The sequence below is a fragment of the Eleginops maclovinus genome, chromosome 8, assembly GCF_036324505.1.
Source record: "Eleginops maclovinus isolate JMC-PN-2008 ecotype Puerto Natales chromosome 8, JC_Emac_rtc_rv5, whole genome shotgun sequence".
Taxonomy (NCBI): Eukaryota; Metazoa; Chordata; class Actinopteri; order Perciformes; family Eleginopidae; genus Eleginops; species Eleginops maclovinus.
Genome location: NC_086356.1, coordinates 11,312,347 through 11,456,525, shown reverse-complemented (window position 1 = coordinate 11,456,525; position 144,179 = coordinate 11,312,347). Strand labels below are relative to the sequence as shown.

The window sequence follows — 144,179 nt, the reverse complement described above, 5'->3', positions numbered from 1 at the left end:
CCTAGAAGGAGGACTCGTCGGCGAGCGTCTGGTGGCCGGGCTTGCCACGGAGCACGGCCGGGCACAGCCCGAAAAAGCAACGTGGGCAACACCTCCGCTTCTCCGTCCCGCGGGCCCACCACCTACGGGAAACAGCGATGGGCTCGGGTGCGCTGCCAGAAGGCTGGCAGTGAAAGCAGAGGGTCTCGACGGACCAGACCCGGGCGGCAGAAACTGGCTTTGGGGACGTGGAACGTCACCTCTCTGGGGGGGAAGGAGCCGGAGCTTGTGCGGGAGGTGCAGCGTTACCAGTTGGATCTGGTGGGGCTCACCTCTACGCACAGCGTCGGCTCTGGAACCTTACTTCTTGCTAGGGGTTGGACTCTATTCTTCTCTGGAGTTGCCCAAGGTGTGAGGCGCCGAGCGGGTGTGGGGATACTCACAAGCCCCCGTTTGAGAGCCGCTTTGTTGGAGTTTACCCCAGTGGACGAGAGGGTCGCCTCCCTACCCCTGCGCGTTATGGCGGGGAAAGACTGTTGTGTGTGCTTATGCACCAAACAGCAGTTCAGAGTATTCTCTCTTGGAGACCCTGAAAAGATTCCTGTATGGGGCTCCTGAAGGGGACTCCTTAGTCGTGCTGGGAGACTTCAACGTACACGTGGGCAATGATGGAGACACTTGGAGGGGCGTGATTGGGAGGAACGGCCCCCCCGATCTGAACTGGAGTGGTGGTTTGTTACTGGACTTCTGTGCTAGTCATGGATTGGCCATAACAAACACCATGTTCGAACATAAGGATGCTCATAAGTGTACGTGGTACCAGAGCACCCTAGGCAGAGGGTCCATGATCGATTTTGTTATCGTATCATCGGACCTGAGGCCACATGTTTTGGACACTCGGGTGAAGAGAGGGGCGGAGTTGTCAACTGATCACCATCTGGTGGTGAGTTGGGTGGAGTGGCAGGGGAAGCCTCTGGACAGATCTCGTAAGCCCAAACGTGTAGTGTGGGTGAACTGGGAACGTCTGGAGGAATCCAGCTTTTCAGGCATCCCTGTGGAGGCTGGGGACATTGAACCAGAGTGGGCTGTGTTCAAAGCCTCTATTGCTGAAGCTGCGGCGGGGAGCTGTGGTCTCAAGGTCTTAGGTGCCTCAAGGGGCGGTAACCCTCAAACCTCCTGGTGGACACAGGTGGTCAGGGAAGCCGTTCGACTGAAGAAGGAGGCCTTCCGGCAAATGTTATCCCTGGGTACTCCTGACGCAGTTGCAAGGTATCGACGGGCCCGAAGGCAGCCATGGAAAAGAAATTTCGGTCGGTACCAAAGTTGTTCTGGAAAACCATCCGACACCTCAGGAGGGGGAAGCAGGGAACCATCTAAGCTGTGTACAGTAAGGATGGGACGCTGTTGACCTCAACTGATAGGGTGTTAGGGCGGTGGAAGGAACACTTTGAGGAACTCCTGAGCCCGACAACTCCACCCTCTACGTAAGAGGAGGAGCTGGAGTATGGAGGGGGATCAACTCCAATCCCACAGGGGGAAGTCACTGAGCTAGTCAAACAACTCCACAGTGGCAAAGCCCTGGGGAAGGATGAGATCCGCCCAGAAATGCTGAAGGCTCTGGGTGTTGAGGGACTGTCATGGTTGACACTTCTCATCAACATTGCGTGGAAGTCAGAAACAGTACCGAAGGAGTGGCCGACCGGGGTGGTGGTCCCCCTTTTTAAAAAGGGGGTTCAGAGGGTGTGTGTCGATTACAGAGGCATCACATTACTCAGCCTCCCCGGGAAAGTTTACTCTAAGGTGCTGGAAAGGAGGGTCCGGCCGATTGTTGAACCTCAGATTGAAAAGGAACACTGCGGTTGTCGTCCTGGTTGTTGAACGACGGACCAGCTTTTCACTCTCGCAAGGATCCTGGAGGGTGCTTGGGAGTACGCTCATCCAGTCTACATGTGCTTTGTGGATTTGGAGAAGGCGTATGACCGGGTTCCCAGGGAGATACTGTTGGAGGTGCTGCGGGAGTATGGGGTAAGGGGGTCTCTACCATCCAATTTCTGTACTCCTAAAGCGAGAGCTGTTTCCTGGTCCTCGGTAGCACGTCGGACCGATTTCCGGTGAGGGTTTGCCTCCGCCAGGGCTGCGCTTTGTCACCAATCCTGTTTGTGATATTCATGGACAGGATTTCGAGGCGTAGTCGTGGGGGAGGGGGTCTGCAGTTCGGTGGGCTAAGGATTGCAGCACTGCTTTTTGCAGATGATGTGGTCCTAATGGCTTCATCAGTCTGTGACCTTCAGCACTCACTGGATCGGTTCGCGGCCGAGTGAGAAGAGGCAGGTAGAGGATCAGCACCTCCGAATCTGAGGCCATGGTTCTCAGCAGGAAATCGATGGACTGTCCACTCCAGGTACGGAATGAGGCCTTACCCCAAGTGAAGGAGTTCAAGTATCCCGGGGTCTTGTTCTCGAGTGAGGGAACAATGGAGCGTGAGATGGGCCAGAGAATCAGAGCAGAGGGAGTGGTACTGCAGTCGCTTTACCGCACCGTTGTGATGTCTACCGGGCCATTTTCGTTCCTACCCTCACCTATGGTCATGAAGGATGGGTCATGACCGAAAGAACGAGATCACGGATACAAGTGGCCAAAATGGGATTTCTCCGCAGGGTGGCTGGCATCTCCCTTAGGGATAAGGTGAGAAGTTCAATCATCCGGGAGGGACTCGGAGTAGAACCGCTGCTCCTTAGCGTTGAAAGGAGCCAGTTGAGGTGGTTCTGGCACCTAGTGAGGATGCCACCTGGGTGCCTCTCAAGGGAGGTGTTCCAGGCACGTCCAGCTGGGAAGAGACCAAGGGGTAGACCTAGGACCAGGTGGAGGGATTATATCTCTTCGCTGGCCTGGGAGTGCCTTGGAATCCCCCAGTCAGAGCTTTCAGAGAAGTCAGAGAAGTTTGGGGCTCTCTGCTGGAGCTGTTACCTCCACGACCCTGATGGAAAAGCGGGAGAAGATGGATGGATGGATGGATGGATGGATGGGATGGATGGATGGATGGATGGATGGATGGATGGATGATGGATGGATGGATGGATGGATGGATGGATGGGTGGATGGATGGATTAGATTTGATGTAACATTTTATTTGATGTGCAAACTAGAATCTGAAAACGCATTTTAAAGGTGATTTAAAGAAGTTCAAACGAATTCATAGGCAGCCTTGGTCTACTTGAAAAGCCTTTAGAGGCAAGTATATTTTGTGTCATTTGAATGTGCTTATTTTTCTGTGTGCAGGGAGAAATACACTTCAAGGAAACAAATTCCAATCTATGAAGAACCCAAGGACAGGAGCAAATATAAAAGCAATAAAAGATATCCAGGAGATAGGTCCTATCTGCAGTCATCACACTGCAAAGCATGCATCATGCTTTTGTCCTTGAGACATTTTCTTCTCTCCTCCCTCCTTCTAATACTTACCCTATCATATGAAAAATGTGATTAAACTGTTCAGCAGCTGAAAAACTGCAATGATTTTTTTTCCCAGAGCTATGATTTTTTTGAAGTTGCAGATGTAGCCGTGTGGCTATCTACACACGGATTAACCCCTCTCTTACTATTTTTTATTTTTTTATTTCTTGTTTTGATTACATTAAAAGCATCTTGGGGAAAAGCCTTAGTCCTTTTTTCAACTGCTCAACAGTTCAAGCACACACACTTCAAAACTGAATATAATCTGATTAAAAAGTAATATAGCCCAGTGTTCAGACCATGTTGGACAAAAACACCCATACGAAACACCGTGAACATCGATGATTTGATATAGTTTGTGTAAAAAAAACCCTGCTGGTTTTGCTTGCTCTTCAGTTCCGCTGACAATAAATGTAATAGCCACAAAAAAAAATAGATGTGCTTGTATTTACTATCATAATTTTTGTGTGTGAACAGCCAGCAAGACCTGTCTGAGGATATTCATTCTTGATATAAACAACATTTCATGGACAGAGCCTAGGAATCTAAAAGAAAAAAAAATGGAAGGAAGAAGAATTGAATAAGGTAAAATGGGATTAAGGCTCGAGTAAAAAGATGGCGTGAGAGAGAGTGATGGAAGGATGAAGGATGAAATGGAGGGGAAATGAAGAGGAAGGAGGAAGGAGGGATCAGGGTTAGACAGAAAAGGATGGAGACAGAATCAGGGACAGAAAGAGACAGAAAGGATGGAGGAAGAAAGAGCTAGAGAAGAATGGCGTTATGGTACCTTCCTGGCCTTGAGCTTTTATGATTGAGGATCTTTTTTTCCCTTCCTTTCTTATCCACATGTCTACTGTAGGTTTGTGGTTAGGAACCACTCAATGACTCTAGGCTATTGTTGAGTTAAGTCAGAAAAATATTTTTTTACCAAATGGAAATTTAGGTTAAAGAGCTGAATGATAAACACAATATCACTATAAAAATAGGACTTGTAGTCCATTGAGCAAGTCCTACTGTTGTGTTTGGACTTGTGTGTGCTCAGATTTGAAACGCAAACCTAAGCATACTGTTGACTCCCGACCACTTAAGGGAAATTGAGAAATTTGCCTGTCATGTTAGGTAACGATACAAAGTGGATTATTGCTCAAGCACCCGGGGAGAAAATCCCATTTAAGCCACTATCTGTTTATAGAATGCAGTAGCTCAGACAATGGGGAGAGTCACTGTGTCATCAAAGTCAAATCGGGTAAGGTCAGTTTAAAAAAGACTTTCTTTATTTATTTTTTTACAGCGAATACAATAGCAACACCATAATGATAAGGGACCGTAAGCCATATAATGGAATGAATGCTTAAAGGTCATTTGGTAAGGATTCAAGCATCAAATAGTTTATCTGCCACATACCTCTAATTTCCATGTACATTCTCCCACCTGTTCCCAAAATACATCTCTTCTAACCTCACAATGCTGGTATGCTGAGTCAACTCACTCACTGCTCAATTTACTGATACCATACCATTTTCTTATGCATGACATGCTATTACCTAATTACCAACCTGCTGGTGCCATTTCTTCATCGTTCCCTAAAAGAAAGCAGCACTTTTCACCTTAGGTGTTCTTGGCCATAAATGACCAACCTCCACAATGAGCTAGAGATTTGACACCAGTCATATTATATATTTGTAGTTAGTTAGGATATTTAATGGTTCATGTCCAACAAATACGTTAACCGAAAAAGACTCTAAAAGAGTAAGGATTGGTATAAAATCAATGAACAATTTTAGCGTACTAGATCTTGATCTGCCAATAAGTTTTTAACACTTTTAACAAACAAAAAAAGAAATTCACACCTGAAACCTTTTTATAAATATTGGCCTTGTCAAATCACAAAATAATACAGCAGTTGCTTATTAATATCATTTTTGCATGTCAGGTTTGATTTAATGTCATGTCTGACCAAGGATTTTGTCCTGTCTGAATATTCTTAAAGTGGATGGTTAAGTAAATCCTTGTAAACATAAGAGGTATTCACAATGCATATTAACCGGAATGAAGACAATTCATATTAGGAGCTATTAAAAAAGGATGTATATCTTCATTACATTATTTAGCAGAGGAAGAAGTTCACCAAACAGTGTCTCAATAGCAAAATGATTCACTTAATTTGGCAAGCTTCATAAAAAACACTGACGATGACACAGATGTGTCCCAAAAATTATCCTGACAAACCAGGAAAATATCCATTATTACTGATGTTGGCTTGTAAGCTACATACATTATATGACATTGAAATAAAATCAATGATGGGCCTGTAAAGGTTGAATTGGGAGAAATGCATACATGTCCAAATTCTTGCTTACGTACAGTATATCTTTGTTTATTTTCAATACTAAAGGGCTGGAGTTGCTGCAAAATTATTACTAAGTAATTTTGACAGGGGTTCCCTGTGTGGTTTCTGGATGAGAATTTGACTGTTGAAATATTATATAAGTGTAAACCCCAGCTCCTCACTGATATAAAACTAAAGTTTACTTCACTCCTAGCTTGGGTTGTAACACTTTCACAGCAACAAAACTGCCAAAAAAGGCTGTAACTACTCATGTTTAATAATAAGGCGACGAGTCAGCACCATTTATACAACATTGCACTTGAAGAATCATGAATACCATGTACCATGAGTGAATAATTATATAATACTACTAAGCGCAAATTTTGTTTCAAATAGATCTCTTTTATCACTTATTATGCAAAAAACTTTTGCTAAGAACAATGCCTTGTTTTACAAGAGCTCCCATTCACATTTACACACACACACACACACACCCCTGTGAGCTGCCCAGAAAACGACAGATTCAGTCCTAATGGCCTCTGAGCAGCAACTCCACTAGAGCACAGGGGGGGTTCACAGGCCCTGCTTCAAAATGCCTCAGTGGTGATAATTAGGGAATGGCAAATGCTGCTCTTTCGGTTTACCCACCCAGATTTATCCCAATGGTCTCAGGATAGAATATGTGACCTTTACTGTAAAGAACTGTATAGGCCGCCATTTAAACACTTAAAAAGACTGTGTGAAAGTCACAGGACACCTTTCACTGAACCAAGTGTATGGTTCTTTATTTGGTTGTCTTTTTAAAAAGCATATTGTAATAATGTTTGCTCTGCAGCACTGAAGACTGACATTCATGGACGGTGTTACAAAACGACAGCATGCACCTACGTCATGAACAGAGTCACAGGGAAAAGTTAGATGTCTGTTAAGTCTTTCACATGAAAGTCTGACAAGCCTTTTCAATGTATAGACAGCAAAGGCACAGATGCCAGTCTCATGGACTTTCAAGAAGCCTAAAATGGATAAGATAGCTGTAAGCAATAGGTCTGGGACACATCCTATGTCTCCTGTTCGGTATTTAGACCTAGCTTTGTCCTGGATATCCATTGTCAAATGTTTTAGTGTTTATAAATAGATAAATTGATGCACGAGGCAAACAGTATAAAGAGCCAGGAATCTGTAGGCACTTGTGAGATTGCTTTAGACATCCTCAATTCAGAGTGAAATGAGACAAATTGTGTTCCAGCAGAGGTTAAAGCCATAGGCTTCTGAATCAATCTAATTGAGGGAAAAGGTCTTCGCTTTAGAGCCCCGGAGCCCTTCAAAACATCGCACCAGTGCCAGAATTAAAAAGAGTGCTTCCTGTAGTCTTTCCTCTAACCAATCCACTCCACCCTTTACCAAATCCCTGAGCTATGGTGATGAACTGGATTCATAGAGGCTTTATAATGAAAGGTCATAATATTGTCATGGCAGGGAATAGTTGAGGCTGTGTTTTGTCAAATTATGTTGTGGCCTGTGGCAGGCCAAACAAAATTACATGGAGGATGGGAGTCAGCTCAAGCATCAGCTGCTGGAGGGTCTTTCTTTTAAAATCTAGATAAATGTGAGCAAAGGATAGTGTATGCTCAGGAGAGCAAGGAGAATAAATACACAGCAAAAATCAATCAATCACAATTAATCCTTTAAAACAGGTCTGTGTGCTTGTTTAGGGAAACTCAAAGTTACAAATGATATACACTGTATCAGTTAATGACAGGCAGTGTACCATCATTCTGCAAAGTACATTCCTTTCCTTTAAGAGTACCTGAGCAAAGCAGCTATCACAAGAAGATTAAAAACTATCTGGAAATCTTAAGTCTCTTTGAAGCGGTGTTGGGGGATATCTCTGCTGTACTGAGTCTATTACGGTGAAATCCTGGGGAAGGTCTGTACTGATTCCTAAGATTGATACCAAAGTAAAAGATATCATCCTCAAAGGGCAACCTTTAAACGAGGATCCTTACATGTAATTGCCCATCTTCTTTAGAGTGGGACTCAGAAAGACCACTTGCAGGGTTGTTTTCTGTAGTTTTGTATCAGTCAGATATCGAAGAACCCTATTTCATTGCTTCTTGGCATTTTTAATCATTTTAGCCTCAATTATATGTTAATAGTGGCTTGGATTGATCCATGTTGAATTATGTTTCTCCGAGAGGTTCGACAAACTAGCAAGTTCATTTCCTTGTATCCTTGAGGCAGAATCAGCATTTTAAATTAATCCGAGTATTTACTTAGAGAGTACTGTAGACTGCTTTCAAAAGGTATATTGCAAAAGTAAACTTAGATTATAGCACGCAGACATGTTGAACTGATCTACTGCAAGTTGAGGTAAGGATTAATGGATGAATCTTGATGATGTTGTCCTGTTTTAAACTCTGGTCCTAAAGAGTATGATTTAATCTAAACCATATGCTGTTTTCTGTAGTTCAAATCGCAGAAACTTGACATTAACTTTGCTTCTTTGAATTTTGAGCCGTTAATTTCTGATCCAGCTGAAATCCTGAAAGTTGTTTATCCTTGACAGCAACAAATGGCTTTTTTTCGTCATCGATCTCTTTTAACAGATGTTTTGCTTTTAAACCAAATGTCTGTGAAGATTGTATCACTGCCACTAAAATAACGCCAGAACCCTGCTGCATCTTTACCTTTTTCAAACAAAAGAGTCCAAGGGATGGAAAACACAATGACATATCAACTTGTGCTTGCAATGTACATTTAAATTCAACCGAAACATGACTGAAGGGGCAGTATGCTAAGGCCTAGCTCATGTGTTTGCTTTTCTCACCCTTGCCTTTAACAACCATTTAAAAGTTTGTGCAGCTTTTGTTTTCGTCCAGCGACTCACTGCCTAGTTTGACATATCCTGCTGCACCTCCGCTCGCTCTTTTGTCAGGTGACATTTGTTTGCAGTCTCATTTTTGTCACAATGTACAAAAAAAAACTTTGAGAAAGAAAAATACCAGAACCTTTATGACCCACAGTCCTGTCATGACAAAAGGAAATGCTGAAAATGTCATTGGCTCTGCAGGTCTGGTGACTAAAACACAATACATTCCTGAATAGGCTGTGCAGGCATTATCAAATCAAATGACAGGCATCATATCTGGCACAGCTAGCATTCTCTCCTTCATTCCTATTTATTTCTTCTTCCCTGACATCTCCCAGGGGAAAACATTTTGCAATGTTCGTTTTTCTGTAAACCACCTCTTTCCTCTTATTATAAGCTGAGTGATTTGATAAGCTGTCCACAAAATTACATATACTCTGTGGGGAAGCTAATTAAATTTGAAACTGGACATCATTTTCACGGCATGATTGTTCTTAAAGGGAGTTTAGTCATTTGAAACCTACATTGTATTCATTGTGATGTTAGCAGTAGTAAAAGTAGTCCTTAGGGTGATACCAGAAATATCTTATTAGTCTCATTGTCTAAGATCATGTTTCACTTGTGAGAGTAATGCAATTATAGTGACACTCATTTCCCTTACAATCACTTCAGCTTTAAGCATATTTTTGGTAAGCCTCAATGACAAGACCCTTTCTAGAAAATGTAGGACTTAGAAACAGAGAGTGCCATGTCTGAAAATAAGTGTTTACTCTAATGATCCTTTTATATCACCAGCTGTAAGGTCTCTATACAACTTCAAAATCAGAGAGGCTTTTTTTCACAGTGGCTCAGTCAGTAGGGGCTTGGACTGTGAATCGTAGGGTCGCCGGTTCAAGTCCCCAAACAGACTTGAAATATGGAAAGTGGACTGCTACTTGGAGAGGTCCCTGTTCACCTCCTGGGCCCTGCTGTGGTGCCCTTGAGCAAGGCACCGGACACCTCCAATCCCCCCTCCCCATTGCTCCCCGGGCGCTGCACGTTAGCTGCCCACTGCTCCTAGTACTAGGATGGGTTAAATGCAGAGGACCAATTTCACTGTGTGTGCTCTGCTGTGTGCATGTATGTGACTAATAAAGAGGGTTTCATCTTCCAATTCTAATTTGTTTGCCAAGCTGAGTAGTTATCAAAGCTCTCTTTTGAGAGAAAAATAAGAAGATACTCATACCTTACACTATATATGCATCGCTATGTTCCTATCTCCCTGAAAATGTCACTGACTATCAACAGGGAGGAGGTAATCCTGTACATCAAAAGAGAGGGAATATACTCCTCACATAGTAGGTTCAATTTCTGGCTCGACAACACTCGCCTTGTCTTGTATAACATTAAAAAAATGTAATGCTTTTTTTCTCAACCCTAATAAACAAGAAAACACGAATCATCACTTTGCTTTTATTGTGTCTTATGCACAAATTTAAGAGGTGTTTGACTTTCCTCATTTTCCCCCTGATAGCTGAGCAAGATGCAGATTGCTTTGGACATGATATGCACTGTATTATTCTTTTTAATTAGGGGGCTGATGTTTATAAGCCCTAAACAGTAACTCTAGATAATAGTGTATTCATGTCCAGTTAATCAAAATCCTGTTGGCAGATAATGGCTGCCAGGGGCTAGACCAGGTTCACAAAAATTTAATTAGCAAAGCCATGAATCTCCAGTCTACGATGCTTGCTCAAGGGTGAAAAAGGAGTGAGCGCAACATTAAGTTCATATGGTTGACTGGTTTAAAAAGTTTAAAAGGTCTTCTTTTAGACAGATGGGAAGATGTCTCTATTTTTTGGGGCAAAACCAGATATACAAATCTATCAGTTAAATGTAATTGCCTTGTGCAAACCAGAGCTTGATTTTGGAGATTGAGCTAAGCTTTGATTGTGAAGCAGCTAACTTAGAGACACAGCAGGATCTGAATCTTGCAACAGGCAGTCAATCGGCAAAGGCAAACGACCCGAAAAATTGAGCAGGCAGGTAATAACAACTGAAAGAGATAGGATACAAGAACGAGGGGTGGAAAGCTGTAACACTACAGGGCATCATAAATGATCTGGCAGTGATTAGGAGAAAGGCTGTTACATAAACTGTACTAAGGGACTTATGAGGGAATAAGGAGCAGGTTAGCGTGGTGTTCAGTGAATCTGAAATGCAAAAACACAATTGAGACAACTGCTGGATCAGAAGCGGAGAGCATGTTTGGAAAAAAAAGTACCTGTGGGAAAATGAGAACCTGATTCTGAATGGACAACATTTAGACAGAAAATGTGTCCTTTGGCAACTTTAAAAAGCATATTGGAAAATCTTTAAGAGCTATGCCTCAACCCATGATCTGTCTATTGCTCAAGCATTACCAGATATGTATGTTTTCAGCTGTTTGAAGACCGCAAACACTTTGGAGACCGCAAAATAAACCCTTGTTGTAAGTAAAGTAAAACAGCGATGACAGTGCTAACGTGCTGATATATAGCAAGAATATAGTTTAGCATGCTCACATTTACTTTTGGAGTATTCAGTTAAGATTGATTTAATGTACCATTAGTAAGATATCTGGTTATTAATATACAATTTAAAGAACATACAGTGTCTTGTAAGCATTATTTAAGGCAGGGGTCTCAAACTCAATTTACCCGGGGGCCGTTAGAGGTAGAGTCTGGGTGAGGCTGGGCCGCATCAGGTTTCCCACAAGAAAAGTACTAAAAAACATTCCAATGTTATCAAAGGTCTTTATTTTTTAACACAAAATAAGATGAAAAAAGAAATTAACAAATTCATAAGAAAAAAACAAATCAATCAGTAATAAATAAATAAAATGAAAATAATAATAATAATAATAATACAGCAGATATAGAAGACTGAAGAAACCACATATAGTTGCTGACTAGAGAAATGTAATTATTATTATTCAGATTCAAATATCTGTATTAACAGTTCTTTAACATTTCACTTTCTGAACATGAATGGAACATTGAACATAAACTGTTCTGAACATGGCTTCTTCTGCCTACTTCTTGCTGCTAGAGATCTGGCAGCGCTTCCTCTCGCATAGCCGAGCCACATTTGGCTTAAGCAGGCATGAAGCAGTTGAGACCCTCAGTAGGGCTTGAAGATGCTCATCAGTAAGTCTGGACCTGTACTTGGACTTATTGAAGTTCAACGTAGAGAAGAGCTTTTCGCACAAGTATGTGCTCCCAAAAAGACACATGGTCCGCTTGAACATTCGTGAAAGCTCAGGGAAGCTGGGGGGCAATTCTCTCAAAAATTGCCCGAGCTTGTCTGCTTTTCCACTCACCTCCCTGAACTTGGCTTTGAGTTCAGAGTTGCACTGCAGGTCAATGAGCTCCATTTGAAGCACAGGAGGGGCATCTTGCACATCAAAGGAGAAGGGGTCCGCAAAAATTTGAAATGTGGCTCTGTGCGTCTTGAAGTCTGCAAATCTGTGATCAGATTCCTCCTGTAGCTTCAAAATGATATCCACATACTCCTCACCACTGAATGGTGTGCCTGCATCCATGAGTGCCTTGCATGCTGGAAAATGGCAAAGGTTTGTCTGAGAAAGCTGGGCTTTCCATAACATAAGTTTTGTAGAGAATGCTCTCACGTTGTCATAGGCAGCACTAACAAGTTGCCCCTGGCCTTGTAACTTCTTGTCCAGTACATTAAGCTCATGTGTGATATCAACAAAAAAAGCTAAGTCCATGAGCCATTTGGGATCACTTAGCACAGGAACAGCAACCCCATCTTTCTCCATGAAGGCTTTCAGTTACGCTCTCAACTCAAAAAATCTCTTCAACATGTTTCCCCTGCTGAGCCAACGTACCTCGTTGAAGTAGAGCACATCCCCATATTCTGACTCCATTTCCTCTAAAAAAGCACGGAACCTTCTGTGCTTTAAGCCCCTGGATCTGATTTGGTTGATGCATTTCACAACGAAAGACATCACATTGTCAAACTTCAGGCATTTGCTGCAAAGAGCCTGCTGATGGATAATGCAGTGCAGAGCAATGGCTTCCTCCACACCTTCCTCTTCCAGTTTTTTTTAACAAGTGCCACCAGTCCATTTTTCCTCCCTGTCATTGATGGCGCTCCATCGGTTGTTATTCCAACAAACCTCTTCCATGGCAAACCGGCATTCTCAATGGCATCACACAGCTGGTGAAATATCTCCTGAGAGGTGGTCTGGCCATGCATTGGAATCACTGTGAGCAACTCCTCTATGACTTCAAAATTGTCATCAACACCACGGACATAGATTGCGAGCTGGGCAGTGTCGGTGATGTCTGTGGTCTCATCAAGAGCGACTGAGTATTTGTGTTCAACAAAGAAATATTGCACTTCCCACTTTTCCTGAAATTGTCTGTGCTCATCACCAACCTTTCTCTTCACTGCAGGCTTTGAAAAAGACATGTTTGGGGCTGTGTAATATATATTTCCACTTGGTGTCACTGTCGCGTTGAAGTTTCAGTGTTTAGCCGATACGTCTTTCCCGCTTCTTTTTCTGTCCCGCTGAGCAGCAATTTCTGCAGCCGCCTCCGCTTCTGAGCCCGCGGCCGATGTCCCGCCCACGAGAGCAATATACCCCACCGTGATTGGTAGGTTCGTTCAGCTCTGCACACAACACTGAAAAATGCCATTCGTATGGAGCCCGCGGCCGATGTCCCGCCCCCGAGAGCAATATACCCCACCGTGATTGGTAGGTTCGTTCAGCTCTGCACACAACACTGAAAAGTGGCATTCGGATCAAACTCGCGGGCCGCACTAACATTAAACTTTCATATTGAGGTGGGGGCCGCAAACTATCGTCTCGAGGGCCGCAGTTGGCCCGCGGGCCGCAAGCTTGAGTCCCCTGTTTTAAGGCCTGGTAAGACAAGTCTAAGGACTGGAGTAATGTTTTGTTTAATTCTCAAGATGTACATTTCCTTTCCTTAATCATCATAGTTATAAGTAATCACTTATAGGGGCCCTATCCAATTAATACATTTCAGGATAAAGAATAACACTTACGGGCAGAAAAAGAGAAAGTAGAGAAAGGTTGCAAACTATGGGTGCTGGACAGAGGGCAAGGAGAAAGAAAGGGTTGTCTGCAATACTGAAGCGCTCGTATGGAAACACAAGAATTATAATGCAGTAATAATATATGGCAACCAAATTGTTCCTTTGATCTACTTGTTTCTTAAACATTCAAGTGAAATTGTTCCAACAAGATTTTTGTCTCATATATTGAAAGTTTTATTAAACCTTGCAATAATTCATTGCACAGCACGGAAGGACGATATGGAGATGTTCTTACTGCATTCTATCGGAGATCAAATGAGGTATTATACGATTCAAATCTTTGCTTGCACCCAGATGCCATCCAGACATACAAATGGAACCACAGTCCAAGCTAAGCCTAATGCACCACAGAGAGGACATTAGAAACACATATCCTGTTTTATTAATATGGTCAATACAGTCCATTAGGCCAGGGATTTACAAGCCACAGAGCTCTTCCACCTCCATCAATATTTTCCCTCTGACCCATGGTAATCTTGTTTTTTTGCCAGAGAGGGCCCAATTTGCTTTCCATATTCCCCAAGAGCACAAGATACAACATTGTTGTGTTGTGTATTTGTATGTGCATGTTTTAGATTTTGGTCTTGAGAGGTAAGCTGCTATTGCTAATAAGGGTAAGGTAAATTCAAATGTAGAGTAAATGGATGCGTGAGAAAAGACTGTTTAGTATAGCATCTCTCATAGAACAAGATCAGAAAGTCCTTCACAAGATTCAATACTATTGTAAAAAAGACAATACATTTTTTTGTAGAAAGAAACAAACAACAACAGACTCGCAAACATGACCACAAACACTAGACAGAAAATGTGCTTATACCATTGGATTAAGATGGACTGTTACATTACAATGCATATGTCCCATTTATACTGAATTTCAGTTCTTAGCAAATTCAAGAGCTGGTACTGGAAGGCTGTTGAATTTCTGTGATCTACATATTGACCGTTGCACAAAAGTGCTATACAATGAGACGTACAAAGGTAAATAAATGCTAGTTCAATAAAGGAGTTGATTATCCTTCCCAGACAACAATTGTATAGCCTGGATTCATGTAGTCTACATGTTGCCATTCATAAATATATAGATAAATAGGAAAATCAATTATTGTATTTATGAGTAATTATTTTCTTTATTAAATATAATATTGGCATTATCAGTTTCAATTAGGCTGGTGTGACGAAGTTAAATAGGTCATAATTCCCTTCCTAATATCTGCTTTATATTGCTGCTGAGCATTCTTTCAAGTTTCTAGCCAAAAACATTTATAATATGCGACGGCAGATCCTTTTTTTTTTACTGATTAGAGCCTTAAAACATATCTTTCTATTTATAATAAAACAGGCGTTCATTATATTTTAGGGAAATAGGCCGGGTAAAGTGTGTCCTTTTTGCCCTTTTGACACAAATGTACTGAAACACATTTGCATGCCAACATGCATCTGGATAATCCGAAATCCTGCAGAGGAACATTAAAGGACATCAACAGGACAAACGATGTCACAAGGGGTTCAAATGCAATTTTCTCATGTTAAATAGTTACATAAACACATGTTGCCTGCTACTCTGATGTCTTTTCTGTTACTGGGAGGTTACTGACAGAGCAAACTGTATTTTCTGGCACCCTTAGAGCAAATCTTTGTCTGTACACTATACGTGCATCCAAGGTTGTCAAGCTATTTCCTTCTATAGTTCGATTCATAGCTTGAGTCACACCAATCCCTATGACAGTAATGGGTTTTTAAAAGCTTAGCAGAGTTATATTCTCTTTGCTGTCTGACAGGGTTGAGCAGCAATGTTCAGAGACCACCTTGTACCACACCCACCCTGTACACCATTCCCTCTTAAATAAGGCACTTATTCAGGTGTGTTGATTCAGAGTCTATCCTGATTCACGGAGACATTATGCTGCACAAAGAGAATTGTGGGTGCAGTGTCATGCCCTCATTCCAAGGATCTGTAGTAAACATTTAAGAATCTTCCTCTTTTCTTTTCGTCTGTATTGTATCCTGATTCACAGGGCAGAGCTGGACAAGGTAGATAGCATAAAGAGATAGGACATAAAACATTTTCATTTCACACCAGGTTTGAATAAGGGAAATGAATTCAGTCTTATCAACTGACTTCCCAAAATATGTTCTAATGGAGGTACTTTTTACCATTACATTTTCATATAAAACAGTTGAGTATTACTTCAAATAAATAACATGTTATTGAAAATATCATTTGACACATCAGCTGCAATGATGTATTTGTTTTGTCACGGAAAGCGATAAATGAATTGAAATTTAGTTTGGAAAGTATCTGTGCGTAAATATTGCACTTTTCAGGAAAGATAACAAAAAATTAAAAAACAATAAGGGCTGCAGAGTTTAAAAGATATGTTATACAAATATGTATTTTGCCTGCCTTCCTGAGCAGATTCTGAGACTGGTAAGGTTTGACCCCAAACAGATCCAACAAGGTTAGCATGCCCTCTCTACCATGTTCATCCAGTAGCCCCATACATCAACGCGACACTGGGAAAATGAATGCCGCTGAAATACAGAGCCCAGTAATGCCACTGATGGCATCGTGCTCTGTGGCTAGACACAAGATTTCAGCCGAGTTCCTCCTGAACAAAGCAGGAAATGTTTTAAAAAAAGTAAAGCAAAGTTATTACAGGCTTCCTTCTATCTTTTTGGAGTTTGTTTAATGCCACATACTGACATTAGTAAAACATTCAACTGTTATTGCTTAAGATCTTTGCTTCTACTTCTACTAAAAAAGAGACTACGTTGAGAAGCCTTTGACTGAATAGAAAAAAATATATCTTAAGATTAGAATCTGTATTTTGCATATGAAGGAGAGAATAATCAGAATAACTGGAGTAACCAGATGAGCAGCTCTTAGTAGGAGGCCCCCAGTTTTAATTATGCTATCATTAATAACACATTATAGATTGGTCTTAGGGAGAGACCATTTATCATGTTGGCTGAGGGGTCACACGTATGATGAAGTGATTAAAATATAATGTTTAGTTAATGGTTATTGCAATACTTGGAATTCAACAGAATCCAGCTTCTTGGCCATCTCTGCCGATTATTATGAGGGTGACATGACCCAAGTTATAATAATAATGCAAATATCTTAGGTGTTGCATATATAAATATATAGTTTGTGCACTATGCTGTACTGGCCATCATCGCACAGTCATGATAATATGTTCTTTCTGCAATTGATTACCATAAATTACGAGGTAATGCCATGTATTTCATTATGTTCCATTAGTCGATTTACAGTTTTAAAACCTGATATTACAGCAGGTTTACCTTAAACTCTCTTGTAATTGCTGGTATTGGCTTACACTTCTAGAATTACTACCTATAATTACTACAAATGTATCCTATAATTATTTGTTATTAAAGTTTCCTACATCTTTTATTATAGCCCCTATAATACAAGCTATTACCTTTCTAGCAATGCCTCATTAGAGTAGCTTAAAATAAAATAAAACACACAGAAGATATATAGTTTACTCCTTCCTTGTATTCTGAATAAAAAGCAAAGCCATTTGTGTTTACTTCAAGACAATGTCCCGACACATGCTTGAAACTAACCCAATGAATGAAAATATATAATGATCAAGAGACAGTGATAAGGGATACAAGGGGAGAGGGAGGGAGAGGGGGAGAGAGAGAGGAGGCAACATTCCAGCCTGCAGTAACCTTGATGACACCCTTCATTACTATGTGCAGGCTGACATCCTGACAGAGCCATGCGGCACCAGATGGAGGGGAGGGACCCAGAGCCATTCCCACCCTCCACTCGTCCTTTGTAGAGGGAGTAGTGAGAAGGAAATCCTGGGTGGGGAAGAAAAGGAAGGGATAGCGGTTGTGTTGGTGCACAGCTTGACTGACACTGCACTGGCTCAGCTCTGCAAGGCTGCCCTTGTCCTTGTGCTTTGACAGCAGGAGGTCTACACTATGGCCCGACCTTGCCATATCAAAACCCTTATAGCCTACTACTCAGCATGTAGCAGGAGGACGCTCAATCCAACCCCTGTACAGTCTCTGAACACCCCCCATAGAGACGTCAAACGGCAGAAGGCTTCATCAGGAATGTTCAGTCACAGCAGGGTAATAAAGTTCCAGACTTAAAGGGGATACACAGAAAATTGTGAGGATATTAAAACACTTCCTATATAAAACACTCATTTTGTATTGATGATCTTTAGGATCTCTTCGAAAGTGTTAAAAGCATATTCTTGCTGAAGTCAATCTAGTCCAGATTTCTTCGATGAAAACCAAAGTGCTAATGAATAATACTAAAACTGGCCTTGGCCTTTGCTGCATGTTATTGCCTCTCTACCCCATTTCCTGTCTCTATACAGCAGTCCTATCCATTAAAGGCAGAAGCATGAAAATCCGAGCGTCTTAAAATAAAACCCAATGGATTATATGTCTTACGATCTGAGGATACATAAAACAGGTGCCAGTTTGAATGTTATGCTATGACTAGAGAGGCAGTGATAGCCATTCTCTTGGCTGATTCTGATTTCCGATTTAAACAAAATTATAATTTCAAAAGGTCTGACCTGCTGATGCCGATTGTCTGTCGATTCAACAAGCTTCTAGATTCTTCACCGTTTTAAAAGTTAAAGTCGCTAAATCTAGCAAGAAAGTTCTCAAGTTGGCAACCCAGTCTCAGTTGCTATGTACAAGACCCGTGCATGCGTTCAAACTTGAGGAACTTGACGGAGTCTGCTGTATCTGAGACTGATAAATGGATGCATGTCTGTAGTTATGACAAAGAAAGTTATCCGACAGTCCCAGTGCGGTGGCAGATACAGTCATGCTGGACTGATCAAAGGTGGCATTGCCAGCAAGTCCCCTTTAAAGACATTGGCAGTTAGCAAAGGGCTGCCCAACCTCTTTGTCTTCCTGGCAGTCCTTTGATGAGAGCCCCCTGGGTGGTTCACTCTTACTTACAGAAGTGCACACGGCTGTTAAGAATTGGATCAAAACAGATTGAGAGGGGGTTGAATGCACAGGGAGGAAGAGTACAGCCGAGGATTAAATATGGGAGATAGATAGAGAGGATAGAGAAACAATGTGTAAAAAAAGATGGAGCATGGGGCAGACAGAGGGTGACATAAAGAGGGGGGATTAAAATGTGGAAATGTTCAGTCCTATTCATCAGATCATTGTCACATTGAAAGACAAAAGGTCACTGTATTTAATGGTCTCCCTGTCCTGGGGTGGGCAACATGGATTGCGCAATCAACTCATCAATTTGAACAGTGAATCAGTCACGCTCATCTTTGCATGGTCACAAATCTGATGTAAATGCAGATGAATCTCTGCCCTACTTAACTCATCAGCCTTGACAGTTTTTCATAGACTTTGCCACTCTCCATTAATGTGTATTGATAGAGTTGTGTGGGGTGAATCCAAAAGGGTTGCTGTTGTATCCATTAAATAGAGATCCATGTAAATGGCCGAAGTAGACAGGGTACGTTTTAATATATTTCAGAAAGTCCAAACCAAATGTTATGGTTTATGTTGACCCAATTTTCAGTTGGATTTTCTTGTGCTTTATGATAATCAAGTTAATGCTTGTTCACTTGTGAATAAAAACTATGCCTTTAATTACCAAAATGTTGCACAAATACTGGAATTATTAATAACAACATGAATGATTACACTCTACTAGCAATTTTATTTGTACAGTCCTGCATTTTTCACTTCCTAAAACCAACGTCTTTCATAGCTATTCCTTTTAGGTGCCTTTCAGTGCTAACTTTTTAAATAATTTTCATGCTTTAAAGTTATCTGAAAGGGTCCTTTTCAACAAATAATATTGAGGTTTTACATGCCCCAGAATTTTAAGACAACATTTTGGTAACTGATTGTACATTTAAGAGAATTTGACATTGGGTATCATTCTGACCAAAAGACCAAAATGACATAAGATATTAGAAACCAGAGCTACATCTTGATCATAGCACATATGGATATGGAATTATGAATAACAATAACAAGCAGCAGCTCTGTCAGAGGAAGTGAAGGAACTATACAAGAAGTGTTACGTTTCTCTTTAAGTAGATGATGCAAAACACTTGAATTCATTGAATAAGGAAAGGAATATGGCTGCGCAATGTTCAGCCTTCTGGAGTATACATCTGCTTTAAGGCATGCGTTATTGATTTTTTTGGATACCTTAGGACAGAAAAGCATCAATACAGACTGAGGGACAAACATTTGTTTAGTTTATAGATTTTAAGGGTAATAAGTTAGCTCTCTGAACACAGATTTCTAGAAGGTTGGATGTGAGCTGCTTGGACTCATCTATAAGGGGAACATTACCCATACACAGCACGGAACCTAAAACGCGGCATAATCTGTGTCCTCTGCTATGTTTGTCAGCAGTGTAATATCTCATCCTATCATTGATTGGCAGCAGCATTGGTTCCTGGCTGTTACTCCAGTGGCAAGAGGCACAGATTAGACCTGCTAAATTTTGGTGGCAGATGGTAAAACTGTGTGTTCTCCCATGGGGTGGCAGCCAGCTGGCCTCTCTTTGCCACTGTGGCTAGGGTGAGCAGTAAAGTTGCCACTTTATGTCCACTGAAATATTAAATTTGGCTTTGTTCTTTCTTTCTCTGCCATTTCTGTGAGTGTTATATATGTAGGTGCGTCATGGGAAGAGATTCAATGTGGTGTAATACTCATTATTTGTTATTGTTCAATGTGTAGCATAGTGCAGTTGTATACAAGATCCAAGGCTGCCTGAGGGGGACTTGTCATTTAAGAAAACCTTTTATACTATTTTATCTGCTTGTAGAATGGAGCTTCGCCATTCAAAATGCTTTAATGAATACAAGGGTAAATATCATCTCAAACGGTGAATGTACTACATTTATACAGCAGGACAAAGAGCTTTCATTCACCCATTCACATATCCATGGCCTGCCAATCGGAAGACACCTAGAGTTCAGTGTCTGACTTAATTCATGCAGACATAAAGGGCTGGGTATGGAAGCACCAACATTGTGATTAAAAGGACAAACTCCTGAGCCACAGCTGCACCGCAAAATGGCAGCTTGTAGCACATTCATTTGTTTTAAGTCAGTCTCAACCAGCACTGGCCCAGCAAGCCCTTTTCTTAGTGGTTGTGATTGAAGAGGGAAGTTTCTATATAATGAAAATAAATCCAAGAGAGTCCCATAAATAATGCAAACAACCTAAAGACATAACAGCAAAACAAATGCACATGGCAGATGTTGCTAGGCGACAGGCTTGTTAACTATGGTGTACAGCGTTAAGATAACAGACTAATCCCGAAGCCATTCACTAGATTCTTCACCTAGAGAGCTCTAATGGAAGCAAGAGTCTCGAGGAGGTGATAAAAATATTGCAGAGCAGGCTGAGTTTGTTTACTGAAGTGTGAGTGAGCAACACATTACAACATGAGTGGCACATTGAGCCCTGTATTTCAGCGGTATGTGTATCTATTTTAGGCAGAAATGGAGAGATGGATGCAATAAATAAGTGATGCCAAAAAGCATTAAGTCCCAGCAAAGCTATGATAATAACAGTAAAAGTGTGTTGTGTACTGTGTAATTAATGCGAAGAAGTATATTATTAAAACAAAGATTCCATATACTTTTCTGAGTTTAACAGAGGATCTGCCACAAACACATCTTCTCGTTTACTTGTATGAATGAATTGAAAGCTATCTGAAGTGCACACTGCATAAAAATATTCTCTTTTTTTTTACTGAATTTAGAATAAGTAGCATGGGACTTTTATGATGACAGAAATAAATACAACACACGCAGGTAAGCATATCGCCAATAATTATCTAATTACCACTAATATCGACCATGAGCGAAGGATAGTTGTACCACAAATAATTGTTGGGTGTGACTTCTTGGTAATGATCGCAATTGGCGGACATAGGTCAACAGTATCAGTTGTTTGGAGCCTCAAAATCCTAAAAAATATTTAAGGAATTGTTCATTCTGTTAAAATGACATGCATAGCAGTGTGGACTCCCATCCATGCTCTATCTGAGATGAAAAAAAATTCAAATGATCATAACCGAGCAATTGTAGCGGGATACAGTATTAAAGAAACTGAAGCAATGGAAAATAACCTAATTTGTTTAGAGTTGATAGCAAACAACCGAAAAAACAAATGAACAGTTGGAATTTAAGCCTAAGTTATTCAAAGCAGTGCTCTCCATGTTACTGTATGTAATCAAATTATAATGTAAGTGGCTTTTTAATTGTCAACATAATCAACCTTTCCACAAACATTATCAGATGTTTTGCAACAATCACGCCAAACAATTGAATGCCTTTGTGTATTCTTTGGATAGCCTTTACCGGTTCTCAGCAAAATTGCTATTTCAAAATGACACGTTCGTCTCATGTATCACAATGGCTGGGTAGTATGGTACACTAATTACTTGTCCTACAAATCATAAATTGTTTTGCCAAAGATTCTTCTCAGTGGCATGCAAAATAAGGTCAAAGGTAATACCATTGATTAGTGTCTTGCGAACTCAGCACCTTTCAACAATGAGGTGAGCATGCCGTCCCATTAAATTAATTAATTACCTTTTGCCATTTGGGAACCATTTAAATTTGTAAAAAACGTGCCTGGGCCAGGCAAGGTTAATTGGGCATTTAGCTCTCAGAGCTCCCCTTCAACACCCAGGAGGAGCCTGTCCCCAAAACAGAAGCAAGTCCTTAATAAAAGTAGCACAGTGACCCTTCCATTACACAATAGCTGGTTTCTTGTCTTTGACCGAACCCATGCTGTTACTGATACATAAGAATGTGTCTACATCATTGTACTCCATCCCTCTACAAACCCTAGAAAGGAGGATAGGGATGCTAGAAAGGTTTTCCTGGCTTGTGATTATAGTGTGTATGTATGTGTATGTGTTTGTGTGTCTCCCCCATGACAGAGACAGATGGAGCGGGAGCCACCAGATTTACCAGAGGAAGCAGTTTATAGAATATTGTCAGGGGACAATAGGCAGTTTCTGAAATACAGCTTTCAAGTCACAGCCATCAATCTCGCCACTGCCTGTCTAGATCAAGCAGGCTGGAGAGCTAGTTTGTTAGTGCTTACAAAAGATGAGTGTATTTTGCTATGCTATTCTGAGGCCTCAGAGACAAAACAGCCGCCAGCAAGCTTCATGCTATGAATTAAGTGGTAAAGGTGAAGCTGTCGGTCATCAGTATGTAAATAAATTGCCCCATTCTGTCAATCAGACAGTGAAACTAGGGCAGGGAAACTGGAGGTTCTGTGTCAATGAACTGCCTCTTAGGACTGTTTTGCAGGCACAGTATAATGGGGAGAAGCAACATGTTAAACAAATCCGTTTTTTAAGTCCGTTTGACCAATTAACTTTTTAACCCTCTATGATTAAGTATGACATTTGTTCTTCAACACCAGAACAGAAGCAATACTTTTCTGGAAGTATGTTTTGTAATAATAAGAAGGAGGATCAAAGCTCATTCATTTTTTCACATGTTTATATTGGGATTAATGAAGCCATACAAATATAACTAACAATTGATGTGGATAACTGGGTGGCAAAAGGGGCAGTCCTACTGTAATTGTATTGTAAACCGGGCTTAGGATAAGTCCCTGGGACCTAAGCATTTGGAATTGTTTTTGTAAATGTAACTTTTTTTTCTAAAGATGACTGTTTTTTGTTTTTTTCTGTTAATCTTAGTATAGCTGAACTTAAACAGAAAGAATGACAAGCAGAACATGCCTGCCAATGTGATTAGGATTCAGAGTTGTTACACATGCCGCTTAATATATCATGTTAGCTACTGGGACGCCCAACGTAGCTTTTCGGGAATTAACTGGGGCAGAGTAAATACTTAAGACAGAGAGATAGGAAAAAAGAGAGAGTGTGTGTGACAGTGATTAGGAAGTGTATGTGATGATTGGGATGAAGGTTGCAAAGATATCAATTGTGTTGATTGACAAGGTTGCAATGATAGCCTCCGACCAAAAGATAAACTGGTAATTTGTCACATGGATGAATGGAAATTATATACAGTGAGATGATTATTTACCGTTGTTATGTGAATTTAAATCTGAGTCAGACTTTCATGAGGCAGCACATTACACAAAAAAACCCATATTTCGCCGTTCATCATTCTGCAAGCAGGGCTGCTTTAAAAAAAAAAAGATTCTGATTCCTTACTAAAGCCCGGCTGCAAGGCAATGATACTGAAGATGCCACCCGTGTCTCTATTTCTTTACCACAAATGAGCTGCTCATGGATTAAATCAGTAAATTCCATACAAAAGGGCAGTCTTCTCTTACAATAAAATAGAATGTTTACAATTCCATTACCACCATTATGTTCCTGATGTGTAATGTCCCCTTATGTTAGCCACTGTGGATCACCTTCTAAATCTGATTAACCATATGGTTTGCAAGACTATGAGTGACTATAATAGAATTTAAATTGGAAATTACAATTATGTTCAATATAAAATAAATTAACACAGGGGTCCAAATAACATCCATAGCTCTAATACAGGAACCATGTGTTATATTACTAGCATTTGAGCAAAATGTTTTTTCAAGCAGCAATTGTGGAGAGGAATCAACACCCAATCAAATCATTACTGTAGTTAGGCTACATCAACACATTCACAATCCTTATAGACATGCATCTTATAATGAATGCAAAGTGCAAAATGAAAAGCTTTAGTGCTCATTGTCAGGTTGCAAGTGATAATTCAGAGAAATAACCTAGCATTGTTTCATGCTAGTAACGTTTTGCCTCTTAAATCTACATCAAAAAGAGAAGTATAAAGTCCAGTTGCTAAATCTGCTGGCAGTGTTTGCTTGTTATCATATATAATAGCTACTGGCAATTTTTATTACTAGATTGATTTTCATCACAATAGAAGAGTTGCACTTTTACATGTCACCATCCTAAGCTTCAAGGAGGACACATTCCACAGAAGATTCAGAACTAGAGGGGCGCCAAACACATTTCAAAGTTGCTTATCACAATATCTAAAATGAACAGAAATAAACTACCTAACTCACAAGCCTGAGTTAAACCTAATCACGGACAGTCGTTGAATATTTTTGCGCAACAGATTTCCAATAGAGCATTTACGTAAATCTGCGTTAACGAAATAATAGCCGCTGCAGCACTGGACTCACCTTTAGAAGAACAGCCGGCCTCAGGTTCCTGGCGCATGGATCAATCATGTTCAATGAAAGTGTTCTTTGATGCAGAGAGTGAACATTCCTATCGTCTCCAAATACATCAGGACGAAGTTTTATTCAGCTGACAGTCACATTAGGTCCGAAAATCAATAACAGCTCGGAGCCCCAGCCACAGGGCTTGCGTGATCTTCACCAAAATGTTGTGATTCCGTCCTCTCCTTTCTTCCGATACCAAACTGGACATACATTTATTAGTTTCGTTTGAATTGCGTTTTGAAATACGTCACTTTCTTGTGATTAACCATACAATACTTTTTCGTCAATACTAGCTGCCAAAACAATCTTTGCTGTGTGCTTCAGGCTTCACCCCTGACACCGCAGGTCATCCCAAATCTCGCAGTTATTTGCGAGATTTACTGCTTGACTTGTCTTCCATATACATAATGCTGCCAAAATCTTTATGAAAGTATGCTCAAAACGTTAAAGAAAAAAAGTGTATTGAACACACAGCATTTGTTGCGAAGAAACTAATCACAACTGTGGTTATGGTTTATGAAAATGTTTTGTCAGAATGTTTGTTTTCTTTGTGTAAGATTGTGTTTCCTGTTGATTTGTTTTATTGTTGTGAATTTGTATTTTGTACAATGCAACACTTTGGGGTTAGTCTCTGATTGATTGTGTTTCTGGGCTCTAAGGCTTCTTTGAGTTATGTTTTTCTTTGTATATTTTGAGTTTTCTCAGCACCTGAGGGTGATCATAAATAATACTACAGCTGAACCCACAATATCAGAATATCAAGACATCCTCAAATCACACACAAAGCTGCATTGAGATGTTTCAAGATATTTTGTCTTCTAGTTGTGAGCAATATGACAACATTTTGTACCTAAAATACTTAATGCCGTTATTTTTGTGCAGCTTGTCACAAAATTCACTCTGGGATGCCCTTAACATTTGCTCACACACAATTCTGTCATCCACAGCTGTTAACAAGATTCTACAATAACAACAGCCTTGAGGTGTTTACGGTGTTGTGTCTTCAATTATCTGGAGAGCTACCTGCCAGGTTGTGTCTAATTCCTTGCAAGGCGAGAGTGTACACTAACAAGTGTGTTTATTCCTGTCAGCTGTTTTTCTGCCCAGAGGAAAGTGCAAACTTAACAGTAAGTTCACCTGTTCTTTGTTAATGGGCTTTATTTATTTGACATTAATTTAGGCTGAGGCTCTTTTTGCCGCTTATTCATTATATAAGGTGGACGTACCGTGATTTCATTGTCCTACTTTTTTATAATTCTAGTCTGATTTCCAGTTGTCTGCAGGCTATGGGTTTTGTGAATATGTCATTTCTCTTTTCCGTCCCTCAAAAAACAATCAGTTCCTGTGAACCAGAGGCCAGAGGGAATAAGCGCAAAGAAGCGTCTAAAAAATAGGAATCAAACTCAGATTTTACACTTTCCGTGTACTCATTATATCATATTTAGTTTTTACCTTTTCTAAACCCTGTGACATACCTTGTTTACACCTTGATCACAGATTTTCTGCCAAACTCTCATTGAATGAAATGTCTCTAATGGAAAGCATCTGTCTCCTCTAGTCTTCCTGTTCCTGTACAGCACTCTGCCAAGTGTTGACTAAGAAACTTAAGAAACTGCACCACAAAGATATGTATTCAAGGCACTAACTTTTGCAGTGAATTAAATCAAACTTTAGGTTGTTAAATAAAATACCTTTGTGCAAACGGGAGACTATAATACATAGCTTGCATTATAATTCTGAAGCTTTTTTCTACAGTGAAATGTGAGTGGTATATACCCAGACTATAAATAAAGAGATGCAATTACACCTGCATCTACAGTACCAACACATTTGAGTTAAGTCCAAGGTTATTCGCTCAGTACAGGAAGTAAACATCCTCATAGTTGTACATCTATATTGGTAGCGACCTGTTTTTGTGATTTTCATATGAACTTAGTTTTGAAGTTATATATTTGTCAACATACTTACATATTAAGTTGATTCTTGTTTGCAACACACTGACTAAGATGAAGGTCTATACTGAATGAAATATTGCTGTTTTATTGATTTTAAATAATGCGTTGATGTAGCAGGAATGTTAATGTGTTGAGTAGTACTATGGCAAATCTCTAATAATGCTGTCCACTTCAATGGATACATTATCTCAGGTTAACATGAATCCCATTATCAGCGTCAGAGATGTGAAACATGCTTGTAATGTATGATTTTTTCATAATGTAAAATTTAGTTAATGCAGTGGTCCAGTGGCCACCTGCAAAATAGTTCCTAACATCGGAAAGGGCTCCTAATTGAGTTTGTCAGGAAGCGGGTTGAACAGTTATTATGTTGGTTTGGCAGCATGTATTAAAGACAGGCATGCCTAGTGAGCCTGTCTCTCACTTTGAGAATATGCTGGCGGGCTTTTAAGCCATAGGTGTGCATACTTAGAGGGACCAGAAGCCTCATTAGGTCTAATTATATAAATTATTTTCAAATTAAAAAGATTATAAAACTTGTCAGTAGTAGTTGTAGATGGTCACTGAGAATGCTTTTTTTGTTTTTTTTAAACTATCATGTCAAAAAGAAAGAAATGATTATTTTAATCAGCAGTGATGAGTTCTGAGGATCACTGGGGGGGGGGGGGGGGGCTTCATTAGTAGCTCTCACTCAATAGTAAGGCAATTATCACAAGTGAATGTATTGAGACTGCAATATTGCTCATGATATTAATTCAGATCAGAGCTTTTGTAAGTTATAGAATTCTACTTCAGACAAAAATGCATTTTTAGATGCTAGGTAGCTAAGTTAAACATCATAAATTGCCCTTTGTAGATCCCTGCCCTTTGCAGTGGAGAGGTTGTGATAGAGTGCCCTTCAGGTTGCCCTTTTTGGATTTATGTGCCACTGAGCAACTTCCATAGAAATGAATAGAGCAGTATCATCCAGGTTACATCCAGTTCCCTTTATACATCCAAGACTAACACATTTTTAAAAATTGTCCCTGTCTTTTTTCATCACTTATTTATACAACATTGTTGCAGAAGACGGACGGACAATCAGTACAATTATTGTTATTAAGAGAAAGCTCAACTCTCATCACTATTTGTAAGTGGTCCAACGTGAGAGCCAGCAAGTTTAACTAAATGTTTTGGGTGTCACTACAGGGATTGCAATAGCCATTCAGCTATTTAATTCACTTAGTTGGAGATGAATAAGAAAGGAGGGGAGCAACAATGCATTGTTGAATTTCTGCTGAGTCATGGAGGACAATAACTCAACAACCACTGCCATGCAGCTCATATAATAGACTGAAACATTGTTCCTGAATATTGACTTTTTCTTAGCTTTTTTTAGTAGCCTAAAATCTTGGTTAAGTGTCCCAGATGCAAAGTTAACACATTATTGTAATTGTATAAATGGTAAATATGATATAGTAAATGTATTTGGACTTACCTATTGAACGTTCCTTGGCGTTGCACAGTTGCTGAACTCTATTGCATGTAAATCAAATTATCTTAAACGCTTTCCCTCTTTTCTTTTTGTAAAACCTATGCTTTTAGTTCAAGGATAGCCTAGAACGACAGAACCATTTTTTAACTAAGCAATATTTTATCTTTTTTTTCCCCCTTTAGGAATATATGTCCATTTCTCATTTGGTCATAAATGAGAAATGTTTAAAATTCATACACTTGTTGCAGTGCAGATGTACACAAAACTAAGAAAGTGTATGTGTGCACTGCTTATTTTGCAGTTCTTGTTCGAGAATGTCAACTATTTCACAGGTGTGTGTTTACTTAATCATAGTTCAATTGTCTTCATTTGTACTTGCTCTGTCCACTCTAGTCACTGCAGGTTTCAAAAACCAAGTTGATGATGACCAAAATGCCGCACATGCAGCTTCCAAACGATAGTCCACAATGTCACAATGACATATGTCCACGTCCTATACTTTACAGTCTGTGGGCAGCCATGATGGCAGATAATATGGTAATTTGTCATCTTTAATATAATCAATGTATAGAGATGAAATAGTTTTGTTATAAGCTGCTCTTAAAGCAGCATATTGTGGACATCTACAATGATAATATTACATGCTAAATACATCCTTTTATTTAAAGCAGATCAAATAATTTCACTTCCGTGTTTATCACAAACACAGAGTAATTATTTTTATAAATAGTTGTTGGTACGATTGTCCTTATCATCGGCAATGTGTGCAGTAGGGGGCACTGCTACTTTAACCAAACTTGCATTTAGAGAAAATCTGACCCACCTGACCCACCCTCTGTTAAATCTTCAGTGTTGTGCGTTTGCAGTTTGAATCAGGTTTACAATCGATACGGTCTCCTCACTGAAGCCTCTTGTCTCTTTACAGCATTTAAAGATGTAAGATGTTTTTAATGAAACACTTTTTAAGCTTTTATAATGTTTAAGTTAGTGGAGTTTCTTATAAATGGCTACCAAAACAAAATAGCTCATATTAGTTCTCTGAATTAGTAGTGCTCTGAATTCCCCCTCACCGCATTTTTTTGGCAAACCATTCATGTATTGACTTACATATCCCCCACAAGTCATCATTGCCTGATGTTTTATTGTACACACATCAAGGACAGAGAACAGTCCTGCTCTGATGCTTGTACCAGCATAGCTTTTAGCCATTGAAGTGCAGCAAAGACAAAAGCAGGGCATGATTGAGTGGGAGGGTAGGTGGGCAGAACTGTTGGGTCTGCTTGATGGGCAAATAAATACTGAATACAGGTGTTGATGAATGCCACCGCCTTACTGGATGTGAATCCTTAAGCACAAACATTATTTTGCTGCATTCACCATACAATGAAATGTGAAGCGACACAAAAAACGTTTGGACCAAGGAAGGAAATCTTTGTTATCAGCCAACTTCAGAGACAGGATAACATTCATGGGGAGAATATTCTATAGGAGCGAGAGCTATAGTTAAGATAAAGTATTTTGGCAAGCTTTGACCCAGCCACTGGACTAAAATTAGCTGGCTCATAGGATTTGGTATAGCCTGCAGCATCTTTCTGTGCAGAATACTAATAATAGTTTCTAGAATATAAAATGGTACAAACAAGCCTTGCTCTTCTTATTAAATATAGCCTTTTAATGAGAAATAGATTATTATATGAAACATTCATTTGAAATAAGCTGATATAATGATCTCAACAGAACAGCAAAAAAGTACATAGGCAAGGTATTAGGTGTAAAAATCTTCAGACATATCCATGGACACATGTAAGCAACACTGTGGAAGCATAACGCCATACGAGTAAATGTGCTTGTTTCATGGACCTTGCAGTGGCTCAAAACTAAATAGTTATGTACAGTATGTTTTGACAATATAAAACAGTCGTACATTGTCATGAATCTAATTAGATACACAAGACATGGGGGCCCTGCACTTTGTGCTGATGTAGTCAAATAGAGGGCTTTTTTGAAGTAGTCTTTATATTCCTTTTCTTTAATGTTATATTTTATTATATTGTTATCGTAGCAGAGGGTTGTTACTGTAACAGAGTTCATATTTACAGATATATTGTACAACAGGGGACAAAGAAAAATCAACCACAACTTATAAAAGTCATCCTTGACCCTCTGTCTGGTGGCTGATTTCCCCACATGCACAAACCTCCTTGAAAGCAAAGTTTCAGGAGGATATGGAAAGTGTATATTGGATCAACATTTATGGTCTCAGATTCTTAAGATAATTCAGTGTCATTTGTCTGTGTTACATCTAAAAGGTTCCTCCAGCTCTAAATGTGTTAAAGGGATAGATAACAGGCACTTATAATAATAATAATTAATAAGTAACAACTCATTTGGATGGTCCGATGTAATGCTGAAAAATCAAGTCCACTATTTACTGCATTCCTATTGACTGCAGGCTTGTTAAGCTTAGCTTCAGTATGTTTAAATCAACTCCACAGTACGTTAGTTTGAATGAATCCACAAGGAGGTACCGTTAGCATGCAAATGTTACAGTGACAATGCTATAGATGCTAACATATTTGAGAAGTGTAAAGTCTATCATGTTAACATCAGCATGCTAATAAGCTGAAAAAATCACAACTGTCTTGATAAACTACAATACCAAGAAGCTTTGAGACAGCTTGCAGTTACCATCCACACCCTGGTGGACATACTGATCACGATACAGTCTATTCAACTGGTGGTTAAACCGGTCCAATGCCCTCTCTTCTCCTGCTGTTTCTTATCTGATTGATTGAAGTATTGTACTGTGAGATTCATTTGAATTTGACCTGGTCACCACATACTGTATGCAATAACCCATATATTGGAAGTCGAAAAACTATTTTGCAGACTACTGAATCTCCTGAAATGCATTACATTTCTTGTGACTTAGTAAGTGACTAAGCTGTTATTTATATAGCACCTCTCAAGAGTAAAAAATGCTTCACAAAAAAGACTGACAACAGTAAATTAAAACATAAGGATAATCATGGCCACACAGAAATACATGGTTCTGTTACTTACATCGTGACAAAGATGCACATTTAGGGACAACTATAAAAGTTGTCGATGCAGTAAAGTCTTCAGCTGACAAAGCTACCTACCCTGGATTTTGCCAGTATGTACTGTTACATGCCTCTCCTTATAGCTGACCACACAAGACTGGTCTCATCACAATGTTAAAAGAAAATGGGAATTTTAAAGAACACAAAATAAAACACAACAAAAGTACCGAAGCAACCAAACTAAAGCTACATCCATTGACTAACAGACATACAAAATAAACAATAAAATCATTTGTAATACAACAGTATGAACCTTTAGATGTTAGTCTTGCAACTGGACTGGCAGATTTTAAACTTGGAGATTTTCCTAGAGATTGAAAGCCATGACAGCAAGGATTTTGTTAAGTTGAACCCATCAATGACTAGGACAGCAAGGTTTTATGAGTGACCTTGCCTTTGTTGTTGTTAATAGCGGGTTAATGGATTGGATCTACAAAAAGTCATAAGCAATAGCATTGATTCAGCATCAGATTACCCAAATTACATGTGACCAACCATTACATAGGTAGTGTTTCATATTTCACTTTGATGGTTGAATGTTAAACACAGTCACAGCTCTGTTGATGTTTCCCGCAACATGCAAAAAAAAAAAATCTGAAATTTGTACATGAGGTCATTAAAAGCTTACAGATTAAACACTGCCAAAAAGGTATTTTAAGCTTTAATTTAACCATTTCTTTTTTTTTTTCTTTTTCTTCTTCCTGTAGCACAACAGAGCAATTCAATGGCTTTACAACATGACCCTTATTCAACATAATATGCTTCCTCCTGTCATCTCCCCTTTGATGTGCTCTTGTCTAAAAACTGATTTAATAAAATAAAAACATACAAACAAAACTTTTTTTTAAAATGTATGTTCTTTTGTGAACGGGGATGGACTTAATGTTTCACTGTATGTCTACCTCAGGGGAGTGTATGGCTTTAGGTCGTCTTGCAAATGTGCCTGAATGATGAATGTTTACATTTTGCTCTTGGTGCGGAAAAGCTCCACAAATCAGCAGTCACAACATGAACATTTTGCAAAGCTGTACAAAATAGCATTGATTGTTAAATCTTCAGACCACAATATTGCACTCACGCACCAGGAGGTACTGCCTTGTGAAAAACACAGCTTGAATTTCAAACACGGGAAGAAGCGCTCCAAATGCAAGATTTTGCTTAGACTGGAGTCAATCTCAAATGACACATTCAATTAACGAACAGCAATAAGCATCAAGCCAAAATAAAGTATACGCACATTTGCACACGCGCACGCACACATACATTCATCCACATATATATGTATATATAAACAGCTGGCTTTTGTTATTTGACATGACTATCCATTACTGCCCTGCTGTGTGCCTTACATATCAGAACAATGACAGAGTGCCTCATAACTCACAATGCAGATTCGCTGTGGGTTTGAAATAAAGTCTATAAGTAATGTGTTGACTACTTATTCACTAGGGCTATTGAATCCTTACCATGTATAAACATTTTTTAATATTAAACTGTCTTGATGTCTGAAATACTTTGCACATTAGCTGAAATAAAAGGATATCTTGTCTGCCCTTATGTTCCATTATTATTCCTTTAAAAATGTTGTTGTTGTAAAGAATGGCAGTTTCAGATAAAACCTTTGATCCCTCGGAGTAAAATCAAGGCCTCTTTTTCACCAGTACATAGATTTAATATTTCTTTCTTTTTTTTTCTTCTTTTTTTGATCTTTTAGGGAATGACAGACATGCTGGGACAAATATGATACAGTCTTTATAGTGGTTCCGTTAATCTTCTTTATCTTAATCTGAAATGCTTTTCATCACTGCCTTTTTCCTTTATCTCTTTAAGAATTATGCTTACAAAGTTAATATTACATCAAAAGGCAGAAAAGGTCCAAAAATGAAAAAAGAGAAAAGGAAAATTAAGATTAATATCCCCGCCTAGTTCATTTGTTGGGTGTTTCAGGTTGCTGTCCTTGTGTTAATGTCACTATGTTCAGCAGAGTTTAGCAGTCAGATGATCTGATTGTTTTAGTATCTCTGTGCTGTACATGTCCAAGGCATGGTTTACTCGAATCATCTCGCTGTTGTTGAGCTTCAGCCTATGCTTCAGCATACAGGAGAAGAGGTCCAGCTGGGGTTTGCCAGGAGCAGATGGAGGGGCAAGGCGGTTAATCCGATCCCTTATGTCAAGCAACAGGAGCATGACCGATGAGGAGGAGTAAAACTGATTTCCTTGTGTGTACGACTGGTTAACCTGCTGCACAGCACTACGGAGCAGGTCGGCATTAAAGCGTAGGCTGTAGCCAAACACTTGGATATCAGATATTTTTATGTATATCTGCCGTTTGTTAGGATCTCCAAGATCCACCGGACCCTGTCCCGTGTCATTGCGCAAGCCAGTTGGGATCTTAGCGCGGCTACGCAGGTAGATGTGCACCGTCTCAAAGAAGGTCTTCCACCGGTTGCCCAGCAGGAGAGTCCAGTTGAAGCACTGCGAGTTCTGTAGTCGTACTTTTTCCCAGCGTGGGTATCCATGTTCCCCAAAGGGCATGCTCCAGCCTTCTGAGTGGCTACCACTGAAGGGGTTGACATAAACAAAGAACATGGGATCAATGCTGCTATTTCGCATCTGGCAGATCTTCATCGACAGACCAATAATCATGTGGAGGTAGTCCATCCGGTTTTTGTTACTCTTGAGTGTCAGGGACATGCGCTTACGCCATCTTGGGTCAAAGAAGGTTTCTAGTCGGATCTCATTGCTGATGAAAGTCGTGTGAATGTAGAGTCGGGAATCCATTTTCTGCAACAGGTATTTGAGTTCCAGGTCCTGAAAGTCCAGATCAGTTTCAAAGCTGATGAACTGCTCGCTACGTTCTGAGTCCACATTCTGGGGTTCACAGCGACCACGATACAACTTGTAGCCTTTGTTGCAGGAGCCACATTGTGAGATGTTTGCCAGGCTGCACATGGCACAGCTGTTGTTGCCACCTATGACACATGGGATCGGTCGCTGGCATAGGGTAACGCCTGTGTGGCACACGCATGTCCTTTGGCTCTCCAGGAAAGTCCCCCAGAACCCGTTCTCATTACAGTAGAGGAAAGACTGAACCCTGTTCAACCACTGCATCACAGATCTAGAGGGAAAGGAGAAACAAAATATGGAAAGAATCATTATAGGTGGTCACATTTGAGAGCTCTAAGAGTTACGATATCCACAAGACCTTTCATATACTTATGTTCATTTTTAATACCAACAAATACAGCTTGTGTTTAATTAGTTTGGTAATGCACTTCAAAGCATTACAATTAGGCTTATACTATGTAGTCAGTTCACTTAACTTTACTGAAATCAATGGATGCCAATAGCTATAAGTTATCTCAAAACTAAAAAAATTGCTTATTAAATGTTTGGCAGCAATGCATACATGAAAACCACTGAGTCAGGATAGTAAGGGAATAGGATAATTTCTTCTCTTCAAGGGGGAGGAGTTGCGTTATTTCCCCCAGGTGGAAGGCATTACTTGCTATTCTTATCGTGTCTCTTATTTTCCCCTCAGGCATCTTTCCCTGTCATCTTGACAGCACTGGAACTTTTTTTCAGACTGTAGGAGGTGAATTCAGAATCTTGATTTTTCAGAGATGAGGTCTGGTCAAGGTTAACTTGACATGTTAATGAAGCTAAGGCTTAACTATGATGGATGGAATTGCATTCTCGGCAGGCCAGAAACCCCCTAAGCTTAACCAAAAATGAACCCGGAACAAATCACCTATAGAGGACAATAGAAGCACTTTCCACTAACTTTGGCGTCAAATTGAGGATTGCATGAAGTGAGGAGGGAATATAATTTCCACAAACCCTTAATTCCTCACCTGCATTGAGGAAATGATAACATCAACTTTGAGCTTACTCAATAGCAAATACATCCTTAGTTACCCTCCACGCAAAACACTTGTACAAAACAGAATGTAAAGACTTGTCATTGATGGTCTGGAATCCTGCAATCTAAAGAAGATTGTGCTGTTGATTTTAATGAATTAGGTAATGAAATTGAAATTTCAATATTGTTTTCAGCATCTCATTCTCCTCAGAAATGTAATCTAAAAATAATTTAGAAATGAAAAAATATATCAGCATACAATCAGACTTTGTGTTTTTGAATTTCCTAAAGGCTGAAATATAAAATGTAATGATGTTTTCTATTCATATTTATTTGGTACAACCTGAAAATCACTGATTCATATTTTGTCAATGACTTTGGTTACATCTTTTTTTTTGGCTTCAAATGTACCTGACCAGTAAAAATGTATTTATTTGTATTCTTGTATGTATCCATGGACTCTCCAAACTGTAACCCATCGGATCATGTCACTAACTGGTTTACTATGTGTTTTCCCTTTACAGATGTGAAATGTACATTGTGTGGAGAAGGTATTTCTTGACAGTGTTTGCTTATGTGCACTAGAGTTCTCATGTCTGGTTTTGCCTTTTCCCCTAGAGATGAGATGTCTTAATATCCTGGTGCAGGCAATGTATTTGTGATTTTTATATCACTTTCCATTTCCTCTCTGTCGTATTGCAGTGTTGCCTGGAGTGTCTTTAGAGAGATGAGTGTATCATGTTGGTTCCCTCCAGCGTGTGTTTGCTGTCCATTCCACTATGAATACAAAAGCAGCTACCAAGCAGAGATGTACTAATATACTGGTTTTACTACAAAATCTGATGGTAACAGACAGTATTCATCTAGAAAAATCTATGACTCTCATTACTGTGATTATCACTTCTTGTAAAGTGCTCTAGTCTCACAGTTGTATTTGGATTAGCTCTGGTGGAAGCAGAACAGTCACAGCAGGGTCAGCTAACTAGGCTTCACATCTTTCTGTCTCGTAGTTCTAGGTTCTTTGGCTTATTACATTGTGTTTAATATAAGCTAGTCCATTTACTGAAGCACTGCCAGTTTATGGATACAGTTTACATAACTGACACAAAGGAAACTATAGCTTCTTTAAAATTCTGAAAATACAATGTATTATCAGAGGTAAGCTTTATCTGTGCAGGATGTTGGCCAAACATTTGGATGTATTCACAAGTAGAAACAAAATATGTATGAAAACATAAATGAGGGTACTTTAAATCAAATCCACACAGAAAGTTCTGCGTTTGAAGTTTAAAATGTCTAGTTCTTAGTCTTTAAAGTCTAACAGCTTTTATTGGCATTTTAAGAGCTTTTTTTTTTTAACTACATCCCTTAAGACTCACGTCTTCTGCTTAATGACACATTTCAAAGTCAAAATCACTGTGGTGGGACTCATCTCAGGAAAAAATGAGACAGACTACAGGAATGAAGTTCGAAATTAAATGAATATAAACAACGCTGTATATGGAGAATAAAATTGTAGTGAGTTCTTCAAAAACCAAACAACATATCATAGACTTCAACAGAAATAGTGCATACTCCAATCCACAACACATCAACAAGGGCAGTGTGGAAAGTATTCCTGCTTTCAGGTTTTTTGCTATGCTACCAATGCCATCGCAGTAGTCAAAAAGGCACAGCAGGGACTAAGCTCTTCCTGAGGATTTTTAGCAAACCAGGAGTGGCTGCCGGTAACCTTCCACTGCTACTCCCTCGAGAGCGTGCTGGCGTACTGTATCACTGACCTCTTTGGAGGACTTATTCAGCCTATTCTGCCTTAGTAGAGCAGCCAACATACTGAAAGACCCATCCCACCCTGGGCACAATCTTTTTAATCGGCTGCCCTCTGGAAGACGCTTCATCAAATCATGGACACAGATACAAAAACAGCTTATTTCACAGAGTGGTACGAGAACTGAACACTGTCAAAAGTAAGTTAAAAAAAAAGGTAATTATTCAAAGCTATAAATGGCACATGAAGCAATTTGCAATACATGCTATTTTATTGGCCATAAAATGATTCTGTGAACATTGGGGGAGCTTAAGCATTTTTTTATTTAAAAAACAAAAAATGTTAAGCTGAACAGGTTAGGAAGCAAATGCCTACGTATGTCTGCTAATAGGTCACTGATATAATAAATGGTATTTAAAACATAATCATTTTATATTATATAAATGGCAATTATTACCTGATTTATTTTCTAATAATGCCGGATATTGAACACAACACTTTTCAAAAGTTTTTCATTATTTGTTTATAAAGACATTTTCATTGAAATTTGCATACAAAACACACAGTTTTTGGTGGTTTAATGTAAAACTTATCCTATTATATTTTATTAGCTATGTATTATTTCATTTGACAAAGGGACAGTCATAAATATCCCTCATTTGAATTAATTTGCAAAAACTGTTGAAATATCCTGTCTGAATAACTGAACATAAATGTGTTGTATTATATTACTGCCTCCCTCAATACGCGAATTTGAGGGCATCCTGTGGCTAGTCTAATTTCTATCTTGTTTGTTTCTACAGCAATAGCTTTGTAAAGATGCAATACAAATAAAGATATTTACATTAGTACAGAGGTCCCAGTAGGTCACAGTGGGACTTTAATCCGGAAATATTTAGGTGTTACATCGCTTGAGGTTTTGAGTTGCATCCTGCAATGTTGCTTTATTCAGCAACACCTTTGGCATTCCCTCTGCTCTATAGAAAGACTGAGTTGCATTATGTTGTATTATTATGTAGTTTGTAGTGTGATTGTTGCCATGGCTGTGCTTTTGTTGACATGATAATGGCTGTGACACATGCAACACTTTGGTTTGTATGTGATCTGTGAAGTTACAGTATGCCGGCTGAGCTTTGAAGCTACTCTATCCATGAACTCCTGTGGTGTATAACTGTCCTAATACTGCTAGAGCTCAGCTCTTTGAAGGAGAATAATGAGTTACAAATGCATGATTTAAAACAAATGTCACTCTCACTGGCATTGTATCATCACACACTAAATGTCCCATGCAAGAGATATTTCCAGGGAATGCAAAAGTAGTTTATACAAATATTCCCACCATGATCTTTCAAGAGCTTCATATAAAATGGAATAATACCCTTGATGATTTCATGACACTTAAGCATGAACTAAATGCAAAAATTAGAAAATGAATATGTTTAGGCGAGATTAAAATGCAGTGTCAAGTCAAAAATCAATAGAAATTATGGCAAAGTGATTCATCACATGGAGGGTGCATTCTTATTAGTAAATATGCTTGACTTGACATGAATAATTAAAGCCAATGCATAGCCTGGATGCAAATGATTTGGCTGGGAGTGAAGCTACTTCATATCTGTCACTATTAATCATTTACACCAAAGACAAACTGCTGTGTTTATTCTACTAGAAGCAAGCTGCAATACTCATTACAGGAAATGCAATAGGAAATCCAATACAGTTCAGCTATAAAGTTTCCACACAGTTATTGCGGTGAGTGTTCACAACAGGAATTTACGACACTTGTAATGGATGGATGCCTTGCGGTGAGGTAAGAGAAATGATAAGGTGGCAATATGCATTTGTAATTACGGCCGGGCAACAATGCTTCCGAAAACCGTGTTTCATTAGCTGATGTAAATATGTTTATCGAGTGACCTATAACAATATGCAATGTTGAAGGTGCAGCATGATTGAAAACGTTAAAAGATTTTTGGAGAACTTAAACTTGATAACACAAGTTTACATTCAAATATTTGCAATTAGTATAAGTGACTTCCTCTTCTCCTACTTTGCATCCATAATTTAATTAATCTAAGCGTTCAAGGACATCATATTGAGAGACATAATATGACTGTCTTAAGGCTCTATGTAAGAGGCCTGAAATAACATGAAACAATAGGGGCTGGTTCAATAACAATGCATCACTCTTCTCTGTTGTGTCAGTCAATAGAGCAGAATAATATATCTGTTCCTCTATTTTTAACACAGTTGTGAACACACACTTACTCACACCATTTATGCCTGCAGAAGACTTCCCAAGATACATGCAGCAACTCGTTACATCAACAGTATCAAGTTCTATAGTGTCTGTCCTTTGTATTGCATAAGAGTATGTGCAACACTGTTTTGTTTTTAATACATCTTTTATTATCTTGGTCACCTTCAGCCAGTGGTGATTTAAAATGAAAGCTCAGCTACCCTGTGAGAACTACACATTTATCCTTCCTCTCTTGACAGATACACTGCTCCCTCACACATGTTTTGGTATCCTTCCTTAAATGCAATGAGTCTAAAAATGTTGGATTTGAAAGTGAATAAGCAAGCAAGAAAGGAGCCACAGGTTTCCAACTTGTCGATCAGACAGAGTTCTGATGTATAAAAAATGGTGTTCTTAGCAAAGTTATCTGTGATCAATGGGGTTTTATATTTGCATAGCTTTGGGAAATGATCCCAGGAGAAGACCCTGGATGTTGCTAAAACCCCTGGAGAAGTCAATAAACAAGATTATTTCAGTGGCTGTACAAGTATGCACAGAGAAGCAGGTGGTTGACAGCATCATCCTCCCCATTGTGGGCCTGATGTATGAACTGAAGGGGATCTAAACGCTCCCTCACTAGGGATCCGGCCTGCTGTCATTTAGAACCCTGGTGTGCCCATTCTTGGCCACTGGGGCCAGGCAGGATGTTTTTCACATCATCATCAGCACCCTCTGCAGCTGACAGGTTGAGAATGTGCTGGAAGCCCTCCCTGAGGAGGTTGGCAGAATCCTTCAAAACACTTGGCCTGATGGTTTATGGGCCTTCAGCTGTACCTCGATTCCCCCATCCACTGATATTATAGGCTGCCCAGTGACAAGGTGGAGATTGGAGTACCTTTTGGTGATCGGGGCATTTTTCTTGAATTGAGGACAAAGGCAGAGATTGTAATGGGGCTATTCACATGCATAGGGCATCTCACAAATATGCTATCAAAACAAAGTCGTTCTGAGGATTCAGTTACATAAAACAATTGCTATTCTTCATTGGACATCAGCATAAGACAAAATAGGGATTTGACTTTGGAGAAAATATTACAAATGGATATTCTGCAGGACAGTTTTAGTAAAATACTGTTCTTTATTTATCCAAGGACTGTAAAATGTATTTTTAACCTCCCGAGAGCTACAAATGCTTTTCCCTTGAGCCTTTCCAGTGACCCGGGAAAAATGCATGGTCCTCCCTCCACCATAAATAATCTATTATTTGTCCTTCGCATAATCTACTGAATTATGTAATATACAGTATTAGAGAAAATAAAAAGGCATAAGCTGATTAAATGAAACCATTAATAGCTAGCCTTCACTCTTAAACATTGGCCCTCTGCCAACATGTTTTAAACATATATACAGTCTTGGTGCACGGGCTATCTCTTGAGAATCTAACACACAGTGAAACACAAATGTGGCATTTGTAGTGAAAGGTGTTGGACTGTGAAGAATATGAGCTTGGACACCACACAAACCCATGTGGGTATTGTGGATGTCCATTGGGAGCATGTTTTTGTATGCTCACGAGTCAGCAACACGATTTACATTACCCTGTCCCGAACATGCTGAATTTGCTTAGCTAACGTTGAGCAGGCTTTAAATATCAAATGATATGCAGTTTTAGATTTGTTTTTATTGTTTGTCTGTTTTCCCCACTGTGCACTGTGACAGGGTTGCACTTCAAACATGTTGTTGTATATTTTGTACAATGACAATAAAGGCTTTTCTATTCTAGGCTGGCTAGTTTTTGTAAGAGTGAACAATGAGGGGTGGATATTGAGTTAGGTGGGTAGAACAAGCCTACCTTGAAAAGAAAGAAAAATATGCCTCTCCCCAGTGCTTTAAAAGTTATTTGATGTGCCTCCCCCATTAGAAACAACCTTTTATCGTATATAACAAGCAGTCCCTTATATGAAAATGTAGCGCTATATATTAGGTTAGAGCTCCTGTGTAAGCTGCAGACCACTTACCACCCACTCAAGCACGTATGCAAAGTAAACAGACACGGAAACAGATGTGTTCAAAACAAATAAGTCCTCCATCTGATGCAAGGCTGTTTCACACAAGCAAGAAAATAAACATGCTGCTCTTATTTCCAGTGACATCAGGCAATCATGATGAGCACTCCATGGAAGAGGAAGGGCATACTGCAGCTCTTTGCGACACTTCAGAAAAAAACCTTTGCCACCCCTTACACACACATGTGGGTGTGTCCTCGCAGACTGTTGACGTCTGTTCATTTTAAGACCACTCAAATAAATATTTCACAGATTCTTTTTCCATCCCCTACAGAGAACTGTTGGTGTGTGTTTCATGTGGCACACTTTGCATATTTCGCATAGTGTTGTTGTTCTAATATTTGCTGCAGCGAATGTGGAAGTTCCTGGCAGTACTGACACCATGGCACATTCGCAGCATGGCTCTTAAGCTGCAACTGCAGTAGGTGGTGACAGATGTGTGCAATGACCTATCAAGAAAACTCCCACAGCTACATTTACTTTTCAGAATGCAATGAGAAATACAAGAGTGAGCAAGAGTGCTTTGGGCATGTGCAAACCTCAGCACTAAGTTGGCTTGATGGACAGAAACAACAGAGCCATAAGTTGAGATGTATAATAGATGGCATCCTCACTGTGCATGCTTCGAGAAGCAACAATCAAAGTAAAACCTTTACATAATTTCAGAGGAGATATTTCCCTGAAACATTCCTCCGTGGGATACATTTTCACATTTGTTATTCTCACACTTGGAAAATGAAATATCCAAAAGTATCAAATGCCAAAAACAACACTTTTGCTTTAGATCAGAGAGTAAATTCACATCTTATTCCTATCATGATCTAGAGGTCGTATTTCTACCCACCTCTCCCTAGGCATCTGGTGGTTGGGGTTGTGGTGACAACGGATGCTGAGGCCAAAGAGCTTGCGGGCAGTGCGCTGGATCTTGAGCCGCTGGATCTCCAGGGAACTCTGAAGGAGCCTGTAGCGAGCCTGAAGGTCCCAGTCACTGCCCCACAGGAGATGCACACTGCTGATGGGCAGGAAGTGAGTGGAGGGCAGCCTCTTCAGGAAGGACTTAAACTCATCTGGATGACAGAAAGTGATGAAGTGAAAGAGCAGGTTGAAAAACACAGGGATGAGGAGTTGAGAGTGGTGAGAGAAAAAAAGAGAAGTACAAACTCAATTTTTTTTTTCTGACTTGAAATCTTGGAAGAAGCAGAGTCAAGAAAAAAGGCTGATTACATACAAAAAGTTGCAATTGAAAATGTAATCAATTTATTTAACTCATTATGGATTTTTTGTATTGTGGTTCTTAGTTAAAAACAACTGAAGCAAAGGAGAGCAATTTTTCATAGTTTTCTTTTGAATTACACTGACGTTTTCATGGCAAGACTAAAACTTTAATGCATATGTTTAACTTGTTGTTGAAATAGCTAAATAAACAAAAATATGTACACAAACAGTCTTATCTGTGAACCAACCATTGTGTTTTCATACACATGATAAAGTGTCAACAATATTGGAGAGTGAGTTTGCTTTACAGAATACTTATTTGTTCAACCCTAATCCAGTTGAGAATCCTGGGATGAATTACAAACAAAGCAACAACAAGCAGCAACTGTATGTAGTTGGTAGTGTTGACAGAAGTTTACCATTTTATTAAGCATACATGTTTTTTATATAAAAGACTAATGATGAAAAATGTGATCCTTTCACAAGTTAACCAATATGTCTAATGTGTATTTTTTGGAACACTGCAAAAGTATCACTAACCTTAGTAGGGACTTCTTACAATTTAAAGAAACACCGAAAAGAATCAGTCCCATTTTTTGAACGCAGCAATGGTCAGTGAGCACACAGAATCCCGACCAATCTTCTTGATGTATGGTTGGATGTCTTTGGTTTACTTTTTCAGATTGCTTCTGTTTGCAGTGAATTGAAACTCTCGGTGCAGTAAACACCCTGACTGTGCTCCCACACACTTACTAAAGAGCCCTGCTTCAACAAATATGTTCCCACCAGTGCCGCTTATTGCCCTTATGTTCCTCTTGCTGCTTCTGATAATTCTTGCCTGTCTCCTCCCCAGAAAACCAGTGAGCCCAACTCTCTGACCCTTGTTTTCAACTCTGGTTCCAATTTTTACTTACAATGGGCAAAAGGAAGCTTGTAAGACTCAAACAAATACACAAGTAGAAGGAATCTTTTATTTGGTGTGCTAATTAAGAAAATATGACTCAGAGTATAGCTCATTATTGTCTCTGACGATAAATTCAAGCACATCATTATAAATACTGCAATGAATAGTTTAGCAATTTCAGCATGCTGAAGAGAGTGCAAAGGTACACAAAGATGCCTCTACTCAGGGTACTGACAATCTAATCCACATCTATGTATAAAGCCCCTGTTCCAAAAATATTTGTTTTGGGAAAAAAATGAATACACAGCAAAGGCGCAACTCTTAAAAGAAAAGATCCCCATATTCAATACCTGCAAAAATATACCTTTGCAGTAAGCCAGTGCTTTCTTACAGACGTCTCAGTCTAACAGCATTAACTACGGGGTTGAGACTCTCTTTCAGACACAGCTGAGAAATGTCAGAACTTCCTCCTCTCTCCTCCCAGGCATGTCAGTGCTCCTTTTCCCTGTTTCTTCAAAGAAGCCAGATTCCTTCTCCTCCCATGTTTCATACTTGCCGTATTCCTCCACCCACTTTTCAGAGATGTCAGGTCACCTCCCTCGCCCTTTTCCTAGAAAAATATGGTTGTCTCCAGCATCCAGTATTCAAAAATGTTTGATTCCCCCACCAAAAGAATCCATTATCACATCATGCCAGTTCAACAGATGCCAAGTGCTTTCATACAGGCTTCAAAGCCACCAAGGATCTCTTCCTTGATACAGCTTCCAAAGAGTCCACACAGTCCCTCGCATGACTCTTATCTCAAGTCACCAAGCACCTTATCTAGAGATTACAGCTCTCAGAGTGTGACCCACCTTCACACCTCTTGTGCCATTTCATCTCAATATGAAGGGTCCAAAATATATATTGAGATATTTCATTTTATCAATCTAATATCATTTGGATAAATGATTCTCACAGACACTAAGAAAGTTATTATTTTCTTTGCATTTTACTTCAAAGTCCAGTTTTTATAAACCTTTCTTTTTGGCCTCTTCGTGTTGCACCCCTTTCCAGACTTACTGCACTCAGTGACTCCGCGACTCACTCTAACTCTCTATGGTATATAAATATATTTATCTGCTGCTGGCAGGTTTTATTGGGACACTTTTATATCATATCAATAATAAATAAACAAGGTGACTCGCCATGTAGCAGCTGGGCAATAGCTGTGCTTTCTTTTACCAGTATGTCCAATATCTTACCTCCCCCAGTGCATTTGCATTCAATGAAAATAGATGCATTGGTATAAGAGAGAGTATTAGTTGTGATGACATTGAAAGATTTAACATACTAAAGTTTACTTTTTCACTTTCACATTAACAAAAGATTACTAAGTAACAAAGATGGTGCAAACAGTATACTGTAAGTGTTCCCCTGATATAGCCCTTGTTTACAAATAAACATCATACCATATTAAATATAACTTGAAATTAGTTATTGAGACCATAAACTTAAGAGGTAGGGTCATTCGCTCATAGACTACGATACAAATCAAACATTTTTGCAACCCTTTAGTTCACCACTTGATTGGCATTTAAAGAATGGAAGTTAAGGCATTTCTTCATTGGTTTCAAAAATAAGGTTGAAGCTTGAACAGAATAAAAGAGGGTCATTGTCTGCCCAATGACGAACCTTGACCTATCGTAGCACTTTGACATTTTCGCAGTACAAGTTCAACCACTTTCTGCAGAAATGGCAGGAAACTTAATTGTCTATTAATTATGTCAATTTGGTGTTGGACAAGGGCAGACTAAACTGCATAATTATGAAATGGGATTTTAAAGGATCTTCAAGCTAAGAGAAAATTACAAGGTTATGATATCACCTTAATGACCTGAGCTCTGCACATGTGCCCATGCACAGAATAGGATAGTTGCATTCGTCAGGAATTATTCCCTTTCAAAATAGTAAAAAAACTAAACAGCTTAACCATAAAGCAATATTGCACTAAAAATTACACACATACATATTACACATTTCCTTAGCTGTCAGGGTTAATAGAATTATGATAATAGAATAATTGTAATCTTACCAGAGTTCTCAAAGTCTTTGTAAGAAGAGGCCCAGGACTCAGACATCCCCAACAGGGTGTTCTCCATGATCTGGATGTCAGTGATGGGACAGTTGCACTGGGGATAGTCGTCGGCACACTGACAGATGCACTGGTTGTTACTGCACACGTACTCTCCCTCTCCATTGCACATGATGTAGCTTAGGGCTGACTGGACAAACTTCTCCTGCAGATATTCTGGGAAAATCACCTGAAGACCTGACAGAAAAACAGAGAAAAAAGGGGGACGTTTGAGTGCAAAAGAATGTGTTTGAGAAATGATCTACTGTCGAAATATGATACAAAAAACATTTCAAGAAAACACCTGCAATGTTCTTTCTTGTAAAATGGAAAAATTGTAGGCAGGATTATTGTGAACGCATGACACTACACCGCCACTTTTTTATTATTCTGTTAACGGTTTCACCGATTTCTGATGGAAAGACATACAAAACACAACGGCTGACTGCCCCTCCAGAATTGCTTTGTGTTATAAGCGCTCATTTATTTTCTTGAAAGGTGTGCTTCAAAGCTCGACTATGCTGAACTTGAGCTGTCTTTTCACTGGTGGGTCACTCATGATGTGACAATGTATAACAGTGATTGATGCCTGCTTTCTTCTGCTGCGTTGGTTTCCATAGCACACATTTTCTTTTTCCCTTTGTGAGCTTTTTTATTATAATCCTTGCTTTGTACAATAAATGTTACCTGTGGTTTACATACCCAATTTTGCAGCATCCTGCTAATTGTTTGCTAATAGCGATAGTTGCATTTATAGTCTAGAGGCCAATTTGGCGCTGAAACTGAAAATACCTCTTTACTCTCACTGCTGACAAGGTATTTATAATTTTTAGACTACAAGCCAATCTGTATCTCACCCTGGGGATCTCATAGACATGAAGCCTGAAAAGCTAACAGTAAAGACTTTTTCTTCAGTCCAGGCCCGGAGAAAATAAATCCCTAGCTATACAAGCCACTGGATTGGAAAAGAACTAAATAGATTTTTTTCTTCCTGCATGAAACAGAATCTTGGTGAGGCAATATTTTCTTAATAGGTTTTACTTGAGCACAAACAGTGTTTCAGCAGAAAATATGCAGCCAGGAACCAGAACATAACATGTTATTGAATGATGAACGATTGCATTATTTTTCCTGCTCACCTGTTATTTTCACTTTGGGTGAAAATAGGAATCCATTTATGCAAATCAACATAATGTTGCTGAAAGAAAAGGAAGGGTAAGCCTATAATTTAATACTGTACATAAGAATCATTTCCATGGCATTGTCGTAGAATTGAATGGTATCTAGTATTATGCATATGCAAGTGCCAATTTTTGCTCCTTATTTCCACCCACAACATGCACTTTAACAGAAAACTGTGGGTGATTAAGAAGCATTAATGTCTCAATATGTACAAATATTTTTGGCTTTGTGAGAATTCGTCCTGCATCGGCACGGTGACAGTTTTTGAGGAAAACTAACATGTACAGTTTTTTTCAATTTTATATACAGTATATTGGTGATTGATGCAGATATTTCAGTTATATGTATATATAAGCCACATGCCATGTTTTACCACTCTTTAAATGCAGCACAACCCTTGTAGTGGCCGTTTTAATATTGTCCAAAGTTCCTAGGCCACTTAGTCTGCAATGTATCTTGGTTCTGACTCGTGTTCCAATTAATTCCAAACCTTTTGTGAAGACCCAATGTAGTCACGGGAGGCAGGTAAACTTGAACGAGGGTTTATTCAAAATAAAATACAGCGTCACTGCAGGTGATTTTCATCCACAAATACATCTCGTTCGGTCCAATACCGACTTGAAGTTTGATATAACACGTAACAGTAAACACGGTCAAAGACTTGTTGCGATCCTATCTTGCAGACTTCCAGCATCCAACTAGCCTAGCATAGCTCCTAAAACTCTTTTTTCCCATGTGTCCAGAAAGCTGCGTTCAAGGCCCTAATACCATGTTGGAAATAGGAAACCTAGCATTTTACATCAAAAAGTAGTAAACAGAAACATAACCTTAGGCTAAGCATAATCCACCTATTTCACTATATATGAAAACTATACAAAAATAATAGTATAAATGAAATTTAGCACCATGTAATATGTCAAGCCAACATCAACATTTTCCCTAAATATGACTGTGTGCTTAATTGGCTCATACAACCCTACTCTTTATAATAAACCTCTTCTTGTTTTCCCTTTTTAGTTATGAGTAGATTCCCTTCTCCTCTCTCCCTCTTTAGAACCCTTGCCCATCAGTGATGAAGGGAACAGCAGGAGGGAGGGAGTAAAGGGGATGGATGGATCATGTCTGACCACAAAAGAGTTGGGTTGCACAGGGCTTTTTCTCCATCAGGCCTGTCTGCGGCCCCTGGATCCAATATTCATTTAGCTTGATGTATTCCTGGGCTTGAAACTTTAATGTGATTTGTGGGAGAATCCAGATGGCAAGTTCACGGATCAACGCTGCTTACTGACAGTGCTGGTGCCAGCGGCCGGGTGCACAATAACACCGAGTGCCTCAGCCCTCCCTCCTTCCCTCTGCCGTCTAACCATTCCCCCAACCCTACCGTCAACACACACAAACACACTTTTTCTTCCTCTGACATCATCGTGTTGGTACCGGGAGATTGCAGAGGGATTTGTTGGGGATGCTGACATTCAGCTCAGCACTATCAGTCCTGCAATCTATTGTTTTCCACTCTCTTTTCGTCTCAATGTTTCTGTCTCTTCTCTTACCAAGCCTCTCTCTCTTTACCTCATACTCTGTACACATCTCTTCTGTCTTACTTCATTACACTCACTCTTACTCTCGCCACACTCATGCTCATGCCCCTTGACTCGTCCCTCTTCATCCTTTGGCTCTCATTCACTCCGTCAATCACTCTCATCGTTCCTGTTTCTTCACTTCTTTTGCTCTTCTCAACACTCTCCCATCGAACACGCACTCAAGTATTGAAAATTCAATGTCTTGTTCTCCCACTCCGTTGAGAAAATGATGTCATGCAATAAAAACAAATCCATCAACATTTGTTAGTGCAGTGTGGAATGAGTAAGAGAATTGGAGCCCTCGGGCCAAAAAGGAAACGAGAAACTAATCAGAGTAAAAAAACATTTATCTTTGTGACTATCCTGGCTCCCAGTTAGTGCTGTACCATGTGAACACTTTGAAAATGATTGGGCTATAACGCTGGAGTTTATATGGCTCTTATGCAGGTGTTTGTTAAGAAAAAAACAACAAATTGGAGCAGGGAGTTACACTTTCCATCATTAAAGAGCTGCTGATTAAATAAATAGCTGGGTATTGGAATTCCCGTGCAGCCATTTGATAACCTCCAACTTCATGCTCTGTCAGTGCACATAATTCCCTGCAACCTCTATGCCTGGCTTGCTCTAAATAAATAGCACCTGAAAATGGCAAATGGATAATCTCTCTGCATACATCAAAGGCTGATATATTTCCTTCACGTAAGTTGGAGGATATAGCCCCTCAAACCTTCCATGAATGCTAAAAATGGAGACTGCAACTGTGACTTTGCCTTTTCATTATGTCTCTTTCTAGAGTGCTCTATTTTTACATGGTGATAGATAGGGAGTGTAGGCCACAACTGAGGCTTGTAACAGTTTTGGCAAGCAGTTGCCTGCTTATTGCAATGCCACGCTCCGCCTCATAAGTTACAGTTTCATTAAAGATTAATTGACCATTGTGTGGCTGCAATTTCGCAAAATAATCATTACTTAATCCACTGGTGCAATAAAGTGCATTACTTGAATGGGGGCATTAAATTACCATTGGAGGTTATCGTTGCAGCCATGATACAAATCCAAAGACCTCTGAACTGGAAGATTGCCTGTTTCTCTTCAATCTGGGCCACCCTGCTGATCCCTAGATACTTAAAACAGAAGGGGCATACAGCTTTAAGATTTGCGGTGTTGGCCCATTTCACACGCAAGCTCCACTCCCAGATGTATGAGGTAAAGGTGCATTTAAAGTAGCTTTTTTTCCCCCACTCATTCCGTCACATAAAGCGATTGGGTCTTATACAGTGTGTTGGGCCTGACAGAGGATAACATGTTCCACTGGAGCTATTCTCAGATCTCAGATTATGTTTGCATTTTTTAAAGTTCTTAATGAGGTTTACTTAGCATCCAAATGGATAAGGTGTTGCTGTGTTGAGTAGATTATTGTAGATTATCATTAATGTTCCAAGCAGTCTCTAAGGCAGCAGCCTGTTTTCAAACAGGACTGTCAACTCAGAATGTATTTCATACAATCTTAGTTAACTTTGTGGGAAAAAAAAAAAGTTTGACTATTAACTCTACATTTTCATCTCAAATCAAGTGCAGCACAAATCCACGTTTGTTTTCATCCCTGAGTGCTTTGGTTTACAGCACCTACGATTTAGGCATGCATATATTTTGAAAAAGCAAAACAACTGTGAAATGGCAAATCCAATTTCCTAGAACATATTAACATACAAGAGCCGGCATGTGCATATATGATACACTCAGCTCTTTCTGCATGGAACAAAAAGAGACAATGTGTTCCTAACGATACCTCCAAATAGTGTTAGCTTTGAAGAAACTCACTTATTCATATTGTTAGCACAAACTGCAAGAAGGAAAGCAGGTGCAGTAATCACTCTAAAAGCATAAATTACATATAAAAATGGTCTTGGCATTCAAGCTTTCTGCTCCCGCCTCCTGAAAGAGGGATATGCTGAAATTGCATGTTGTAGCAATTGCTGGATTGACAAGAGCGCGCAGTCTGGAGAGGTAGATGAGCTCTCCGTGATGCTGAGTTACTGCCAGGTGTGCAGCACTCTGGACTCAGACATGCAGATGAGTCAGAGCAAAAGTAAGTTAGAGATAACCTTTCTAGTTGTATTCCTGTGTGGAGTAGGGGGAATGCAAATTTGAGTCCTTTTTTTTTCTTTAATAGGAGTAATTCCCCCAAAATGGTGCTAGTGATTGTAGTAATTTAGATTTTGAATCATAAACACTGAATACTGTGTTTCTAAGTTCGTGATGTGGTTGTTGTTGGTTGCTCTTGGTTGCCTGTGCACTACAGTCAAGCTGTTTCCTCATGTGCTGCCATGTGTCCCCGCACAGTATCAGTAGGGCCTCGGCTGGTGACTTATCGTCATAGTGTCCCACTTTCAATTGCATGCAAACACACAAAAACATATACATACAGACACACGAAACACACACGCTCTTGCAGAAATCACATGTTTTACAGGAACCCTGGAGAGGGGGGAGGAGAAATGTTTGACAAGATCTGATGTTTCAATTCCAGCTATCAACTATACAACTGCCCTCAAAGTGTCAAGATGTGCTGCATGCACATCCCATATCAGAAGCCCAGATTTATCACAGAAATTACATCAAACTTTCCCTAAATAAAAAAAAGCAATGCTAATCTCTTTGTATTTGAAGGAACATTTCCTTTGCTGTACACTAATCTGCTGATTCATAAACAAACTGTTGTATAGAAACCAACAATAGTGAGCTAAAAACAAAAAGATGTTTTTTTTTTTTTTTATCTCAATATTAAACTTATTAAGATTATCAGTATAAGACAGTATGTATTATTATATCGGCAACAGATTATGATTTAGTACTACATTATGTATTATATTATATGTATTATAGTTTGTGACCAGCCTGTTGAATGGCCGTTTTCACTTTTTATGACTACCAATTTGATGTCTAAGACGTGGCAAAAAGGGCAAAAGTGTTTTTACCAGCAGTTTGATACTTATGGGGCCTTTCCTTATACAAAATAAGAATAAAGTACAGAAGCCCCTAATCAATTGACGAAACACAGTCTGTCAGAGGGAGAAGAAAGACTGAGTGGAAAACCATGGTACTAGCTGAAATGGCAGCCTGCAGCTGGCAATGGTGAGTGGAAAAGGAGATTTATGGCATGCTAGCCCAAATGGAAACTCACTCTTGATTGACCACTTCCAATTGAAAGCTGACCTTCAGGTCTACATGGAAAGATTTCATCAGGAACTTGGTTTTCAGAATGTTAGAGAGAAGTGAAAAAATGTGTGCAGCCATCCATCTTGATGGATAAGATCCTGGGTTATTAGTTTTCTGGGCAAAAGGAAGCATGCTTTCATAAAGACAATGGTTATCTTGGTTCAATGCATGGGCCTGCCCATGAGCTGGGTCAATACCTCAGATCTCTACTGTGACATGACAAATTAACATGTGACTTTTAATCAAAATCCCTTGGAAGAATGGCTTTAACTGGGATTAGTATCATCAAATGAATATATAGAGGGTTGTTTTTCGGTTGGGTCCAAGTTTTAGAAAGAAAAAGATAAATAGTTAAAAACCAGACAGTGTTTCTGTGTAGAGATAAATATGCAGGGGAGGGAGACTTCAGCTGAGCAAAACAAAATTGATAAAAATACCTTGTTGTGCCGCTCTCTAAGGTTTGCACCAAATATTTTTCGTCAGTAAATGATTCCCTGGTAGCCAAATCAAGACATTATGTTTACTGATATACTTTAGTCTCCAAATCAATTTTTCAACAAGTCCGTCATCAAAAACAACTTAATTGATTTGTGTGTCTTCCCCATGGTGTTTGCAGCTTTTCTTTTACGTGGAATGAGGGACAGGAATTGAGCGACAGAACAATGAGTATCTAATTCATCACTCTCCACACGACTTGCCTACAGGGCCAGTCTAATTTATTTTCACTTCACCACTTTGAAAACTGTTGGCTCAGGCTATTCTAACATATTCATAAATCTTCCAAGATAGGCTCATGGCTCTTCCAAGATAGGCTGTTGAGGAAACTAGAGAAAGAAAAAAGAGAGAAAGCATGTGTCGGGGATTGAAAGAAGCAAATAAGCTGGCTTTTGTTTTGGTTCTAATTTATGACAGCCATATCGGAGGTGATTGGGTCCTTGCAAGGTAATGGCTTGTGGAGGTTCCAGGGCATTTTATCTTTCTTTGGCAGAGTTAATACATGTATCCAATTTGCTATTTCAATCCCCAGTACATGTTTTCTTTATTTGTGTTGGCTATATATCAAATAAGAAGATAGTGCAATATTCTGCCCAATATAAAGCCCCTGCTCCTTTGCTATTTAAAGATACCACCTATTCAAATGTCAAAATCAATATAAATACTGACAGATGGAAGGAATAAGGGTATTAAGAGAACATAAAAATGACTAAATCGTCCCTGCCACCTGACACGTACTGTTTACTAAGGGAAAGTGAAAATCCAGACAAAACCAATATCATTGGCTTTCTTCAAAGTAGCCCGGAGGACAAACAAACAATGAACAATCAATGTGGTAGAAAAAGTGTATTTGAAACCCCAAAGCAGAGAAGCTTAGTCGCATGAATGTTTGAGATAGAATTTATTAAAAAAGAAGGAAACGATGTCCATCAAATGAATAAAAAATCCATGAGGAATGTAAGTGTTGTCCTATTTATGGCTTTTGTTACCTCATATAATTTGTTATACACCAATAGGCTGATTATATCAGATTCAGGGACACAAGTGTCCGCAAGGTTAAACTGTAATTTATGTTAGGTGTCAGAGGAAGACCGGTCCAGGATCAATGAATTCCTCTTGCATGCCCACAAACAGCCTCTGCTAATAACATACTGCATCCCAATGCCCTCTGGTACTGTATTTAGCTGCCAATAAAGCTGTGCATAAAGTAAGCATGGCATCAAAGATGCAAAAATGTAAAAACGAAACCTCCATAGCCATATTAAGTTTAAGGGATGCAAATGTTCATCTTTGATAGATCAAAGCTTCACTTAATCATGCATGAAATCTAATTTTTCCAGTGCCATATCTTATTCTGATGAAAAAAGGGCAATAAGGTAGGAGGCACAAGGTGTTGTGAATTTCCCAAACATTTCACAAAGCAAAACTGTGGGAGAGGAAAGGACTGACTCTAGCTTTGATAGGTAGCTCCCTTGATGTGAGATTTTACTACAGCATTCTAATCTAAATCTAAGTGGAAGCAGAGGGAATATCCAGGGAGTGTCATATCCTCACTGTGTTATCTGAAGCTCACAGCCCCAACAGCTCACATAGAGCGACCGCAGGGGTGAGAAGGAGAAGGGGGGGGGGGATCCCTTTAAATAAATTCTGTTATTTTTCTAGAGAGTCAAAAGTGTCTCCACGAGCATTTTGACCACAACTAAATTCACTAACTTGGTAATTTAAACCAGAATGCTGTCTCAGACATTCTATTATTAATCCCACCAAGTAAATCACTCAGGAAGCAGGAAAGGTTGTTGTCAACAGGTTTGTAATCATTTTCTTGTATATATTTTCTAACAAAGTTTTTCAGTCACACTTGTGCCTCTAGGTAGACAAAGTGCTGAGGTTTGGGGAAGAAAAAAAGGCATGATTAAAAGTTTAATTAGAAGAATGAAATGGAGTGGGTTTTCTATTACTGCATCCTTGGTGTAACTCTCATGGCGCTGCATACTAATATAAGCCCCTTATTAATTTCATAAGCAATTAAAATAGCTCGTCTCTATTAAGGTTTTTACAAGTTTATTCATTTCCCAAAAATGGCATTATACATAAAGTGCTTTTGTTCAACATTGGTCACAGCTGGTCAAAGATAGTCATGTTTGTGCATACACGTGGGGGTCCGAAATGTGTCAGTGTGGTGTATCGCAGAGTTAAAATAAACAGAAACAGGCTGAGAAACGGAAAGATAAAATAACTTGGTGAGTCATTTTGAAAATCAATTTTAGAAACACAAAAACAGGAACATATATGTGCAACAAACTGTCTAAAGTGAATCTTTCTGAAAGTAGTTTTCAAAATGGGTTAGCAATTTCTTCATTCACTCACTGGTAGTGATTCAGTCTGTCACAAAAAGACTAAAAGAGAGAGTGCAGACAAGCCTTTATATAGCATGGGTTACAGGTAATTGTCATAAAACCTAGCGAAAAATAGAATTCTTGAATACATTTTTTTCAGTAGTATGGTGTCATTGTACCCCGTTTGGCCTAGAATGAATTTACAAGAACACCTAACCTATAATTGGTTATTTTCACTTAGCCAGTGTCATATTCTAACTATATTACTACATTATTATCAATATGGAGTCCAAAGTACACAAAGTAACTGTGTTTATTTGAATATCTGATACAAATCATACTCAAGGAATACAGACAGAAATGACCAAATAGAATACAGACCACGTTTTTTGAATCTTTCTTTTAAGCTAAATCGTTCGGGTGAATTTTCCTCTCCGCTGGTATTCTGTTTCATCTAAAATGTTGCATGATGTGCAAATTTTGCTATTAGATAGTAGTTCAAGTGACCCGTGATCTTCTGGCCAGCTGTGACTCCTCCCCACAGTTTAAATGCCAAAAGTTAGCATTTTAGCTAATTGTCTGGATAAAGGTCAATGGGCATTTGAAAATGAGACACATGGTGCGCATTCATTAGATGTGCTGGAAGCGATGTGTGCCTATAAGAGCAATCCTGGGCTCAGCCAATGCCTCTTCCCCCCAGGGATAGTTTGTGAAGTCCATTCATGGCATGTTGTCAAAGATGAGGACAAAAGCTGTCAAAGCTTTAATTTTTCGGGCATTGACTGTGTGGACCATACAATACTGTAAATCTGTCAGAGATTCTGGCTGTTTTGTACGAATAAAAGGCGACAAAGCTGCTTTTGGAATACCATGAGGTCCACAAGTTGTTCCAAATGGCTCAAACTCTAGCTTACAAGTTTGGGGAATCATCCAATATTTCTATCAGGACCCTGATTCTGTATAGATCAAATGCATTCTCACATTAGCACAGCAATAACATACAATCAATTTTATTCTATACAACTTTGTTATACATAATAACATGCTTGAGTCCTTTATGAATTAATATATAAAACAATAGATGCACAACACAAAACATTAACCTACAATTGGTTATGCCTGAGAGTTTTCAACTGCATGCTGTGTTAAAAAAAAGAGAAAAACCTAGAGATCCCGAATAATGTAAGATGATTTTGTATTGCACTTCCCAATAACAGAAAACAACACATTTTTGAAGTTTACTGAAATACCTGGGAACAATAAAGAAAAACAGCCTTAATCCAAACAACATGTGACTCAACTCAGAGCAGAGTCTTGACCCAAGTTAATACAAATGTTTTACCTATGCTGGCGATAAACGCATAGGAGGACAAGCTCCTTTAAATGTACATGACTGGCTTAATATGAGAAGAACACATGGTTCACTAAGGGATAAAATAAAACTAATTGTCACACTTACACTAGTGTTCATGACAAAAGGAAAACTATAAGGGTGAATTAAATTATAGATTCTCATTAAAAAGTGTATTGGAACAGCATGAACCTTAAAAGCTCTCCATTGACTAGACACCTCCCTATGGGCTGTGTGAAGTGCTATCACTTTGTAGAGCACTGTGATTTACTGGAGAAGTTACACCATCAGCTGTCTTTATAATTAAAGGCATGAAAGCATAATTGCTCTATAAAGACCACATTTTCAGCAGAACTCTCAACACCTCCCATCACCCTTCACCCACACACAAAATGTATAAACACACACCAATAAAATGTAGCATAATACAAAACTCTAAGCCAGAAACCAATCGGAAAGCTATTCCAGTCTATTGAGGTTATTAGGAAGCCAAAAGAAAGGAATTTTTCCCAGACCTGTCATCTGTCAATTGGGTGACAAAACAGTCTTCAAAGCAAAAGGCTAATACGTTTGGTGCATGACAATAAAGCTTTTCCCAAAACCTAGAGAGTCCTTTGAGTAAGTGGCAACGGAAGACTTAAAAGTATTTCTTTGACAAACCACTTAGTTCTCTGATTTTCAGAGGACGAGTAATGATCCCTTCAGAGAGAGGAAAGAGAGGGAAAGGGAGGGGGACGACGACAGTGTGCATTGGATTGAAAATAAGCCTGTAATTCTCACACTAGTTTTAATAACCTGCGTAAATTCGAATAAATCAAAGAAACAATCATTCTATTCAAACACTTGACCACAGTTACACAGTCTTTTATCAGTCTTTTCCCCAGGGTGGCTGTCACCGCAAGCAATTTCTTCTCGAATGCTAATTAGAAGTTGTGTCAATGTTTAAGACAGAAGTATTTTTCGCATAAAAGAACATAACCACTAATGGGTAACGGTTGCGATCTGTATATACTGACATTTGATGTGTGATATGAAGTTATAAAGTAAGTCACTTATGTGTTGACTACATTAATGAGAAAAGTTCCGGTCGACTAAAAATAAATCAGAGTTTGACACTTATATTGGTCAGTACAGCGATACTTTTCCACGGTTTTATGTTTGTCTACTTTAATTTATACATTGTTTCTACTTGTGCTGGTTCATGTGCTAATGTCTGAATAGTTGTTCAGTTCAGTTGAATGTAGGACTCTCTTTGCAGAAAGCTTTAAGTGGGAATAAGAACACGGTCACGTTAGCAAATACCTTTAACAGGAGAGAATCGTATCGCACTCCCCAGAGGGGATTTGGAAGCAAATCTATCCCAGTTCCAATTTAAAAATACATTAACGTCAAAGTATTGAGAAGGCCTTGTCCAAATAAGAGCATTTCATGTATGACTATAGATCGCCTTTGCTTTAAGAGGCTCCTTTGCTTTAGGGAGGCTAAAATGAAGTTTGACCCTGCTAACCTGTGATGTCCGACACCAATGGGCTGCATCTGGAAAATATTGATATGCTGGGATTGTTTACCTTGCAGATGAAGCTTGCTCTCTGGGCTCTGCAGAAGGATTGAGCTAACTGAGTCCAGATTGTCATAGCTACTGCATCCCAGGGGCCCCGTCCGTGTCTCTGTCACCTGCAACAGAATTAGGACAAATATTAGGCACAAATTTCAAAAAGCAAACATATTGACGTGCGGATTGTGCAAAAAGGTGGATGTGTACCAGTACATTATGTGCATGTAGAAGTGAACACCTGCATCATTGCATCTCAATGGACTGAGTATGCAGAATTTATACCACATAAGTACTTTTTCTTGCAGGGCTCTCCATCATTTCAACATTTTAAGGGCGCTTTCACAAGCCCACATTTAATCTGCTTTAATTACACTCCATGTGTCTTGACCTCTGCTGTGAACATAGCAATTATTCTTTCTGAGATTGCTTGCGAGTAAACCTAAGTGTGAACCCTTGTATGATTCAAATGCAATCAGAAACAAATTTGACCCAATTACTGGAAGTGGACCAAAATGCAGGCAATGATGGGCTGCTTGTGCGGACATTTGTTGAGGTGGACACAGGTAAAAGAGGGGGTAAAATGAATGGGAGAGGACTAACTGAGACTTCTGCAAGAAGTCTGATGTGTATAGGAACCTTGGGTTGTACAGAAAATATTCTAAATCAAGTTTAAAATAAAGTGATGCTTACAAAGTACTTTGGGCAAACTGTAGATGAGGGAATCTAATTTGTCCCATTTTCTTATATTCATTTTTGCTTCCAAAGTTAACTACACAAATTAAAAGTGAACATTCTAAATAGCCAAAGATATTGAGAATCAGAGTAAAGAAAGCATATGGAAAGTTTGGTTACAAAACATCCATGAGCCATTTAACAATGTCAGGCCGTAGATGTGAAGATCTGTTCATTCCTGCCGTCAGTGGATAAGGTATTAGGACGATTTTACACTTTCACATGGGCTAATTGTACAAATTTCACACTGGTAAATGTAACACCCTGTGGCTCGCAGACACAGGGTGCGCTGACAGCTTTGCCACAGGTTATCACACAGGTAAAATCCATCATCCTTCAGCATTTTAATTTCACAGGATATCAGTTCGGGGCTAATTAACTCTATGTCGAAAAGTGCATATTGCATATTCCAACAACACGTTTACACAGTGCATCTTTTATTTAGCAGCTGGTTACATGTCTCACGTGCAAGGCTGTGGATTCATTTAGAGAAAAAAGTTTTCTTCAGACAGAAACATTAATGGTTATTTCTGGTGAATCTATATCCTTAGTCCATTCCAAACAACCGCGCCGACACTATAGCGGTGGGTCTTGTTCTCTGCCCTTAGGACAACTTTAAGAAAACAATGATGCTTTTAAAAGAAAGAGGCCGCTATAAAATACACAGCTTCTGTGAAGAGTTTGCTCTTGAAAAAAGAAAGGAATGAGTGAAACCTCTCCTCTTTTCAGCTGCCTTTGCTCATTAAGTTCTTCCAATAGCTCCTAATGGTACTTTTACAAGGTTCCAAGAAGCCAAAAGAGATAGCACTCAGCAGAAGGTTTTAAGGGAGGGACTAGATGAATCTCACCATAAAAATCGTTTTTATTCTTCCGGGTCTTTGTAGAGCAGCGCTTTAGGTTGTACGTGGCAGAAATATTAAGATATTATTATATGTATTTGACAGCTATCAGTTTTGTTTTTAAATTCAGGAAAAAATATTATGTTACTATATTTTCTTATGCATTTGATACCAGTCAGCAATAGTTGGCACAGTAGGGGTTTCTTTCAGCACAGTTGGAGAATTCTGTTTCAACAGAGGCTCATGAGCTGCATTTTGTGACCAGAGTGTGTTGCTACTAGTGAATGTCTTTGGATATCAACCCGCAACTGAGTTTTTGACCAGAAACGCCTTGAAGTTGATATAGTGAATTTGTAAGCAGTTAAACAATTGCATTTGGAGTCATGTTTCTAACCATTTAGCAGCGGTCTAATATTAATGAAACCTGAGTTGTTTTTGGTCTCCACTAATTTCTGAGGCAAATATCTGGCTCTTAAACTGCTTATTGCTTCACTATGTTATTGAGCTTGCTTTATCTATCAGTCATTTGGTGCTTGTAGGTAGCAGGAATAGGTTTGATAACAGTTTGATTAATGAAAAGAGTGAGGGATAACCAAACAACAAAAGTTGATGGATGGTTTATCAACATTTGAAAAGATAATGGGCTAATGTTTTTCCTACGCTGATATTGTCCAGCAGTGGCTCAGTCAGTAGGGGCTTGGACTGGGAATCGTAGGGTCGCCGGTTCAAGTCCACGAACAGACTTGAAATATTGAAAGTGGACTGCTACTTGGACAGGTCCCAGTTCACCTCCTAGGCCCTGCTGTGGTGCCCTTGAGCAAGGCACCGGACACCTCCAATCCCCCCTCCCCATTGCTCCCCGGGCGCTGCACGATAGCTGCCCACTGCTCCTAGTACTAAGATGGGTTAAATGCAGAGGACCAATTTCACTGTGTGTGCTCTGCTGTGTGCATGTATGTGACTAATAAAGATATATAATCTATATAATGGTGATTTTGTTATGTCTTTTATCAGAACTAAGATGTTACAGTTACTCGACAATGTTCTGATCTCTCGTGGTGCTGAAGGTCTGCCTTGAGCTTGAGGATAAGTGAAGACTGAATTTTAAATCCATGATGACAAGCCTGTTTTAACATAAGAGTAGTTAATGTTATTGTTGGATTGTTTATGAATCTATCTAATTGTAAAAAATGTTATTTTTGATACTGATAAATTGTTGGTAGACCGCATTTATAATACAGATCCCTGGAGCACACAGGTTTTCTGCTGCAGTAAAAATATTGTTTGTGAGAGGCTAACAGAAAACACATTTTAATCAAAGCATCTTTAAAAATCATGTTGTGAATCTTGCAAATGATTACATCTACTGTGCATTTTGATGAGAGGGACAGGATATCAGAGAGAGGGAAAGAGCAGGAAGTAGCTTAAAAACTATATAGTTTTAGTAATTCAAAGCTTTCAGCTGCTGAACAAAGCCCCGCCCCACGGCAATTACCATTAATGAGTCATCAAAAATTACCAATGTTCGTAAGATGTATGGCCTCACTAACTTGTGCATTCTACACTTATACGTGTGAGTGTGTGTGAGTGTTGGCGTGTGTATATGTCCGTAAATGACAGTGTAAAACCTATTTTCCTGTCTTTAATGTTGATACGGCACCAGATGGTGGGCTGACAAGCAAGAAATTAGACAGATGTATATCTTACCCTTGGCATCAGGCTGTTGGGGGAAAATGCAAAATCATTGGGAGACAGACAGTGACAGACATGGTAGGAGAACTATGCAATCTTAGTATGATAATGCTTTTGAATACATTTTCATCATCATAGAACACATGGTATTCACATTACAGTGCATCAACATGATTGCAGTTTGCAGAGTAATGTGTATGTGTTAAAACACATACAGTTTGATGACATTCAGTATGGGGTGACAGACAAACATCAGTTTTAGAAATATTTTACCACTCTATTGTGATGGATATGACTATAAAAACTATTATAAAGTCAGTTTATGTATTCCCCTGTACAATAGGCTCACCTGACACTGAACAAATAGACTTTAAAACTGTAGTGTCTGTTTTTTTTGTTTTTACAAGATACCTTTTGTTTACATCCTTGAGGAATAATGCATTCCAAATAACGCAGAATTGGATATTAGGTCTAATAAGTTATAATGGTTACTGGAATTGCTCTATCAATAAGTTGCATTGCAGACTTGCTGTGCTCCCTTTATGAGATGAAAATCATACTGTAATATGTTTACTTTTTTCCCCAATTATATCAGCAGGATTTCAGCCTCTGGGTAGTGGGCTATGGAATAAGAAATGTGTTTGGATTTGTGTTGTGTTTCTCTTGTTAGGATCTTCAGAAAAGCTTGGGTGTGTGGTAAACTTTACTATGTTAGATTATTTTAAGGTGTGGTTTAAAAAAACTAAACAAATTGTACATCAACAAGACTAACAGCTCCAATTCCTCTTCGGTTATTGCAAATGAATTCCACCTGGGTTTAGAAATTTCGGGAATTAATGTTATTTTCACTATCAACCTTTCCTTTGATAGTCCAATTTCATCCGAATCACAATAAAGCTATGTTTGTCTATTTTATTGAAACAATAACGTATTTTTCTCTACAACTACGTGATTGTGTTTGACACAAAAACTGTAAATGACACATTTGTTTTCATCTCACTTTATTTTCCATTCAACATTTTTTATCTAACTGGTTCCAAGCCTCTCCCTTCTTTATTTCCTTCCAGGTAAGCAATGAACTTTGAAATGCACTTCATGGCCTTGCAAAGAGTTCATGTGCAGATTGATTACACAGCTACACTTGTCTATCACACTCTACCATCTTGATGGCTGCTGACGGTGCTGTTTTCCTTCCTTTTTTGTTTTGCTTATCACCGAATGAATTACTTCCTTCCAAAGGTTGTGTTGCATGATATATGATGAGTAAGAGTCTGTCCTCTGTCTCCAATCGACATCTTCCCAGGTGGCAAAGCAAGCATATGCACCAGCTCAGGCACATTTACATTGCACACAAATCACATCCTCCAATGGATGTGCATAAACATGAGCAGCTTGCCACAGCCAGTTTCCAATTCAGTAATTTTCTCCAAAAATTATTATTCCAAGTTGCGAGCGGACATACCCAGCTTTATGGATTAGAGACTGACCCTTGTAATCTGAATGACTTTCGGAGGCCAGTATGCAGCATTTGTATGGCTCTGTCTTTCATTTTCTCCAGCACACACCATAAGAGTGCTGTGCCCCAGATTATGAAAATTAAGTATAACGCAATAAAAATACAAGGAGCAATCAAAGGACTGAAGTGGGCCGAGGGGGATTTAGAGGATTTGGATTATTAAGCAGAACACAACAGTGGATTCCCACTGGGCCCAGACTGTATCACAGCCCACAGCCCGAAATCACGGTTCTGGAACATCCTCTCTAATTGTCATCTGTCATCAAGAAAATCATTTAAGCAAATAAATAAGGGATGATGCACATGAGATCCTAAGGTTCTTCTGTTTTTGCATTTTCTGTTCGCAACTAAAAGCACACATACTATTCCCCAAGCCCCAAATGTTGGAAAACTAACTTTCTCCTATCTGGGCAAACTTTGTTTTTCAAAATGCAAAATTCATCCTGGTGACATACATACTATGAAACAGGAATGTGTAGGTGTAGTTCTGGACATGCCTTTATGTGGGTGTGTTAAAACACAATTACATTGCTACTGTCTTCATATTTTAAAAATAATCCTGATCCTGTTTTTTTTACTAAATTGAGTGTCTATAAACAGGGTTTTTCCTTCTAAAAAATGTGTAATATACTCCTTTCTTGTTGTGAAACATTCTAGGGCCTCATTAATTCTCTCTCATTTCTAATTTAGTCTCTGTTTCAAACTCCTAAGTGAGTGTTCTTGACTGTTAGGGTCATTCGATCGACTAACAGATGGTTTTGATGAGGGACCAGGGTCTGTATTAGCTTGTCTTTGTTGCTTACATGCATCCTCAGTTGCTTATTAGGTCAGCAATTTTTTTGACCTCAGGCATCCAATAACATTTTCCTAAGCAAGCAATCTTCTTGACTGTAAATTAGAATATAAATAGTACTGTGTTCTTAATTTATTTAAAAACTTGTGCCATTACTGTCCATGTGTTTTTAGCACACACTCTAATACACTTGCACAGTTGACCTTTATGGTGCACCTGTCTTTAGTTTACCACCAATTAAAAAGTCTCATTAGGAGTGACAATTTTTAGTTCCTTAAATGTAGAGAGTTTGGAACATTAATTTGTAATTGCTGGAGGAAAACGTCTGCTCATGACAGAGAAAACACATGCTATTACTGAACCAAACGAAGCCATGCAAATATTCCTACCCAGAGTAATTGTAAAATAGACCTACTTTAACTTGAAGTGTTGTGAATTATTAGGGATAATTACAGGCCTCTTCAATTGTAAGATTCTTGTGATTGAGAATTAGGGGGGAAAAAGGAAGTAATCGCTTTCCTAATCAATAATGTCCAAATAATTAATCGTTGAATGTTATGTGAAAAAACGTTCAACTCAATAGGAAATAAAGAAATACTTATTTTCAATTAACTAACCTATTTCTATAAAGCATGAAATAACATCAACATGCTCTCCATATAAGTGTTAGCTTCAATTGGCAATGCAGCAGTCTGAGAATTGAGAAGGAAACATTGTATGTTTTGGATATCATCCTTGGATATCTTGACGCTCTCGCTTGCAAAATAAGACCTCTTTTCATCAAGTTCATTAAAATGATCACAGCATATGGAGCTCTCATTATTTCTATAATTCCTGCAACTTGTCACGGGAGCATTCTGTCTTCACTCCAGTTTTCTTCAATATGAGGAGTATATTTCTCAGAAACAAACCCTCTTTATTATACTGTGTCCCCAAGTTGCCTTTCAACTTGAAAGACCAAGAAGAATAAAATGTGGTTTGAAGCTATGTGAGATACGGAAAAACGAGGGATGAAGGCAACAAGATGAGTGAGTCGGACAGGGAAGAATTCTGTAAGCTTGAACTGTCTTCATTACACACTGCCTCTGCTGAGCCTTCCTATTATGCCCATCACCTGCCTTTCTCTTAATGACTTGCTATTTCCGGATACATGGAAATGAAGTGATGGCTCGTCAGTAATTCTCAAAGCCTGATGGTGGGAGATCTCTGAGGACATATTTTTTTCTGCCTTGTTCGTATCGTATAACATGTGGCTAGTGTTACTGAATGTCACATCACATTAGTGAGACAATGCAACACATTTGGAAGAAACAGCATTATATAGCATTCCTTTGTTGAATGTCTAAAGTAGTATCCATTGGAAACTACAAGATGTGTCTGTGGAAGCCAATTGTAATGTGATTTGTTTTAAATAACACTGAGAAAATGATAAACTTTCGGGCCTTTCTAATTATAACTGTGGCAATCTCAAGTGTGCAACTCAAGCAACGCTGCATGGAAAATTTGTCATGCTTGCTTGTGGCAAATGCAAATTAGATGTAAACTGCTTCAAACTTGGCTACTGCAGTCGACAAAAATCTGGGTCATATTGTTTACATGCACATTTTTTTCTTATTTATCATGAGACACACATGACTGGACTGTGAAATGAGAAATGGAATAGTATGGATTTAGCTACCACACCACCATCACCCACAGCACTGCAGCATCATCAGGAAATATGCATATTGAGCGCTGGTGTAAATCAGAGTAACTCTATGCATAGGTGACCTTGCGATGGATGCAGTAAGCACACTCCCCAGGAGGAATGCATACTCACGCACTTCATGCATGACGGAATATACAGTGCACATCCCACATGCATACAGAAGGCAGGATAGCATGCGAGCACGTATACACAGAGTCGATTCCTAATCGTACTTCTTCCTGTATTATCACACTTTTCCACAAGAAGGCAGTCACTCGTAAAAATGACATTTTCTTTCCATTAAAACACTCCACTGGGTATCTTATTTTCATTCCTAAATGACCCTCCCTCCCCACTGGAGTCCTAGCTTGCAATAATCAGGTTCAGTGACACAAAGACAAACAACCACATACCATTTATTTATATCAGCAAGGTTTCTTATTGGTCACAGCGGGAAGAGACCTCTCTTTGTACTAACAACATTTTTTTTTTTGTTTAAAAACCCTACTGATGTACGATATGGAGAAGCTTGTCCCTGTTATTAAATTATACATCTTTTTCACTAAATTACTAAATTATGGCAGAGGGATAAAATTGCTACACCAGTGGGAAAGGCATCAGAGCTGTGCAGCTCAGTGTAGCTGGAAAGAAGTGACAATGATGATTAATACAGATGAAGGCACAAGAGGACACTGAGTAATGATTTATGAATCAGTAAAAAGGGATCATACCCCTATGTTGAATGGCTTCTGTGATTTTTCTCAATTTAATAAAAGAGTGGAAGGCATTCATAAGGATAAATGATGTACAACAGGATTCTGCCCCACTGTATGAACTCATTGCATTGTATCCTCTGGCTGGCTTCAGTTAAGCAGTTCTAATGTTTGCTCGTTTGTATGTCTATATATATGTTTGCTTGCATGCTTTCCTAAAAAATAAGATAAAAAAATGGAAAGAGGCAAGGTAAGAGACACAAGTATTGTGTAATTATACAGTTGTGTTATTCACCTTTTGATAGTTGTGGTTCTGTACTTTGTTTTACCTTGTTTGTGGCCTTTGTGACATAGCTGTGGTTACGGTTCTTTTTTAACTGCAAAAAGTAAATAACAAGGCTAAGATTGTGCTGAAAGGCGCCAACAGCGCTGTGGGGATATGTCTTGGTTTTGATTAACATTCACATGTAGCTAAGACCTCTTAAGCAGTGCAACGGCTCAGGGAGACAGAAGAGGATATCAGGGATGTGAGGTTTGATAAATTCAGACAGCCGCTATGCACGTAGTCTATCAGCCCACACATTTAGTGGCAAGCAATTGGATAGATGTATCCAGCACAAAGGACACGCACACATAGGAGAAAGCTAGTCCACACTGTTCAAATCTGTCTATTATCTGACACTTCCTTTATTACTGATATTTAATAGTTATGCATTTCATTAGCAATACAATCTGTGTTCCTTAGGGACCAATTTGACATGTAACCTTAAAAGCACATGAATAAATGCATTTTCAGTTTTCCAAACCATTTCAGCTTGCACAGCATGGCAACCTGTAGGAGTCTAATAACACTCAAACAATTGTTTGTATTTCTCGCTGATGAAGAGACAACTGAGTTTTATAATGAGAAGGCTTGGCGTTACTGCCTGCGCAGATGTCTGATGTCATCAAAGGCTGATTGTTATATGTCCTGCTGGCTGCCCTGATGTTCACATACTGTTCTGCTGCTTCATTAGTAGTCTGATAATGACTCAGTTAATCAAATAATACTTACAACATTTTTACAAAGCATAAATGTTGTTTTTGATATACTGCAGATACTATATTTTGATTTAAATATAGAATTATATTCTATATTTTTTGGTTTCATGATGGTATCCTCCTATCAGTCTATTTATCAGATTAAATACCAATCCAAAGATCCAAGAAGAAATATGTATATTTTTTGTATATTTCTTAACCAATCACAGTAATGTCAGCCTTGTATCATAGACAAAGCATAAACATTAGCTTAACTCTTTGCTATTATTTATTGCATCATACACCTTAGCTTGTTAACCAATCAATCAGGGTGAAGTGCTAACATCAGTTACAGGCTTTGCGCGCTTCGAAGCACAGAACAACACACCTGCGCAGAAAACCACCCCCCCTCACCAATGACCAGGCTCCGTGTCTGTCCCCAGCCAGTGTGAGGAGCACACTGCTGAGGATTAATACCCGCAAGACTGCGGGACCTGACAACATTCCTGGTAGAGTGCTGAGGGACTGCGCAGAGAAGCTCATGGATGTCCTCACAGACATCTTTAACACCTCCCTGAGCCAGGCTGTTGTTCCCACGTGCTTCAAGGAAACCACCATCATTCCTGTGGCGAAGAAGTCATCTCCAGCCTGCTTTTCAACGACTACCACCCCATCGCACTGACTTCAACCATCATGAAGTGCTTCGAAAGACTGGTCATGAAGCAGATCAAATCCCCTCCTCCTCCCTGGACCTGTTTCAGTTTGCCTACTGAGCTAAACGGTCCACAGAGGATGCAATCACCTACGCTCTACACCCAGCCCTCACACACCTGGACACTAAGAACTCCTACGTCAGAATGCTATTCATAGACTTCAGCTCAGCATTCAACACCATCATCCCCCAGCAGCTTGTGCATAAACTTACAGACCTGGGCCTCAGCCCCTCTTTCTGCAACTGGTTCCTGGACTTCCTCACAGAGAGACCACAAGCTGTCCGGGTCAACAACAACACATCGAACACACTAACACTGAGCACGGGGCCCCCCAAGGCTGTGTGCTCAGCCCCCTTCTCTTCACCCTGCTGACCCATGACTGCAAACCCAGCTACAGCTCCAACCACATCGTGAAGTTCGCTGACGACACTACCGTGGTGAGTCTCATCAGCCACAACGATGAGACTAACTACAGGAAGGAAGTGAACCAGCTGGCCCGTTGGTGCCAAAATAACAATCTCTTCCTCAATGTTGTTGACTTCAAGAGAACCCACTCCCTATCCCCCCTCGCTCGGAACATCAATGGTGCTGCTGTGGAGCAGGTGAGCTGCACAAAATTCCTGGGTGTGACCATCACAGACGACCTCACCTGCAACAACAACACCACTGCACTGGCAAAGAAGGCCCAGCAATGCCTCTACTTCATCAGGAAGCTCAGGCGAGCAGGACCACCACCATCCCCGTCATGCTCTCATTCGGCTCCACTGAGAGCATCCTCATCAGCTGCACCGCCTCCAACCGCATGAGCCTGCAGCGCATCGTGAATTCTGCCCAGAGGATCATCGGGGTCTCACTCCCTACACTACAGGACATCTACAGCACCCGACTCACCCGCAAAGCACTCGGCATTGTGGGGGACCAATCAGCTGTTTTATTCATTGCTTAAGTAAGTTTGCATTATTCCATATTGCATACATGTGCTTATTAATGTATGGACACACAGAAATACTGAATAAAAGAAGACTCTTTTCTCATTGACCCTTAGGAAATCAAGTAAAAGAGAAGCTGACTTGGCATGGCTTCAAAAATATTGCACAATGCTCTTTAAATATAGTTGAATTGAATATTCTTTTTTTTCCATCATGATGATTTAATGAAATGTCAATGAAGTACATGTGTGTGTGTTAAAATGATGTCTGCAAAACACACAGCTGAACACATGGCTCAACACGTATAAAGTCTTAGAAAGCTGGTTAATGAACTAATCATGAGGCCAAAATTGCACTTGCCTCACAAAATGTTCCATTGGGACAAAAAAGACCTCTCTTCAAACCTGCTTACCTGCAGACAGGAAGTGTCTGAAACATTTCTGCTCTATTGACACATGTTTTTTATCCTGATTGTAAGTTTGCACTCCAAAGCAGGTCTCACAGCCATACTGAATCAATATTGGAGGAGCAAAGCTTTGTTCTCTGTGTTTATAGATCCGTTCCTTCTGCTGGACTTTGCTTCCTCTGCACATTCTGATCACAGTCTGTCTGCTGTTGACGTGACTGGAGAACTGCAATTTAGGCTGCCTTTATTTATAGGCGATGCCTGTAAAGTCCAGGCTTGTACATTTTTGATTGACAGTCATGGAGATTTTTAAAGAATATTTACAAAAATGTAACCAAATTCATGGTCTTTATTGATTTAAATGCTTTTTACTTTAATCGTTCACATTTTTTACGTTATTAAAATTCTCACGATGGGGCTATCTGAAGACATCATGATTACACAGTAGGTGCATATGTACTAAGGACCTGTCATTTGAAATATGTAATGTATTTATAATGTGCTGAACAATTATGTCAGGCTAAAGGTTCCTGAAAATCATCTACTGTAGTATCGACCTTTGCAGAATCTTCCTTTACGCACATCAAAATACTAACTGATAGCCATGCCATACAGCTCTCAAGTTTTATTAAATGCAAATTATAGCATTGAAGACAGGCGACAGTTTTCTTTCGAGAGAAGGTGCCCAGGCTATTAGAAAACTGTCTGTTGCTTTTAAATGAGATGAGAAAACTAAATGTGATTGCCCATTACTGAAGGCTAGGCCAACTCAATCTTCTGATAATTCCTCAACAATGTATTCTTTCCATTTCATCGTTAACTCTATTTTCCACTTCACGATTCTTCCCGTAGTCAAGAAAATTGCATGAAATGTTGGTCATATCTAAGTTTGCACATCGGGAACAGGAACATTTCATATTGAGCCTTTGATGTGTTTGTAAAAAAATAGTGGTCAAAGGTATCTAAAAATATGCATCATGTAGTGTTATATAAACTGAAGAAACAACTACATTTTACATAAGGCAAAACAAATGAATGTGATTATACAGTATATTAAGAGTACTGAGCTGCTGCTATACTATACTAAACAATGGAGACACCTAAGCTAAGTGCACAGTTATTAGCACCATCCCTAATGTATACCCTATGTGTACAGAGCCCTTTTTGTAGTACTTAATAGAGCAAACCTATTACACTGCTATTTCATCCTGTTAGGACTCATCTTGAGTTTAAAACAAGTCATTACTAACCCCAGGACGTTGCAGAACTCGATAGATGTAGTCTAAATCATAAACTTACTTGAAAAAATCACTTTATCACCGATTCACCCCTAGCCCTTACACCAAACTCAGACAAAGCGGCACCTCTTGACATATGCTTCAGGTCCATCGGGCTAGATAAGCGGACATGCAATCTACTCCACTTAGGACTAACTTTGTGCATGTGTGTGAGCGAGGTTGAATGAGGGTGTGTGGGTGTGTGTGGGTGTGTGTGTGTGTGTGTGTGTGTGTGTGTGTGTGTGTGTGTGTGTGTGTGTGTGTGTGTGTGTGTGTGTGTGTCTGTGTGTGTGTCTGTGTCTGTGTGTCTGTGTCTGTGTGTGCGCTGTATGGATACTTTCTCCTCTCAACACCTCCTGCCTTGCTTTCCTCAGATACTGACTCAGCAGTGACTGTCAGGTCTGCTTAATTTTGTCATGGTTGACTTCCTGCTACCTGGAGTCTCATCTGCCAGAGCCCCTTAATCCACTTGTCACTCACAACCACAAAAAGCTAGGAAGGTGGTCCTTGAATTAAGACAAGGAAGTGGAGCATTGGTGAGTGAATGGGAGTGTAAGGTTGGGGGATGTTGTGCAGGTGCACAGGTGCAGGTGCAAGGCAGCAGCTGAGGTTGTTTCAGAGTTATGTAAAACGTCAACCTTATTCCAAGAATATGCCTAGAAAAAGCACATACATCTGTATTCCATGTAAGCAATGTGATGTATGATAATAAACAGATAAGGTTATGAAAAAAGAGGTTACGATATTAAAGCGATGGTTCTGTCTCTCTTCCCACATGTTTTTGTTCAATGAAATTAAAAATGCATTCACTCAATGTTACTTTAGCCAGAGCCACAGGCGAGACGGGCATAAGGCGTGCAGCTGTTGCTCAGGATGAAGACATGGAAAGAGGATTGGCAGAATGGGCAGTCCTGAGGAGGTTTGGTGATGTAGAGGGGGGAGATAAGTTTTATTAGTTTTCATGGCTCTCTATATTCCGTCTGTGTCCAATTATGCCTCCAGGTTGCCAACACTACTGCTGATCTGCTATGAGAAAAACTAGCAGTTTCTGTAGAAAGCAATATAGTAATCAAACATATTGGCTGCTTATGTTTGCAACAGCCTAGTGCTGAATGTGCATGATTTTAAAAAGCTCGCCCCAATGGATTAGATTTTGGTTCAGGCATTTTGATAAGGGATTTTTTGTCAAATTAGTAAAACTTAGATATATAATTTTCAGCATCCCAAGACATCTGAATTCAATCAAATGGAATATAAAAACTTCAAACAGCAATTCATGCCTTCATGGTTGAATAATACAACCCATTAATCTAAGCCTCAGATGAGACTTTACTGGCATCGTTGCCATAGTCAGATTAAAATGGATGTGATGCTAATAGTGTGATTCATTGCATCTTTACCCTTGTTGATGTACTTTTATTGTAAAAATGCTCTAAATATGGGATTCATCTAGTACATCAGCAGTAGAAATCGTGCTTTATTGGAACCCACATCAGGAATCCCCAGATAAATAAAAGAAAATTCCTTCATACACATGTCTCTTCAAATGATCCCAAATTGCAAAACGTCCCTCAGTGATTCTGAGTTGAATATCAAAGTAACATGTGGTAAGGATAAAGGTATACACAATCATGTGACATTCCAAGTTCTCTGAAGTGCAGCCTATTTTCAAAACTGCTATCTTCTAAGCAATGTGTTATTTCAGACCCAGAAAAAACCCCAGAGAAGTCTAAATAATTATGCTCACCAGAGCTTGAAATTAACACAAACTAACTCACTCAGTCTAGGTAGAATGTGACTGTGGCAGGTAACACCTACAACACAACCGGCAGGCTTTGTTGGCTGAGGTTTTTCTGACCCTGTTTCCATATCAACAAATTGCTTCTCTGCTACTGAGGCTTCAACTTTGTGTGTTAATTTATTCTCTCCCACCTAATAAAAAAATATATGTATATATGTTCATTAAGTGTTATGTTTTCAATTATTTCATCCCCAGCACAGTAGTTTTTTATTGTAGCAGAAGTGCACACCAACACATTGCAGTCGGATGGCAAATGTATAAGGTCTCGTATTATGATATATATTTGAACAATATGTTGTAGGGCAATGTCTATCTAACATATGTCTGTGAAGTGCATTGCTCAAAAACAAACAGATCACCCATTGAAGCCATGCCTCATACCCCTCTGTTTTAGCCCTATTCCTGAAGTGCTGATTCTGTGACTGTCACTTTAAATTTGAGCTGACCTGAAGCTGACCACGCCCCTTTGCAGTGTCATACAGTGACATTATATGAATTATATAAACAACAACTCTAAAACTTGATTTATAGTCGGTGAAAAAAGACTGAATACACAGACACAGAGCTGCCTACTCGAGGGGATTCAGCTCGAGACTGTATTGCGGACGATAGGTTGGGACGTTTCACATGGGTGGGACGTTGCCAGGAGTTGAAAGAAAAGCCAGCCCACATTTCCGATGTGATGTCAAGTCCGCAGCAAATCTGGATCAGCTCGTTTGTTCCCCCCGTTTTTAGAGATTTTGTTAAGGAAGAAAAGAGAGAGGGTTGTATTTTCTGACACTTTGTGAGTCTCCTTACACACATATTTATGTATAAAAGACATCAAAAAGTGCATATTGCATAATAGGGGACCTTTAACCGAGAGTAATTGGCGAGAATGACATTTGGATAATTAGTTTGTTTCTTTCTCGAAATACACTTGTAGACATAGCCTTTCTGTGTATCTGTGATGTGATTTACTTATAAGTGAACTTACTTGGGTGGAATAATTCCAGAAATACAGTGATGTATTTTGGTAATCAACGCTTGGTTCCTCCTGGTTATCTGGGTCCCCACAGAGATACTGGGAGCAAACAGTCTCCGCTGCTGAACTGCTGACTTGTTATCAAGTTTACATCTCTCACACATTCCTCAAGCAATGCTTCAGGTTTTTCTCCAACTTTATTTTTTTAGTTTCTGGATATGTATTGCCTTGCAAACTAGTTGGACATCAGCAAGGACATAGCAGACAGGGGGTTATGTCCTGAGCAGTATTATTTATTGCTATAAAGATATATTCATGATAAATATTTGTCAAGGACAATTTCAGGAAAATGCCGCTCTCATGTTGATTATTAACCATGCTGATGCCACCTCCCTTTGAACCTGAGACTAGAATGAACATTTTAGCTAGAATTTTTTTTTTTTTACTCTGATCTGATGTGGTTCTATTTGATGTAATTTTTACTCTACAGTTGCTTTGCCTAGGCCTGTCTCCTCGCTGTTCCTGGATGAATGAGCTTGTGAATGACCAAAACCGGCAAGCAGTTGCAGGCAGTAAACTCATGCAATCTGAACGACAGGCTGTCAGAACGAGGTGACTGTCTTCAGCTTCAAAATAAAGGTTATTGTTCAAAAACCAAATTCTTCATACCCTGTCACTGTTTGTTTATGTTTATGGAAAACCAATTTTAAGCCGCTTGGTAACATTTATATTTTTTCAGTTTAAAACCCTGCTTATCGAACCCTGAAATGTAATGATTATGCAAACAGGAAGTATGTGATTAGAATCACAGACTCTTCATATTTCAGTAACATGTATGTAAAATAAAGTGTTGCATTACATCGGCTCCCATCCCGCACTACCTCACACTGTGGTAGCCTTGGTTTCTTTTTAAAACACCTACTCCTCTTTATAAGTACTTTTGTGCATTATGTTAATTATGTAAGCTTGTGTATTAAAACTAGCTTATCTGTATAATGCTACCTCACAGCTTATGCTGATGTTATCTCATTTAGATGCACTTCTTGTTATCTTAGTTTTTCAGTTACATTCATTTGTATTACACAGTCCGCCATCTGTCTCTGGAGGAAGTGAGACTAAGGTGTTTGTGTGACTGTTAAATCACATGATTTATGCGGAGGATGGTAAACCATGTTTTGTTTTCTAGACAGGATATTCACTCTGTATTTCTAAACATGTTGTTATGGTTGGCAATAACCTGATCAGAAAATACTAAAAAAAGGGTTGTATTAGAGGCCAATAACTGCTCATGTTGTTTCTCTTTAGTTCTTTATCAAATTAAGGACAGATAGCAAGATCACTAAAAAGCCATTCATTGTAATATAATTCACTATAGTCTAATATGTACTAGATTCCTATTTTTTTTTAAATCCAGTTTTGTGAAAATAGTATTTGTCATTAATTGCATCTGTATGTGATCGCACATCTTCAATAAGCACCAACCTTGATGGCATTGGTGGAAATTTGGATCTCATGCAGCTTCCTCATCGTGCCGTCACGGTCAATGAAGTAGGATGAGGCCAGCTGATGAAGGGCTTCCACGTTCTGAGTAGCGTTGGCAAGCTTCCTGTCCAGTTTGTTTTTGGCCAGGTACATGGTCAGTGCCTCCTCCCCTAAAGGTAGCACAAGGAAACGAAAAACAAGATTAGTATTATTCATACTGCCTTTGAAGTTTTGGGGGGGATGAAAAGTACTGGATTTAACAAGTAAAAAATGTAGGATCTCAATTGACAAAATCATGTTGATTTAAGGTGCACTGAATAAATATTGTGAGTGTACAGAAGACATCTTCATTTTTTAGAATTGTCCCATGCAGGCTTATCTCAGAAGCCAACAGAGCTCTTAACAGGAGGGATAAGACAGTGGTCTGAATATCAAGGCAAGCACTTCTAGCTTGTGAAACCAGATGCCCCAGTTTTCCAGGAACAGTCTCTGTATTTGCTGCTTTATCCCTTTCTGGCACCATCCCCAGAAATGTCCCCGGATTTACCTCCATTGCGATGGTATTATTTCCATGAGAGGTCTAGTGATATAGAATTGTACCTCAAGACCACAGGAATTTTATCCTGTGGAGAAAAAATGCATCACATCCGGTATCTTTTTGCCTCAGCTACCCCAGGCAGAGAAAGACAAATTGCAGGTAAACAAAGAAATTGAAAATAGCATAACCGTTTGCAGACATTTCATTAGTGCAGATAAATTAGTAAAATACCAATGAGTACAGGAGGCTAATTAGGAGTCACTTGGGAAGGATTGTACCTGTTTAACTGTAATGTGGCATTGTGTGGCCTGTTCTTAGATAACCAGAGTCCATCCCATTTATTTTTCAGCTGGAAAATAAATGAAATTATCTGTGGATGGTTAAAAATGTAATTACTGACCAATCTGGTGATAATAACTCTGCCTGAGTGGTTGTTTTCTGTTTCTTTCTCTTTTCCTCCCTACCACTTGTAGTTCTATTCTTTCGAACAATGGTTTTAAACCAAAGAAGAATACTTTAAATGCCACGTTGTTTTCTCTTAAATCAACAGCAATTTGTTATGTGTCTTGCTGGCATAAGTATCTGCCAATTAGTTTAGAAGATTTTAGCCATTCACTCCTAATCATCCATTGTTATCTTTGTTTATAGTGTTTTTGCTGTCATTCCTGAAAAAGTTGAGTGTAGATTTAATGGAACCTGAAATTCTAACTCTTTGACAAAGCATCCACCTTTAGTGTGAAGTGAATTTAAATCAGCTCAACTGCAAAAGGGTCATAAATACTGTGAATATACAAATGATTATGCATACATAAAATCAGCATGCCTTTAATCTCTCTCCATTAATGCAGTACTATGCCCAGATTCATATGTGTGATGAGGGAAATTAAGCCATCCCCCATCCTAAACAGTATGTTAAGTTTGAAAGTCCACAGGAAAACTGTGAGGGGTCTGTACTTAAACTTAACCACTGACCTTTCAGTAAGTGTTTGCGTACTGCAAATGGAGATTTTTCCAAGCAGTAACAGGGCCAAATATTTATAGAGCACCAGACAATCTCTCCGATTTGCATGCCATGTTTGTTTGTTGACTCAATAAAAATGGTTGAGCTGCTCATCCTTTACACATCATATTTTTTCCCATCTCTCATTCCCGTGAGCAGAAACAGACACATACAATGCAAACACACATTTTCTTCCGCAAGCACACACAAACTTGCCTTTGAAGATTACTGTTCAAATGGCAAACCTTATGCCTGGAACTTTTTCAAGAGCATGTCACATATGTTCAGGTTTCCAGTGATGTGAATGGTTATTTGGCCCCTAGCGATGCATTGGAATTGGTCACTTAACTTGTGGTGACCATGTGTAAGGGTGGGTAGCAGTCAGGGCAAATGTCTCATGCCTGGTTAGAGTAGAAGCACTGAAGGGACAAGAGCCCATTCTCTGACGCTGCCATGCCCTTTTACCCCCGGGGTGAGCAAAGTGACTTACACACACTTGACTTACACTACTGCACAAGAATAATGGTCTCACATTAAGCTCTTTTTATCTCCATTGCATCCTAGTGTGGTATAAAGGAGGTCCTCTGTACATAAATACAGTGTGGTTATTGCTGCTGGTCAGGCTAAATCATTTCCTCTGTGGCTTTAAAAAATTCATCAGTGTGCACCTTTCTGTAAGTAATACATTGTGTTACATTGTTACGGGGCTCCTCGCTGAGACACTGCCAGAAATAATCAGCTCATGCAGAGCGTATGTGTTTACAGCTCAGAGGTATTTAAAACAATGTACTGTTTCACCTCAAACAGTGTGTGTTTGCAAAAGGCATCTCCCACCGTACCTGTACCTTTTTCTATTTTGTGTGTGTGCACGCATGTGGATGTCAATGGAGGTTAAGAGGGCAAGTATGGTTTTAAAGTAATGGAATGGCTGGGAGTGCTCACTTTGGTGTTAATGGTACATGTGTGGGTCACTTTATGGAGCATATTAAACCATAATCCCACCATTTAACATAACATATACACACATTGAAACGTATGCTGTTATATTCGTTTATGTATTTTAACTTAAGTCTTTTAGGATTCTCGACCAATAGACCCGATCATAATAATTGTTTTTTAATTGTTCTGCATTTACAATAATTGTTCCATGTATGTCCAAATAAAAAATAGGAAAAAACAGCAGGTAAACCCAACTGGGGGAATGAACTTTGTTTTATTAACAGGAAAATATTCTACAAACAACATCTTTGACTATATTGTTATAATCTATCCTTAAAAAACAGGTGTATATAATTCCTAAAATAAAAAGCGTAACAACTGCAAACGCATAATACATTCCAATAAGTAGAGGAATGACTTCAACCAATTTTTTACTCAACCATAACTCGATTGTCCCTGCTTTATGCAAGAGATATTCTGAAAGTGAGGCTGTTGCTTTGAGATAGCCACGGTCTCAATGGCCAATTATACCCTGTGCATTTTGTGTTGGCTACAGAACAAGAGCAAGTCAAAAAAGAATCAAGTGCGACTTGGCAAAAAGGTAGCATCAACAGCTTCTGCAGGGCCGTCTTCCACTACCACCCAGGGCACAGTCATGGCTCTGCATATGAACTGTAGCCTCAGGCTTCAGTGACCACAAATCATTTCAATAAACTACTTCCACCTCTTCAATGCTGACAGCATGAGACTGGTGCACTGAAGAGGTCTCTGATCCAGTCATAGTGTTGAGTATGCAAGAGAGAGTAAGAGGGCAAATGAGTCCTCACTGCTGAGAAACAGTCCCTCCTACATGTGATATCTTTATTTGGTCAGTAACGGTTCTTTCCAGAGTCAGCCTGACCTTTAAGTGAGACCAAGAACACTTGTTTCTATTGAACATTTTAATAAGAAATACTAATCGATAAAATGTACCATTCTTCAAATCAATAATCTCAGAGGTCATGCAACCTTTCATGATCTGGTATTGTCAGTTTTGATATTTTGGCAAATCTTAGAAATGTCAAGTTGATTTTGCTGTGTTCCCGACAATGCTGGATGTTGTATTTGTAACTTGTCAACGTATTGGTTGCTGTTTAATCAGAAGTCACATAATCCCTCTTTCAGAGTTGGTGGTATGTCAGTTTGACCTCTAAAGCCCAAAATACTGGACAATGAGATTTATAAACTGAAGTTTTAGTCAATTTAATGTTCACATCTACTCTGAAATGAATACTTGCATCTCGCTTCTCTTTCCAAATTCAATCCCCCTCAGTACGGATACCAACAGAATTCACAGTGGGATAGCAGCGTTCTCACTCACAGTGCAAAACCGATTTCAAACATATGATGCAGAGGGAATGACAGATGGGGTGAAATATGACCCTCACAGCTTTAGCTTTGCTCTGGTAAAATGCAAATATCTGTCCTTCACAGCTTTTCTGATAGGACTACCTTCCTCTTGTATTTATACACAGCATGGTCTTTGTTGTGCATCGACTCATTCACTGTTCTATAGCCCCTCTACAGTCAATAAGCACCAACAGTTGTGTTCTCAGTGGCTGCAGGCAAACCAAAAACGTCAAACACCTACTATGTCAAACTGTTTTGATGTGTTTTTCTTTTCAGTTTTCAGCTTTAGAACTCAGTTTAATGTTGAGACATCGACCCACAGTCCTGGTGTCCTTTGTTTGGAAGTCTAAGATGTGTTCATTCTGGTTTGGCGTTTTCCGCGCGCAGCATGCACACAGGAGTCAGTCGGGTCATATGTTGAACTTCAAAATACATATCCCTTGATGCCTACATTAAAGCTTCCAAATATGCCAGTGACTTCACTTCGCGATGTATGAGGTAGTTAAAACGTTCAGATGGCAGAAAAGCAACAAATAATTGATCATTATTTCCTAAAACATCTCCGGCAGATGCTGTCAGTCAGTAGCAGAGGAAATATTCCTTTATTAAATGGTTACTTATTTTTCAATAAACATTTGATCTTAACATCAACAATGTAGAAGTATAACAACTGCAGCACAAGAAGTGAGTCATCCCCCCGCAGAACTCTGTACCTCTCCTTCAGCATTACGAAGCAGGCAAATCAAAATTAAATCTATAAACCTTTATATTCAGTAAAGAGTGTCTCCATAAATCCTGACATAAACAAAGGGTATTGTCACAAACAGTTTTTTGTTCTCTGGGGGCGTTGATGCCAAGTGCTTCCAGGCACCTCAGGCACCATTGTGTGAGAAAGGAAAAGAGGCCAAGGGACAATAAAATACAAACAAAGAGATAAGGACATTAAGTAAGGTCAAACTCTTCTCGTAGAATCCTTTAGTAATACTTTACTTAAGTTAGAGCTTTAGTTTTAAAAATTGGAAAAGGGATGGCATTGTATAATCCATTGAAAGGATTAAATGAGTGTCCTCAGCAAAAAACAATAGCACAGTCTCTTTCAGTGCCAAAGGAAGGGTGGATGGCTGGACATAAAAGTGTCAACAGAGGAGACCGGAGGGCCGTCCTCTATCCCTACCCCAACAGTTTATCCCTGCAAAAACAATATGCATAACCCTTATCACTATAGCTCTTAGCATAAATTGCCTTACCGTTGTTTTTGTTTTTTTGACTCAACAAAAAGCATATTGTCTATCTTTTGGAAATAAAAAAACAGGTTGAGACTCTTTCCCTCGTCATTTGCAAAGGTTGTGTTTAAATATTCTATAATTGTGCATTGTTCACATCAATGTTGGTTGGATTTCAGTCTTCTCTAAGATGTGCCTGCAATTTAGTTAACCTTGGTTGAGTCCTTGTACATTTGCACAATACAAGAAATTAGGGATCCACACAAGAACATAGCACAACTAGATGTAAAACACTTCACAGAATGGCTTAGCTTTAGTGGTGCCAGAGCAAAGCAATGCATGAATATAGAAATAGTTTACTTTTATTAGAAAATAAAACATGGGTCAGTTTGGAACACCATGACATTTGAAATGTTTTGTCATCTTGTTTTGAGGAAATATGCTTGTGCTGCTGTGTATTTTTCACTTCAGTATGAATCAGTTATCAACAAAAAAAAATATCCAAGAGAGATATTGCAGTTGACATAAAATTATTAAAATGAGCTAAAAAGTTAGATAAAAAGGTATCTTTTATCTGGGTTTGATGCTACCCAAATACATCCGTAAAGGTCCCTATTTCTCAGTGATTATCAGCTAAATCAGTAGCATTTCACTCTGACAGATAGAGATGGGGAACCTGAAGAAGAGCAAAAATAATATGCATTTTCTGTATTGTGAAACCATTAGGTTAAAAAAAGTGAAAATAATTTAGGTGGCATAACAACTGTTCATGGTCATGCAGTATAGTCATATTTACACATTCAGAGGAAATGTCTAATGCGGATTTTCACAACTGACCCTCAGCTCTGAGTTTCCTGTGCGAAGGAGCATTTTTTTTTTCTCTCAAGTATATAATGGCTCTTAAGACCAAACAGTGTAGGTGGCTAAAGAGAGATTTAGCCTCTTCATGCCACTTCATCACTAGCCTGGTGTTCACATTGACTGCTTCATATAACAGAATTGTTTAATGGGCAATCCCAAGATTGAGATAAGAGTGTACCGACCCATATCTTGAAACAAGATGGCCTCAAGGTTATAGATAATACGGTGATAACTCAGAGATAGAGAAGATGAGGCAAAGGTTAAAAATGATTGAAAGACAGGGCATGTTAAGAAAAGAGGACAAATGTAACGGGATGCAATGTTATGCGAGTAAGGAGGATGCTGTGGCTGAAAATGATACTGAGATTATTTCTGTGGCTTATTTGTCCAATTCTAGCCACCTGGCGCATTGGTGGCAGTTGCATTGTCCCTTGCTTAGGCACACTTAATTACATTTTACCCTCATATAATGTTTCAGACCAATATTGTATTTCCAATTTCCAAAATTAGTGTCTCAGCACAAATCCCCTTACGGAGTGCTGTATGCGATATTGCAACTCTAACCCGTCACACCTGATATTTCTCTGCACAGTTTAGCTAAATTATTAAAGCCTTAAGTTGGACCTTAGGTAGACTGCAAGATTTTAAAAATGAAAGTCTCCAGATCCGTTTCTTTGCTATCTGCTTAAGCATCAATGGTTCTAGTCAAAGTACCAGTTCTGATATACAATAAATGTTGGAATTTGTTCTGTTATCGTTAGACAAAGGAACAGATCACTACAGACTGCCTTTTCTAAAGTAAGTAATGTATTTAATGTACTGTAGCACCTTTCATAAAGCAAGACTATTAGCAAGTGCTTCACAAGATTACATAATACAAAAGGATCCTCCGCAAAATTAACCATTATTAGTAAACTCTTCATCAACTAAATGATCCTTCTTGCTTAATACGAAAACAATGATACCCCATCATTCGTATATCTGTATTGCACAGTGTTGCACTAAAAAGAGGCGAAAACATGACAAAATGATTGAATGTTTCTAAACAGCATTTGATTATGAGATTACAAAGCAACACATTTCACACAACTGGAGCCCCTACTTGGCAATGTTTCACAAATACAATTATATAATGCAGGGTTTCAGTAAAAGCGCAAATAATCTTAATAATTCTATCTTTGAAATGCATTTGGCAAAGTAACAACAGTAAGCCACCTTCATGTGTCCCTCAGAGCTTGAGATAACATAAGAGACGGGAGGAAGAAGCCATTTATATTTAGACTACGACAGCGGGGGTTCTTAACTTTTATTTTGGGAAGGGCATCCAACATACTGAAATTGTCCATTAGAAGCATTTATCCCCCTCTCCACAGTGGGTTCTTGTTATTGATAATTGGACTGCATTTAAAATTGTGAATTTATGGGACTTCATGCAATTGCAGGATGTTCCCATATTTGAAAATAAAGACAGTGAAATAAGTCTTCATGAGAAACAATAACAATATTCCCTTCATAAAAAAAAAAGAATGTCTGTAGACACTAGTTTCTGAAAGACGTCTTCTCTTATTTTAAGTCTAACAGAAACGTCAGTCCTTGAAGATAAATGTGATCAATAAACATATGATAATCATCCTCCCCTATTTACCTGAGAGGTCTGTAAGTACAAGCACTTATGAAGAAGATTATCTTCAGGTTAAATTTGGCACGAACATAAAAATGCAATTACCATATGTATGTCTATAATGGTCTTGGGGTGTTGCAAATGAAATTGAAGCTGTGTTGTAAGCTTCTTTCAGGAAGTTCATTCAGAAGATGAATCACTGAAGACTCATGGAATCAGTGTCTTGTTATCACATTTGGTCTTTATTTCCATTATGGAGAAAATGTAGATGTGAGAAGTGAAAACTGCTAATTGCATCATTTTCTTATTTGCATGTAATGTTCCTGTGAGAAGCAGAGTAGGCTGTAAGATCTAGTTTTAGATGCATACTAATTATTTCCGATACAATAAAACTTATCTTTGAAAGTTTTAGTTCTCTATACTTTTAACAGCTCACAGCTGGCTTCAACACCTTGCTTCCACAATATTGAAGGTTGTGAGAATTCACATTATTTTGAAGATGCTGCAGTGTGTATTGCCTTTTCACTTATCAAACTCTCCCACATGTGTGTGGTTGGGAAGCAGTTTGGAGACTCTGGATTTAAGATAGCCTGTCACAGCTTTGACGCAAGTTTTGGGTCACTGTACTGCTGGAAAATCCACTTAAGCCAGACGAGATGGAATACTTGTTCAGAATAGACTTGTGCTGTTCTTTGTTAGATGTGGAGTTGATCCTGTGCAAGTCACCTACCCTGAACAAAGGAAAAATCCACATACCTGAATGTAGACTTTACTTATATGTAAATTCAGGGCTTATATGCTGTAACCTACATATTATCATCTATGAAAACCAGATTCAAATTTAAGGAAATTAATTAGAAGATTAGCAAGTGCTGCTCTGGCGCAAATATGTCTTATAACACGGTTCAGCTGATCTTTGTTTTTCTTCATTTCAAGTTGCCCTATCTTGTTCTTGATAAAAAACAATGTATTTAGTCGTTGAATCTGCCTGGTCCTGCCTGCTTGTGACACAGCTGTAGTTTTGCTGAGAGAGAGTTTTTCCAACACCTTGGAGAAAAATGTGGCCTAAAATTCCATGACTGTTTGACATTGTTGCAAACAGGCATATGAATTATCTAGAAGGACACAATGGTGTCGAAGTCGAACAGAATAATAAGATGATGACACAAAATAGCGATATTCATTTGGAGAAATGAATGAAAAAAGCGTTTCCTGTTTTGTTTTTATCTGCCTAATCCCAGATCTAGAGAATTATCATATTCATGAAACCATTATCTGGTTTTAAATAATAGATGTTCATTATTGTTAATTAATAAAATGCACATTATCAATTCAAATTCTGAACCAAAAACAATTTATTGCAAAGAAATGTATCGCATTTATTTTTCTGTTTAGAAAGAATATCATAAACGAGTTTCAGACAGCCTATATTAGAAGAAACCAACCTTTCATACCATGTGTTACAGTCCTATTAGTCCTTTAAAGTGAATATTTAAACCTGGTGACGTAAAATGATTACTTCAATAAATTATGTCTCTGAAAGAAACCTTTCAAAAAAGGTGATTTAGCATGTCAGTGAACTACAACCCGTAATGTGAGAATCATTAAAAAATGGGTGTCAAACTGTTACTCAAGTGTGGAAGTGAGCAAATGAAACCCCAGTTACCTCCTAGGGTGGCTGAGATGAGTATGTGGGTTCCATATTTCTTGATGATGGTGTCGATAAACTGCTGAGTAGTGGGTCTGCGGCCCAGCAGGCGTACGCTGCGCTGGAACTCAGGCATGAGCGGCACAGGGTTCCGGATCAGGTCCCGTCTCTCGATGGCTGTGTTTCTCACCTTCCAACGTGCAAATTCCCTGAGAAGCACAGGAAAAACAACCACAATGATTAAGTATACACAATTACACCATCAACAATAATAATGAAATGGCATTATGTACAGTGTGGTAAGACTTGAATAAGTGTGGGTAAACAATTTGCTGCAAAATATTTGTGTGAATGGTACTGATGTTTTGTTTCTGTAAAAGAAAAACATTTCCACAGACCAACATTACAGGTAGTTCTGTAAATATGAGGGTTACAGAAAAAAACTAAAACAAATATCCCTGCCCTGAGGATAAAAACAACAGGTTTTCTCAAGCTATCTGGAATTCAGAAGAGAGCACTGAGTCAAGGCCTTACGCCTGGCATATCCTGGTGCTGAAAGTCAGTGATTAGGCATTCATATAAGCATCTTTTCTTTGTGTGATCATATTGCCAGAATAGAGAGCTGCATACAGATGGTGTTATTGTTATAAAACAAGCGGTTCCTGTATGTAATTCAGCATGTTTTGTTTTTCTAGGAAACACAGGGGCACATATGATTTCTGATGTATTGGTTCACTCAAAATCATTATTTAAATGCAATTTGATTGAAAAAACTGTGATTTTCATCGGCATCTATTCGCTCTGTCAATCACAGCTTCTTTATGTATCCAGATTGCGCACATTCTCACACACCTTCAAGAAAAATACATGTATTTGCATTCTGATCTTTCCTGGGTATTAGACGTGTGACACATATGCAAACACTTTTACCTGCAAGGTGATGGTGTACATATAAAGACTGGTATGCTCTTCACACTGCTTAGATGAGTATACAACTATAATTTATAGTCCATACGGAGGAGATGTTATTTCCTGATTACAGTCTAATAGTTTTAAAAGCATTTCCACAAAATGAAATTAAGTTTAGATTGAATTTAGATATGATTATTGATGTAGACTGTAGTATATGAACGATGAGCCCCATTACGGTAAGTGTGTGACTTAAAGTGCAACAAAAGCTCTATCCGATTAGGCACAACAAAAGGCTTTATCGTCTCAATAATTCCACCCTAAAAGCTTTGTTTAATAGAAACAATTTGAGTTCTGTTCAATAAGTGGATATATGTTTTATGTGAAATTCGACCACACACTCACACACATTCTACAATAAAAACTAATCAGCAGGTTTGGAAGATTTTAGCTATGCTTTCACATATTGCATTTAATTTTAGTAAAACATGTATTTAAATATAAAATAAATCAAATGGTGTTATGCTCGCTGCACACTTCATTTCATGACACAATAGGACAATAAGAGCACAAAAGGGATTGTACTTGTCTTCTTATCAGTGTGGAAACAGAAAAAACTGCCTTTTTGAGGTCGACTCTCAAGGTTGTTTTTTGTTCACAAGAAATCCTGGATTGTATCCCAAAGCTCAGACTCATGGTAAGTGTCGAATAGATGTTTCAACAATAGAATAATACACACAAATATATCATTTCCAAGTCTACAACCTTAAGTTTGAGGAAATTAACTCCTTGAATCAGTATGCTAAATCTTTTGATGCAACGCGGTTTTAGTCGACTAACTGTCTCCATATTTCTACATATCGAAGAGAGCAATAGCTTGTCTAATTTCTGTGAAAGAATTGGATATCTGTTTGTCCTTTGCATTCCCTAATAATGCAGGTGCATCAAACTACTGCACATTATCTTGATTGCAATCAAAATAAGCCAAGAAACAAAAGAGGTGTAAGAGATGAATTGCAGGAACTGATTCTTCCACTAACGTACATGAATACGTCATGACTCTGTTGCATTCCGATGTGAAATTGCACTAAAGAATGTCAAAACATTAAAAGGTGGTTTTACACTCAACAATGTTATCCCCATATAAAAAAACGTTTTCTCTAAATAGTAAAAAAGAAAAAACAATGTGGATAAAAAGCTCAAAGTATTTTCCTTCACACACTTCAGGGGCTCCGAATGCATGATGTAGCCATGAATAGGTGGGGGGCCCAAAGTTGAGCATCAGTCACTTAGTTTGGTTTCTCCGACACAGTCAGCGATATGTCAGCCTGCCTGAGCACGACCTGACGGCAGCACCTTTTAATGCTCCGTTCAGCACTATGTATTAGCATTTAACACTGATGTCCTTTCTGCCAGTCATCACACAACTTCATAATGTAGCCAAGATTTCAAAGGTAATATCTTGATAACTCTCTCAAGGAAGATGTCATTTTACACATTTAGTACTATAAAAGAGCGGTAAGGAGTTCATGTAGCAGGGTGGCCTAACGCCGTGCTTGCGGGCTGAGTGACGCTTCAGTGTGGTGGCAGTCAGTAATGAGAAGAGGCAATTCAATTGAAGGATCTTAGATTCTAACAACAGTTTGCCAAACAAATCAATACAATAGGTTTTTGCTTTTGGCCAGAAGCCCACCATCAAATTTCAGATTGAAAGCCTGCCCCTGAAGTATAATAACAAAAAGGATCGAATGATGGCTAATAAAATTACTTGCCTTTACAACTGACAGGAGAACGCTGCAGAACTTTTTTCTTACTCTATCTGATCTCTGAAATCATCGAGTAAAGTTTTCAAACCGGATATACCATTAAGGCTTTGGGGCAGATTTGCTGAGATTTTCTTTTGAGTACTTTGCAATTCCTCAATGCTGCAAAGACACAAGTCCTCATCCAGGGGGACAGGCCTCAGCACTCATACTGTACATGCTGACTCAGCTTTCACTCTTGTTCCATGACTTAGCTTTATTAGAAAAACATGCTGGCTGTTACTTCTAAAATCTGGAGCAAACATTCAATCAGGAAAACTGCGAAAAGCCTTCAGAGTTGCAGATGTACCAACATATCCCCCGTTTATTCTTTCCCCATCTCTGTCTGTATCCCTCCCTGCTGCCACGTCCCTTATCAATTTATTTCCAGTGAATCCTCCTCATGGCTCCGTCGCTGCCAGTTATTATATAAAACTTTATATGGCAGCCATATGTACTGGAGCTCTTTTGCCCCGAATTAGACATGCCAGCAGATGGATCCTGCGACATGATTCAGTGCTTCACTCCACAGCTCCAAGACGGTCTTTAATGACCTATCAAAGGAGGTTAAGAGGAGATAAATGGCATTGCATCAGTATAGGGGGAAAATGGGAATGTAGGTGATTATTGCTTTACGGTGTGCAAGTAACTCATGGGGAGGCTGGGTTTATTACATTTGCCTGTGGAAGTGACCTACAGAGAATACAAGAACATGATATGGATATCGAGGACTCATGAATAAATACTTTTTTTCCTTTTTCTAAATACTAACTATAAATGGCAGCCTTGAATATTTGGGAAAATTTTAATAGTAGAGGATCACCATAAGGCATTCAGTCCTGCATTATAATATTCATGTATTGATTCCAAATACCGTATATTTATGTATTCAAACAATACCTAGGTCTGGGCATCTAATGAGGGATTCATGTGCAGATTTTAAATGTCTTGCTTAATAACCCTGAAAACAAAAATGTATTTATTGGATTACATACGTTTATTTTTTGTATTTTTTGTATTTTATGGTGCTGTTAGATGAATGCTAAGGCTACCCTTTATTAGGTGATTGTCTCCTTTTGTGTGCAGCAAGAGGGAGAACAAACCGTTTTCAGACCGCAGTGAAAATGCTGTTAATGTTAATGTTAATAAGAAAGGACAAACGCCAATAAATATGGATTAAAACTGAATATTGTGTTGCATGAAATCATGTTGTCATTTTGGACATAATTGCATCTATTTTCTTAAACATTTTGACATTCCGGTTTCATAAGAAATGTTGGAAAGACTCCAATTACAAAAACATCCATACAGCCACTGCTGGAATATAATTCTAAAAGTAGGAGTAATAATACTAACAATATTAATGTAGATTCATCTTTATCTGCAGCTGTGCAGAAATACAGGACAGAGTGGACTGACAGCAAAAGCAAAACTTATAACAGGATCTAATCTTGACCCAGAATTAAATTAAAGCGTTATGAATAAAGTTATATTTTGTAGAGCCCTAAAAGCAACATTTTGGCATTTGGAACAAAGACTTTGCCCTACACAACTCCTTTTCCCTTCTTTTGAAGAGTCTGCTAAAGTTGGTTAATCCCCCAGTGCCCTCATAGAGACCACCATTTTATCTGAACACTTTCCAATGTTTGTATCATCACTGTCCAATAAATGTGGACAGTGCTTGCAACGAAATATTTTATTATAATCAAACAGCCAACCTCTGCATATCAAATAAAATGAATTAGAAAGAGGAGGATGTTTTTCACTAGAGATTGTCTGCTTTAATGGTTCTCCGTGGCTCTACAGTAACATGTCTGCCTCTATTATAGACCCCAATCAAGAAGAAGCCGGAGGAAGATAATGTTGGGAGTGCAGAGATTCAGAGCTTCACTATGAAACTCAACACCTGATCAATAAAGTGAGTAAGAATAGCTTTGATTTACTTTATTTTTCTTTTCCACATTAAATATTGATGTTAAACTCCTGCCGTCTTTTGTCTTTCCTTCGTATTACAGCCAATTACAGAGAACGCACATACTTAAAAGTCATTTTTGAGAATGAACTGCATGCAAAAATGCAATGTATGGATGGCGGAATGACAACACACGTCAAAGTAATTCAGAATGCAAAACACATTTCTGTCAGTGTCCCAGTTTTATTATTTTGAACTAATTGATTATTTACAAGGAGTAACGATCCATGTCTTGCATCAATCCATCAGCCTCAAATTATACCAAATCAACCGCATCTCTCTGCTTAAACAAATAAACAGGATAAATTACTTGAAATTCAAAATGAACTTGCAATTCATCAAACCCAAGTATTTGCAATTTAAATGTATTGATCATGCTGGTGACTAGAGAATAAAACGGCGCTGCTAAACATTAGGTCAGTGATTCATCAGATGTTCATGCAAGGAAACCGCGCTAGATAAAATCGCTCTCACTATGTGCAACAGATGTTTCAACTGCGTTGGTAATTTTCCACCAAAGACATAATCCAGAGCAGTATTACTGTATGCTTAATTACAGTATATCTTCAAGGGGTATCTTTGAATCCTACATGACCTTTTTCATTGATCATAATCCTTTTATTATGTGAACTATTATTTTGTATGATTGCCATGTCCAAAATCAGACTAACAGAAAAGGTTTAAATAACTTGTGATCAAACAACTTTAGCTAAGCACTCAACGTCAATGCATTTTTTGGGTGAATTGAGATGTGGCCATTCTGTGGATTTAGCAACATGTGTTTTTTGTTAAGCTAACTCCAGCTCACTGTCAATGCCAAGCTTCAGGACCAATACCTACACAATAGTGTATCATCAACTTATTTTAAACCTTTAAGTTTAGCGTGAAGCAACTGATGAGTTATTGGCTTACATCTTTTTTAGCTTTTGTTTATAGATAAGGAATGCAGAGGCTAAGCACGGTTTATTGCCTGGCAACTAGAAAAAAAGACTGCAAACGGCTCTTTTTGTACATGGTGGTTAAAGGTGGTTTGCCTAAATATGGAAACCTACAATTACATGCTTTGTCTGAATGGGAAATTAGACAGCAATTACCTATCTCATCTAGATTAAAGTGGACTTAACTTGAGCTAAATACGTTCTAAATATCATAGTTCTCTCTGTAACCATAATAGCTAGGAGCTGTCAGTTCATCACACCTCCCAGGCACCATGTTGTCTACTTCAATTAGAGTTGGCCCGCATTGACACTCAGCAAAAATACCCTAAAACTCTGACGGGCAGGAAACGACCATCACACTGTCTGTCACCACAGGCTCTTTGTTGATCCTGGATTAAAAAACCTTGAGAGAGCATGACGGACATTCGGAGTGAGTTTGCACGGAGGAAACACAGGCACAGTTTTTCAGAAATAAAATCACTAACTGAGTTGGGAACTGGCTCGGGGAGTCAAGAGATAACATAGACGACTCAAAAGTGACATCAGAAAACAATAAAAGCATTGGTGTCAGTGAACTACAGAACTTCTCATACATAGCTTCTTGTTCACCTCTGTCCTCCTCCCTTTACAGTTAAACGCATTTCATATTTAGAAGGATATGTTTTCCTGTTACATCTTGACCTTTGTCAGTCTGTTGTAAGAATTCTAAATATCTGATAAAAAGTCTGTCCCTTTTATGTTCACTTCACACACCTGAACAACCACTTATGATGAAACAATCCAGATAAAAATGTTTCACCTAGCTATAAACATGTTGACGTTATCAAAACACGCTTATTTTATTTGAAGCAAACAAGCAGTTGTCGTAAAGGGCAACAGTGTGGCACACAGCGTTTACGAGGAACATTTAAGGATGCACCAACTGTGAAAAAAAATATCTAAAACAAAAAAAGGCCAAAGAAAATCATGTTTGTAGCTACTGTGTGCTTTGTTGTCTGACTAAGATGCTCAGCATAGCAGTGTAAATGTAAAGCATTGTTTTATGGACATTTGAAGCATTTCACATGCAGTGGTGTCATCTGATTCTATTGAATTGCTGAAAATTGGATAATAACATACAGTAAGTTAATTATATTGTTTATCTCTTCCTTTTCAACTTGTACAAATAATAATAACAAAACAATGCACATTTTTTTGAATGAACATGTAGGATTATAGGCTCTGAACTAAAACATAACTTAAAAATGGGAAAAATAGAAAATAACCTCTACATGTTGTACATGAGAGAGCAAGGAGGAAACAAATGATGTACATTTGTGAGCTTATTTTGATCGTTATAAAAAGACCGTCAGATGGGTGATGATTGAAATGTAATAACAGACGTTAAGGCTTATGTTTTAATGAGTCACTTCATATTTTAACAGAAGCAGCATTTCTGAATAGGTCTGCTGCATGAGGGCAAATGTGTTTTGGTACAATGTAAGGTAATTTAACAACATGTGTCAGTTCTGTTTAAAAATGAAATATTAATACTGCTTTGATGTTGTAATGAAACAGAAATAATGTTTGCATATAAACCAGTTGAACACTGTAAATATATGATTATTTAGACAAGACACTTTATCTGAGCATGTATCACATATTAATGAAAATGAAAAGGTTTGAGACAAAGAATCTGTTGGTTTAGGATTGAATTTAAATAAGTGTGACACATGAAAACTGAGCTTCTTAAAGTTTAAAGTAATGAGATACAAAAAACATAACTTTGTAATGCAATGCAATACCCTTAGAGACCTTTCTTTCTTTTCAGCATCAAGATTTGTATGATAGATAAGATATAATATTCAGCATGATGCAAGAGTGCAATATATGTCTTCCAGAAACAGACCAGAGAGTTACATTATGTTTTAAGACTTTATATTAATATTATTTAAGCCCTGTTGACCCACTGGTCCTGCTATAGTGTCCACTGAAATATCCCGCAGCCTTTGGGGCTAACCATGCTCCATTCACATTCTCTCTGCAGTCCTCCTGTTGTTCGTGCTGCCTTTCACACTGTACATTTTTTATGTCTGGTGAGTCAGTCAGTTCTGCTATTCTTGCACATATTCCCATGATACAGATTGAATGTAAGAATGACTAAATGAGAGACAAAAACTCTTGGTTACAAGCTCGGTGGTTGTTACTCAATAATGTATAAATTTGGTTTTGCATTAAACGAAACCTCATAAAACAGTGAATGACATCTGAAGTGGAAACATGAGAAGGATGCTCTCTATGACTTGGTTATTTTTGTAAATGATTCATACAAACAGTTTTGTTTTCCAGTGGAGCCTAGGTATCTCAAAAACAAAGCCACAAATGGACGTCTTTTAACATTTTACACAGTAATTTGTGTTTCTCCCTCAAGATTTCAGTTGTTTCGTGGAGCCTGTGAAAAACCAAACTTCATTGAAAAAGCTGTGTGTTTGGTGCCACTGATGTGCGAAGGGAAAGACAGCCTTGATTTTTAATGGTTTGATGAAGGATGAACCTTTCATTTTTAGTCATTTGTTCCACTACTTGTACTTTAGGGATGACTTGGCTAATACTTCAATTGCTGGTTGAAAGGGATACAATACAACAACATCATTTTTGAAATATCTACTTAAGTCAAATTTACTGTCAGCAAACAAAATACTCTGGAGGGTAACAGTCTATTTCCAACAACCAATCAAATGGAGTGGAGACCTCAACGACTGTCGCTCCAATCCCTGAAATATATCAGCTGAGCTCAGGTTTGAACGGATGGCAGCTTCATGCTAACGTGACTGAAATTTTATACACGAAAAAGATCAATTATTTCTCAGTGAATTTCAACACATGCTTAGCATTCAGCGAGGTCATTTACCAGTTCCACATTTTCTGTATTTACAATTTTCGAATAACATTTTGGCACAGAAGCAGTGCTTATGCTAATGTTAACTGTTCCGATTAGCATAAACATACTGATCAGTGAAAAACAACCATTAAATAAAAAAGGAGAACAATGTAAATAGCAGCAAGGTCTCTATCCACTCTTAAAAAAAAAATAGCAGAGTATGACATGGGCATCTCTGTCAAAACTTTGTTAAACTGAGAATGGATGCTCCCAGCTGGAGAATGGTTTGAATGTTGTTAATGCATCTTATCAGCCAATGTGTTATGTTTACTTGATTGCACTTTCCTAAATTTGTATATTTGTCATTTTTTTATGGTAAAAGTGTGAATGAGAGATGAGGAAGTCAGAAATATGTCTGATAGAAAGATGAGGATCATTATTTTGTTGTTGACAGATTGAAAAATAAGCTGCTGCAAGTCCAAACTAATGATTGGGGCAACTATTCAGAAATGAAAAGGGTTGGAAAGTAACAAATGACCGTGTTTGCAGGAATCATCGTCACCCTTATGATCTCATTTGTTTATCACCATACTGCCATCGTATGAAAATTAATTAGCAAATGATCCTACTAATGTATATATTCTATTATAGCATCCTACATTATTTACAAAAGACCATTAATCATTCCTGAGACATTACTTAGTGAAGATTTGCCACACTGTTCTTTGTAGAGCATTGCTTAGCTGACTCAAAGTGGTAAACCATGAGGGCCTCAACAGCAAAATCTGGCAAGCTGCAAAGACTGGGGGAGACTTTGATCCAATAATGGTAATTCCCCCATGAATGACTTTGTGAAGCGATTTTGTCTTCCCACTCAGTATTGACTTATTCTCAAGCCTTTCATTCTGCACATGATGTTCCAACACAGACACAGTGCTGCACAGTCTCATGTATTTGGATTTGATATATTTTCAGGGACGTAAGTGAATGGTATTACATCTAGATCACCATGTAGCCCAGCAGGGTTTATGAATGTCCATATGCATTTCAGAGGCTGCCTCCTTGGGGCTTCCAGGATTACATGTTGCAGTGGGTTTTTCATTTGTCCGGTTCATGGGATTTACCAGTGATAGATGAGCACCCAAAGGCCCAAACTCGGTAAATTAAACTTCACCTTATTGGGATTGACTGTGCAATTGACAAAATGCATACAATTGATACTGCTATACTACTGATACTGGCATTCTAAAGAAAGGACTGCAAAAGTATAACATTTTCGGGGGAAAAAGGGCAAGCAAGTTATAGTTACAGTGGCTGAGAGCAAATAATAAATAATTGTTGAATAAATAATGTTTTTTCTTTAAGTCCTCGAGGCTTGTTACAATTATTGTGGCCATTTGTTCATCACAAATGTCATTGAATAAGCAACGCAGCTATACAGCTAAGGAGATGACATGTTCCTAATCACATAATCGTTCATTATTATTTTTTTAAAGATCTTTTTGGGCAACCAGTGCCTTTAAGGGACAAGACAGAGGGTGCTGATTTTATTTTTGGCTTATTTTTCCAACCTGTGGAAAAAGCATTTATAGAAGTAACTCAGGATCTACTTACATACATATATGTCACTTTCTACCACTGCACATGTTTTATGTTTTGTTCTGAGCAATACCCTGAGAAATAAGAAAAATTCAAATCATAATGGTTGAAAATGATAGACTTCCTGACATCAAAAGGCCTTACAAGTTGAATCTGGCTGAATTGACTTTGTACAACTACTGTAGCAACACTCATCTACAAAGTATTACATGCTGCAGATTTGCAAGTTTGTTTTCCTTAGAGGGGCAGTATTAACAGTTATTTCTTTGGGGAAGGCCCCCATAATTTGAGACCATTGAAACCCTATTTCAATGCTGTCACAGTATTATACAGCAGCTTGCCGGAATGAAAGAAAAAAAAATCTGGGTCTTTTATGGTAAAAAGGAGGCAAGGCCCAGTAATAAATCAAACAGACAGAGATACAATTGAAATCCTGTATGAATTTCAAACAGCACAAACTATTCAGAATAACATAGAATGAATCTTAATCCTATGCTCCAGTGCACAGTAAAGGTCTACACAGAAATGTTATTTTGGAGGGCCTGAGCTTTTTGCCAGGGCTTGTTTTATTTATTTTCACTTCCAACACTGAAATGGGCATGATTTTCTGCAGTGTAAGTACTGCAGGAAATCAGGGGGCTATTTTGAAATTCTGTTATAGTGCAGCAAAAAAAAGAAAGAAACCATCAGCACAGAGGCGATGTAAAAATATCCAAGTGAGTGTACTGAGCTGATGGGTTAGGATAAAATAAGGTGCGTTTTAACAGTAAATCCTTTTACACTCACTGTCAGTGTTCACTCACGTCTGTCTATTTAATGATCATATTGTACACCGACTTACAAAGATAGCTGCAAATCTTTCATCAAATATAGATACACTTAGTAAGGCAAGTGACATACTTGACAGGTGTCCTTATATGCACTTAAAAATGTGATTGCATACAGAATAGATATAATGAGATCTTTTACATGAGGTTTCTTGAGGAGTGACAGTCTTAAGGTTCTCAGGAATTTAAAGTACAAGCTTAATGGACTGGAATGTTGGCTATAACATTGTTGCTTATCCTGCCAATATGAGTAGTTAGTGTGACTGGCAGAACAGTGAAAACTAATCTGTTAAGAAATATAGCAAAAATTGCTTCTTATTTTTTTCCAAACTCAATTTGCAAATTGCTAAATCATTCCAAGTTGTGACGTCATGCATCAAGATGCCTGCAGAGACCATCTGGGTAAAGTGTTGGCATAAGGCCGGTACTGTTTTCAGTCCAGCGGAAGAAGAGGAAATATACACAGACAGAAGAGAGAGATGTATGAAAAGGATTAGGCTTATGTCAAGGTTACTGTGATGCACACAAAGAAGGAAGGCTGCCATCAGTCTATAAAGTGGGGGCTGAGTTTGGGTAGACTTTTGATTTTTTCTACCAACTTTTGTATGAGCTGGCAGAAATCTATTTTGGTTTCTCTTTCAAAAAGTTGGTAAAGATAGCTTTGAGGTCCAAATGGAGTAAGGCAAAGAGAATAAAATGGGCTAATATTCACAAAATAATCTGTGAACGCAATTTCTTTACGTTAACACTGCTGATAATATAAAGCTTTTATGGACTTCTTTTTGCTGTGCCCATAATTGACCCACAAAAAAGTTATACTTAATGGGCTCAAGTGATGTCACAAGGGGAAATAATACGCATAAAATAATTTAAACTACCATAATGACAAAGTTAATGCAATAAATAGGCTCAGTGGTAACAAAGAATTACACTATTTTGGATAGTCATATTAAAACATCTGATTTCCTTAATACCTATTTGTGTGATGCATGTAACTTAAATAATTGCACTTCCATATTCACATGTAACTGTCTTAGTTATAAACCATTAATTGGAGCATATCAGCAAATAGAGCGTGATTTCCTGAATGGAGTATTATTGCTGGCACAATAGCTTAGTTAGTGCACTCTGTAAATCTGGTGAGGCAATGAAACCAAAATGGATCTAATCAAAAACAATCTCTTAATTCACTTTGATCTCGAGAAAGTGATGGGACATGGTGCCGGAAGCGAATGCACGGGTGAGTGACATGAGTATATGCTTGAATCTAATTAACTGCGTAATGTGAGAAGTTCTGCTGATGAACTAGTGTGATTGTGTGGGCAATGACTGAATGGAACTTATTATGAGTCCACACAACAAATAATGGGATGAGAGGCACTGACTTGCATTCATGTGGAACCAACAATCATAAGGAATCTCAAAATGAATGATCCCTCTGAAAATGTTGTTGACATTGCCTTCACAAAAGCCAGTGCAGTTCAAGAGATATTTCATCTTTTCCTATATAACTGTATCTTAGTCTTCGTGTATTCTGTTTACAGCTGATGAAACACTTTATCAAATTGTACTTCCTGTAATGGAAACACTTACAATGCTCTCCCAATCTACATACAACACAAAACCTAGCAAGGTCAAGGCATTCATGCAGGTAAAAAAAAAAACTACTGCTTTTGTCAGTGCCCTAGATGCAGCCTATTGTATCCCATCCATTTACTGCTGAACTCAATTTGCCCCATAATAACAGTCATACCCCAAATAAAACAGTATTGTGCGGATGATTTCCATGCACTATATTTGCTGTTGGTGATACGAGTGCTTTTCATTTCAATAATCCCTTCATCTTTTTATCTCTTACAAACAAACTTCTTAGAATGTACTCACTCTATAATTGAGGGATATCTTAATTATATCTCTCATGCGAGTAGTACTCTACAGTATATGGTGATTATACCAAACCAGAAAAAAAGAACATTCTGTACAAGTTTGCCGGGAAGAAAAATGGAGAAGAATACGTGTTGTCGTCATGCTGTGTATTGTGGGCACAAACAGCGTATTGTACAGAGGCGAGTAAGACGTTTTGAGGAACGGTTTCAACACAAGCTGTATTGGTTCAACCTAAAGGCTGTCACTGTCCTGTAGGAGATGTGCTGGATAACGTCAGAGCAATGTAAGAAAAATGTTCTCAGTTGAGCCAAGGACCTTACCATCAATGTATACCAAAGGTTTAAAAGATCAAATTAGTTGTAACTTACTTGTTGTTTTTCATGTGATCACAATAAGAAAGCTATCTAACATTAGTAACGGAAGTCAAAAGCTCCACATCAAGCGAAAAAGTGGACTTTGAGCTGAGAGTGTTTTGTCTGCAGCTGCTTCTAAGGTAAAAAAATAAAGCTATACATTGTGATGATGACAAATCATTGTGTGATAGCTTGTTTTGTATAGGTCTTAATCTTTTTTCTTGTGATTAAATGTTTTTTTATTAAGACAACCAGTTTTTAAAGTGATAATGTGGTACACTATTATAAACATCATCTGTAGTGTCCTGTCTGGCCGTCCATGGTGGCTTTTGACCCTTAATTGGTAAGTACATGTTTCAAGTGTGAAAGTGGACACAAGCATGAAAGAGTCAGTGGTTATCTATAATATCGTTACCGCTCCACTGCTTCAAGTCTGAAAATGAGAAACATGTCATTACTTGTTAAACCCACTTATCAGGCCTCTGCTGTGCAAACCCCTTGAGATCAGAACAACCTTCCTGAGCATATCAGGCCGGCTATCTCTGTGCCCTCCTTCTGAAACTCCCTTCACATACACTGTACAATCTTTACCAAAAGAAGTAATATGACACTATTTTTAACCTGAATCAGCATAGAATTGGACAGTGTGCTTGTATGATCTAAATATATGTCTTTCAACTGAGAGTAAACTGCGTACATGTTTAGGCAGATATTTCAGAAAACCCATAGAAATACATTTGTGGTAAGCAGCCTTCTTGATTCTCAGGGTACTGAGGTATCTTCTATTCGATTTTTCTAACAGAGCAAGGATAACACGCCCAGCCTTTTCTTTGTTTTGCTGGGATTGAACTGACTGAGATGTTATGAGAGAGGCTGAAAATAAACCTTTTGCTTTTGTGTAGGTCATAAAAACCACCAAAGCTTTGCACTGACTGCAGGACAGAAAGGTTAGAGATAAAGGACGCCTCCGCCTAAGTGTTCAGCAGAAAAAATGTGCACTGACTCTGGGATTGACAATATATCGGAGTTACTACATTTTTAATCCTTTTGGTTGTCTCAACAGACATTTTGATACGATTGTTGGCCCTGATTTTATAAATATAAGGGATTCATCCAATCATGCAGGTGTTAAGTGCCAACATTATATCCGGAAACTGTCGTGATTTACTTTAATGAGCACGGCGACTTCTCTCACGTTGTATTTCATATTAATGACCCAACTAATATTTATGCATGCATTTATTTAGGGAAATTAGCCCTACCAGCAGAATCCCTTAAATGGCCTAGCCTCTCCTGCAAAATGTAATGTGCAATCACTTTCTATAAGTGGCCAGTTCCTTGACACATGTGTCTCCATGTCTTCCATGTTATTACTCCCCATAATATTTTTGGAATTAGAATGCTGCTCTGCAGAGTAAACTCATGGATGTTTTTGGTTTTCCTGATAAGATCTTTTCCCAAGACTGTGAAGTGTTTGTACACGTCATGCATGACTGACATTCCCCAGACTCACCAATGCAAGTTGTGTTTTACCTGTCAAGGCAACACTAACTGCTTTGATTCTTGGATATGCGGAGTGTGGGGACCTCAGCTCCATTGAACCCTAACCTGAAATGGAGAACTAACATCTTAAAAACACAAGATACTAAAACTAAAACTAAATTCAAGTGATTCTTCAGGATATACGTTTATCATTATATGGACCGTGCTGCATTTTTTTGTAACTTACTGGACTTACTTTTGTGGAATTCTTTGTATAGTTTAGCAGCTCAGATCCCATCAGAGAAATGATATGACACATTGCTGCTCCTGCATCTACTCTTCAGAGCTTGTTGCACTTGGTGATGTTGTATTTCCAGTCTCAGGGGAGAGTGGCACAGGCGTCCCACGCAGTGAATTAGTCAGTGCTTAACCCTGACAGTTTCTTCTAGCCTCCTGTTTCTCCTCTAATTACCATCTCTTCCTTGCAAGTAATTAAGTTGTCCCACAGCGGAGGCTTTTTACCACTAGGTAGGAGAAGGCAAGTGGCACAGTCCCTCCCCTGATCAGCCCCTGTTGATTCTACTAAACGTATAGAGCCGAGAAATGCAGATCAACACCCAGTATCAGCACTGATCCAGTGATTGTAATTGCAGTGCAGCCCCGGAAATAACGTTGTGTTTTGTGTAGGTGTGTCTGTGTCTGAAAGATGCTGAACAAACACATTTAATTGTATTTCTTTGTGAAGTAAATTTGTTATTTCGCACATTGGTACTACATTGATGAAGTTTGATGGGATCCTCAAGGTTCCAAGTCATGCTCTGCAACCACAGTGAAGGAAAAAAACGAAGTTGGCTCAGTACACTAACACAACTCAGCTTGCATTATTGGCTTAGCTTAGTGTTTGAAAGTGTTTGGAAGTGGTTACTGCTTTAGTCAGCAATTGGGAACTCAAATTTGCTGCCACAGTGCGAGGTGACAGCCAACATTATCTTTGGTGACAGCATCTTCATGAATCGTCTGAACTGAATCTACATGATCACATCCTAACAGTCCAACAAAATAAAAAGTAAAAAGCATTTCACAGTATCAAGTGGTGAGTTCAAAATCTGGGGGGAAAACTTCAAAACCATCAAGTCGACAACTTATAATCATTATACACATTAGAAAGATAACATTTTAACTATTAACTTAACTTTGTTTTTCTGGCCAATTTTGCCTGTTTTTAAACTTACAATGTTATTATTCTTTTTGCAAATACTAAATCAGTTGTTTACTTTTTTGTCTTGGAAGGCAATTTTAGCTTGTGTAAGATAAGGTCAACGTGAAAATGTTTAGCAATAAACTGAGTATATTGTACATTGGTAGAAGAAAGAATTGTTTTAAGTAATGTTTTGTTCATATAACAAAATGCATTGTTATTACTTTAGTTATATAGTGGTCTTCACCTTTATCATTGTTCCAGACTTATCCTTACTCGACTTCAACGTTTGTTCTTAACAAACTGTCTCTGTCACTCTTTTACTGCTGAGAAATAATGAATGTATAAGTAAGTTATTCATAAATAAATTGATAAAAAATAGTGAAATATGATCGAATGTGCCCAGAATCCTTGTCTAAGTCCTGGATGTTAATGAAAACATTCTGAAAGATGATAAACATGTGATTTCGAAAGCGCAGTTATGATGAGATGCAGAGAAGGCTTTAATAATACATGGCTTCAGTTGTTTTTTGTTTGCGAGGGAGAGCTGCACTCGAAGTTTATGATATTTGGGAAAAACTCTAAATCCTCTTTCTGTTTCCCCATTCTTTGTTTTGATACTGAACTCGCTGGCCCCCCTTCCATGTCTCTAGCACTTATATACATTTTTGTTATCACACACTTTTAGCACCTTCCTGTCTCACAGCCTAATGGCATCTCAGACCCAACGACGTCTCTGTCCTCTCTCTACAGTCTGTTTCATCCCGCCTGACTTCCCCGACTGCCTCCCTCTTCCCCTTCCTTCAGCTTCAGCCTGCTGAATTAAACATTGCTATAGCCTCTCTCAGCAAATCTGCAGACTACATCAAATCCGCCTTCATTCGCTCTATCCAATTACAGATGGCTCATCAAAACTAATTCAAGACCTGAGTCGGACAAATGTTCCACCTTGTTTCTGTTTAAAACAAATGTAGCCCAGATCAGCACTGACAGACCCATCCACACTGAACACATGAGGAAACTCAATGTGGTTTTATATTACCTCATGTTCATCAAAAAACTTTACCAAAATAACAAGGCAACAAACAATATTATGCTAACAATAACTTAAAAGAAAAATGAGGATAACAAATCTGGAATAAAAGGTGAAGTGAGTCTCAAGTTGCAGAGCTATCTGTTTGATGAACGGTTTAAATTAGAGACTGAATAAAAGAAGTTGTTTGCAAATGCAAATTACAGTTCCAGATTATTCATTCAGGGTTTTTGTGCTGATCAAGTGGTTGACTGATTAGTTAGGAATAATTAATATCATGAAGGAAATGTGCAGTTAGAGATATGCATAATGTGAATGTGCTTCTTATGCATGTGTTTGTATTGAATCCAACCACAGTAAGCCTATCAAGACTGGTATTAAAGCTGAGTGTTAAAGGATTCATGCCCATATAAAACCTCAAATGGCTATATGGATATGTCCTTACGTGAAACAACAGCTGAAAGTGAAGAAATCGCATAACATTGTCTCTGCCACTTCTCCCTCATCAATGTGGATGTATGATCGCCTGAAAGTGTGTCTAGTAGCTTGCTCTTTAGAAAACTCCATGTCGATACACAACTATTATTAGGCCAAGTACATTTACGTTAGTTTTTTTATGAGCAAAATGTTGGCCGCATTTTTACTCATTTCAAAAATGTTCACGCTAAACTGAGCTAAGCTAAGCCAAGATAAGCCTTTTAGCTAGCTATCTAAATAGTTTTATAAATTGTGACATGTTCATTTTTTGTTGGGAAATCAGTGTGTGTATAATCAAAAAAATGCCCCATTCGCAGATGCATCATTTCAAATTGTGTGAAAGAAGTAAGGGCCAGTGGAGATACACTGTATTACAGAAGCTTAGACAGCTAATAACCTTTTTTTATGAAAAAGAAAAGAGGATTCGTCTCATATAATTAAACGCAGGCCATTAAATACATAGATCATATATTTCTTTTGTTTAAGCAGAGCGAGCCCATTTTGCTAACATATATGTGCAAGCAATCTCAAAGGTTTTAATGAGTCTGTAAATATGTGAGTATAGTATATAATAGACTGATAACATAAATTATATTGGCTTCACAATTAGCTTAATCACTGCAGGAAAAGATAAAATGTCTCCATGTTCCTTTTTAATTGAGTCTGTATGTGACACTTAGTATCAATAAACATAAGAGCGTATTTGAACTGATTCTGCCATTGCTTTGCAGGCTTGCGAAAGAACAGTCAAAAGAAGAACATACAGTATAGCTCATAACGTTGTGTGAATGTGGTGATCAATTAAATGATGGGGTTTTCAGTGTGCAAACTGTCTTTATGTTTTTTATTTATGTACACCTTTGGTCCAGCATCACAAATACCATGTTTGTATTTTGCTAATGATTTAAAAGTTTATAAATTGCACTTAAGGGAGCTACAGTGTGAGTACATTTCTTTATGTTTCCTTACTTTATTTAGGTTTTTAACTGATTGGTATCACCTACATTGATATATTATTCCCAATTTGATATTTTGTTTTACATCAGATGTCATACTGGTGTTTTAACTCGCAACACTTTCATACGCAGCAACGCAACCAGTACATGTCCAAACAACTATTCAACATCGCTGAAGAATTAAAGGGGTAAACTACAAGGTTTTGATGGTTTACACTGACAGAGTTTTCGTTTCATATCTGAGGATAATACTGTCACAGGACATCACATCCTTTGGTTCAAAACCTTGGATAGATTTGTTGAGGTCCTCATAAGCCTTGGTCTATTGACAAGAGTGGTTCTATCAACCCTGTCTATTCATTCACTTCTTTCACTGCATGTCTTTTGAAAGTGTGATCCATCAGAACTATTCATTTTCATAAATATTTTTTATTCTAAATAACAACCCTCATTTTGGTCCTTTGATTACAGTGCAATGCTGATTTGAGGCCTTTAAAATGCATTAATGGCTAACAGATTTGCATTTATATTGGTTTTTCAGTCAGGCACACAAGAACCTGAGATAGAGCTCTGCGAACAAAGACCAAAGAGAGAACACGCATTATCTGAAACACATTCGACCCCATAATAGAGTACAAGCAACAGAATGAGAGATGCTAGTGTGAGCAAAACAGGCCATCGAGTTTCACCACTAACTGAAGCACACATTGATACACATTATTCAGCTGCAGGTCGGATATAGGAGCAGTATGCAGCGAGCAGTGAAAGTGGCTTTCTTGTGACTGATGAATATCATATAGGAATTGTACAGTTAGGTGTACGACAACAGGGTAGGAAAAAAAGGGAAGGAATTACATTTTGAAGATTGCAATCAGCAGTGACACAGTGGTGAAGATTACTTATACAAAACACACTCCAATCATTTCTTTAAGAGACATACGTCTAGAGGGAGAGAATAATTGGTGCCTTGCGATGCGTCGTTCCCCTTCAAGTGACTGTGACCTTTCCAGAGCACTCGACAGGAGGCTGGCACTTCCTAAATCTGTGTTTATCCTATAAATTAGGTCATGTCATTAAAGGTGGGGTGGATTTGTTTGTTGCTGATCAGCTTGGCATTGTCCACGCAGCGCGCCTCCGGGGTAATCTCCCTCGATAAGAGAACCTGAAAATATGGATGCTTTGTCTCTTTGCAAATCTGATCCAACCACTTCCCAGCACTAAATCGTGGAGGCAGAGAAACTCCCGGGGGAAATTTACAAAGCGATTCAGTTCTCACTGCTGGTTAGAGTAGAGCACGGCTGGGCAATCATGTGCCGAGGGTATGTATGATTTTATTCCAACCAAACACTACACCAGCTGATGTCCCATACTCCATCCCCCCCGCTATGCTTGAAGATGTACTAATCATTGAAAATAACTGGTGGTTCAGTTTGGGATCAAAAACCTATGAAAACGCTTTGTCCTTTGGGAGAATGTTTCACAGCCTTGGATCAAAAAATACTGTTTATGATTATTTACTAAATACCTACGACAGGTCAAAAGAATTGTACACTAGAAAATGTTTAGGGTACACTAGACTGTATTGTTTAGTGTTGATGTTAGTAATGGATATGTTTAACGGCCTTTTTTTTAAGGGAAATCACTTACTGTACCAGTAAAAGTAAAAGGAATCGATCGAACATTGTCTGCCAGTGCTACAGATGCCTGACAGATGTGAATGTGGATTGTTAATTGTTGCCATCTAATTTTTAACGAGAAACACATCCAATTCTTCACACTCTTAATGCGAGAATTAACTGTCTTGTCACAAGGAAAGTAATTTCTAGCACTGATGGCTGAGTTTGATGCCACTAATGGTTTGTTAAGAGGGAGAAACAACAGGAGCCACCTGGGCCCGGCAACATTCCCAGCAGCCCACATCATGCAAACACACACTCTCTGTTTTAATAAATCACTGCAGCTTCCCAGACAGCACTCGACAGCGGTGCAGAGTCTTTGGAACGAGGCCTCAGAAGTTTTGCCTCTGAGATTCATATCTCTATGCAACAACCCGCTCTGTCAAGTAACATATTATGCAAATGCATTGTTTACTGTTCATGTGACAATATCAAGGCACGAAAGCCAGTGGGGACCGGGGGCTGTGGCAAGTTACCAAGAGAAACGGAGCAGAGAGACAGAAAACAAACTCAAATGAAGCAAATGACTCTCTTACTGTTTCACATTCTTTCGATACTGACTAGGGACTTGGGATCTAAGGAAATCAAAGCACATCATTCTGAGAAAGAGGGTTTCTAACCATCTTATTTCTCTACCTTGTATTCTGTATGTAACAAATAAGAAGAATTAAGCTGAAAGGCAAAACATCTAGAATGTGGAGATGATTAGATGTCAAATTTGCTAAAAAATAATACATGGTAACAGTGAAACACTGATAAAAATGTGTGATCAGTGGGTAAAAACCAGAAGCATTTCTAATTGTTGTTCAGGGCTAGGGTGATCATTAAATCTAACATCCATATGTTTTGATACGATAAGTGCCAAATTCCCAAGTACAGTAAAGGAGCAATCAGACTCGTTAAATAGGATTCATCCCTTCAAGCCAAAGTGACTTAAAACCTTTTGCGCCCTTAAACTCTTGGGTTTTCTTTGGGTAGTGAATTATTTAATGTGTCATACGTGCCAAAACAATTTATTTTATCAATAGCCAGTTAAAACAGAGATTTCCAATTATGCAGTGTGAATCTAATTGTTTGGCTATAGCCAAAATGATCCAATGTGATAAGTTAACCTGTGAAATAACAAATGAAAATGTAATGGCTTGGGTTTGAAGACTATAAACGTATTAGAAAAACCTGTACCACAAATATGGACGTGTATTTTGAAATGCTTGTGAGGAAGACTTTAAATTGGATTACGTAAAGTGTTGGGTAGAGTATGTTTGGTTTTTGATACAAGACTATGAGTGGACTGAGAGTCCAAGCAGAGAACCTTATAAATTTAAGAAAGAGGAGTTCACAGTGCTGAGAGTTCTTGCAAGTCAGTATAAAAGATGCACACTTAATAGGATAAAAATGTACACAGTGCAGCTTTTTGCAGCTAAAAACTCAAAATAGAAAAGCCATTAAAACAGACAGATTCTTAAAAAGCATGCGTGGAATCAGAACACCGGCTGTAAGTGGACTCACCTATAAATTTTATATCTGGTCGTAAATCCTTGGCGGAATCTTTCCACAAAGGACAGATAACTCCGAGAGTGGTGGAAAGGTCCACGGTCAGAGATGAGCCAGTCATATTGCTTGGTGACATGTTGTTCAGTGGCCAACGGGTCCTGGCGGGAAGACTGAACTGTTATATGGTCCCATATAAACAGGAAGCAGATGACCTCAATAAACCTCCAGTTCATGCTTTTTTTTAAGCCGCTCTCTGTTCATTCTCGCTCCATTATGTGGAGACCTGATGGGAGAGAAAAAGAAGAGGGAAGGAGGGAAGGAGGGAAGGAAGGAGGGAGACAAAAAAAAAGATTGCTGTTACATGACAAAGTCTATTTTGGCGTTACAAGAGGATGTCATAGAGTGAGGTTAATTGGGTTGTACTGAGCAAATAAGATAGTGCCCTTGTCATTGTCACTTTACCGTGACATGATGTGTATTTATTTTCTGCTCTTTCTCAGATTGTTCACCCTTCATGCGTCCCTAGAGTTTTTTGGAAAGCCACACAGATTGCGCCTCTTCATACAAAAACTGCTACCCTTTTGCAGATGAGCAAGTACCCTCAGCTGTGGGGCTGTCTCTTTTTTTTTTTGGACATCTAATTGGTGTCATGATAAATTCTGACAAGGTTAGAAGTCTGCTTTACGATATGTTATGACACCCAGCCACTAATGTGGAAGAACACCATCTCCCTTTACCCAGCGGTGTCAATTACCACAGGAGGAAACTTTCAACTATCGACTTGCGACTTCATGAATTGTTAAAACTAATGTGATACAAAAGATTGCCTTTTTCATCAAGTACAAAATAATGGTGGGATGGTTATTACAATTGTATTATTGCCCTTAGCTCTATAAAATGGCACTTTAATGCTAAATATGGCCTTTGTCTATAAATATTTTAGAAACATTTAAATTGCCAACACATATCAGCAAAGAAGCAGGAAGAGTTTGTCTAAAGACAGATTTAAACAAGGCCCAATTTACTGTTTCTTTATGCATCCAATCATAGAGGCAGAAAACAATATACACCTACCACAGGCTGATGGGAAAATGTTAATGTAACTCATGCCAACTCAAAATACATCAGTAAAACTAATATGGTGATTTATTAAACAATACAGCACGACAATATATTTTCCTTTGAAATTATCTTAAAGTAAACACATTACAAATAAAAGGTACACCATTACCAGTATCACATAGAAAGAAAGAAGTCATATAAAATCATTGTTACCAGAACATTGAAATGATCCAAATTTCCCAATTTTGCATTGACTGTGAATATTATTATCCACTTGGCAGTGAAATTATGTCTTAGTCTCTTACTGATAAGGAAACGATTTTCATCAGTAATTGCATTTAAGATCTTTGGCCCCTGGCCGTGGAGCACCCAACAATGTGCCATGAAATGCTACTGTATGCAAAAAATCCTCCCCCCTTTCATGGTTTATTAGACAATAACACATCATAAAAGAGCAAGGAAAATTTAATGGGCCTAATCTTTCCCTGATAAATAGATTCCAAAAGTTACAAAACAAATCACAGTGGCATACATAAAGGGAATTACTTTTGTCTGTATCACTGTAAAATGAGTGTCAGTTCTTATGATGCCTGGAATTATTTCTGTGTTTTATTCTTATTTTTTTATTAAGTACCAGGAACAAACTTAGATCATTTGAATGTGTCTACTTGTGTAACTAAATGGATGTGAAATCACGTCTTAAAACAGATTGTATTGACATCTCACTATCAGCTGAGAGTTTTCAGCAAAGGAAAACAAACCTTTTCTTTCACCCTTTTAACAGGGTACTCAGCCAGGACAAGGCAAAACTACACCGTCTTCTCAACAGGCCAATTTAAGAAGGGATTACTTTAAACAGCTTTTCCACTGACAAATATGTCAGTTAAAATCATGTTTACAAGTTAATTTAATTGTTCTTATTTAAATAACCATAAAAAAACCTTGGAAAAAAGCCTAGCCAAGCCCTTGAGTATGTTATAGTAAATACAATTGTATTCAAAGTCATCATAAATGATGCATCTTGAGTCTTTACTTAGGTTTTTAGGGGTGGAACACCAACCAGATAAAAAAAAGAAATGCAAAAAAAACGTTTTAAATACTGACAAAAGCAAATAGTTAATATGTCCTTTTATAGACCCAGCCTATATACAGTATGTGTGAAGTTAAATATGTTGAGACCATTGAAATAAAATGAGAGTATAATGGACATTGAACTGCTTGTTGTGGTCGTACAAAAGAGTTCTGCTGGTGACAGCCAACATCAGTGGGGCACAAAGTGTATTTTCCATATGTCTGTATTTTGTTGAAGCTCGTATGTAAACTGTGCTTACATAACAACATAACAATACCATAAAAAAAAGTCAACAAAATCATTCTTCTTCACAGCCCGTATGGTTCTTACTGCAAATTTTCACTTCTGAGGGTCCCCAACTTGCAGCAAGCTGTTAAGTTAGTCTGTGGCAATGGTTATAGTTCTATGTAATGGTAACCATACAACTTTATATGGCCATCCTGCTATGTTTAACAAGGAATATCTGTTCTATTCTGCTCTATGGTTCAGGCTGTGCAACATCTGTTAAAGGTTGTGCCACGAAACACATTTTTAGATAACAGGAACAAAATACATTTGGCATTAAGGAAATGTTGTCTGGTGGAATTACCATGTTGTAAATTCATTGTTGAACCCCTCCGATCAACATATACCATACTTATGGAACCCTACCCCTAAAGGGAAGGCGTGCTTTTTATTGCTTCCCTAAAATGAAAGTCAGTTCAGTGCAGTTGTCCAAGTGGCTTAGTCATTTCCATCACCTGAGGCGTCAATGCTGTCTGGATCCCAGAAACGTCCTGCAGTGAGAACATTAATATTCATATGGCCACATGATGAAAGTAATTTCTCAGTGTTATATTCTATAAGCCTGTTTCTATCTGTATAGTTAGTTTGCTCTATCTTGTACTGCCAGGAAATGTTATTTATCTCATGCCAGATTGTCTGATGTTTGCTTTGTGATTTTTGCATCAGAACATCATCACACCTTACACCAATATGTAACGCTAGATGAAAACATTCAGGTTTTACAAACAGCCCCAATTCACAAAAATGTTTAGTACACAAATATGATTCATCGTGACCACTAAGCTCTCATTATGATATGGATGTTGCCATCTTTTTTAGCATGAAGTATTTTCCCTGTGTAAAGGGATCCTATGTGTGATAAGAAATAGTAGAAAACAACAGGCTTGAATTAAATGAATGTTCTGGATATCAACATCACTATCTGAAGGGCCCACTTTACTAAATAAATTCAAGCTGGCGTTAAACACTGTCCACATGGGGTGGTTTGATGGACTTTTTGGTATTTTTGGGGTTGGAGCCAGTGGTGGGCCGTCAGGGCCAGCAAGGCCTTCTCTGCTGGCCTAAACATCATCAGAATATAAATTAAATTTTGATATATTTTTTCCACAAATACGTATTAAATTATTCCCCATAGTCTATTCTCTTCATTTTATAGCGTTCGTCTTGGCTGCGCTGCTTCCAGCCTCAGAACGAGATTTGGAGGGCTGGCCTTTATGTTAGAGCTTTTATCCAATCATATTTCAGCCATAATGTGTTGCTAGGGTCAAAGAAATCTGCCCTTAGGCCTTCAGAATCAACAGTGCGGGCGGCTGTAGCTTAAAGTGAACGCAAACAAAACTGTGGCGTTAACCAATCAGATTTCGAGGTGGCGACAACGGGCCAGCTAGCAGGCGTACGCTAACGTTAGCACGTGCACATCTTCTGATTGGATACGCACTATTGAGAGGCAGAGCTAGGCAGTAGGCAGAGCCATACAGTCTATGGGCAAAGCTAGCAAACAGAATTAGAACTTGAGCGAGCTAATTTGTGTAGATTTCTATAAGCTATTTTTTTCAACCCACAATGGCTGAAGGAGGAGAAGAGATCAATTTGGTAGAAGATATAATTACAACGCCATTTTCAAAACGAACTTTTCAAGTAAAGCTACACATCTTGAAAAGGGAATGACCAACTCCAACGCTAGCGAGCCTAGCACAGCAGGGAAACTACGAGCGGTACCCCTGGCTCACAGCCTCCGAGAGGCACTGCAACTTGTACTGCCGGGAATGCCTGGTATTTGCAACTGATCGATTTGGTGTTTGGAGCCACACTACATTTGCAAACTTGAGTTGTCTAACCAAGGCAGCAGCGAGACACCAAAGCACGGCTGGGCACTTGGAAGCACTGGTGCTTTTGAAAAGCTTTGGGGACACCCGAGTGGATCTACAGCTCAACGAACAAGTGCGCAGGGAAACGGAGCTCCACAACGAAAGGGTGAACAAAAATAGGGAAATATTGAAAGACTGATTGATTGTGTCCTGTTTTTGGGTAAACAGGAACTTTCATTTAGGGGACACGATGAAAGCGCCGAGTCCAGAAACAGAGGAAACTACGTGGAGCTTCTTTCTTTTCTTGCTGAGAACAACACAGATTTGCATTACCACCTGTACACAAACAACATGTTTACTGGGACGTCAGGCAAAATACAAAACGACCTGATTTATGCTATTGCTGAAGTGATGGGAGAAGAGATCAAAATGGAGATTCAAAAAGCACCCTTTGTCGCTGTTATGGTGGACGAGACGTCAGATGTGGGTAATGTAGCACAGTTGGCACTTGTCCTGCGTTATGTGACGGACACAGGTGTCAAGGAGCGGTTTGTCAGATACTCTGATTCATTAAATTAACTGTAAATGCTGATGTATTGATTATAAATGCTTCAGAAATATTAATATAACTCTGTTGTACTTGACTATGTTAAGGTGATGCAACGCCCGGTTATACTGCGTTTCTGTCTAAATGTATAGTTTCTAGAGCCATGGCGTCATAATGATGGTATTAAGAGGTGGAATAATTCAGGTAGGACTGTGTAGGACATCACTGAAGGCCTAGGTGTGAAATGCACGGCCCGCCACTGGTTGGAGCCATGTGGTGCACCAGCTGCACAGCTGGAAATGGGGGCTAGGATTAGAAATCAGATACGCTGTTATATTTCCCTTTCAAAAATGCATACTCTATGACAAGCCATGCTTTTAGTTTAATGATGCGTCAGAAAAAAGTCAGGAGCTTTTACCACACAAAAATAGTTTATTCTCTCAGGAATAAACTAATGTTCACTTGCAAGAACTCCTGACTCATCAAGAGCAAATAGTCAGCATGTAAATAAGCCACTATGGGCGGATGATGTTAAATTAGCTTGGGAGGAGATAACATATTTGGTTAATAATTGCTGTCCAGGTCCTATGAGAACTGTTGTGCATTGTAGAAAAACAGTTCAATGGCATTGCAAGGAGAGCCAAATAATTTGGTGGAGAACTGCAGGGGCAGTTTAACAACTGGATGGGGGCCATGTACTATAGCCAGTCCCTCACTGGTGCTGGCATGTGACTGCATCTGCTAACCCAGGTCAAATGTTGAAGCTTTGAGAGTAAATCCAGCAACCTGCAGGTGATATTAACAAAATAATGCAACTGTATCTTTCAGGTGAGAAATTTCAAACTGTATATTAGCAAACATTTCAAAGGTCAAATTACAGTGATGGAAAATCACTGGATTGGTTGATTCATCCACTCCGTCTGTGATTCATGAAGAACTACAATAGCCAGTGTCAAACTAACATCAAGGTCAAAGTAGGTTAAAGGAAGACTAAGTGCTAAGTGCAGCATTGAGGGGATGATGGCTTTCTACTTTTAACCGATGTACTACTGTGGATTCAATGTCTTCACAAACAAAGGGGCTTCCTTACGATTCTTAGCTTGTTTCGGTTATCTGAAATGTTAGTTACATGTCCTGCGTTTTGTTGCAGCAACAATCACAAACAACAGGAGAGAAATGTCATCATATGGGTGTCACATGTGCATTAATGTGACACAAAACAGTTCCGGTTTTTGTTTACACAGATGGAGACCTTGTTTTCGATGCGGCCAATCAAATCTTACATAAGGCAGTACCATAGTGTTTTATCATAAGAAGAGCAGATGGTCACACTGAGCCAGAGACGAGCCAGCTACATTACACGCAAGTCTCTGACTTAACAACAACTACATTAGCTTCCTGCTAAAGTCCCCTTTGGCTCTAACTTACAAACATGAGCATAAGTGTTGTCCTGCACCTTAGCTTGTTGAACAAGACACCAAACAAACATTAACCGGGGGACAGTACACTGCTAATGTCAGTTTGCAACTAGCTAGCTAATTATCTGCTCAGCTGCAGCAAATTTAACGGTATCTAAACGTACCTGTAAGTGTCACTTGGGTCCAGTTAGATGGTGCAGTGGTGCTTACTCTTCAATAAAACATTAACAATAAGCCCTTAGGTTCTGTAAGGTACCACACACTCATAATTAATTCAGATTTTTTTTAAAGGACGATTTGTGAAATAAAATTAAAAATATGAAAACAATTTAAAATAAAATAAAATTGACCAACACCCTGCCATCAAATTTGCAAGTCCAACCTGATATTAGTCGCCTTATTTTGCAGTGCTGGAACAATCAATCGATCCATAAAGTTAACAAATGACATGTTTTCAAAAGGGTTTGTTCGATTACTCAACAGAAAGCACCCAACGCACTCCGCTCTACTACTACTCTATCAACCTTAAGTCGACATCTGTTTTTTCAAATTCTTCCTCCTGAGGTACTTTTGTCCTGTGGCTGCATTGAATCATATCTCACAGATCCCAAATCTGGCATGCAATCCACAAATTAGTTTTTGGGGTGTTTCAGAAATATTGTTTGTCTTCTGTTATTTGCAGATTAATGTTATTTGCAGAGTGGATTAGTGAAACAGAGAGTGGAAGAGACAGAGAGTGGATCACGTTTACCCTTGAATAAGCAGGATAAAAAGGGGAGGATGTCTGCTTCAGGAAATCACAAGATAGGACAAGGGAGGCTTGTTTCCTCCATCCTCTTTTTAAACAGCCTTATTCATGCCGCAACTCCTCCTCCATTCTGGTTCATTCAAGGGAATTCACTCTCCATTCTGGACCCGTCACTAGCTTTGCCAATCAATTCCTCTCTCCCCTGTGTGGGCCCCTAAGTGTCCCTCTTTATTCTCTAAAGTTCATAAGAATGGGGAGGCTTGTTCTCCTTATTTGTATTCTAAATCCCATGGAGGCAGGAGATCAGTGTAGAATGAAGCCTTTTGCAGGGAGACAGGTATACTCAAGGGAATTAAAGCAGGTACAATGTATTTCTCCACTACCTATCTATCTATTGCTTGTGCATGACACCTGGTCACAGATATGTAATATTTATTTTGTAGCTTGAAAAGTACAGACATGAGCAGATGGAGTTCTCTCTGAACTGTTATCAGCATGACTGCCTCAGAGCAAATGAATTCACACTGATACAGATATAATGTGCGTAGTGAAGCAAAACCTTTGACGTGAGGTTATCTATGGCAAGCAGCCTAAAAAAAAATGTTCCTCTGGGTTATTTTAATTTAATCATATTAATACGACCTCAATGTGAGTTAATATAGGAGATATAAAAAAAGACAGAATGAGGAGAAAGCGAGCAGAGTTGCATCTAAATATGCCAAAGCGGTGTTGTATGAATTCTGAGAATTATTATCGCACAGCTCAAAGCGATGTCTGGAGAGGCGCAGTAATGGTCTGCCACTTGCAATTGCTGGGAAATATCGGAGGAATGGGAAGGCAGGCCGCGGCTAACTGAATTTGTACTGGATTTCTTTTTTCTCTGAATCTCTCGCCTTACTTCTGTCGTATCTTTAAAAAAAGAACTGCAGTGGCACCCTGACCTTCAGAAAACATGGCTGAGCAAGCAACACTGTTTGATAATTAAATTCTCTGGTTGGTCAGCAACCAATCAGCTCAGCTCGGGGGATCAATGGCTGATTTTAAAGAGCAAACTAATTCACTAATGGTCAGAGTTATTCCAATTTACCTGGCTGCTGAATTATTGTGTCCAAATCTATTCAGGGAGGATCAATGCAAGCCGGGGAGAGGTGCGGCAGAGGGGAGCAGGTTGCATCTGTCATTTGAAGCAGTGCGAGGAGTGTGCCGCAAGGTTTATTTGATAGCTGCCTAGTAGAACAGCAGCGATGCGGGGGCAGTTTATGACATGGTTTAAAACAGGGGGCTGTCTCTGTCATAAAGCAAACTAATTAATAAGGTCTCAGAGTAAGCACGAGAGCAAACACCTCGGATGGTAAAGGTAGGCCTATAAGGTTTTGGGGCGTGTGATTCAGATACATTAAACACATTGGCTAACCAAAGGGCAATTCAATTTAGCATGAAATTAAAAAAAAAAATGGCTCAATGAGGGATTTTGCAGCAAGGGAAATAAAAACATTGTGACACTTCAATTCTTCTTTTTTGCCAGGCATATTTTCCCTTTAATCTATTATAAAAATACACATAGCTCACCTCTTCATTACTGTTATGCACAGGACAGCTTAACTGATTATCAGTAGCATATGTTGCTTAAACACATAAAGCCAAAAGGAGCATAGAAGTAGTGATGCGCTCCTTTGTTCATTTCATTCCAGGTGAAGCTGGTTTGCACTGATAGGAAAAACAGAAGGTTTTCAACATTTTCAGCCAGCATCAGTCTTTCACCAAAGAGAATGAGATGCTAGCTAGCAAAGGCAAGCCATTTGTCACCACATCCGCCACTGCTGCCGCATGCTTCTGTGGCTGTGTTACAGATGAAGATTGATCATTTGTCAACTCGCAAATTGGCTTTCAAGTGCTTTCTCTAATTACTCTGTGGTTTTATTGATGAGAAACCACTGACTGCTTTCCTTCGATTTACCTCGCTGGGCACAGTCTTTATTTTGAAAATGTTGTCGCCCACCTTCCTCCTCAGAGGCATGAGAGGTGCAAATAAAATGGTGCAAAATGCTCTGAACAGATTCCCGCATGCTACCTCCTGTTCTCACGTTCCACTGAAACAATGTGAGATTAAAGGCAAAACTGCCAGAGCGTATTCCATCCCCTTAGCTGGTTACACTCAAAATGCACCCAGAGGAGCCCCTGACATGAATAAGAGCCTGAATAGGAGTTGCTGGGAGGATGTAAATGACACTGTTCGTACTGCAGCTCTTCCCTGCTCATGCATGTAAATGTCAAGTGATGTTATCCACTACTGTATATGGTTTCCACTGAAGAAACAGACAAAGATTTCTGACCAAAGAAAGGGAAGAACAGGGCAAAAAGGAATTTCTCAAAGGGATTGAAAATGTGTTTGACTCTAAGAGAGTGAATGTAAGAAAGGTGTAATATAAACACACCCAATGTGATGCTGTTCTCTCTTTTTTCTGTAATTACCAGCAGAATTAAACAGCAGATCCTCCTTCCTCTTTTCCCCCCGTCCGTGACTGATCCGTCATAATTGCTTGTATCTGAAACATTTCACTCACAACTCACTATCGGTGCCAAGGAGCAGGGTGTGATGAAGTGTTGTTGCGAGGCAACTGTAAGAATGCAATTGGATTGCAGAGCTGCATTTTATTGTACAGACATATGTGAGGGAAGTATCACCTTATCAGGGTGAGGGCATGATTGGCTCATCCTATTTCAGTATCGGAGGTACAGGACAAGGGAAAATAAATGTTTTTCGTTTTCTCATCCTTGATTTTATCAGCGTGTGCACAGGATGAAGCTTGAACACAGCCATTTGTTTGGTTCAAACTCGTCCCTCTTCACTTGCACTCCTAACGACCGTCATACTTGAGAAATTTCTCCTGCCAGATGTTTATATATCACAGGGAAAAGTGTGGGACAAAAAAGGAAAGATAAAAGTAAATGTTTAGCCAGCACATTTCTGAGAGTTAATGCTGCTTCACCTAACCTTTTCACAACAACCTTCTACTTTTTTAGGGGTAGTGGTTTTCTGACAGAAATACATAACAGCTGCTGCTCTCTCAAGAGACTGGTCCACTGGCATTATGTGAAGAGATTTTGTCCAGCTGCAGTGGGTTATTTTTGTTCGCCTTTGCTACCCCCCGTTCGCTTCGCGCACTCTGATGCAATGCCATCACTGAATTTACTGACCTCATTTCCTTCCTACAAATTTGATGTTATTTTTCCAATTCCTCTCTTGAGGAATTGCTAATCACAAGACTTTGGCAATAGTTCCCTGCTCTCCAGTTTCAAAAGAAACTGGGTGTTAAGGCTTTGGTCAGGGCTCCTATGATTCCTAATTCAAAGCCATAAATTTGTGAAATAGAAGGAAACAAAGGAGCAAGCACCGACACAGTGGGCTCCATAAATCAGAAAAATCTGCAGAGACGCAGAACAGATGGTGAAAATAAAAAAATTCAATTCCTTGCAGATTAAGCATTGCAAAGCTAAACTGTTTGTATTACGTATGCTTCGTGTCACGGCTGTGCATGAATATCAATATTCGAAGAGTGTTTTTGTTCAGTGCCAGGCTCAATCACTCTCACAGTTAGGAGAAATGTACTCTGTCAACCCCAATTTAGTATCCTCTATTAACCTACACTATGCTATTTGCTTTTTAGTGCTGCTATATACACAACACTTTAGAGAAACACAGAATAACTCTAAAATGTATTTATTTCTACAAAGGGAAAAAGGATGGGCTGTTTTTTTTTTTTTGATGTGGTCTTTAGACAAAATAAATTACGTCTGTTGATGAGCCATGGGAGTATTTTTAGTGATTACTCTGCAGTACCAAGGACAATTAAGTCACCTAAAAATGGAAATAGTTTATTTGGATGCAGGGTCTAATTAGAGATGCAAATATGGTTACCCAATTAATGTGAAATACAAATCTTAATAGGATTATGATTAAAAAAGGAGTCAGCTTTTTTTTGTTTTGTTTTGTAAATGTCTATCTTAAAGGAGAGGCACAGTGAAAAGTGTACTGATGTCATATACTGTACACAAGTGCACTCACATGCAGTGTATATACTGTAAATCCCCATGCGCATAGGCATACTGAGCAGACATTTTTAGGCCTGATATGACTAAAAGGATTGTGAATTTTTGCTGAGAAAAGCTTTTTCTCTCTTTCTTTCTTTCTGGACCATATTTTGCCTCTGCTTCCTGGGAGGTTATCGTTTGCAAAAATATGCCCTTGATATGGGTTATAGCAGCCAACTTGTACCCATTCCCCATGTTAGGATTGAAAATAGAGTGCTCTTGACCCCTTGCTTTTGAAATTCTACTGTCGCCGTATTCCTCCCCTAAGCTGTCCTCTCTTCTATCCCGTAGCTTAGAGGCTTTTGCCACAAGGCTTGAATTTTCATTTTGCATGTTCCAGCATTTCTTTGGCCTCCTTCCTTTTCAAGATGTAAGTGTAGTGAGTCATAAGCCATGTAAAATGCATGTTCTTATACAAAGTCCTCTGTGGCTATAAGCACTAAGTAAAACCTCAATGCATGATAGCCAATAACAACATGCCCACAGGTGCTTAATATTTCACAGACCAATGTTTCAAATGGGCGCTGTGAGCCACAGAAGAACTGTGGTGATTTTCTGAGTCCTTATTCCAATGTTTAAATTCCAACAAAGGAAAGCAAAAAGGTCTTTACAATTGTATAGAAAACCTTAATTTCTCTAGGGCTTAATATACATCAAATTTTAATTACATTAATATAAATGACAGATTTCAAAATGTCGGAAATGTGAAAACAGAAAAACAGAAATAGGTTTTAGCAACTGTTCTGCAGACGGCACCTCTTCCATTCTATTCTCTAACCTTCCTCCTTGGCTGCAAATGTGAATTTGTTCGGATTTCTACTTCTTTTTGCTGAGAATACTGTTATGCTGGTAAGTTGACGGATAATGTGTTTGAAGCAATGTGTGTATAGACTGTTGATTTATAAAGGTGGCAAGCTATTGTGTGGGTTTCCAGGGTGAACTCCTTGAGTGCAGTCGGATTTTCAGTTCATTTTGAGCATCAGTATAACTACTGATTTTAATATTATACAGTAAATAAATATTATAAGTAGTTGCTTTATCAGCATTATAATTACACTCTTGGTGCTTATTATAGAAGAAAAGACTCCTTGGTATTTTAAGAAAGCAAATGTGCGTCTGGTACAACTCTTGAAATGGGTGGCAAGAGTGATTATATAAGTGCCAAAAAAGTGACTTAGGGCAACAGGAAGCAGTGACTCTTAGGAGCGTGGAATGGTTTAATAAATTGCTTCCTGATTAGTGATTAGCTCACATGTTGGTAAGAGAGAAGATGTGAATTTTAGACTCACATGAATCAATAGTGATCTCGGAGGTGGTTGCACCTTGAAATTTTAACCGATATGATATGGAAGGGAGGTGGGAATGAAAGGAATGCAGCCAAAAGATGTGGCTTCAAGGGAGTAATGAATGAAAGTGTAGCCTAGAGGTGAAAGAATAAAACACTAACAAGTCTCCCTTATTAAACTTTTGCTAAGCTCCATCACAATGATAAAAGACTTTCTTTGATCCTGAAATATTTGAACAAAAGATCATTGGAACAGAGCATCAAATTACAAGCGCATTTTATGGAATCTCTCCGGAGCTCAAAAGTACGATGACTGAATATAATATAAAGTCACGATCCTTGTCCCTCTTAAAGGTGATGTCTTTTCAGAACATCAATGTAGCCAGACTCTTATCCATGTAAAGTCTACCACCATTGCAAAAATGCTTTCTGCTCACCACTGTGATATGCCGCGTTGCCTCTTCTCTGCCCTACATTGGTGTCATGATGGCCTGCTGAGTCTGCAAAAATACCACTGAGGATGCTGCTCAAGCTAGTCTTCACCTGGACTGGTCTCTCCATCATTAAAACTAACAACACCAGCTCCATCAGCAAGACAGAGGTCTTTGGGGATGGTACACGTGTGTATGTGTGTGTGTGTGCGTATGTGTGTGCTTTGTGAACATGTGTGTGCTTATGTAAATGTGTACTGGTCCTTGTCCCCTAAGATTCAATCAATGTTTTCTGTTTGAAAAACATGCTGCATGCTGTATATGTATTTTTGTGGTTGGGTGAGCAGCAATACAGGATCAATGAACAACATCAATAAAACACTCATTGGTAATGTGTCATATTGTCCGCAAGACTAACCACACAGGTCCCCAATGGCATGATTAGGAACAGTATAAAAAGTTCAACATGTTTAGAAAAAACATAATTTCTTGCTACTTAGGTAATTACACCAGAAAAATGGTTCTTTTATCCTTTTAGTTACCAACGGCCTCAGTTTTGAGGCAGTTTCTTGATTAAGGGCTCTTTTAAAAGCTCTCATTTGATCAATTCAGAGTTGCTGTTAACAAGAGCATTTTAAGGCAATGTAGTTAAACATTTCTTTTACCGCACGGCAAGTGTCTAGCAAGCATCATATTAAACGATGATGTAACTTTAACATCACAGTACGCAGAATACCCTCATCATCATTACATCCATAATTCATTTTCGGGGAATTAAATACAGCCGAACATGTTCACAGTGAATCACAGTATACAGGGGCTGATTAAATCATATATGAGATGCTTTATTGCGTATTTATTGTGCACGCCGTGCATATCCCCCCAGTCAGCACACTGTCAGTGGTTTGATTCAAACACAGTGGAACACAAATCATTTTCCAGTCTGGCTCATGCATGCTTGTCAGATTTTTGCTGGGAATTTGTGCTAAAATGGCATTTCAGCATAACAAATAGGCCCACTGTGGGCTGATTTGTGATTCTTTATTCATAGTTCAGACACTTAAGATCTGTCTGTGTCTTCTTTCTTTGTGAGGAGAACAACACATAAGACTGATCATAATAATCCTGCCACTTGGTGATTTTATGTTACTCTATAATTAGAAGAGGACTGTTAATGGAGTGAGGTGCCAGGTTGGCACAGCGCTGGCGGCACTACACTTGGTTGAGAAAACAAATTATTTATGTTAAGAGACTCAATCAATGTGTATTTCATATGCCTCTGCTGATTGAAAGCAAGTCAGTTTGTCACCCACTCATGTGTTTCAGAATGAATCAAATTGGAAATATTTTTTAATGTTTTATTGCCTGCATATGGATGACTTAATAGGGGTACACAGTTTTTACCCAATTATAATCAAATAAATATAGAAATAATTAATTGAATCCGTTTGGCTTTTTGTGGTCTAGATGTTGCATCTCCATGAAAAACCTGCAGTAAAAATCAAAGAGATTAGAATTTTTTCTTGAGACACTTTTTGCTGGCAGATATAATCTAAAATTGAAAGAGGAGTTAAGGCACAACATTTGGTTTAGGTTGCATCTACTGTACATCAGCTGATTCATGTTATCTGATAAACAATTATCCCTAAGCAGATTATAATTACCCCCCATATTTTTTTGATTGCTTTTGACTAAGTGCAAAGCAAGCCCAGAGGGAACATCATAAAGACCTCTCTGCTTTACAACAGAATTTCACATTATTACAGTTGTTTTACTTCATCTAAAAATTAAATTAGATCATGTGTCCTGTGGCAAGGCTTTTTTTTTTGCTAAAAGAAAAGACTACAGAAGATTCCCTAGATATTCCTCTTACCGCTTAACCCCAAAAAACCTCCAAGAAACAGCTGTCGTTACCTCAACCGCCTTCTCTTTTCAACCCCATTCTCCTTTATCCCCTCGCTCATCTATTGCCGTGCTCACCATCTCTGTCAACCCGCCTCCCCTAAAAGAGGAGCAGGAGAGAGGCCCCCTCCAATTCTCTCCACCTTTAATAGCAACTTCCTCGTGTTACATGATCACCGGGTGTCAAGATTAAAGAATGGCTACTGCTTCCCAGGGCAGACATAGATAGGAGACAGAGAAAATAGCACTCCATAATTACTGATAAATCGAGCACAGTGCCTCTCCTCCTTCCACTTCCTCCCTATCCACCTGACCCTGATGTCAATGTAAGGGGCTGAGCAGGTTAAGCCGAGAAAAAAGTTGACCAAGGCAGCCACTTTTTTTGCACTGCTGATATTGCAGTTAAGTTCTAGCAATTCAGGGCCAATTGACTGACTTGGAGCTTTTATTCACCCTCCAATCGTCTCTTCTCTGAAGTGGAACTCAGTACTAGACTCACTTAAGGCAGAGCACAATGGCACCAGCTTACACAGCACGAAAATATACCATACTATACAACAGCAGGTAAGCTTCTATCATAAACATTCGACGCGAGTCTTGCCTGCAGTCTGTGACAGGGTTATAACCTACAGAGGATGATGGATGCACAAGAGAACTAGCATTCCTCTCGACTGAGCACTACACATGTGCTGAGGAAGGGGCAGCGGCTGGCACCAGTGATGAAGAATGGCCAGCTGGTTGGGTCTCCTTCCTCCAGCAGGCAATCACCATAGGTTGCCAGGTGGCAACCCACTGCCATTGTTTATTAGTAATCCCAACAGTCTTCATGGTAACCAAAGTCAAGACAAATGGAGTCCAACAGTGCATGAAGGCCTCTGCTGCACTGAGACTGGTTTATTCCATCCTGTCATATTGGAGAATTTTAATCTTTAGTTGAGTCGGCTTACAACCAGGTGGTGACGAGACCCCGGGCATTACTATAACAAGCAGTCTTTGAAATGATGAAGTAAATATAGTATGTACGTGTTACACATGTGCCATACAGCTTTATCTTGTATGGTATAGAAGCTAAACCAGGGCCAAAAAATGGACTTTGTGTATGTATTGTGTTAGCCTCATAGTACAAAACAAATTTGCTAAATAAATTGGAGATGTGGGCAGTGATTGGAATATCTGGTGAATGTATTTCCCTAAATTGTTTTGAAGCATGAAATGTTGTAAAGATTAGCAGCTTTCTCAAATCACATTTCCTCTAACACTCTGACTCCCATGGCGAGAATAAAATATTATATCTTAAATATGATGAATTATTATATATTAAGATATAACTTAAAACAAGGGGAAACACGTTTTTGTAATCTGCCTTTTTTAAATCCCTAAACTGTCCTATATGTTTGTCCTACTTAGTTTCTAATTTTATTCAGGGTTTTGTGTGTTTTTATTATTTCTGGCCGCAGTCGCATTTCTACTTCTAAATATGCATCGCTTGATCTTCGTTTCAGAACCCATGCTGACAGTTGACCTAACCCTCTTTCCAGCAAACTATTAGTGCTTTTGTATATTGACTTTTTTCATCCAGGATTTTGAAAAGAAATCCTAATAAACACAGCTGGTACCCTCTATCATTAATCTAAAATATATTTTCTGTTGAATGTCCTAACATGAAAATGGTGTTTTAACACAGTTTCTCTCCCATGATTGAGAATTATTATTTTTTAATTGACAAATTAAGGTAATGGTTACATTTATTGATGTTACAGTATAATCATTTGTACTCATTTGGATGGTTTACAGTTTCTTTCAGAGAAATCTGCGGGCTTGTGTCCTTCAGTCGACATTACATTTGGGAGTTGGAAGGGTTCAGTTTTAGTTCTTGCTTTTTTTAAATGTGTTGTATCCCACTTCCATCCCAGAGAGATTTTCAACCAAGTCACTCTTTGTTCACATTTAGAATATTATCTGTAAATGTCAGTCATTTCTGAATTTGAAAGATGTTTTAGTAAGTAAATATGGCTGTAATATATCAATGTATGTATAAGCAGGCAGAAACATGTGCATTTGAAAACTTGCTTGTGAACAAAAAACTTAAGGATATTAAAACCATTGTGACATGCTATGAATACAAACAGAAAGTTTTAGTATAACTATAATTATAAACTGAAGCAGTAACATTTGCATGTCTGGACGAGATAGAATATTTTTATTGTGTTGTCTTTTAATAGTATTCTTTATCCTGAGGCAAATCCAATTTAATTGTAATAATGTCAAAAACAATACAGCATCGTTCAGGTGTGAATTAACCTCTGCTAAAAAAAAATATTCATGATATTCCAACTACAGCAGTGAATCCACATCATTTAAAACTACAGGTCATTATGAAACTCAGTTAATCATTTTTTTTCTCATTCTTCATTCATTGGGCAAATTTAAAATAATGATTGCATGAATGATAAGTGAGTATAAAGCTGACCAAACGCACGCACGAACACCAGTTGAAGACGCGACACAAGGTTATAAGAGTTACCATAGCAACAGCCCTGGAGGCAACGCCAAAAGATCACAAATATGCACAGATCTCTGTTCAACGTCCCTCAGGCTAAGTGTGACAGGATGTGCTTTGGCAATGAAAATCAGATACTAGATATGCAAATGTTCTAATGGTTCATCCATCGGGACACGTACTATTGGCATTGGTGTACATGAAGGATCTATGTATAAGTTATTACTAATATACATATCTGATGCCATGGCAGATGTCACTCAAAAAGCTCACAGTGCATAGAGGGACATATACACACACACACACAGACACACACAGACACACACAGACACACACACACACACACACACACACACACACACACACACACACACACACACACACACACACACACACACACACACACACACACACACACACACACACACACACACACACACACACACACACACACACACACACACACAAGGTCGGATATATAGAGAAAATCTATAGGTCGGTACTTTTGTGAAAGTGCTGTGTAAGGCCATTCATGTTCTACTTCTGGAGTCAGTACCACAATGGCTTTTACAGCACTAAGTTGCTGCACTAATCGACTGAAAAATGATGTCAATTTTGCTAAAGAACTTACTTTTTAGGGGAAATGCTGCCTCAAATGTGTTTTTCATAAAGCCCAGACAGATCAAATCTAATTCAAACGACTAAAGCAACCAAAGCTGACTGCTTTTATTGCCTCATGTCACATTTGTCCAGGCCAAAAAAGGTTCTGCGTGTGAAGTATTTAAAAAAAACAGAGAAACAAAAACTGCATATTTACAAACCTTTGTTACGATACATGAATTAAAAGCCTGGTGCGTCGGGTGCCTTAACAAACTTTAAGTGTGTGAAAAGTAAGCGTTAATGATTTGTGGGTGTAACTTTTAATGAAAATGTCATGAAACTGTGATTACAGGTTTGGTCACAAATTGCCTCTAATAGTCAAAACTAAATCAGCACACAAATTCAGATCCATGAACAGTTTATCTGCAAACAGATTATATAAGAAAGATACAATAAGCTTTGTAAATTAAGCTAAGCTAATGAAGCAGTTCAGCCAGGTAAAAGAGCTTTTAAGATATCATTCCAACCCAATTTGAATATTGGATCTGTAATTTGCTGCATTTCAGGCTGAGCTGCAATATAGGCCACTGATACTGCGAGCCACTGGCATGAGCAGTGTATTGCCTCAACAGCATCACATCGGTCATGGGTCAGTCTGTGAATCAACCCCTCTCTCGCAAATGACTGATCAGCTGTTCAATTCTTCCAAATTGGGACTTAGTGTCCATACTGAAAATAGCAGCTTCTTATCTCAATCCAGGCTCCATATTTAGATCCCAGACTAGTTGAATGTTTTAGAAAATGTTTCTTCATTTTAAGGAATATTTGGAGGCGAGTAAAATGTTCCAGCAGGGAGTGTTTCAAAACTGATAGTCAGCACCAAAAAGATTGTACAAGATTAAAAACTTCTCTGTCCAATGCCTGATTAAAATTTGTTAGAAAGATTATCGTTCCATGATTGTTCACATCTTAAATTGAGGCGTTTTACTCTACACTGGCAGATGCTTAGCTGACACATAGAAATAAGTACTTTGGATTTGTTTATGCACGTTAACAGTAAGTGTAATAGTACAGGATTAAACCAAATGTGTTATTCAATTATTTAAATATTATATTTAAAAAGGATGTTATATCGAAACATTTATCCGTGATTGTATTAAATGCAAATAAATAAATACAACAATAGAATGTGTGTTTGATTGGTTGTGACTGGGGCAAGTCTGTGGCTCTAGTACACTTGTACATGACAGTCAAAGTTACCATTTTTTATAATTTTATTGCGAATCAATTAATCCTATCACCCACTTTAAGTGCTTGTAGGGTGTTCCATGCTTCAACACACTGACAGTGTATAAAGTGCTTTTTAAGAGGGGCTAATTTTCAAAAGATGTGAAATCCTTTTTTTGCCATAGTGATCTAAACCAATTATAAACGATACAGACTCACATAGTGAAGTGAAAGTGCTGGCTATTTTCTATTGCTTGCCAGTCGATTGTTTTCCCCATTACGCTTCAAAGGATGCACTCAGTAGGTGAATGGCTATCTTTGCAAGCATAGAATAATGAACCCAATGCTGACCATCGGAAGTAAGGCAGACGTCTGATTGAACTGAAAACGTTATACTTGTAATTAAAGTTAACTTTTCACTTCGTTACGGCTAAATCATTCAACAAATTCAATCACCTATCAAATTATCCATCTACTATCAAGCTCTTTCATTATTTAAACACAGTGTTTATGAAGAGAAAAAATAGTTGCCATGCTGAAAATCTGTATCTGAGTTATAGTTTTCAGTGCGCCCTGGAAATCACTGTCGGCACAGTGCCACTCTCCTAGAAGCTGTAACCACCACAATCACATTGAGTTATGACCAACCAGCTGGATGTGTGCCCCAGAAGTGTAAAGAACTTTGAGAACTGACTTTGTTGAAGCATGAGACTAGAAGGAAATCATTCAAACAGGGTGCCCAAAGCGGACTGGGTATGTATTATTGTGTTGAAGAGATTTGTTCCAGTGTGCGGAAAAATGGCAGAAACCATAAAAATAAAGTAACTACACCATAGTTTTCTTCTACCTCTGAGTAGCATGATGTACTGGGCACATGACCAATGATGTTTGCATCAAATAAAAATGTGTCTAGGTGTTAGATGACTGTACAAAATAATTGGGTTAACATTTATCAATATCGTATATCATTATATCAACCTTACACCTATGATTAGGATTGTCATGGCCACTTGGCAGCAACACCCAACTGTAAATATACCCCTGTCATATTAAGACACTTACAAAGTTGATAAGGCAAAAAATGTTAGTCGGCTTACGCGTTGAGCAGACAAATCCGGCTCTTTAGCTGCTAAATCCTTCACTGTGTTTACCATTTAGTCGCAAACGTTGTCTGACGTTAAGTGCTAGGCAGGTAGCTTACAGTGTATAGTGGGCTTATCTGTATTTTTTTTTCTGAAAAACACCATGCTGCATCTGTGTTGATGCATATGGAAACAACTTTTACAATATCTTCCTCAAGCTTCAGTTGCCGGAAAATGGATATTGTAGATTATTATAGTAAGAAATGTTGAATATGAACAGTATTCTAAAAATATATGTTGGGTGTGAAAGTTTTGTAGATATGTTTAACATTGATAATATATCAACCAGACACACTGATATAGAACATGATCCCCACAGTATTACATTTTCCCCAGAAATGTTATGGCTAACCATAACATTACCAAACAGATGCCGGTGAAAAAGAAAATCTCTGCAACAGATTTGCCAATTGCAAAATCCTGGTCACAGCTGCGTTTCATTTCTATACAAATCTGAGCTCGAAGATATTACGACTGAGAAGACAGTATTTCGATTAGGATATCTCAGACACAACTTCTAGGCTGGAGCAGATCAAATTACATTGCTGGAGGGAATATGGGAGGCAACAGTGAAGCAAATGAAGTTAAAAGGTTCTCTGTTTAATCGCCGGCCAGTGCAGACCTCTATTGTTCATTGATGTGAAAGACCACAGCAAATCAAAACATATCTCTTCCTCTCCCTCTCTTACTCACGGTAACACCAGGCAGAAAGTCCAAACGGATGCACAACAACAGCATATCAGCCAGCAAAGAACATGGCTGTGTCATGCCAGATTAATGACTGACATTATGACTGTGTTGTCTAGGTATCATATTTTAAGGAAAAATAACTGAGCCGCCTGGTACTGCCTAATAAAACAGGGGCAAGGTTTCCAGAGGCTCATATTAGCATCCCTTTTTGTGTCTCTTGCATGGCAACCACCAAATGTTAGGTCAAGATGAATCATTTGCCGAGGACTTAACCAAATATGCAAGGTCTGATCTTACACATTTCAAAGCCGAAATAAATGGTTTACTCCTTCATTTTTATGCCGAACACTAAACCCCCCAAAATCTTGAAAAAATATAAATTCCACTGCAAAACTGTTGAACTGCAGCGCCTCTAAATGAACTTAATAATTAATGAATTTTACATAACATCATATTCTGATTCATCAGCAGTCAAAAGGCACGCTAACAATTGGCTTTGCTTTCAGGAACTGGAAGTGCATTTATATATTTCTCTGGTAAATAATTAATTTCTGGTTGGTTAACCTTTGATGTGCAATTTATTTCTTGATTGTATTATAAAATGGTGCTTATGTTCACTCACAAAAACTTAGATGGTGGTACCCCACTGTGAGGAAGAAGGGAAGGAGAAACAGACAGACTGGACAGAAACCGCTGCATTCGGATGACAAACTATGAATGTTGAATGGCTAAATAGTTTATAACAATAACATTGTCCATTGTGATGCTTTTTCTGAGCCTGCTTTTAGTTCTCCGGAGGTTTCACACAGAGCCAAAAATGTGTGGCTTTAGTAACTGACTGATGGAAAGAGCAGTGGATACAACAATCAATGTTAAAACTATGATTTAGTTCTCACAGTCTCAATTCAATAGTTTCATGTACTGTGCATGGGGGTTCAAAGAAAGGATTTTTTTTTTGAGGCAGTTGAAGGAAGAAAAAAAAAACAAATGTTCCTTCTGGAATTGTTAATCAAGGCTTAACATGGTTTGAATGTCATGGTGTGCAAAAATGTAATTAACCACTTGTCATCAGCTACCAACCCTTTAATTCTGAGCCTACGAGGTGAGAATTCATTTTGAACATCATACTATACGAGCATGGTTCTCCTGCATGTGGTCTTGTGAGACTGATAGCAGCAGCACATAGGTTAAACAGCCCCTAGTGTAGGTCAAATGATTCAGCTGCCTCTCAAAAACATTTAAGCTTACCAGCTTTTCTGAGAGATTTTGTCACATGTCATTATGTGACCCTGTTGTTTGTTTCTGATGAAAACAGATTTCCTTTGTTTTAAACCTCTAGGGAAGCAGCCTTCTGGACAGTACAGCTGCAACCAGCCCCCACATATAAACAATGGCGTGCTAGTACAAGAATACAAAGACAGTGACATACAGGGAGAGAGGGGGAGATGGTGGGTTCTACCAATACAAAACTAGTACTGTCCACCACAATGACAGAAGGAAAATAATATACATACGATAGGTTACTAGAGCAGCTCTGTGTGTAAAGGTTGGAAGCAGGAACTATATTTTCCATTATTAATATATCGGTTTGTGCTCATTTTATTGCCTATTAAGAATCAAAGTCACATGCTTTATAGACATTCCATGCATTGCACTGCCAAGGCTTGTAAAAGGACCTCTGCTGCTGAATGTTCTCTCTTCAGTCCTTGAAAGCATCATCAACACTGGGTCATCTCAAGCCATGACACAAATAGAGCTTTAAGCTACTGCTGGCATTTTCATTTTGGCAATGTGATGTGAAATGCCTTCCCTCTGAAAAAATGATTACATGTTGCCAGCGTTTTGCCAATGAAAAGGCCACCAGATTGAATGAGGCATACTGAGTAAGGCTGCTTTTTTCAGCAAGTTCCGCTTCTGCCAGTGCAATTTTCTGCACATTTGGAGACGAAGGGAGAACAATACAGCAGGATGTATTGACTTGTGTTCAGCATAATGTCAATTTCAAACATTAAAGCTTAACTTAAAGTTCACATTCAGAATGCAGGATTTTTCACTGTCGGGGGCCACACAGACAAATGTTCAGCCCGCTCTTTGAAGAATAAGCTATAGTCTTTCTGCGGTAGTGAAATCTTGGGCTTGCATTATGGCCATTCTTTTCTTTGTGTTGTCTTTTATTTTATACATGGCAATTATACATGCATATATGGCATTATTTCTCGGAGTATATTAAGTATACTGTATGTACATGTATGTAGCTCATTAGGCTTGCATTCCCAAAAAAGAAACAATGACAAAAAAAACAAAACTGCAGTGACAGTTATGGAAGTGCAGATAAATGCTTCCGGGCCAATTTCAAAGAGAAGCCACTTTTTTAATTTCATAGAGTTGGTATCAGTATGATACACAGTTATCTTGCCTTTAGCCACATAATGACACCTGGTGTAAAAGAGCTTGAGCTCCCCTCGCAGTTAGTCAGTGGAACAGCAATCAAAGCAACTTGAGGGAACAGGGAACGGCAACTTTGCCTCACTGGTGACATACACGCACACACAGTAAAACAAGCATACGTGCTTGCTTTCTTGCACGCGCCCTTAGAGCCACGTACAACTCAGACCAGCACGTACACAGAAACACAGTTCCAGCTGACTATTTGCTTTCTCAGAAACCAATACGGGCAGCAATTCATCCGTAACACAGAATCCAGAAAAAAATAATAATAACAGGAAGCATGAACGCAACTCATCCCGTGTCCAATATCCAAGCTGGGATGGCACTCACTTTTAGTTAATGGATCATGCAGTTCCGGGATGAATTGATCAACATGGATATAGAAAGCCACGAATGGACTGCACACGTTTTTAGCTTGAATACAAATATTGATGCCGAATCCACAGAGATCTGCAGGCCTGCTAATGCACCTTCAGTCTGAATTAATGTTGCCTCTCTAATGCCATTCAATAAAGCCGCGGCAGGTCCACGTAATATGCGAACCCTAAATTCTGAGATCATTGTTTCACCCAGTGTTTTATGCTCCTTGTTATCCGCACTTCTGCAGCATCACCGCGGGAAGATGCTGTCTCACAACGTGCAGAGAGAACGCAGCCAGTGCACCCTAATCGAGAGAATATCTAATTTGCATAATGTTTGGAGATGATAGGTTTAATAAGGTTATAAGAGTCATGATATCATTTTAATAACCACAGAACGCTCCGTCTACATTCGGTCCGGACGGAGCTTGGAAAGACATGCACACCGATTATTTAAAAGGTCGCTTCACAGTGCGAGGAACAACATTGCCTCAATCCTGAAAAAGGACACCACCGGCCACCTCAGTAACATGCTGACCACGCAACATCGCCATAATTGTGCCACAATATAGCCCTGCCTACCCCATCACTACCTCGTGGTCAGTGATGGACAGAAGAAGAGAAATATATATAACATTCTCTCATTCAATGTTAGAGGTCCAAGCCGGGATACTTACCTAAAACTGACTCTCCCCTCTTAGCTGTATTTGGGCTCCAAGATTTATTATTGCTCGAGCCAACAACTTCTGCTGGAGCATATGTATCCAGTGCTCATGCTGGTGGCTCAGTCGGTGATGTTGGATTGCGGATGATTTGGCAATCCTTGTCATGCTCAAGGGAAAAAAATCCTTCGTTTCGGCGTGGTCTCGGGCATTGGTGCGCAGAGAAATAAAGTAATGAAGTCCGTCAGGAGGGGAAGGAGAAAAGGGGAGCTCTGGTTGTGAGATTTATGCCGACGTGTTTGAAACTGTTCTGTTCTCTCTTTTTTTTCTCACCGTAGGAGCCGTTTGCGGTTGGAGAGGTGTGGGATGGATATCTAGGAAGGGAGGCTGGGATGCACAGACTGAGGGCGAGAAAGGGGAGGTACAAAGAATACAGTCTCGTATTGTAGAGGACGGTCATGGCAGACAGTAAGGGGTGGGTCTGGACTGGATGAGGAGGAAGGCGAGCGAACTGAGGGTGTCTGAGGATAAGAAGCAGTGTCGTGACTTTTTTCTACTGATGGATAACATTTACACCAAGGCTGTAGGTGGACCACTATAGCTTGACAGTGATCAATTTAGGCGAAATAACGATAGGAAGCTAAGCAAAGGTGAAGAGAGGCTTACTGATTTCGGTATTTGAGGTTTTAATAAAATACAACAAAGTGAGAAGGCGGTTAGTGGCACAGAAGGTGTCACACTATGCCACGTGTAGGCTGTGCACTTTGCATAAAGTACAACGTGACTGTATGGATGTGTTAATTTAAACTTGGAATGACTCCCAGTGAATCTATTCTAAAAAAGAAAAACAATACAGCACAGGCTCTGTGGATTTTGTTCAACTACAGCTAAAAGTGAAAGTGAATAGAACACTGGTGATTGATATCCATGGTGATGAAACACAACTAAAAGGCAAGCTTCATATGGTTGCTGTCCATGGTGCTGAAATGTAGCAAAATAGATGTAGTGAAAATTCCCAAAGGGCAGAAATAAACCAAAAACGAATGTGTAGGAATTTTAACGACATGATTAGAAGTATACAGTCTACAATTAAGTGTGCTGTTCAGTGAGTTTTTAGATGGTTTTCAATGTTTCTGGTCGATATTCTCAAACACCCATGTTTTGGGTCGAACATAAGCATTTCTTCAACTGACCAAATGTTGGCTTTCAATGGTTAGGGAAGCATTTAGACAAGGTTAACAGAAAACATATTCTAATAAGTAATGGTGGTTGCTGTCCAAGGTTTTGCTGGAGACAACGTTTACAGGACCTATATTTAAAAAGTAAATTAAAAATAGAATGTGGGACTACTATTACAAGTATTAATGATAAAAATACTACTAGAAGTACAAGTAAAAATGCTAATAGTAACTATTACACTGGCATGGGTGTATATAACAGGACACAACGTTTTATCTTCATTATAGCTCAAACCCCAAGCAATTAGAAAAAATAACATTCAAATAAGTCTTGACACCCCTGCATCCACTGCACTCACAGACAGTTCTGCAACTCCACTAGCTCTCCAATGGTCAAGTATATGAAGCATCCACCACTAGGCGAAAAAAAACCTGGCGGGATCAGCATTGCATAGAACTCAATGAGGCTAAATGGATAGATGAAGCCATTAAAGAGCCATTAGCCTGAAAGTGGCGGTGACACGTGACACATTGCCTTTGAAATATATACATAAAATACCCCAGGGATCATTGAAGTTGTTCAATTCTATAAATCTATTGGTCATAGAAAGTTCCCTTCTACTCCTGTTCACTTTTATGACTATTCATGCCTTACTTGGTTTCTAAAATTCCTCATCAAAAGGCTGAAATTTGTCATAAAGGCTAGGATAATCAAGGCTTTCATGAAGACTAACTGGATTTCCAGGGAAACTCCAGTGTGTTTTTGCATTGTTATGTCAGTTAAGGCTTCATCAAACACACAAAGCAAGCCAAGTTCTTAAGGTGGAGTTTAAGGTATGCATCCATGGGTTACTCAGCCGGTGCGGAAGAACTGGAGGAAAAAAACGATGTGTATAATACGATTGCCATAGTGAATCCTCTATACCGCTGTAGCTTCAGGTACACCTGTCTGATGAAATATGCAGAAGTGTGTGTGGTCGGTTGACGACACGCAGAGTGTTGGAATGATGCATATTTTAAATGTCCTGATCTCCAGAGAGGAAGTGCTGGTGAGGTACAGTTGGCACACTAAAAGCAAAGGGGAGGATTATAGGAGGAGGCAAACAGACTGGAAAGAGAAACATTTTTAGAGAAAGTACGGTCTATTTATTATTTAAATTATAGGAAAAGTGTGATGTGACGTCCATTGTGTATCGCAGAATAATTTAAAACCAACACCCTCAACACCATTAAACACCTTTTGAAAGGGTAACTCAGATTAAATGCGCACTATATTCAATTTTTGTTTGTTTGTACTTGTTATTGCTGAAGACAGATATCTGTTTAAAAAGCAGACTTCTTGGGCATCTAACAGAGAAGGTGTTTGAGTTAAAGCTCTTTTCTTCTGATTCTACATCACCTTTCAGGCAAATAATTTAGGGAAAGTAAGTCCATGCAGAGCCAGCTGGACTGCAGTTTCACAGACATCTGAAGGTTTTATTGATGAATTTGGATAAAGAATGAAATCCAACTCTTCAAGTCCAACTGAAAGCAAATTGTTATTCTCTGCAACAGCATGCATTTGTGCTCTCCAAGTGACATGTTCTGCTAAAAGTATGAATGTTTGAATGCTTCTAAGACTTTATTCATCCTCCCCCCTTTGAAGATATGCCTACATAACTAGCTAGCTATACCACATTAAACTGTGTGCTTCTTATTTTTCATTACTACTAAATAAGAAGGATTTTGACAGTAAAAGCAGATACTATTAAGATTTCAGTTAGACAAACAGGATGTTAGTTGAATCAATTAAAGGTGCAAATACACAGAGGCTTGACTTTGGTATTTGTGTGCTATTGAAATCAATTTAAAGTAACGTATTGAAATCCATTATTGACACAAAGTTAATCCAAAGAGCTGGAATGCTTTGGAAATACATAAGCCACAACTACTCATGTGTAATACAATTTGATATATTTTAAAACAAATACAAAGGGTTTATCATATGGTCTCCAAAATGGAATGTACCTGGAGCTATTTCTGATTATATAATAACCCTCTATACACCTGCTTTTAGACATATGTTCCAAATGCATGTAGGAATGTCTTAATAAAGTATGAATTTTCCTGAAAGTAACACCTTATTAGCCACATAGTCTACAGTGCAAGAATACTAAAATCCTAATGTATGTGCCTCTACTCCCTTAATGATTTCCTGTAAGGAGAATTAAGGAGCAATATGTCAACATGCATGACATTCATCATCTCATTATTTGTGAGCATGTGTTCCTTAATGTCAAATAATACCAAAGTGTGTAACTCACAGCCTTCTGGGAATACCACTTGTCAAAAAACTTTGCTTTAATACTGTGCTGATTTTACTCCATTATCCACATAACCAAAATAATTGTGCCACATTCAGCACCTGCCTAGACACTATATCTTTACAGGAGCTACATTTATCTGGACTGTAATGATCTCTCATCTCCCTCCTTGTTGGAAGCCATGGGCTGAATCTCACTGCTAGCTGCCCAGAAGACAGTTAGTGCTTGCTAGATTGACAACCTACTAATGGCTGATCTCTGAGACTGAAGCCACAGAGATGTTTCTACCGGGTGTAAGTACACGCTGTTGTGGAAGCCTGTCACACTGTACCTAGACCTCTCCCTGCCAGGATTATGAAAGAGAAGACAGATGTCCAAATAGCCAGCACGTCCATCAGTCATGAGGATTTTTTTTTTTGTCTTGCACGGCAAGGTATGAGGGGTCAAGTGGAAGAAAACACAGATGAATGAGGATGACAACATTCTAGCCAATCTGCTATTCTACTGAAAAAACAAAACTCATTTTCAGAAGCTTTCTGGGTAATAAAACAAGAAGTCAACCAAATCCAAACTAAAAACATAAAACGTTTGAAAAATGTTACCTTAGTATTGAGGACACCACCATTTCAAGCTAAACCAAGGCAAGGCAGGGCAAGTTTATTTATATAGCACCTTTCAACACAAGGCAATTCAAAGTGCTTTACAAAAATGAAAGACATTAAGAGCATTTACAAATAGTGCAGCATAAACACATTATAAAATGGCATTTAAAACATTCCTTTAAAAGTAAAGATAATGAAATAAACACAACAGGTATAATAAACATGGATAAAAGTTATAAGCAGAATAAAAGTCACAGTAAAATGTTAGATAAGAACAGTTCAAGTAAAAGCAGCGGCAAAAAGAAATGTTTTCAGCCTGGATTTAAAAGTAGTTAGAGTAGCAGCGGAACTGCAGGGTTCTGGGAGTTTGTTCCAGATATTTGGAGCATATTAACTGAATGCTGCTTCTCCATGTTTAGTTCAAATTCTGGGGACAGAAAGTTGACCTGTCGCAGAAGACCTGAGAGTTCTGGATCGTTCATAATGTAGCATCTCTTGAGTATGAGAAAACAAAAAGTTGATGTGAAAACAATTAAGCATGCAATAGTGCTATTTTTGCAATGTATTTATTCCCAAAATAAGAGGAAGAATGTATCCAATAATGGGATCTAGAACGTGGGTTTTTTCTGATCTGAAAGCCCAGTGAGTTAGACAACCTCATTAGTCCGTGCCGTAAAAATAAACCATGTTTTTTTTATTCAACTCTGCGTAAGATTTGGTAAGGTTAAAGCACTAAAGCAACTGGGATGGATTGAGGAAATGGTTAAGTGAATTTTCTGAGGAGAGGTTAGGTCAGTTGTAAAAGTCACAATAATAAACACATTGCGTAACTGTTGGTTGGGAATGGGAACAGCTCTCCCATCTGTTTGGTTGACCCCTCTATTGACCATGACCTCTTCTCTACTCTATAAGGTCACTGACTTCCTTTTTTGCTCTCGTCATAATTATTGCGCCTTTTAAAGGACTTTGTCACTTCAACATAAAAGATGTAGTTTGGGGGCAATTGAAACGAAACAGTCTCTACAGAAAAGAGGTGAGGGGGGAGGGAATAATGGTGATGCATTTCTTGCCGGAGCGGAAGATCTGTCAATCTTGTAAATTGGTTTTAACGCAATGTATATCATACTGTAAGCCAAATAGAAATAAGCTTTAGTTAAAGAACAGTTACTGGACACGTAATATCTTTGTAGAATACATAATACATAATCATGCGATGACTATGATGTCAAAACATGCCGCAACAAAATAACCTGTGTCAGCTGTTCTTCCTTATTGGCTGTTGAGTGCAATGCAGAGAAGGTTTGAAGCTCAGTGACAAGGACCATTAATGAGATATATAATATGAGCAGTATTACAGGTAATCTCACCACATGTGGCAATGTTGCAGTCAGTATGTGGGTGGCTGCTCAGCATGCAGTCACCATATTTCTAATTGCCCATCTGGCACTAATGCGAAGGACTGTGTGGGCAGAGGGTGCACATCAAATAACATAGTTTAGCTGAGCTTTTTTTTTTTTTCATTCTTGAGTATTGGGTGAGATTCAACTATCTGCTTTGTGTTGCTGTTGCAGAATTCTTAACAGAGAGCACTTGACTTGTGGAATGTTGCCTCCTTGTTAGACTTCAGTAACACTTCAACATCAAAGTACTGTTTGGCTGTATCCTCAAATCCCCTTTGTTTGGTATCCTCAGCTTAGAAGGTTGATTGCAAGATGCAATATGAATACAAAGGATAAATTGCGAGTCCATTTTCTATGTACTTGGTTCCATTGAAAATATAAAATCAACACATTGCAAAGCAGTTTATAAAAGAGGTTTCATTAAAAAAAAAATCGTTTTTCAGTAGCAAACTAAAGGTGAAATGTAAAAACCTTTTCCTTGGTCAAACTACTGCTGAATATGCTGACTGGACAAATGTGTTTCAACAAAAAGAGTTTGAGTCCACATATAAAAGAAGGAAGTCTTATAAATGGTATTATATATTTAGACATTTTTCTAATTCTATATTTCTTTTAAAACTCCATCAAGTTATAAAATGTGAACCTTGTTTTATTTCTGTAATACAATTTACGTAAATAAATGAGTATGAGTATAAATCAGACGAATACAACGTTTTCTGAATTGTTGCAAAAATTGTTGTTTTTGTTATTATTCCAAGGCCATTACAAACATGATTCAAGCTCCACTTATGTTATGCCCGTCACAAAAGAGAAGAAAAGCAATAATTGTAACTTTGGTGCATTGTAAGACTAGTGCCTTATAGCATGGCAATTTTGGACAGCACAGAAACATTATTAAGAGCGAAGTGAGGAGTATTTAAGGATAATATAACAACAAACTGCAGATGACAGGAAACAGCTGCTGCACTGCACTCTGTAGGTAAAGACTTTGAAGCATGCAAGACCTCTGTCTCTAATCAGTGAAATTACAGCAGGTATTTGGCAGTATTTATTATAAAGCTTGTTTGATTACCTATTGTCAAAACCAACAATTGTTAACCATTCACTTGCCTGCATAGTGTGAATCTCCAATTAATAGTCAAACAAGTTAAGGAAGTATTAAACTTTTGTAAGTGCCCACTATGGGGATTCCTCCCTCCTGTTATTGCTTTTGGCAATTTAAACCAAACTGTGGGCTTTGTTTGTTTAGTTTTTTGCTCCCGACAGAAGAAGAAAATAAACATATGCCATAGGATTACAATGGAAAAGAAAACAAAGCAGCCTTGAGAGCAGTTGTTCACTCTAAATAATTAAGCAGTGATTAGGATGTGGCCAAAGGCTGTCTGATGGGCTCAGTGGCATAGTGTGGACTGGGCTGAGGCTCTCCACTTTCGCAAAATATGCATTATTATTGCCAGCAGTGAAGAAATCTCATGCCTCCCACTTTTCCATTTTCCACTTGACAGCAACTCTTACTGTCCTTAGCATTCTTTTTCTCCTTCTGTATCTGCATGTTTTTCTTCATTCCTTTTAAGATTACATTTTGCTTCTCTGCCTTTTTCATGTGTGCACCCACTCATCATTCTTCACAGCACTGTGCATTCCTTCGCTCTGGGCAAATTTCTGAAGCATATTACACTCAGGACACTTCCCATTCGTTTAATCATTTGGACACTTAATTTCATGCCATGCTCTTTCATTTGTTAAAACACTGTATGTGTTTGTTTGCAGACAGTCCTGGCTCCTCCATTGTGAAATATATGGTTTTAGCAAATCAAGTGCTAATTTAAGCGGTGATGATATTTTAATAGCCCCGAGCTAAAACCAAGCTTGCCAATGCCTGGGCCTGGCAGGAGTTTAGCACAATATTGGAGTGCTAGCCCCGAATATGTTGAAAGACACAAACACAATCCTCTATCTCTACTTGTTTATATTCCTAGATTTACAAAACACCACGTACACCTGTGTCTCATTACAAATCACAGCATGAAGGCAATCAGCAGTGCTGCCATTTGAGATGAAAAATGTGAAGTGTGGACAGTGACGAAGAACTGCACCGTTAGTGAATGTGAGGCTGAAATCACTTTAAATGAAATAGAAAGAAAAAGAGCAATATTGTTCGGAGGATTGAGTTCTTGGATCTCTAATGAAATACATCACAGAGGGACAGCGGGTCAGTGAGACTGGATTCTGTAAGTTCAGAGTTGTGTACTTTTAACAAGATAAAGAAAACGCTGTAGGATTACAAAAGAAAGGCTGCACAGAAGTATATTAAAAGAAAGTTTGGAAAGATAAGTAAACTCTTTCCAATTGACCAAAGAAAGGGTTTCAAATAGGGAGCCAGGACTCCCAAGGGGAGGCTAAGTGAAAGTAAAAAAAGATCAAATCATTTATAACATTAGTTTAAAGAAGATTACATATAATATACTTAAATGTGTGTATGGTTCAGAAAATAATTTTGGTGAATTTAGCTGTTTTTCCGAGCTTTGTCTGACACGAGGCCCGCATTCACAGACTTTGAAAATCCCTAGACCAAAGCCTGCTCGGTGTCGGCATTAGGCCTTGAAAAAGGGGACACAAAGAACCAATTGCAGATGGGGTTGGGCAAGGATTTGTGTGCCATATTGAAAACATGCACAAATCAAATAAATGGCAAGACAACTTGTATTGGCATAGTTTTACATTATGAGATACAAGCCTTTGGCACATTTTAAGTTTTGGATTTAATTTATGAGCGCTGGTGGAGGGAATCTGATTGAAGAGGGTCCTGGAAAGAAGTATCTGTGTGCACCACAGTACATGAAACTTGCCCAACTGACTGCCAGAAAATTGTCCTGGTCTACATGGAGTACCGTGCAGTGTTGAGGGATGCTGAGGGGAAACAACACACGCTTTAGTGAGGCATCAAGGCAAAGCCGTCTCCCTCATGGTCTGTTCAACTACAAAACGAGCCATATGCTTTGCAATGTGCTGTTCTAACCCTGTGGATGAAGGGCTTGTCAATTGAGCGTAGAGGTATTTCATTGGGGATGGAAAAGGGGACTTGACCCCTGCCATTAATAAACCTGCAGCTGTAAAGTTTTATAGGAGCATCGAGTCATCATATTCAACCACACCGTTAAATATCTACGTCAACAAAAAAAAAATGAAGCCGTAATTCTTTGACCTTTGCTTATTGCAAGGGCAGCTTGCCACTTGAAGGTCTTTCTTCAATCCCCAAACCCCGTGGAAAATATCAGTTGGTGAACCTCTTAATCTCAAACTGTTCAAGTGGCAAACAGATCCAACTGTGGCTGTACTGGGAAGTTTTTAGGTGTTAATGTGTATATAGTAGGGTATAAAAGGACCTTCCTAAAATAGGACGCACAATACCTAGAACCTTCCATGTATTTAATTCAAATAAAAAGAGTAGTTGTTGACCTGTACAGTACACGCTGAAATTAAACAAATAACTGTCAATAATTAATTTGTTTTTACTGGCTTTCTTGTCTCTATTCATAATGCAGCGTTTGAATGTGCAAATATCTGAAGCAGATGTCTGAAGCAGAAAGAGTTCACACGTACCAGATAGCAAACAACGTGTCATAAATATTGACACCTCATTGTGACAGCTGCAAACTCCTAAGTTCCTGTCTGTACCCCCTAAGCAAACACAGACACAGACAAACACACACACACTCTCGCACACAAACACCCCTTTGTGTCAACAGAAGATTCTGAGCTGTGTTGAAAGCTTGTACAGTAGTAAGAGCGACACTCTGTCTTCTGGGGAAAATCCTGACTGCCACAAAGAGACGCTGGATTCGCTTTCTGGGACCTGTTTGAGCTGCCTGGCACTCCTGCAGCTCATCGTGCCTAACATCGGGAGGGAAATATAGTGCAGAATATAAACAGGAAGGCAGGAACAGAAATTTGCATGATGATGACAATATTGTAAGTCTATTTAAATACCATAGGAGAAAAGTATAATTTTGTAGTTTAATGAAAACCAGTTTATTGTCAATTCAAAGACGAGTATGGCCTCGATGAGGTCTTTGTTCGTTGACCATTCTTTACCTGATGTTTGTCTAATTAGATTGACTCAATCAATAACACCCTACTGATTTTACTTGTGTTGGTAAGGGTCTGTAACGTAGGGAGCAAAACAGCATCTAAGGTGAGTGATGTCTGGATGACAGCTCAATCTCATAAACAACTGGGATGGGCTTGAAGTTATTGAGCACAGTGAGGGTAGGGCCCCAAGTAGCCAAATGACTTCATCACATGTGCCAAGCTTCCTCTTGCTCTAATGTAATTAGTGTGGATCTCCTCTGCCTACTCTGGCCTTTTGTTGTTTGATAAATGTAATTAGATAAAACAAGCATCAGTAAGCTAAGGCCTCGGTAGTCTGAAAAATGTGACAAGAAAGTCATTGTCATTAACAAAGTGCCTGGGAATGTGCTCCGCTCACTTCTCATTGAAGTGAGGTCACACACACGGGCACATGCACACACGCACACGCACACACTCTTTTGTTACCATATATTGAATGATGCAATAAATAAAAATGCAAATCCTCACCAAGTTGCTCAAATATTTGGACTGGCTTCAACTTCCTAATGTTCACCCAAACAACTAATACTGGCCATTTCATTCAATTCTTTAAATACTAAAATGTAATTTAGGAATTGAAAAAACACTTTTGCTTCTCTTCTTTGGCTTGGCGAAAAACAAGCAATAAAGACAACAATGACAACCTTGTAAATAACATGATATGGCAAAAAAGTGGAGTCAAATTTGTTTCTTACAACCTGAATTTAAATGGAATGTTTTAGTTCTATCAATCCTGCTACTCACCGAATCTCACTGAAAATATCAGGTCTTTAGCTCTAATATGCATAACTGTGTACTGAGTCATCTGCTTTATTAGCCAAGGTTTTTTGCATTTTTTTCAAGCTTTGAGGACCACATTCATAGACTTTGAAAAACCCTGGACTAAAGCATTGACACTGGTGAAAAGAAAAAGGTGACACAAAGACCCAGTTACAGATGGATTTGGCAAGTATTTTGTATGCCATAATATATCAGGGCGAAACATCTGGTCTCTGGCTCTTGAATGCATAACGGCGTACTGAGTCATCAGCTTTGTTAGTCAAGGTTTGGTTTTGGGCAGGTAGCATATATTGTGTTTTCAAGCAAGGACATTATGAGAGTTGGGAAAGTGAATCAAAGCAGGAACGTTGCAGGTCTTAAAAACAAAGCAGTCAGCTGATAATTCTCTGATGGTAAGATTGTTTAAATACAATGCATTTTAAATCTCACCTTAAGCCTAAAAGAACATCAACCCATTTCTTTGAATTGTTGGCCTACCATGCCATCTCAAAGTCCCGATGCCATCTAATTCAGGTCTTGAATACATATATATTGAAATAAATGCTTCAGCTTAGTGTTTCTTTTTTTTTTGTATCTAAACTGACATTTCACCATTCCCCCAGTCTATGCCTTAAACATCCATTAGACTTTCTTAATGATTTCCCAGGTTTACCATTTTGATCAGATCAGCAAAGTAAAAAAAGAACATTTAATGAAACATTTCAAGCCCATTGGATGTTTGGGCCTCTGCTCTGTCGGGGAGTAACCTTGTGCAATCAGATGATGGTTAGATTAACCCACTGGGGCGCCTTTGGGCAAAAATTAGATGTAGGTCAGTTTGCTGGAAATAAAACATGCTGTGAGTTGGTCAACATTAAAAAAGAAGTTGAAAATATGTATTTTGTACATGTCGGTGTACCGTTTAGATATTACAGGGGTAAAGGAAGATTAGGAAAGCAGTATGACTGAAATGAAAATGCTCTCAAGACGTATGAGGATTGGATTAGGCAATTTATAACAGAATACATCAGGGGCCAGAAAACTAGCAAATAATCAATAACATTTACAAAGTCTGTAGAAGAAAATAATCTCACTGAAATAGCTGTATTAGGAGACGACAATTACAATTGAAAATGTGCTCTAGCTAAGCCTCCAACTGTGGCACACCTTAAAGGAACAACATAGCTTGTCGTTACAATGGTGGAGATTGGGATGCAGCCATTTGATATGGTGAAAGAAAGGTTGTGTTAGCTGTTATGTCAAACCAGCACGAGGATGTAAGACTGACTCAAGGGTAAGTCGAATCACGTTACAGTTATTGAATGTGAATCAGGCTATAAACAGTATTATAAGCGCAAATATTTTGTGTTAGGTGTTCACAATGATTTACAACATATGGATAGGGTTTGCACTTTGTAAAATGAATGCAAAACCATGTGGGTAGCCAATGTATCTTGGTTCTCTAAATTATTGCCAACGAGAGCCTGTTATTTCCCTCTGAATGACATTTCTCTTATGTGCATGTGCCAAAACCAGTCGTGATACGGTACATTCAAATGCTTCCTGAGGATTAATTTGACTGGTTGGATAAACCTGACTGTGCAGTCGCACAGATAGCCAGCAGTGATGTTGGAGGGTAAACAGTGTGTGAGGGATGAACTCAAAATGATCTCCAAGTGAGATAGCACAATTATATCCCATCAGAAATAATGCCATGCAGGATTAGGCTGGTTAAGAGGTTTACTATTCAGTTTAACACAAGCAGCGATACATGATTAGAATGTGTGTGATCTCTGTCTTATTACCATTTATATATTTAAGATATTTCTCAACGGTGACACTAAATGGCTATTTGAGAGTCTTTGTGCGTCTCAGCATGGCACCTTTGGTACACCTACAGTTGGTGGAACGAACCATGGAAGCAGGAGCATCATAACTGTGCAAGTTTGAGTCACGAAACCTTATGGGTGTGTTATTACATCTGACCTCCACTTTATGTCTCATAGCTAATGGCTGTAGCTCAGGAGGAATAGTGGTCATCCACTCATGGAAAGGTTGGTGGTTTGATCCCTGACTCCTTCAGTATACATGTCAAACTATCCTTGGACACGATTCTGGGAATGTTTCTAGCTTTTGATGACAAGGTAGCAGCCTCTTCCCCGAGATATGTATGTGTTTGTGACTTCAAAGCTTACACTGCAAAAGCACTATATATGTGCAGTTTATGCCCAAATGACCCTGTCTAGATTTGTCTGGCGTGATAACATGTAATTACCTATCAGTATTCATGCTGTGATTGTCAAAGAGAAAGAAAAAAAATACGCTATGCTTATGAATGCAACCAAATGCAATTACCTTTTACTGTTTATTGAGCTCTCAAATTGTAGGTTTCCTTTTAGTTAAATCCTTTAAGAAGGATTGTATGTGATTGACTGGGAAGTAAGATATATGTTCAATGCTTTGTCTCAACAATAATGGAGCCAACACGTCTGCTAGAACATTGGAACTATCATGCAAAGAAATCAAAAATGTGTGACCTGTCTTACTTGGGATTTATTAAGTCCATACATTTTTTCTTCAAAGCTAATTTGGATCCTTACTTGAAGTAAACACCTTTATTTCCCCTGTGATGTTCCTCGGGCACTGCATACAATTTATAACACTAACAAGCATAAATTACACTGGGAACTAAAACCATTTGGCTATCCATGAATTTGTGCTTTTGCAGTTTTGAAAAGAGAAAATTGCAGAGGCATTTCCATTTTGCAAGGTAACACTCAAGGATGCCAACACTGTCAGCATCAAAAGATTGAAACTGTGAATGTTGAATAGGCACATATGAGACACATCATTTCAATTCACCACATATAATGTGCGTAACATGACTGATGGATAATTCTCCATCTTCTGGAAGTCTTTCATAAGAAGACGCTCAGTCAGACCTGGCATTTAACCAATCCAGGGCATTGAAGATGATAGAGGAGGGGGCCGTGGGACAAAATAAATGATAACTAGAAAGATCTAGGCCTCAAATATATGGCAAGCTTTTAACTTACTGAATTGTTTGTAGAGAAAGAAATTTAATCACAAATTTAAATTTAACAAAGATGATTCAACAATGATTATGGTATCCCTGACCTCATGTTCGTGACGGTTAAATACAGTGTTATGTATTTGCAGTAAAATGACTAAACTAAACTAAGAATTATTCACATGTCATTGCTCTCTTATCCAATTTTCATATCACACGGGTGTTTTATCTTTATTCCTAATCTTCCACACTGTGTATCTAAATCCCTCAAAGCCTTTGTGTTACCTGCTTAGTGGGAAGGCAAACACCCCCTCCTTTCCATACAGTTTCACAAACTTTGCAAGTACTGCCTTTGTCGTCTTACGTGTGCAGAATTGGAACTGCGAGATAAGGCTGGGGACATGAAATACTCAGTTCCAGCCTGGGCAAACATTTCATCCAAGTATTTCCCAGTTTCCCTGGCAATTTCTGCACATTGAACAATTTGACTCTCTATATGTAAGACTCTTGGCCTTTCAAAAATTGAGTTTTAAAAGAAAATTGCAAAGGGACTGCAGGTTTAGAAAGATGTAAAACAATTCAAGGTTTATCACTTTAGTCAACAGATTGTGTTCATCATTGTGTTTGAGTATGCACGATGTGTTTAACATGCTCAATAAACTGCTATTCTTTACATGACACAACATCAGTGAACACTCACAGTTTATTAGTTGCGTACAGAAACAAGAAAATATAAATAAATGAGATGCCATCTCGGCACCTTTCCACAATAACTATAGACTGAAACTGGCCTGAAAAGAACAGAAGCACTGATCTTGAACAGTTAAAACACAGTCCTAATAAAGATATGTATGGTTAGCAAAAATAAAGGGCCGGCAGTGACATCAAAAGCGAACTCAGCGTGACCAGAAACATCTTGAGAATGCTAAGCGATGTGCAGAAGTTTCCTCAGTACAGCATCAGAACTCAGCATAGACTGCACTTGAACTCTTTCAACACTGCGGTAGAGCTAAAAATGCCGGAGAATGTCTGTGAGTGATCTCTCCAAGTTGTCAACATCAGGAGCCTTAGAAAACTCCTGCGTATTTACTGGACTAACACTATCTCCAACCAACAACTACCCACTCTGTCTGATCAAGTCACAATACACACCATCATCATAAGAAGACTGCACAGATGGATTTGACACATTATGCAAAAAAAAAGGATGACATTACAGAACCGGCCTCAACTGACACGGAAGGTGCAAGCGAGGGAGACCAAAGGAAACCTGGGGGCGAACTGTGGAAGGAGAACTGAAAGCCCTGAAGCAGACAGGTTGGAGATCCTTTGTGGCTAACCCTTTGGGCTTAGAAGGGTGACTATGTGGTAGGTAAGCAAGTGCTGAAATATAAACCAGACACTTTCTGATAAGAAAAATCACTAAACACATCATGGGGCAGCAAGTTTCTTAAACTGAGTCTTATCAGTTGGGTTGGTGAGCTGAGCCCTGAGGCAGAGCATTTCTTAATGCTTGTTTCAAACATCAATTCCAAAATAATAAGCCGGCTGTATATGAACGAAGAGAGATCATTGTGTGGAAAAGTTTAAACAGTAACTATCCTAGTAGCGCTGACACTTTCTTCCGGGATAACTGTGGTTTACCTTGCACCAGCTGAGACCCAAGAGAAAAGCACTGCAGTTCGGAATATCTTCAGTTGTTTAAAACTCACTTCTAACTTTGAGTTATTGCCTCTTCTCTTCTGAGTTTCCCTGATGGATTGACTGAAGTTGGCAAGGGGTGAATGCTTGATTTGCTCTCTCCTTTGTAACACATAGTCGCCAGAGTCCTAAATTTGGAAATCATATATTTAAGTACATTTAGA

The 144,179-nt window shown here is 38.8% G+C and overlaps 1 protein-coding gene across 1 annotated transcript; it reads right to left on the bottom strand.

The window, feature by feature from the left end:
* Nucleotides 1-33,177: 33,177 nt before the first annotated feature.
* brinp1 (bone morphogenetic protein/retinoic acid inducible neural-specific 1) lies at nucleotides 33,178-129,292 on the bottom strand. Its single transcript, XM_063890334.1, has 8 exons — nucleotides 128,926-129,292; nucleotides 104,648-104,915; nucleotides 83,188-83,378; nucleotides 73,951-74,120; nucleotides 57,400-57,505; nucleotides 45,630-45,866; nucleotides 42,281-42,503; nucleotides 33,178-34,619 (listed from the first exon to the last, which is right to left on the bottom strand). Exons 2-8 carry the CDS (start codon nucleotides 104,863-104,865, stop codon nucleotides 33,479-33,481), a joined length of 2,286 nt encoding a protein of 761 aa, XP_063746404.1. The 5' UTR covers nucleotides 104,866-104,915; nucleotides 128,926-129,292; the 3' UTR covers nucleotides 33,178-33,478.
* Between the last annotated feature and the right edge of the window lie 14,887 nt (nucleotides 129,293-144,179).

What these genes read in the sequence shown, in the direction of transcription:
- brinp1 (XM_063890334.1), bottom strand. Translation starts at nt 104,865, where the DNA reads ATGAACTGGAGGTTTATTGAGGTCATCTGCTTCCTGTTTATATGGGAC. An exon ending in ACCAGATATAAAATTTATAG is followed by an intron (nt 83,379 to 104,647) that starts GTGAGTCCACTT and finishes TGTGCTTCTCAG; the next exon opens with GGAATTTGCACGTTGGAAGG. An exon ending in TTTCCACCAATGCCATCAAG is followed by an intron (nt 57,506 to 73,950) that starts GTTGGTGCTTAT and finishes ATTCTGTTGCAG; the next exon opens with GTGACAGAGACACGGACGGG.